The 105318-nt window shown below is 50.3% G+C and overlaps 6 protein-coding genes across 9 annotated transcripts; 3 read left to right on the top strand and 3 right to left on the bottom strand.

Annotated features, from left to right (window-relative positions):
• Positions 1 to 1578: 1578 nt before the first annotated feature.
• On the bottom strand, positions 1579 to 4801 carry CLP1 (cleavage factor polyribonucleotide kinase subunit 1). Of its 2 annotated transcripts, none has more exons than XM_059142777.1 (3): positions 4673 to 4801; positions 3299 to 3926; positions 1579 to 2706 (listed from the first exon to the last, which is right to left on the bottom strand). In XM_059142777.1, exons 2-3 carry the CDS (start codon positions 3902 to 3904, stop codon positions 2035 to 2037), a joined length of 1278 nt encoding a protein of 425 aa, XP_058998760.1. In that variant the 5' UTR covers positions 3905 to 3926; positions 4673 to 4801; the 3' UTR covers positions 1579 to 2034. The 2 variants fall into 2 exon arrangements, with proteins under 2 accessions (XP_058998760.1, XP_058998749.1); XM_059142766.1 differs by having other exon boundaries at positions 4421 to 4790.
• Positions 4802 to 8865: 4064 nt separating this feature from the next.
• On the top strand, positions 8866 to 13725 carry YPEL4 (yippee like 4). 2 transcript variants are annotated; one of them, XM_059142742.1, is made up of 5 exons: positions 8866 to 9119; positions 11509 to 11842; positions 11985 to 12028; positions 12392 to 12500; positions 12723 to 13725. In XM_059142742.1, the coding sequence occupies exons 2-5, from the start codon at positions 11693 to 11695 to the stop codon at positions 12810 to 12812; spliced, it is 393 nt and encodes a 130-aa protein (XP_058998725.1). In that variant the 5' UTR covers positions 8866 to 9119; positions 11509 to 11692; the 3' UTR covers positions 12813 to 13725. The 2 variants fall into 2 exon arrangements, with proteins under 2 accessions (XP_058998725.1, XP_058998735.1); XM_059142752.1 differs by having other exon boundaries at positions 8871 to 9119; positions 11509 to 11833.
• Positions 13726 to 43172: 29447 nt separating this feature from the next.
• SERPING1 (serpin family G member 1) lies at positions 43173 to 55789 on the bottom strand. The gene is made up of 8 exons (XM_059142733.1): positions 55638 to 55789; positions 55020 to 55097; positions 53150 to 53582; positions 51275 to 51409; positions 48951 to 49154; positions 48621 to 48760; positions 44710 to 44929; positions 43173 to 43680 (listed from the first exon to the last, which is right to left on the bottom strand). Exons 2-8 carry the CDS (start codon positions 55071 to 55073, stop codon positions 43427 to 43429), a joined length of 1440 nt encoding a protein of 479 aa, XP_058998716.1. The 5' UTR covers positions 55074 to 55097; positions 55638 to 55789; the 3' UTR covers positions 43173 to 43426.
• A 15973-nt stretch (positions 55790 to 71762) lies between these two features.
• UBE2L6 (ubiquitin conjugating enzyme E2 L6) lies at positions 71763 to 83188 on the top strand. 2 transcript variants are annotated; one of them, XM_059142716.1, is made up of 4 exons: positions 71763 to 71902; positions 75474 to 75569; positions 80236 to 80422; positions 82496 to 83188. In XM_059142716.1, the coding sequence occupies exons 1-4, from the start codon at positions 71876 to 71878 to the stop codon at positions 82645 to 82647; spliced, it is 462 nt and encodes a 153-aa protein (XP_058998699.1). In that variant the 5' UTR covers positions 71763 to 71875; the 3' UTR covers positions 82648 to 83188. The 2 variants fall into 2 exon arrangements, with proteins under 2 accessions (XP_058998699.1, XP_058998703.1); XM_059142720.1 differs by lacking the exon at positions 75474 to 75569.
• Positions 83189 to 84116: 928 nt separating this feature from the next.
• On the bottom strand, positions 84117 to 95922 carry SMTNL1 (smoothelin like 1). Its single transcript, XM_059142709.1, has 8 exons — positions 95728 to 95922; positions 91389 to 92077; positions 90999 to 91131; positions 90808 to 90859; positions 89233 to 89391; positions 88926 to 89040; positions 88654 to 88805; positions 84117 to 85275 (listed from the first exon to the last, which is right to left on the bottom strand). The coding sequence occupies exons 2-8, from the start codon at positions 92073 to 92075 to the stop codon at positions 85131 to 85133; spliced, it is 1443 nt and encodes a 480-aa protein (XP_058998692.1). The 5' UTR covers positions 92076 to 92077; positions 95728 to 95922; the 3' UTR covers positions 84117 to 85130.
• Positions 95923 to 102089: 6167 nt separating this feature from the next.
• TIMM10 (translocase of inner mitochondrial membrane 10) lies at positions 102090 to 104850 on the top strand. Its single transcript, XM_059142700.1, has 3 exons — positions 102090 to 102240; positions 102668 to 102783; positions 104413 to 104850. Exons 2-3 carry the CDS (start codon positions 102713 to 102715, stop codon positions 104612 to 104614), a joined length of 273 nt encoding a protein of 90 aa, XP_058998683.1. The 5' UTR covers positions 102090 to 102240; positions 102668 to 102712; the 3' UTR covers positions 104615 to 104850.
• The last annotated feature ends 468 nt before the right edge of the window (positions 104851 to 105318 follow it).

Here is a 105318-nt window from a genome sequence, read left to right as displayed (position 1 = left end):
AATATTGCTAAAGTACAATTTGATATTCTCTCATCCCTTCCCTGAGTTTCTCCAACCTCATATCCAATCTAGTTACTCAAGTAAGAAATACAAGAATCACCTTTGATTCCACTTTCTTTTCCTCACCACTCCCATCAGCAGGTCCCATCTTATCTTCAAAAGATCCCAACACAATCTCCTGCTCCACCTCGTCTAGTCTAAGGCCCCATTGATTCTCACACTGAAACTACCACAAGTCTCCTCACGTATCCTTGCTCTTATTCTTCCTTCTATAAGCCATCTTCCACAGAGCAATGATCTTTTCAAAATCAGGCCATTCCTCCATTTAACTACCTGCTTTGCTCTGCATTATGTCTCCCAAATTCATAATGTTGAAATCCTAAGCCCCAAAAATGATGGTATTAGGAGGTGGGGCCTTTGAGAGCTACTTCGATCATGATTGTAAAACTATAAATTGTAAAAGTGGTTCCACCATGCATCCTTGGCCCTTCTATGTAAGGACATAGCTAGAAGCAGGCAGTCTGCAACCCCAAAGAGAGCCATCATCACAACACGACTGTGCAGATGCCTTGACTTTGTAATTTCCTGCCTCCAGAACTGTGAGAAATCTCTGATGTTTATAAGCTACCCATTCTGTGGCATTTTTCATATAGCAGTCTGAAGGAACTAAGACACCACCCCTCTCCCATCCTTTGCCACTGCTCTTAGAGTACAGGAGCCCAATATTATCTGGTCTCTGCTGCCCCCTCCAGCCTCAATTTTTACCAATTGCCCCTTGATAACACCACACCAGCCTTTCCCTTCATCGAATACATCATTTTTTTTTCCTTTCTTAGGATTTTGCATGAAGATGTCCCAATTTCACACAGCCATTCAGGTCTTAATGTGAAATGTGCTCAGGGGAGGTGCCTTTCCTGACACCAATCTAAAGCATTTTCCTAGTCATTCCGTCTCAGACCACCCAATTTTAACTCTGTGTAGCACTTACCTTTTTTGTTTATTCTATGAAAGCTCTGTAAGACTGTCTAACTTGTTCCCCACCTGGAGTGGTTTCTGGCAAATAGATGCTCAATAAATATTTGTATTTGTTATATAAATTAATATTTGTGAAAATAACGAATGGATGAAGGGCATTAGACAGTACTCAATTATCCAGTCTAAACTAGGAACACAAATCATTTGTAAGAAATCAGAGAATGGGGCTTTCCCAGCTTCTTACCACCTGAAAGCTCAGTTTACACTGACCTAGGGCCCAGTTCCAATCAGACAGACAATAGGAATGATAGCTGCAGCTGAGAGCAAATGGGCTATGTCTAGAAAATGATTAAACCAGAAATCTCAATCCAAGTTTATCACCACCGCCTGTAGCTCCTCAGAGTAAACCTGGCACTGACAACAGATTTAGTATCTGTTTACCTATAAGGAAAGCAAAGAAAAGCCATTATAAAAATTCACCTGCTTGGCTCACAGGTGGGCTCTTGGCTTTCCTCTCCTCTAAGGACTTAGCAATAACTCATTCCAAGAATATTTCCATCTTGCTTAGGGAGAAAAAACAAAATTAAAAAAAATTATACCACCTTCTGTGATATGGCAAAAATATTTATTAAAATTTTCCACATTTGAGCTTTATTACAAAGAAGCCTTCTGATTCATTCTTTCATCCTGGATGAGATAGTAAATGCTATATAACAGAATATAAAGCAGTAATGGTTTAAAAAAAAAAAAATCCTCCTAAAAATCAATCCACCAAGTAGCACTGTGGAAGAAATGGGATTCTCCAGGACCTCAGAGAATTCAAAGTGGCACCTTCGGTGATCAAAAAAAACCAATTATATTCTCATGGTTGTCCTTTTGGTTCAAAATTAGAAGAGCTGGGTTTCCACCACCTGTTTTAAGAGGTAGCAATATGCTTTCTACTAGTTCACTATTTACTCCTCTGCGTGGCCTCAACAGAGTCTCATACCTCAGCCTATCTGCCTCTGGTGACGGCCAGAAGATCTTTAATGCCCAGGCAGCAAGGCTTCCTGCCAATCTCTACTTAAGATCCATGAACCGGATATCCATGATGAGAAGGAAGTTCTTGGGCAGTGGGCGAGGGGCTGGAGAGAGAACAGTAAACACCTGATGTTCCAGGTCCACACTGGTCACCACGATGAAGCCAGCCACACTGGTCTCGGAAAGGTTCTCCTCTGTGCCCTCAGCAGTGCTAACACTCAGGAGGTGGTGCACCATATCTCGGCCAGGTGTGACAGGTACTAGCTTGAGCTGATTGTCCTCCTGAGACATACCCAAAGGCAAACAGGAGTCTGGAATGGTGGGTGCCCCAACTTTGTAGATTTTCACATCTGAAAATTTGACATTGAAGGCATGGGGATAGAAACAGCCCCGGAATCCATAGAAATACTCACGGATACGCTCATCCCTACATTCTCGTCGGAAGTCTTTGGAGCGTTCAACCACACCCCCCGATTTAGGGAGCAGAACAGTGCGGACAAAGTGAGGCAGATCCCGTTTTAGTTCATTGTACAGTCGTTCTTGATCCAGAACCACTACCACATCGACCTCAAAGGCTGAGGCTGCGTGCACCAGGGCCTGGTACCCAGAGCCCTTGACCCAGCCACAGGTGTTAATGACACAGCCACTCACAGAGGCCCTTCGGTTCACTTCACACCTTTGATTGAACACGTCCGCTAACCGAGATGTAATCTGCAGAAGAGAGCATCAAGGTGAGGAAAAAAACAAAACAAACAAACTCATAGCTACATAGAATAAGTGGCTATTAGGTACAAGAAAAAAATGACATTCTTAAGGACTGTGGTTTTAACCCGTTAACATGGATTTCATTTTTATGTTGCTTCTTCTACTGTTTCATGTCCGAAGCAGAAATTTAGTAAATTACTCAGGAACAGGGCCACAGGGACGCCTGGGCGTCCTGGTTAAGCGACTGCCTTCGGCTCAGGTCATGATTCTGGAGTCCCGGGATCGAGCCCCGCATCGGACTCCTTGCTCAGCAGGGAGTCTGCTTCTCCCTCTGACCCTCCCCATTCTCATGCTCTCTTTCTCTCAAGTAAATAAATAAAATATTAAAAAAAAAAAAAAAAAAAAAGAACAGAGCCACAGAAACGTTTAACAATCTGAGGTTGACTTCTATTTGAGGCTGTCTTTTCCGAAATCGTGTGGCCATCATACCAGCTGAGAGGGAGCAACGAAACGGTCATAGACGGTTTTAATTAGCACACTTTTGCACAACTTTCTACCCTAACAGCAGCCCTTCCCTCCATCCCACCTTGGCTCTGACCTTATTATAAAGCTTGATGTTGGTGCCAGGAGTCGTGGAGCCAAAATGATATACCAAAGGGGCTTGGATAGAGAATCCCTCTTCAACATCTGCTGGCCGCTCAATGTAGAGGGCCCCCATGGTACCAGGGATGGAAACGGAGCCCTGGCCCACATCCAGCTCCACATAAGTGGGACGGCGGCCCAAACGCACTGCATAGTTGAGCAGTAGACGACACACTGTGGACTTGCCCACATCAGTGGGGCCCACTACCATCACCCGGGGGCCTCGCTCTTCTTCCTTCTCCGCCTGCCTCCTCATCTGCTCCAAAGCTGTGTGAGTGTTGAGATAAAGCAACATAGGTGTGTCCTTGGAGACATAAGCCACCTCGGTGCGGCCACTCAGCTGTAAAGAACAGCCATGCCAAGTGAAAACAGCCACCTTGGCACCAGCATCAAAGGTGAATTTCTTGTTTCGGGTCAGCTCTGTGCCAAAGATTTCTGCCATGCCGGCCAGCAGCTCCAACTGAACTGACTGAGATGCCTCCACCTCAAAGCGAAGTTCTGTTTCTCGCTCTAGTTCAAATTTAGTTGTTGGCTTCTTGTCATCGTTGGCCTCCTCTCCCATCTTTTCTGTGTAGGTGCTGTGCCTAGAACACAAATTAATTATCAGATCTAAACGGAAGTTACGACACTGTTCAAGATCCTCCCATGGATAGTTCCCCTTACCTTGCTTTATTTTTCTCCCTACGTGTCTCACTATGTGTTTGTTTATTGTCTGACTACCCCCGCTGGAATCTAAGGGTTGGGCAGTGTGGTTTGCTGCTGTATCTTCATATCTAGAATAGGGCTTGACAACCCGAAGGCACTTCATAAATTCACCGAGTGAATACATGATTCAGACATAAAATTATTTCTACACATTGACCTAAGACTTGATTATATCACCTCCATAGCTCCTTTCGTCACTCTACGGGGATACTCCACTTGAGAGGGCAACAAATGTCCACTCCCCAACTCTCTTAATCAACAAGAAAGGGCGTCTGCAATCTGGATGCAAAGCAGAAAATACTGGGATTGGACTTAGAAAAGAGCAGTAACGCCCCGCTCAGCAACTGCCAAGTACCGTCGTTAGACAAATCACCTTATCTCTCTGGACCTCTTCCTCGGCTGTCAACTGGAGGCACTTAGCCTTCCTCTCACAAAGCGTTGCTCCGGGCACTGCTGAAGGGAAAAAATTACTCCGTGGTCTAGAAAACGCCGAGAAATAGTGAAGAATGATCTCCGACCACGAGCCGCAGCTCTAAGTCCAGTATCTGTCCCGGGACCCCCAGACGCCGAAATCCGTCCTGGCCCTAAGGGGGCGACGATTGCATTCCCGAGCCTATTATCTCACCTGCGCAGCCACAAACCCAAACCCGTAAATGGAAGAGCCCCGACGCCACCTAAACCCAAAAGCACTCCACGCTCGCCCAGACCAACGCCGGAAACAGAGGCGGTTCCGCACTTGCGCAATGGAGAAGTCGCGGTCGCGTGATGCCTCTCGGGATGTGTAGTTTTGTCAGAATGACCTCAGGATGCTGTGCTCGCGCAGCCGCTCGGCCTTCTGGGAGCTGTAGTTAGGCGATTGTTTTGCTCGTGACGCCAAAGGTGGGCGGGGCGGCGGCCGTCCTTGTTAGCGAAGCTGGCCAGCCGTGGGTAGGAGGAGTGGCCGTTACGCCCGAGCGAGGCGGGGACCCGCCAAGGAGCCAATGGTTGCCGAGGCGCGGCTCTGTGCGGACTCTAGCGCCAGTGTTCCCGCTCACCTGCCGCGGGGAAAAGAGAGGGGCGGTGGAGAGGCCCTTGGAGGGTAGTGGGAAGGCGGGGGAGGAGGAGGGTGTTGGGGGGAGGGAAGGGGCTGGCTAGTTAGGCTCGCCATCTGGGTCCCACGACCATCTGCTTGCCTGGACCACAAGCCAGGCGGTGGGGGGGAATCTGGGAGTTAGGGAAAGTGGAGGAAAACAGCCTGTCGGAGGCCACCCTGGGCTGTCATTCCCTCTCTGACACAGCGCTTGGCACCTAGAGGGCACTAAAAACATTTTTTTAATAAAAGAATAAATTTTTTCCAACAACAAGAATTTCTTCCAACAATGTCTCTCCTCTTGAGAGGGAATTTCTGTTGGTGACTCGTTTCCCCTCCCTGAATTCCTGACAGTTCTACAAAGCCAATCATTTATTCCACAGGCAGCAGTTTGGGCCACATCTATAATCCTCAGGAGCTTGGGCTTTGGAATCTTGTGCTCTGCTTTGCCACGTTCTTGCTGTGTGACTTTGGGCAAATCAGGCATAAATGCTCGGAGACCCAGTTTCTGGTCTGTAAACAGGGATAATAACAGTACCCAACCTCTTAAAGTGGTTTTACAGATTGAATGGGATGATACTGTAAAGTACTAAGCACAGTGTAACAGGGCATCTGATATTAGCTCTTAAGTTTTTATTTTAGGCTGAGGAGGGGGAGCTCTAATAATGCCATCCATTTGTACAATAGTTTAAAATTTTCAAAGCCTTTTCCAGTATCTTCTCTCACAGCCAACCTATAAAGTCAGTTTTATTATCTCCAATTTCAGATGAGGAAGGAGACCAAGGTAGGTGAAGGGACTTGCCCAAGTTAGGGCTCAAGCCCAGGATTTGGGATTCTGAGTCCAGTTACTATAGGAGCAAACACTTACATAGTGTTAGATGCCAGGTACGGTTCTCTGAGTTTTACAGGTGTAAATTCATTTAATCCTCACAGGAGTCCTATGAAGCACATACCATAATTAACACCCCCCAGTTTAGGGATGAGTAACTTACTTCAGTCCAACTCCCATGGTTACTCGAAGCCTGGGACGATTATTTTCTGGGTTGCCTCTTTCACACCGACCCTGCCTTAGCACTCATTCTGTCCGAGTGCCATCCTCACTTCCCAAGGCTTATTCCTTAATGGTTTGCTTGAATTTATTCATTCACCACACATGCATTAGTTCTCCGGTGAACTTTCAGGTATCCCATAACTTTTCACCACTCTTCAAAAATTCAGTTCCAGGCTTCTATTTGCAAATTCTCTTCCGGAATAAGCTCAGCCTCTCCTCTTTCCCTGCAGTCTATTTCCCAGATCTGTTTCTTCGTCTCCACACTCTGTCCCTCGAGGCAATTTCTCCCAATTATTTGAAGGTCATCTTTATTTGGCTTATTTATATATCCATCTCAAGCTGAACTTAGGGAAAAGAAACTCTCCTTGCCTTTAGATTATCTCCATTTCACTCCCCCCCCCACTCCCCCCACCACGCTTTTTAAAAGTAATCTCTGCCCCCCATTGTGGAGCTCTGACTCACGACTCCCTTCCCCCACCCAGATCAAGAGTCACATGTTCCACCTACTGAGCCAGCCAGGCCCCCTCCAATTCACTCCTTAAACAGAGTGAGGAGGACACAACATTTACAGCACGCATGCTTGCCTACACTCTCTCTTCTTCCTTGTCATCTTTCACCAAGCGTTCCTGCGATCTCCACTCCCACCCCCAAAGAATACTGTCCTCATATGTCTTTTTCATTCTCCTCTCCAGTTAAACCCTTGATCATTTTCTTCCTGAGTTAATTGGTATCCCCTTTTTTTCCCTCCAAACTTTCAGTCCTTGCCCTAAGAACTACTCACCTACCTTTCCCCCCACTTCCCATTGTTTTCCTCAAGAATGGTTCCTCAAATTCCTCTCCCCACTTACCTTTCCTCTTTCATCTGCTGCCCAAACAGAAACACTTCTTTCTTTTTTTTTTTTTTTTTAAGATTTTATTTATTTAACAGAGAGAGAGAGAGATCACAAGTAGGCAGGGGGGGGCGGGAGCAGGCTCCCTGCTGAGCAGAGAGCCCGATGTGGGGCTCGGATCCCAGGACCCTGAGACCATGACCTGAGTCGAAGGCAGAGGCTTTAACCCACTGAGCCCCCAGGCGCCCCAGAAAACACTTCTTTCTTTACCCAGTTCTCCCTCTCAGTTCCAGACTTCTGGTAATATCACTCAAGGCATTTGCACTGTGTTTTCAGAATTTATCTTAAACCCCAGAATCCTCCCAGATTAAATAGAATTACTTGTATTTAGTTTTTTTTAATTTTATTTATTTGAGAAAGTGAGAGAGCACAAGCAGGGAGAGTAGCAGGCAGTGGGAGAGGGAGAAGCAGGCTTCCTGCTTAGTAAAGAGATCCTGGGGTTGTGACCTGAGCAGAAGGAAGAGGCTTAAGAGACTGAGCCACCCAGGTGACCCTCCAGCTACTTTTTCATACCGAGCTAGCAATGCCACCCATTACCCACATTTCCCTACTCCTGCCTGCCTTACATGTGAAAAGACAAAGGACCTATGAGCTGTCCTTTCTTAGTACCATTTTCTAGATGGTAGCCTCTCTTAGAAATTAGGGCTTTTATCTTAGAGGATATGTTCCATATCCACACACTTCAGAGATATGCACAAGACGGCACTCCATGAGAAACAGAATCTGAGTCAAATGAAATATAATTGGAAGCTGCTAGAAAAATAGCCCCCAAAAGTGTAAGTTCTTCACAAGATATAAAGTTGGTATATGTCTCTTGAGATGTCAGAATTTAATAGTAAATCCTCTCTGGGGTTCCGGGTATGAAGCTGAGAACAGTGTTTGGAAATAAGTACCGTTTATTAAGTGCGGATCGTGTGCCCGGCACTTTTTCGGTGTTTACATGCTACCTCACATCTCCATGAGGTAAATCTTAGGAGGAGTGGAAAACTGGCGGCACAAAGATCAGAAACTTGTCCAGGGGTTCCTGGTGAGTGTACTGGCAAAGATGGTACTCAAACTCAGGTCCCTTTGAGACCAAAGCCAGACCCCTGGACCTTGTCTGAAGATGCAGCTCGACTGCTGTTTTGTGATCATGTTCTTTGGCAAGGCTCTGCGCTAGACATTGCAGTCTTGGGATGCAGAGAGGAGTTTCCCAGAGGACCTTTCTCAGAAAGTTTACAGCCCAGTAGAGAACCTTATGTAATGTGGGTGTCTCTCTTCCCGAAGCACAAGTAACTTGGAGGTAGCTGAGGAGAGGTTCCTGCTTGTGAGAGGTCATATTCCGTCTAGGACTCCTTGAGGGGCATTAAGCTAAGGCTCCGAGGCTTGGAAGTGCCCGGTTCAAGCTTGGGGAGCGCAATGTAACCATCAATATGTCTTTCTTCTCCCTGCGTCAGGGCTGGCGTCCGGGCTGAGACGGGAAATATATCCTCTTGAATGTGTGCACACGCCTAGTTCTCTGCATCCATCTCTCACTGCCTGGCCACCTCCTTCCCTCCAGCCTGCCACCCGTACTCCATCCCTGCCCAGCCCTGTCCTTCCCCCAGGTTCCTTCTGTCTCCTTGGCCACACTGCCTTCCTCCTCAGCAACCAGCCTCTCCTCTAGCATCCCTCCTCCCGTCCGATCCGTCTGCTCCCACCCCCCTGCTCCCTCCCCGAGCCCCATCCCTCCACGCCTGCCCCCTCCTTTCCTCCCAACCCGCCTCCTGTGTCTCCCAGCCCTGCTCTGACGTGGGAGGTGAGGGGGTGGGGGATGGATGACTCACAGTGTTATGATGCAGTTCCACAACACACAGCTACATTCACCCACAGACCGAGGTACAGACGAGAGACAACCTCTGGCCCCCCAGCAGCTGGCCAGCTTGGCAGCCCCAGTCTCCAGCCCCTAACTACCTTCCCCCCGCCCCCATCCCCTTCCCAATTGAAGGAGCGGAGAGAGAAGAGAGAAGAGTGAGCAGAGAGATTGAGAGAGAGAGAGAGAAAGAGAGAGAGATAGACGGAGATCTCTGGAGCAGACCTCAAGGTGAGGGGGCAGCCCTTCTCCAAATGAATTTTTTTTCCCTTTTGCAAATTTCCTCCTCCTGCTGCGTGTTGCTTTCTCCCCATTGCAAAAGCATTATTCATCCACCCTTTGTCCTCCCTTCCCCCTCCCCGCTGCCTCCGCTCCCTTCTCAGCTCCTCCATCCCTCTCAGGGCTCGGACGGTTCCTGCACTTATTTTCCGGCAACTTTGGCTGCTACATCAGGCCTCACTGTTTATTGTTTTGCTGCTGGTGCAGACCCCCGAAGCCCGCCCGGGAGGCTGGCTGCGCTGCTAATTATTTGGACCATACCATGCCGAGAACGCCAGCCCGGGAAGGGGGGGGCGGTGAAACCTCGGAGCAGATGAGAAAATCCATTGTGAGCAGGTGTCGTGTCCCCCCCCACCCCCCCCCCACCCCGCCAGCCAGGCACAGGATTCGCACCTGGTTCCTCAAGCCTCCGCCTGGGCGCCTCTGCTGTCAGCGCTGGTTGCTCAGCACCCCCCCTCCCCCCAGCGCTCCTTCTCCCCCACCTCCCACGGTCCAGCCCCATCTCACTTGGGGGAACATCCTCTCCCCGGCACTCAGCTTGCCTTTGTTTTTTCCGGCATTTGCCCAACTTGATTCTTCCTGTGATCTGAGCCGGGGAAGCAATGACCCCAGCTCCCCCTCCTGTGAGTGAGTCTCTGGCCTTCTGTGCAGCCTCTCCTTGGCCTGATGGGGAAGCAGGGGAGAGAGAGGGAGGGAGGTGTGTCGGAGGCCCGGGAGGAGGAGATAGAGAGCAGGGACCCAGCCTGGCCCCCTGGCCGGGCCCCTGGCAGGTGCACTAGGTGGAGCGCAGCAGAGGGGAGCTCACAGGCAAAGTTGAAGGCAGACCTGGGAAGTGGGCGCTGAACAGTGGACACTGGTGAGGACGGTCCCTCTTCTGCGGCCAGAGCCCAATGTCACCCTGAACTCAGCTCAAGGTGTCTTTCTGGGGCCAAGGGTAGAGGACCTCAAACTGATGATCAGCTCTGTCCGGGGTGGGGGTTCTGTGGAGAGACTGCCTGGTGGCCCCAGGAAACACTGGAACGGCTGGGGCGCCCGTGGCCACCACAGAGCATGGGATGAGAGCCTGCTTGCCCAGGCTACTCGCAGTCATGCCACTTCTGCTCTGCTGAGTGGCCTTGTGTTGCCAGAGTACCCAGCTGGCACCTCGGAACCGGACTTGAGCTAAGGCCTGGGTGGAGAAGGCCCCATGGAGGAGAAGGCAGAACCTCACTGGTTTATCAGAGCCAACAGAGGGCCCCTCCCTTCTTATCCGCTGCCTCTAGCACCCTCTGCCACTTTGGGGTTGGAGTCTGGGCAGATACTGACCTCTCCCTCAACATTCCTAATCCGAACCCAGCAATTTTATCTAATGTCACCCACAGAGTCACTGCTGTTTGTCCCTACTCCAGGGAGAAGGTGGAAACGTTCTCCGCATTGTACCCCCACACCTAGGTTTTGAAAACAGAGGAGTCCCCCCACTTCGGCAGTGGACGTTGATCCCACACCACGCCACACAGCCCAGGAGGGCAGCCATCCCTGCCGGGATCCCCATTACCCATCGCTTCCAGCTGTTAGATTTGCCTGAAGGAAGAGAGATTTTTCTCTCCTAGGGCTGGATGTCCAAGTCTTTAACTGAGGCTAAGGCAACAGTGAGCAAAGAGCAGTAGAGAGCAAGGGGGCTCAGAGGCTGAGAAAAGAGCCAAGTCGCTGTTTCTGAGCTGGAACGAGTGGACCAAAGTGCAGGGCTGGCAAGCGGCCACATCTGAGGTCTTTGGTACCAAAGGAGACATCCATGAAGTTCTAGTTCCCAGAGTGGAGGACCCCCCCAGCCCCAGGACAGAGCTAAGCAGAGTGTGTGTGCCTGCCTGCCTTTCGGGCCGGCTTCTCCCCCCACACAGAATGTATGAAGGACCGATTGCATTGCAAATGGAGACCACAGAAGAGAAAGACCACCAGGCTTCCCCAACTTATCAAAGGCTCTGAACCCGAGCCTAGCAGCACACGTGGGGTGCAGACCCTCACAAAAGGGCTGAAACCCAGGAGAGAGGACACTTGCCGATGACAATGCTCCCATGGCAGCGTTGGTACCAGCAGGCTGCTCTCGGTGGAAAACGGCGAAGCCTCCTCCTGCCCCAGGAGGGAGAGACACCACCTCTCCGGCTGTGGCATCAGAGGCCTGGAACAGCTGCCAGCGCAGCCGGGAATCCAGGGGACTGGGCGATGGTGCGACTGGCACACTGAGGGTCCCTGGTGGTGGGGAAAGTCAGGGCAGGGCGAAGCTGAGCCCATCTTCCCCATTCCCCCTGGGGAGGGGCTCTTTGGGAGGTCAGGGCTCTCCTGATGCGCTCTTTCCTCTTCCCAGGTGACTTCTATTTCTATCTGGTTCACGTCTGGGGGGGCCCTGGCCGGGCAGCCCCCCCACATTTCTCCTGCCCTGAAACACGGCTCTAGCCAACCTGCTCCGCTGCTTCACCTGCGACCGTCTGTGTGGGGGCTGCACGGCGCCAGCCCCTCCGGCCCGCCAGGGCATTGTCCTCCAGCCTGTCATGCCCAGCTGCGACCCTGGCCCGGGCCCTGCCTGCCTCCCCGCCAAGACGTTCCGCAGCTACCTGCCCCGTTGCCACCGCACATATAGCTGCGTCCACTGCCGCGCACACCTGGCCAAACACGATGAGCTCATCTCCAAGGTACGCCAGGTGGGGCTCTGCCACTTCTCTCCCACCAGGACTCACCGAGGGGAGAGGCGACGAGGGCCGTCCGCCCTCCCCCTCGCCCCTGGGGGGCTCAGGCAGTGCCAAGGGCAACCCAGCAGTCACTGTCTGTCCTATGTCTCCACAGTCTTTCCAAGGGAGCCACGGCCGAGCCTACCTGTTTAACTCCGTGTGAGTCTACCTCTCTCTTTGTGTGTATGTGTGCACGTGAGTCCGAGCAACTTTCCAGGGCGGAGAAAGGGGGTGAGCCATCAGCAGGTGGCCTTGCACCTTTGGCTCTTGCCTCTCCTTTTGCCAAGGGGTCCGGAAACTCGGTCCTTGGTTCTCTCGTGGAGAGTCTGGGCAGAACTGGAACCGCTGCCCTGGAGAGGAGAGGCCCGGGGCCGTAGGCATGCAGGGGTGGAGTGTGGCCGGCCCGAGCTTCCCGTGGGGTGGTCTAAGTGCTCTCCAGGTGGAAGTTCCTTTGGGCTGTTTGGGGGCTGAACTGACAGAACGACTCCACTGGTGCCGGGTCCTTTGTGTTTCCTGAGACAGGGTCAACGTGGGTTGCGGACCCGCTGAACAGCGCCTCCTGCTCACGGGGCTCCACTCGGTAGCTGACATTTTCTGCGAGAGCTGCAAAACCACCCTGGGCTGGAAGTATGTAAGTACCCAGAGGGGGGGGCCACCCTCTCACGTGGACGCTCGTCATGGCCCACTGAGCCCTAGGGACCTCTGCAGGCTTTTGCATGGTCCAAAGAAGCAGGGAGCTCGTTGCTGGGTTGGACTGCGCAGGGGCTTTTGGGGGCAGGGGTAGGAGCCTGGGTAGGAGGAGGACCTGGAGGGGGTTTGTTTTGTCCTACCTTCATTGCTTCCCCTCCACCAGGAGCAGGCTTTTGAGACAAGCCAGAAGTACAAGGAGGGGAAGTACATCATTGAAATGTCACACATGGTGAAAGACAACGGCTGGGACTGAGGGGCTCAGGCAGGCTGTGCCCTTCCTCCGCATGCCCACCCTCCCCACACCTGTCCCCTGGCCCTGCCAAGCAGTCCATACCAGCATGAGTACTGCCCCACCCCTGGGGGGAAGCCGGCTCCCACCACCCCTCCCCCTCCTCCCCCCCATCACCCCCAGGCCCCTTTGGAAGGGTGGTCTGGGGTACCCCAGGGGTGTTCAACGCTCAGGAGTGGGCAGCAGTCAGGGAGAGACAGAGCTGGGGAAAGAGGATAGTTGTAGGTCCTTCTAGCCCTAAGGTCCTGAAATCAGAGGGGATGGCAGGGCATAGGTCAGGCAGAGCACCATGGAAGGATCCATTTCTGCCCTAATCTCTTGTTTGAGTGAACGGAGGACAAGCCTTAGGCACGGGGCTGGTAGTTCCCAGGCCACAGGACAGCAGATGAGAAGGGGCTTGAATTGGAGTGAAATTTTGGCCTCAGACACCGCGAGACACCAGTCTCTGAGGGTGAAGTTTCCCACCCCCGCTTGTAGGAGAAAGGATTCGGGGGTGTAAGGGGAGTTAAAAAAAAAAAATCCCAGATCCCAAGCCCTGGGAAATAAAAGAATCACAGGGGTTTCCATTTCACTCCACTTTTTAGTTCATCTTGGCACTAAAGAGGCACTTTCGAGTATCTTCACCAGTGGGTGGGGTGGGGAAAGCTGCTCCTGTAACAGCCCCCACCCCAGCTGGCTGTTTCCAGCGCGAGCAGACTTTCTGGGCATTCTCTGAGGCCCAGCCACTGCTCTCTGGGACCGTCCCTTGGAGGGGAGGTGGGACATCAGTGCCACGGGGTCAGGCTTCCTCGTGGCTGCCACCAGCGAACGAAACTTTTGTATGATACATAAAAGTGTTTGGGTCTATTTTTAATAAAAAGGGGAAAAGCAACTGTGAGGGACTCTGTCCTCTTGACTGTCCTTCCCATGTACCTACCATATACTATTCTGTCACCCCCCTGCCCCACCCCGCCCCCCAGGGGCCTGTCCCTTCACGCCACTAGAGGGCAGCAACTGCTTTGTTTGTGTCAAAACCCCACTGGAACTTTAACCAGGGGTTGGGTCTTCAGGTGAGGTCTGCTTAGTGAAGAGGGAGCTTTTGCGAGCTGTGTTCCAGCAGGACCATCCAAATCAGCTCCTCTTCCAGAGCCCTGGACAATGAATCCTGTTTTTGCCTGGATCCAGGACTGGGCACCTGGAAGGGTCTCTTCCCTGAACAGGGGTGTCCTTGGGTCCTATTGCTTTTCAGCCTGGTTTTGAACTGTCTGGGTCAGTTCATGGCCACACTTATGGCTGAAAGGAAAATCGATCAACGCCAAGGTGCTGCCCCAGCACAGCAGAGACCAAGTGGAACGAAACGGCTCAAAAACCGCAGCATCAGTGCCACCGTGTGATCCACGCGCGATTTTTGGCAGTGATATGAAATCCCCATTGTTGTTTGCTGGGTCACTGACAACTGCGGGGAGGACTGTACACATCATAAAAACTTTTTTTTTTTTTTTTTTTAAGCTAGCTTGTTATCCAGATTTGTTCAGATATCGCCGATCTTTGTAGAGCACCCGTGACCTGCCAGGCATTGTATCCAGCACTGAGGGGGCAGTGGAGAACAAGGCAGCAGTGGCCTGACTTCGGGGGACTTTCAGTCCTTCCCACTAGGGAGGACAAACAATATCGAGCCAATTCCAGGAACAGGGGACAAGGGCTCTGGGCAGCAGGTTCTGAAGCTCCTAGGAGAGGCTTAGCCTAGATTTGAGGAGTCAAAGAAGACAGAGGTGATGACTGATGGCACGTGGAGGAGGAGCCCTCGGGTGGGCATAGGGGGAAGTGGGGAGGGGGACTGTTTCAGACAGAGAGAACTTTGTGTGTCAAGTGGCTTAGCTTAATTTGAGGAGGGAAAAGTTTCCCAGCGCTGGAGTGGAAATGCCAGTGGGTGAGAAAGAGGACACAGGAAAGACAGACCGTTTAGGGATCTACATTTCATCCCAAGGGCATTGGGAAAACACTGAAAAATTCTTGCTTTTTGAACAAGAGTGGCGTGACATCATCAAATGGCTGTTTTGTGCCCAGAGAAGAGGCTCAAACACGGAAGGAAGGAAGGAAGAAAGAAAGAAAGGGAGGGGGGAGGGAGGGAGGGGCTGTCTGGGCAAAAAGACAGGAGGGAAGTAGAAGATGCAAGACCAATGCAAGCCACGGAAGGATGATGTCCAGCACCTCCATCTGGGAGGCCTCAGAGGGCTGCCTGCAGGAAGGGACCCAGAAACCCTCACAGTCCCACTTCCCGCATCCAAGTCCAGGAAGTCTTCTCTTCTCAAGCCCCAAGTGCTAACCCTGAAAATCAGGCACAAATTAGCAACCTTCTTAAAGTTCCCCAAATCAGCCCCTTTTCTGTTTATTTTCACAAATGTTCATTAAGCTAAGTAGGCACTGTGGGAAACAGAGAAGTAAGTGGAATAGACACTGCCCTCAAGTTCTTTGTAATCTCTCTGGAAAGAATCATTCTGTGGCCTTGGCTCCAGGGGTGTTATTTAATCTTCAAGGTCAGGCCATGGGCACTGCTGTCTAAACCTGGGATGCCCAGACAGGTGTACCCCGGAGAAGTATCGTTAATTGCCCTGTAGTTCCCATGGGGTCATGCTTGGGACTGCAGGCAGAGATAAGGTCTCCCTTTCATGCCCTAAAAGCTGCAGGTGTGGAATGCCAGGGGGCACACAGGTCTTTGTCGCTGGTGAGCAGTCCTTCCAGGTTAGCCCTTTTTCTTTGCTGTGTATCCACTTTTTGTCATGGAGGTCTGCTCTGGTCCTATGCTCATAGGATTCTCCCAACCTTCTCCACCCACCCTCCAATCCCAGCCTGAGCCTGGGACCTCTTCCTTCTGAGACAAGCCACCACTTTTGTCCTTAAAGGTTTGAGGCTTTGGAAGATACCCTCATACAACCAGCAGGTGGCATCAAAACTTTCCAGCCCTCAGCTCAGGCAGCCTCCCAGGGGACAGAACCGACTCCAATCTCTCCAGAAAAGTCTACCAAAAAATGGGGGAGCTGGCAGCCTTAGGACAGGGTTACATCTAGGTTCTGCAGTCTAAAAGCTGTGTCACCATGGACACCGTGCTTAAACCTGTCTGGATATCAGTGCTTTCATCTGTAAAATGGGGGTGTTACTTGCCAAGAAGTTCATTGGCTTCATCATCGAGGATGAAGTGTCTAGCACATTGAAGAGCTTCCAATCACGTGAGCTGTTAGCGTGGCTACTAAGAGGCTTCCCAGATTCTTACCAGGAAGATAGCTGATTGGCGCCCAGAGGGGAGAGGAGGTCTTGATGCTGAGGAGGCAGCCGGCGCTGGGTAGCACTACGCGGCCAATGCCCTTTTAACATTGCACTGCTAGTGGTAGGTGCAGACAGTAGCACAATGTGAAAAGAGCTCCGGCCCGCAGCAGAAGCATGCCGACCCTGCCTCCTCGTCCCTTCGCCCAGGCCCCGGCCCACTCAGCTCTCTTGGCCTCCCTCGGCCCCTTCTCATTTTTGAGACCTCTTTCCTCCCCAATTCCGTGCTAACCCTCTATTTTGTGTTCCCTTCCTCCTTTGGCCTCCTTCCTCACACCCTTCCCATCCAGACTGCCTTTTTCTTAAGGTTTTGGGCAGGGGGATGGGGAGACAGGGTCCACGGAGGGAGCTAAAGTGGAGACCTTAAGCTTGGCCCTCAGTTAGAAGGGACTGATAGCAACCACAAAAGTCTGGGGGCCATTCACGTGAAACTGTTCCCCTGGACGTGATCTCGGTCAGCTTCTCTTCTGGAGGAGCTTGCTGATCAGGACCACAGCACCGTCTATTCTCCCCTACTCGAAAGCTCTCCCTCTTTAGTAGATAAAGGAGTTCTGGGAACCAGCTCAGATGCACCTCCAGGACCAGAGTGTGGAAGAGCAGAGTCAGAGGTCCCAGCAACACCATGAAGTTTTCAGGTCTAAGGGTGGAAACCACAGGGGGAAGCCCCATCCGTGGTCTTCAAATCCACCATATGCATTCAACACCGAACAAAATCGTGAAGGTAGTTCCTTCTCTCACAGTGAGCATTAGGGATGGGCTTTCATTGGCAGTGAGATCAAAATGTGAGCCGTTCCTGATTTTACCCAGAGACTCCCCTTAGAGTCTTCAAGCTCACTCACAACTTCGTCATCCTATCCTATTCAAGGAGGCTTCAACATTGGATAAACAATCCTGAGACCGATCAAAACCCAAAGCCAAAGGTTCAGAGCTCCAGCGTGGTCCATTCCTGGCTAAAGTGCTGGTCTCAGAAGCCTAACTCCAGTTCTGACCTGGTAAACAGTGTGCTCCCCAAAGGGGCAGAAGCTGGGGGTGGAGGGGATTCCTCAGGCACGCCAATCAATGCAGGCCTCCATGGGATGGAGCCGCCTCTGGGAGATGCTCTTCTCCACACTCCACAGCCAGCCCCAGGCCCAGAGGGCAGGATTCCAGTTAGGAGCTCTTCCTCAGGGCTTCCCCTCCAGCTTCCTCCCACCCGCCCAGGAAGCAGGAGCTTTTGCTCCTGTGATCTGCAGACACGGGGCCCTGTCCCACAGTTTGCACAGTTGCAATGACGGAAACCAAGGCCCCGCTAGGGTTAGTCACCAGGACTCTGTGTTAGGCAAACCAGCCCCAGCTGGGAACTGGATCAGGCCAACAGGGAGCAGAGAGGAGTCAAGGCAGGACTGCCCAGTCTGCTTCAGGGAGGCTGGTGGAAGGTTATTCACCAAGGAGTGGCCAGATCTTTCCTTGGGCAGAGCAGGGAGAGGGGGCTAGGGCCGAGATCCCCTTAGCTCTCACACCCACCTCCTTCCAGAGCGGGCCCTGCGATTCACCAGCCAGCAGGGCCCCTCCCCCACCTTGGGCCCAGGAGCCATCCCCCAGCTCCTTCCAGAGGCGGGTGTAGAGACCGAGGAGGAAATGGGGGAGGGGAGGCCCCGGCTCAAGTTCTCTCCACTCCCCCTCCTCATTGGCCACCATCTTCCGGCCCCTGCCCCCCAGAGCAGCAGGGGATGGGGCCCAGCCTGTGGAAGGGAGAGAAAGGGCAGGTGGAGGGTTAGCCGGAGCAGCAGGGGCAGGGGCTGGCCCCAACTGTCTCCTCCCACCCCCTCCCCGCAGCCATGGCGACAGGCGGAGGAGACCAGGAGGGTCGTGAAAGCGCTGTTCTCTGAATGGGATGAGAGGGGCAGGGGGGGAAGTGGAGGGTGAGGGGCTCTCTCCCTCAACACCCAACTGTGCCCCCCCCCCAACACACACACCTCCAGGCTGGACCACACACGCGCGCACACAAACTCCCAGCCATACTTGCCACACAGCTCAGCCCTTACTCCACACTTACCCAAACAGCGAGCTCTGGAGTGCGAGCACACAGCTACCCCACAACCCCGCACCCCTTCATACCGCACACTCTGAGCTCGGGAGCGGGCCTCCCTCCCACTCGCCGCCCCTTGGCTCACCCCACAACTTCTCAGGATGCACAACTCCCTGCCCGGCTCCTGCCCTTCGGCCCCTGCGTCCCCCTCCCCGCACCCCCCCCACCCCCGGCAGGACCCCCGTGCCCCGCACCCCCACACCCTTCCACACACGCCCGAGCACGGACAGATGGCCCAGCCTCAGCCCTGCCCAGCCGGGCCCCCCGCCCCTTCCCCACCACACCCCCCGCTGGAAAATGACAGGGAAGCCACCCCGGCGAGACATGCCCAGCGCTCCCCAGTCGCCGTGGTTTCGGAAGGAGACCCCAAAGAGATGCCCACGAGTCGGGGAGCGTAAAGGGGGGGACGAGAAGACGAGAGAAAGAGCCCAGACCAGCCCCTCCCCGCCCGAGAGAGAATAAAACCGAGAACCGCCGGCGTTACCCTTCTGGGAGCTCCCGATACCTACACATGGCTCTTCGTTACGTTCCTCTGCCTGCCACCTCCTTCTTCCCGGGCTCTTTCTCTGCCCTTCCCTCCCTCTCGGCTTCCCTCCCCGGCCTCGCTCCCCGGCCTCGCTCCCCCTCTCGCACGCCCTCCCGCAGCCCGCCTGCCCTCACCCCGGCTCGGGCTCCGGGCCCCCACGCCCGCCGCGCCGCCCGCCGCCCGGCCCGAGTGCCGAGGCCGGCCGGCCGCGGCGCCCTCGCCTCTGCCCGGCTCGCTCTTCCCCCCTCGCCCCCTTTCTCCTTCCACACTCCCTGCCGTCCATCTTGAATACTTGGGATTCTTGAATGGAGTGAGCAGGATCCGCTCCCCCAGGCTCCCATTGGCTGTGGGTTAACCCTTTTGAAACGAGATCCTCCCTCCCATTGGCTGCCAGGCTCCCCTCTTCTCCCCCAACCCCCATCCCCTCCGCCTCCCAACAGCCGGCGGGGTCAGGGCGCTCCCGGGCGCCCCCTCCCCTGGCCTCTCACCCCCTGCCCCCGCCCCTCGACGCCCCTCTGCCCGCTCTTTCCATCACCACCACCCCCCCCACGGGGTTGCAGGTGGAGGCAGGTCTGCTTCCCGCCAAATGCGGGCCCCAAGGCTGGGGTGGCAGAAACCCTGTTCCCAGATGCCCCTTGTGCTGGACTTGGAGACCTTGTTCGATGTAGGGATGAGATTTCCCCCTGCAGCCTCTCCTGGAGCAGAAGTACCTCTCCAACAGGGAATCCGTTCAGCTTTCCGCCTCGCCCTGGAGAGCAGAGAGCTCCCGAGTCCTCCCGAACCGGGCAGCCCCCTGGGCTGGGCAGGAAGAGAGGGCAGCTCCGGAAAGATCTGAGGCTCTTCGGAAAAGCTAATTCCCTGAGTGCCGCGGGGCAGGTCTGACCCTACCAGGAATGTGCAGCATCTGGAGCTCTCTGCTCAGTCACAAACATCCCCTGGGACCAGCCCGGCCTGGCCCAAGTGCTAGGCCCACTAGGGGCTCTGAATTGGGGGAGCCCAGAGAGGCATAGGGGAAGGAGGCAGCAGGGAGTAGGATATGGGTCAGACCTGGCAGTGGGGAACCTTTGTTCTAGGCCCACATGTACCCATAACATGCTTGCAGATGTCCTGTTTGCTCGCTGGGTCTCAGTTTCCTCATTGGCAATAAATTGGTCTGGCAGAGCATGGTCCTATAGGAGTTTCTGTGTGAAGATGGAAATGTTCTATATCTGTATCACCTGATATGGTATCCACTAGCCACACGTGGCTACTGAGCTCTTGAAATGTGGCCAAGGTGACTGAGAAACTAGCTGTTTAACTTCATTTAATTGTAATTACTTTTATTTTAAGATTTTCTTAAAGTAATCTCCACACCCAATGTGGGGTTCGAACTTACAACTAACCCTGAGAACTAGAGTGGCCTACTCTGCTGACTGAGCCAGCCAGACAACCCTGCAATTACTTCTAAATAGCCACATTGTAGCCCACTGGCTATCATATTGGACAGCATAGGCCTAGAATCCTTGTGGTCCTGCTGGTAAGGAACATTCCATGATTCTTGTTGGGTGGGGGGTGGTTTGGCAGAGGGATTCTTTCTTTTCATCCTCAGGTACAAAATCCTCTAGATTCAAATCACAGATCACCAAGGCCATCAATGTCCAGGAACTGAGGTTCAAATCCCAGGGACCTCCCTCAGGAGTCCTTTCCTTATGTTAATCTCTTCCTGACAAGGGAGATGAGATATGGTGTGTACCCACCATAACAGGGAAGGTTGGAGCTAGCAGGGAATTTGCAGGATGGCCCTACTGTCTTGTTTTTTCAGGGATAGAAACCAAGATGTGGATGGGGTGATGGTTGTAGATGTCCCTGGCCCAAGGGCAAGCCGCAGGTTATTTTGCTTACAAACTAACACACATCCATACATTTAGTACATGCCTTTGGGCTTCTGCAGGGCCCCTCCACACACACACCCCATACCCCCACCCCACCCACATACATCATTAAGTTCACTCATTAAATGTACTCTGACCCAGGACAAATGTATGGCTGATATCAAGGGATAGCCAGCTCCATGGAAGGGCCAGACTGGCTCCTGGGTATGCCGGGTTTGCAAGAACATAGGTAGCCACCAGGTCCCGCTCCCTCAACCAGTGCGACTGAGTGACTCCATGGTGCTGTCTTCTACCATGAGGAGAGAAAGCTGTGGGGCAGGAGAGTGAGAGAAAGTCATCCTTGGGCTGACCAGGAAGCAGAATGAAAGAAGGGCTGGGGCTTCTGGAGGAGGAGAGGTGCAGGGTATCGCAGGCTCAGACTGGCGCTCCAAGCCCTAACCCAGCAGAGAACGAACCCACAGCAGGGAGCTAGTAGAGAGCGATTAATCCGCTTTGTCTTTATCCACTTCCCATGCCAGAGGGCCTCTGCTTCTGCCTGGGTAACGTGCCACAGGCAAACAGAAGACACAGTTGCCTGGGGAATGGCTTCTGTCGCCGATACTCCTGTACTTCCAGGTGAAAATGGCTAAATGGCTTCCTTGGGGAACAGACAGAGAAGGAGTTCAGAGGAAGAGGGATGGCCTCCCATGGAGAATGAAATCTCAGAAGGCTCCCTGGAGGAAGTAGCATCGTAGCATCGCAGACTCAAAGAACAGAAAAGATGTAGAGACAAGAAGATGGGAGAGAGGAGGAGTGTTCGGGGTGGCTGGGAAATTCAGTGAGAACCTAGGATGGGTGAAGGGGAACCGGAAGGGTGGAAAGGCGTGCTGGGACGGATCACGGAGGGCTTAGACACTTGCCTTTGGCCTCTACTCAGCTCCAAAGATACTGCTTTTCTTGAAGGTGCTCTTCTTCTTTTCCCCACCAAGAGACACCTCCTGTCTCTTCCTCCAACTACCCCACCCTCAACTCTCTGCTGCTCCCACTGTGCTCTGCAGGCCCCTTATTTATGTTCTACAAGCGTTCTTGCTAGGACAGAGTGGACACCAGGTCCCCATCAGGGGAGAAACAGTCCTCTGTTCCTCTCGGCTCGGTCTTCAGTCTCTGGATTTCCTCTGCCCAGGAATGGACTGCCTGGAGAAAGCCTCACTTACCACTTTCCAAATCCCTGCTTGGCCCATCCGTCCTCCGGAAAGAGTTGAAAAGGAAGCCAGGAACAGCCAGACACGGTCCAACTTGTAATAAGAGTGTTAAAAAAGAAAAAGAAAAAAAGGATCCAGGAACTCTTTGGCTCCTAGCCACCCCACCCCACCTCCACATTCTTCCCTCCTCCTCTGGGAGTTCCAGAATATCCCATGGCTTTGTCGTGGTCTCCCTACCCACTGTCCCCACAGCAAGTCTGGGACCATTCTAGGTGTGCCCCTAGGGTTGTCCTCCCTAACACCCAGAGACCTACCCAGGGTGTACCACATGGAATTCTGCAACTGCGAGACAGGGAGACCATCTGCCCCAATCTTCCACCTCTTGGAAGGACTGAATTAGAAATGTTGGGGAAGAGATCAGTGGCTCCTAATTCACCGGAAGGATACAGGCCTTTCTGTGGGAACCTCTTCAGTTTCCCCTCCTTTCAGGATAAGGGGCCTCTGCCTTTCTACCATCCTGCTTCTCTCCACTACTTATGTATCTGAGTGCTTCCTGTGTGGAAGACTCTGGAATCATTGCTAGGACACATTCCTGGCCTCAGGTACTCCCCGTTGAGGGGTACCGGGCAGACACGCAAAGAGGAAGTCAGACCGTAACAGGTGCCCAAAGAAATGTAAGAACTTTCTTTATGAGGCAAACCCATTTCCCTGAGGTCTTAACCCTATTCTTGCTTCATCAGTTGTCCCATGTGTTGTACCTCCAATCCCTTTCCGCGAGCCTAGAGCGAGGGTCGGCAAACTCCAGCCCACAGGCCAAATCCTGCCCTCTGCCTGTTTGTGAATAAAGTTCATCAGAACCCGGCGGAGCCCATTTGGTTACAGACAGTCTCTGGAGGCTTTCACATTATAGCAGCAGAGCTCAGTGGTTGTGACAGAGACCACATGGCCAGCAAAATCTAGAATAACCAGCTCTGTGTAACAAAAGTTTGCCAACACCTCATTCGTAGGCCATTTTGGACCCCAGTGTCTCAACAAGCCATAATGGAACTCAAGAAAGGCAGCCAGGGGCGCCTGGGTGGCTCAGTGGGTTAAGCCGCTGCCTTCGGCTCAGGTCATGATCTCAGGGTCCTGGGATCGAGTCCCGCATCGGGCTCTCTGCTCAGCAGGGAGCCTGCTTCCTCCTCTCTCTCTGCCTGCCTCTCTGCCTACTTGTGATCTCTCTCTGTCGAATAAATAAATAAAAATCTTAAAAAAAAAAAAAAAAAAAAAAAAAAAAAAAAAAAAAGGCAGCCAAGAAGGGGGGTAGTGCAGGGACATAGCCCAGACTTCTGTCCTCAGCGTACACAGGTGTGCAGGTCTCCCACACCTTCCTGGAAACTCCTCACTGTGCCAGTCAGCTTTTGACCTCCTCCTAACCAATTCCATGCCTCTCTCAATCCCCATCACACACAATCTCTCTCAAGCTTTTGACTCTCCGGACTATGTCAGAAATGCTCGCGGCTTCTGGAAGACTGGTCTCTCTTGGGTTGCCTCCTACTTCTCCAACTATCCCATCTCCTGTCCCTTCCCATGTGTGCTCTTCCTTCCCCTGCTCCCTACATACACACAGTCTGCAAGGATTTGTCCAGCCCTCTTCTCCCTCCATACTCTGTCACTCAACAAAATCATACACATGCCTGATTTCAACAGTCAGAGAGAGAGCACAAGCTGGGGGGGGGGGGGGCGGTGGGGAAGCAGAGCCAGAGGGCGAGAGAGAATCTCAAGCAGGCTCCATGCCCAGCTCAGAGCTGGATGTGAGGCTGGATCTCACCACCCTAAGATCATGACCTAACCAGAATCAAGAGTCTGCCGCTTAACCAGCTGAGCCCCTCTAGACGCCTCAGTAGTCACTAAGGCTAAGCCATCTATATGGATGTCTTCCCAATGTACAACCTCTAAACTGAAGGCCCAGATTTCTTTTTTCTTTTTTTTTTTTTTAAAGATTTTTATTTATTTATTTGACAGAGAGAGATCACAAGTAGGTAGAGAGGCAGGCAGAGAGAGAGGGGGAAGCAGGCTCCCTGCTGAGCAGAGCCTGATGTGGGGCTCGATCCCAGGACCCTGAGACCATGACCTGAGCCAAAGGCAGAGGCTTAACGCACTGAGCCACCCAGGCACCCCAAGGCCCAGATTTTTTAACAGAAGTGAACTTCAGTGCCTCCTCAGAGGCATGTCTTACTGACCAAAGTGACAATGTCCAGCGTCAAACATGTCTTCCTCTACCTCTCACCTCACTTTTTTTTAAAGCTTTAATTTATTTATTTGACAGAGAGAGACACAGCGAGAGGAGTAACACAAGCAGGGGAGTGGGGGAGGGAGAAGCAGGCTTCCCGCTGAGCAGGGATCCCGATATGGGGCTCCATCCCAGGACCCCGGGATCATGACCTGAGCCAAAGGCAGACGCCCAACCACTGAACCACCCAGGCGCCCCCTCTCTTCTCACATAATCCCCTTTGCTCTCCTTGCGTCTGCCCCTTCACGGTTGCAGTTCCCGAGATCTGCCCTTGACCCTTCTCTCTTTGGGGACAACTACATCCATTCTTACAATTTCAACAATCACCAGTGCATGAATCACTGTCAAATCTCCATGTCCAAGTATGTTTCTAGCTGCTTCTCTACATGCCCAAACATTTGCGAGAGGTAGACATCCATGCTTTTGCCTACACAGACTTCATTTCCCTTCTGGTAACTACATCTTAGCTTTCCTTTGTGGAAACACCTGTTCTCTACTTTCCATGCCCATGATCCACTTGAGGCTGACCTCAACTACCCCTCCAGGGGCAATCACACAACCCAGGTGTTACTGTTTGTCACTGTGTAACCATTTAGCCTCAAACGTAATAGCTTAGAACAACATTCATTTACTTTCTCACAGTTTCTGTGGGTCAAGAATCTGAGCACAGCTTAGTTGGGTCCTCTGATCATGATGTCTCATGAAGCTGCAGTAGAAGTGTACCCCATGGCTGGGTTTCTTCTGAAGGCTCCGTGGGTGGAAGAATTGCTTCCAAGCACACTTTCACAGTGGTTGGTAGGATTCCATTCCTTGAGGGGCTCATTTCTTCAGTGGCTGTTGGCTGGAGGCTACCCTCATGTTCCTAGGAATGTCTCTGTGTCCAACATGGCAGCCGGCATCCTTGACGCCAGCAAGAAAGAGAGTCTGTTAACGAGAGGGAAATCACAATCTTTTGTCAGCTAGTCACAGGAGTGACAACTCCTCAGGGAGCCTGGCTGGCTCAGTCAGAGGAGCGTGCAACTCTTGATCTCAGGGCAGTGAGTTCAAGCCCCACGTTGGATTGGGTATAGTGATGACTTAAAATAAATAAATAAAATAAACTTTAAAAAAGGGACAACCTCTCAACATTGCCATATACTGTTAGCTAGAAGTCTGTTACTCCAGAGGAGGGATTACACAAAGGTACAAATACTAGGAAGTACTATCACCAAAGGGCGAGCTTAGAGACTGTCAACCACAGCCAACCCAGCCAACTTAAATGACAGTAATTGATTCAAGGATGGGTATCCAGTCAGAGTCCATCAGCAGCAGGCCAGAGATGCTGGTTGGAACCTTTGGGACAGTGGCATGGCCAGGGTTACGCGGGTAGCAGGTAAGCTTAAAACTGCTGGTGGTCATAACTGTTACACTGTGGAGGAGAATCTGCCTAAAATGAAAACATAATAGGGGCACCTGAGTGGCTCAGTGGGTTAAGCCTCTGTCTTTGGCTCAGGTTATGATCTCAGGGTCCTGGGATAGAGCCCTGCTTGTTTGGCGGGGAGCCAGTTTCCCCCTCTCTCTCTGCCTGAATCTCTGCCTACTTGTGATCTCTTTCTTTCTGTGTCAAATAAATAAATAAAATCTCGAGAAAAAAAAATAAAACATAGTAGAGAAAAAGAAGGCAAGAGATGGGGAAAGACAGATGCCTGATGACATCATTTGAGAACCTGATACAGCCATGCCTGCAGAAGGACCTCTGGAGTGTTTAGTTAGGTAAGCCGACACAGTCCCTCTTCTATTCACGTAGGTTTCAGGATCCTGTCACCCATAATCAGAAGATTCCCAGATGATAAAATGTCTCAGAGATACCTCGGGGGTGCCTGGGCAGTTCAGTTGGTTGGGCGTCCAACTCGATTTCAGCTGAGGTCATGATCTTGGGGTTATGGGATCAAGCCCCGAGTTATGCTCCGCACTCAGTGGGGAGTCTGCTTGAGATTCTGCCTCTCCCTTTGCGCCTCTGCCCCCTCCCCCTGAAATAAATAAGTCTTTTTTTTAAAAAAATGTGTCATCCAAGATACTTTGGATTCATTTTGCCCAAACCCAGTTTGATTATCATACCCTCACCTTTCCCACAGACCTGCCCCTCTCCCTACATTCTGTTTCACCGTTAAAATCATAACTCAATGGTTCCAGCTGAGAACCTTGGAATCTTCTTCACCTTCCCTTATCGCTGTAGAGACTGGAATGACCTGTGCCCATGGCTTGACTCTACAGAACCAGAGGATAACCTTCGACTGTATTTATAAAGGTGGAGGAGGCTCAGAGGTCACCCACTGAAGCACCATGTTCCTATAGGTAAACAGGGAAGTCTAGGGCTTTTGCCAAGCCATTAGGATCTTACAGAATTTCTGGATGTGAATCACATGATATGGAGGATGAGACTAGTGTATCTGGCTCTCCTATCAAAACACACCATAGGCTAAAATGAAATTCTGGCCAACTGCCTAGTGGCTTGCGGTTTGGAAGGCACCCTGGGCTGCATTTGTGAAAATATTCCTTCTGTCTCTAAGGCAGATTAAAAGAAATCGTGCAGATGGTGTGTCAACTATACCTTAAAAATAAAAATAAGTAAGGACGCCTGGGTGGCTCAGTCCATTAAGCGGGCGCCTTTGGCTCAAGTCATGATCCCAGTGTCCTGGAATCGAGTCCCGCATTAGGCTCCTTGCTCAATGGGGGAGCCTGCTTCTCTCTCTGTCTCCTTTGCCTGCCACTCTGCCTTCTTGCACTCTCTCTCTCTCTCTCTGACAAATAAATAAATAAAATCTTTTAAAAAATAAAAATAAGTAAATCAAAAAGAAATTGTGTCATTTAAAAGTCAGTCACCGTTTCTTTTATATCTTCTTCCTGAGGGTTCCCGTTGTAATTCTAAACTTTACCTCTCTTTTCCTTTGCCATTTTCATCCAGTTGCCCTAAATCCTGTGCTTGCTACTTCTTAGGCAGTCCTGTTTTCTCCATTCCCCTCTCAGATGAATATCCCTCTTGGGGGTTTGTATCAGCCTCTGAAAACTCTCCCCTAACCACCCCCACCCCCCAACCAGCTTGATCAGAGGGTGAACCCATAACACAAACTTCAGATCCTTCATCTGCCCCAAATTGTGATGTCTCCAAGGTGCTTCCTAACCTTTACTGGGTCATGGACCCCTTTTTAAGAAGGTGATGGAAGTTATGGGTAACTTTTTCCAGAAAAGTCTGTGTTTTTTGTCGTTTTGTGTTTTGGTGTACATCTCAAGGGGATATTGAACCCTCTGGACTCCACTTACCTATTTTTAAATTTTTGAAAAAATTTTATTTATTTATTTGAGAGAGAGAGAGAGTGAGTACAAGTGGGGGTTGGGGGGCAGAGGGAGAAAGAGAGAGAATCTCAAGCAGACTCCACGCTGAGCAGGGAACCCCACCCAGGGCTTGATCCCAGGACCCTGAGATCATGACCTGAGCTGAAATCAAGAGTTGGATGCTGGGGCGCCTGGGTGGCTCAGTGGGTCAAAGCCTCTGCCTTCAGCTCGGGTCATGATCCCAGGTCCTGGGATTGAGCCCCGCATTGGACTCCCTGCTTGGCCAGGAGCCTGGTTCCTCCTCTCTCTCTGCCTACTTGTGATCTCTGTCTATCAAATAAATTAAAAAAAAAAAAAAAAAAAGTTGGCTGCTTAACCTACTGAGGCAGCCAGACACCTCTAGGTTAGACCTTCTTAAAAAGCATGTAGTCCTGGAACACCTAGGTGGTCCAGTCAGTTAAGCTTCCAATTCTTGGTTTGGGCTCAGGTCCTGATCTCAGGGTCATGAGATCCAGCCCCTGAGTCCAGCCCAGCATGGAGTCTGCTTAAGACTTTCTCTCCCTCTTCCTCTGTTTCTCCCCCCGTTAACCCCCACCCTGGGCTCGTGTGCTCTCTCTCAAATAAATAAATAAATAAATAGGATGTAGTACAAAGTTTTTAGCACAGCATTCATGGTCTTCCAAACTTATCTCTACCTGCCTTTTTAGCTGCAACTTCTGCCTTGTGCAGTTATGTGTTTTAAGATTTTATTTCTTTAGGGGCACCTGGGTGGCTCAGTGGGTTAAAGACTCTGCCTTTAGCTCAGGTCATGATCTCATGGTCCTGGGATCAAGCCCCCGAAATCAGGCTTTCTGCTCAGCAGGAAGCCTGCTTCCTCCTTTCTCTCTGCCTGCCTCTCTGCCTACTTGTGAGCTCTGTCAAATAAATAAATAAATAATCTTAAAAAAAAAAGATTTTATTTATTCAGGGTTCCCTGGGTGTCTCAGTCATTGTGGCATCTGCCTTTAACTGGGGTCAGGATCCTGAGTTCCTGGTATGGAGTCTCTAGTCAGGGGGGTGGTCCTTGCTCAGCGGGGAGCCTGCTTCTCCTCCCTCTACCTGCTTCTCCCCCGTTTGTGCTGTCTCTTTCTCTCTTTCTCTCTCTCTCTCTCTTTGACAAATAAAGTAGATGAAATATTTTTTAAAAAAAGAGATTTTATTTATTTATTGAAGAGAGAGCACAAGCAGAAGGTGAGGGGCAGAGGAGAGGGAGACACAGTCTCCCCACTGAGCAAGGAGCCCGAGGCAGAGCTGATCCCTAGATCCTGCGATCATGACCTGAGCCCAAGTCAGATGTTCAACCAACTTAGCCACCCCGGTGCCCCAGGTTATGGTTGTTTTATGTCTGATTCCCCACCAGACCGAAAGCTTCCCAAACAGCAAAGACTAAGCCTTCATTTTCCTTTGTTATAGCTCCCCAGACAGAGTAAAACTTTCTCTGGAGCACAAATCAGAACGCCTAGCTTTGGCCAGATAAACTGTTGGCTCGCTGCCAGATTTTTATTTTTATTTTATTTCACTGTGCTAAGAACTCTTACCATGAGATCTGTTCTCTTCACGAATTTACACGCGGACGACACAGTATTGTTGACTGCAGACCCAATGTCTTACAGCCGATCTCCAGAACTCCCTCATCTTGTTCAACTGGCACTTCACGCCAGTTGATCAGTAATTCCTCATTTGCCACCGTTCCACTCCTGGATTCTAAGAGCCTGACTATTTTAGATACCTCAGAGAAGTGGAATCATGCAGTACTTGTCTCTCTGTGTCTGGTTTGTTTCACTCAGCGGAATGTCCTTGAGGCCCATCCATGGTATTGCCTCTTGCAGAATTCCCTTCTTTTTTTTAAGGTTGGCTAGTACTCCAGTGTGTGTGTGTGTGTGAGATGTTTTCTTTACCTATTCTTTTTTTTTTTTTTTTTTAAGATTTTATTTATTTACTTGACAGAGAGACAGGCAAAGAGGGAATAAAAGCAGGGGAAGCAGGAAAGGGAGAAGCAGGCTTCCTGCCGAGCAGGGAGCCCGACGTGGGGCTCGATCCCAGAACCCAGAGATCATGACCCAAGCTGAAGGCAGCACTTAATGACTGAGCCACCCAGGTGCCCTTTCTTTACCTATTCATCTCTCCATAGTAGTAATAATCCCTGGGACAAAGATGTGACCCAGGAATGATGGTTTATTATTATTGTGGTAAAACATATAACATGCAATTAACCCATGTTTAATGTACAGATCAGGAGTGTTAATATATGCACACTCTCGTGCAACAGATCTCTAAAACCTTTTATCTTGCAAAACTGAAACTCTACGTCCACTGAACAAGAACCCCCTCTTGCCACCTCCTACCACCCAGGCAACCAGCATTCTAGCTTCTGTGCTTCTGTGAAGGCTGAGCAATATTCCATTGGATGTAGACACCACGGGTTCTTTACCCACACACTCTTCATCCAGTGGACATTCACGTTACTTCCACCTCTTGGCTAGTGTAAACAATGCTGGAAGAATGCAAAACTAGTTTGTATCAGTAACTAGTTCTTTTGGGGCGCCTGGGTGGCTCAGTCGTTAAGCGTCTGCCTTCGGCTTAGGTCATGATCCCAGGGTCCTGGGATTGAGCCCTGCATCAGGCTCCCTGCTCGATAGGAAGCCTGCTTCTCCCTCTCCCACTCCCCCTGTTTATGTTCCCCTTCTCACCGTCTCTCTCCCTCGCTGTCATATAAATAAATACAATCTTAAAAAAAAAAAGAAACTAGTTCTCTCCTTTCTTTTAATACCCATGGGGCGAGCTTCATGGTTTATTTGCATTTTTTTAAAAATAAAGATTTTTAAAGATTATTTATTTGACTCACAGAAAGAGAACACACTAAAGGGGGAGTAGCTGGCAGAGGGAGAGGGAGAGGCAGGCTCTCCGCTGAGCACAGAGTCCCATGCAAGGCTCCTGAGATCAGGACCTGATCTTTTAAAAAAAAAATTTTTTTTTAAGATTTTCTTTATTTATTTGAGAAAGAGAGAGAGAGTGAGAGAGAGCATGAGCAGGGAGAAAGTCAGAGGGAGAAGCAGACTCCCCATGGAGCTGGAAGTCCGATGCAGGACCTGATTCTGGGACTCCCGGATCATGACCTGAGCCAAAGGCAGTCGCTTAACCAACCAAGCCACCCACACGCCCCATGACCTGATCTGAAGGCAGATTTTTAACTGACTGAGCCCCCTAGGTGCCCCAATTTTGCTTTTTCTGTAAATAATTGTTAGGTTCCACACCTCAGGCGTTTGGAGATGAGAATTCCATAGATACTACATATCAATTAGGGGGAAAGGGAAAGTCTCCCCACTCCCTCCCCAGAACAATAACAGAGTATAGATTCTTTTTCGGTAGCCCTTTGACTAGATAAAGAAAGACAATCTATCTGCCGGGCTGTCACAGTGCTTAATCCTACAGCTAAAATTCCAGATTCCAGAGGCTCACTTCTATAACGGGTGCAGAGCCACCACCACCAGAACCACCACCACCACCACCACCCCCCCGCCCAGTTCTGACTGAAGCAGCCCATCCATGGAGTCCTAAATCCTGACCCCAGCGATCAAAAACAGGGGTGGGGTGTGGACAGCAGTAAGGAAGGAAGACCACCCGAATACAAATGTGTAACTCCCTGGTTCAGAGATAACTTGTAAGGCAAAACACTGGCTGATAATCAGGGCCAGGAGCTCTGCTTTGGTATTCCCTCCTCTAGCGATTTCCCCGGGAGATACGTCAACTGAGAATAACATCAGTGTCATCATTATAAAGTAAAATCTTCACCCAAATATGGACATTGTATACTTTGTAGGTTTTTCTTTAAAAAAAAAACTTTTTTTTTTTTTTTTTTAAAATCAAGTGAGCTCTACATCCACCTGACTTGGGGTTTGAACTCAGGATCCCGAGATCGAGAATCTCATGCTCTACAGAATGAGCCAGCCAGGCACTCTTGGGTGTTGCACACTTGGAATCAAAAGCATTTGCTACACATTTATAGGTATACATGGAGCCAGGGAACGACGGTGTGAGTCAGGTTCCCAAGGAGCTTCCTAGTAGTTAGAGTGAAGAGGCAAATACTTGCGGACGTGTGACAAATTACATAAGGCAACGTATGCTCAGTGCTGTTTGTGGGGGGGGCAGGGTGCCACTGGCTGGGAAAAGCAGAGCACACCGTGGAGGGGTGGGTGTTTGCCCTGGACTCAGAAGAATTTTAGCATTTCAGTAAGTGGATAGGGTTTGGAGAGGCGTTTGGTGGTGCTTTGTTGTTACTGACGCGTACTGAGTGCAGATACAGTATGGAGTCCTGCAGTGGCAGGCTCCACGCTTGAAGTTGAGGATAATAACAAAAGACATGGTCTCTGCCTTCAAGGAGGCTTTCAAAATTATTTCAACAGGAAACAGATTTGTCTAAGGTGGCCCACAGCTCTGGCCACAGAGACTCCCCCAGTATACTTAGTCCCCTGGAAGCAGAGTTAGACAACCGGGGACTGGGGATCCAGGGCAGGTAGTCTGGCTCTGACGCTATGTCTTGAAGTCAGCCAAGTCCCACCAGTGCGACCACACCAGCCTGGCCTGCGGTGGTCCTTGCTCATCTGATGCTGGCTCAGTTGCCTTGCATTTTCCACTCAGCCCTTAATCCTTGGCCCTTGAAGCTGGTGTTTGGTTTCCCAACCACGGGATCCTTTGGCTCTTTAGCTGATTTAGGAGGGGAGATGAGAAGATGAGGAAGGGGGTCTTCAAGAGAACATGCTCAGCAATAAGCCAGTGCAGGGAGGTGGCAGGGTGGCAGTGGAGGGAGCACTGGGGCCCGGGGATACTCTAGTGGGCCACTCTGGTTTGAGGACCATCTCCAGACTTTCCCGGCTGGGTGACCCAGAGCAAGTGATTTCTTCACAGGCTCCTTTTCTGCATTTGCATACCTGGCGAAACAGTACCAAGTCGCAGGATTATTGCAAAGTTTCCTCGAAATACTGAAAAGGAAGCCCAGTGGGGAGCCCGTGGTACCACGGGTTTGGAAGGGGATAATGCATGGAAGGTGTGGGGGGGGGGCAGTGCCCCAGGAGCTCCCCTGGCGTGCAGAGAGAAGAGGCACAAGCCAGCAGCCGAGCTAGCATAACCCTTACTTATGATTTTGGCCAGGACGGAGGCTACCAGGCTTGGTCCTCAGCGGAGCCATTCTGCGATCACTCAAGGAGAAAGGGAGGGCCTTGGGGGAGGGGCCGGGAGGCAGCTGCGCGGCCAGCCTGTCGCTCAGGGATGATGGATAAGCCTACTCTGTGCCTTGTAATTAGCGCTGACTGGCTCTGAAAGTCTCACCGTGGGGAAATGTTCCCCGCTCCTCCATGGCCAGGAGGCTCTCCTCCAGGATCAGGGCTGGGCGGGATTGGGTGTAAAGTTTGCCCCGACACTCTGGCACCCCCTCCCAGAGGCTGGTATGCACGTGCTTTTGTACACATGTGAGAATGTGAGTGTATGTGCGTATCTGTGACTCTTGTATCAGCGTATGTGTGTACACACTTATATGTACAAAAGTATGTGTGCATTTACATGTCTCTGAGTGCACATGGGTGCCAAGTGGCCCGTCAAAGGCAGGATTAAATGTGCAAGAACTTTCGGCTGGGAGCAGGGGAAGACGCAACTGTCTTCCCTCATCATGAGTCCGGGTTCATCCCACACCAGCCACCTCCACCATGCTGCCCAAGGTGGACCCCAACGAGATCAAAGTCGTATCCCGGAGGTGCACAGGTGGGGAAGTTAGTGACACGTCTGCCCTAGCCTGGGAGATCAGCCCCCTGGGTCTGTCTCCAAAGGACACTGGTGATGACATCGCCAAGGCAACCAGTGACTGGAGATTGGAAGGGTCTGAGGCTGACTGTGAGGCTGACCACTCAGAGAGGCTCAGACTGAAGTGATACCTTCTGCCTTTACCCTGATTATCAAAACCCTCGAGGAACTGCCAAAAGACAGAAAAAAGCAGAAAAGACATGAAGTGCAGTGGAAACGTCACTTTTTTTTGATGAGATTGTCAGCATTGCCTGATAAATGCGGCACCAATCTTTAGGCTGAGCACTCTCTGGAACCACTAAAGAGATCTTGGGGACTGCACAGTGTGTGGGCCGCAAGGCAGATGGCCACCACCCTCGTGACATCATAGATGACATCAGCAGTGGTCCGGAGGCCTGCCCCTGGACCTGCAGTTCTAGCTAAGAACTGCAAAGGAAAATATTTTAATAAAGGATCATTTGAAAACAAAACAAAACAAAATGCAAGGAGAGGAATCTGTAAAATGCTTGTCTTTTGTCTGGGTCACTCGAGGCTGGCTTTCTATTTCAAGACGTCAGTTGACTGCCCCTCTGAGTTATCTAGGTGGTAGGCAGCCCCTGTCCTGAAGGAGGAAGTACCAGAAGCATCCATGCCTCTCTATACAGGCTGCCCCTCCCTGAGTAGCTATAGCAGGGCAGGAGGGAAGAGGTGTTCCAACTCGTAGAAGGTTTTTCTGAAATAAGGGGATTCATATTTCCCTAACATTTCTTCCTAAGATTCAAAATTGCAGAAAGCTTTTGGGATGGATGAGTGGAATTTCAACCCAGGCTTAGCGCAAGGAATATCAGTAGGTTCTCAAAGATGGAACCACCTTGGGGGACCCTGGTTGGCTGAGTCCATGGAGCACGTGACTCTTAATCGCAGGATCATTAGTTCAATCCCCACGTTGGGCATGGAGCCCACTTAAAAAAAATAAAATAAAATCTTTAATAAAAATAAATAAATCAGGGACGCCTAGGTGGCTCAGTTGGTTAAGCGGCTGCCTTCGGCTCAGGTCATGATCCCAGCGTCCTGGGATTGAGTCCCACATCGGGCTTCTTGCTTGGCGGGGAGCCTGCTTCTCCCTCTGCCTCTGCCTGCCACTCTGCCTGTGCTCACTCTTTCTGACAAATAAATAAATAAAATCTTTAAAAATAAATAAATAAATAAATAAAATAAATAAATAGGGGCAACTGGGTGGCTTAGTCATTAGGTGTCTGCCTTCTACTCAGGTCGTGATCCCAGGATCCTGAGATCGAGCCCTGCATTGGTCTCCCTGCTTGGCGAGAGGCCTGCTTCTCCCTCTCCCACTCCCCGTGCTTGTGTTCCCTCTCTCACTGTGCCTCTCTGTGTCAAATAAATAAATAAAATTTTTAAAAATTAATTAATTAATTAATTAATTAAATAAAATGAAATTACCTCGAGAGAAAGGGCATCTAGGTTTCCGAACACCGGGGTCTACTGTCCACTCCATCATTCATCAACCACGAGACCTTAAAGGAGTAGATTAATTACTTTCTTTTTTAAAATTGATTACTATTTTTTAGTAATCTCTATACCCAATGTGGGGCTCAAACTCACCACCCGGAGATCAAGAGTCACATGCTCTTCCCACTAAGCCAACCAGGTGCCACTTTGTAACATTAATTGCTTTCTAAGACCGCATTTTCATCTACAAAAAGAGGATATAATGGGATTGTGCTTTTATATAGTATGTAAATTTGAGTTAAGCAAATTTGAAAAACTGCAAATCCCCCTAACTTTTTTTAATTTTTAAAGAGTTAATTTTTGTTTTTAAATGTTTATTTATTTATTTTTAAAGATTTTATTTATTTATTTGACAGAGATCACAAGTAGGCAGAGAGGTAGGCAGAGAGAGGGGGGGAAGCAGGCTCCCCACTGAGCAGCGAGCCAGATGCAGGGCTTGATCCCAGGACCCTGGGATCATGACCTGAGCTGAAGGCAGAGGCTTTAATGCACTGAGCCACCCAGGTGCCCCTAATTTTTATTTTTTTTTTTTAATATTGTATTTATTTACTTGAGAGAGAGAAGGAGAGAGAGAGAGAGCACGAGAGGGGAGAGGGTCAGAGGGAGAAGCAGACTCCCCACTGAGCAGGGAGCCCGATGCGGGACTTGATTCCAGGACTCCAGGACAATGACCTGAGCCAAAGGCAGTTGCTTAACCAACTGACCACCCAGGCACCCAAAGATTTTATTTTTAAGTAATCTTTATATCCAACATGGGGCCCGAACTCATCACCCCAAGATCAAGAGCTACTTGTTCTTCCAACTAAGCCAGCCAGGTGTCCCTTTATAGCTTAACTGCTTTTTTTTTTTTAATTTTTCAATTCAACTAATTAACGTATAGTGTATTACTAGTTTCAGAGGTAGAGTTCAGAGGCTCATCAGTCTTATATAATACCCAGTGCTCATTAGATCAGTTGCCCTCCTAAATGCCCATTACCCAGTTAGCCGCCTACCCCCCATTAACCCTCTGTTTATTTCCTACAGTTAAGAATCTCTTATGGTTTGTCTCCCTCTTTGATTTCATCTTGTTTTAGTTTTCCCTCCCTTCCCCACGATCCTCTGTGTCATTTCTTAAATTCCACATATAAAATTAGCTGCTTTCTAAGACTCCATTCTTCATCTACAAAAAAGGGACATAAGGGGTGTGGTACTATGACATATCATGTAGATTTTAAGTAATCTCTACCCCCAACATGGGGCTCCAATGCACAACCCTGAGATCAAGAGTCACATGCTCTTCTGCCCAATCCAGATGAACACCCCCAAAGTTCCTAAATTTTTGTTTTTCTGGGTGGTGATACTCGGGGGACGGCTTAAGATGCAGGTGATCAGGGGCACCTGGGTGGCTCAGTTGGTTAAAGCCTCTGCCTTTGGCTTAGGTCATGATCTCAGAGTCCTGGGATCGAGCCCCACATCTGGCTCTCTGCTCATCAGGGAGCCTGCTTCCTCCTCTCGGTTTGCCTCTCTGCCTACTTGTAATCTCTGCCTGTCAAATAAATAAATAAAATCTTAAAAAAAAAAAAAAAGAAAAAGAAAAAGTTGCTTTAAAAAAAAAAAAAAGATGCAGGTGATCAGGCTGGGGGAAGCCAGGGGCACCCCCGGTGATGCAGGAACAAGAAGGCCGGTGAGCTCGGATGCCATCTCGTTTTGGAGGCTGGTCAGAAAGTCTTGGGGAATAGCTTTGTGCTTAAGGGTTAGAACCAGGGGCCCCCTGCAGGCTCTGGGTCTCCCCAGGAGCATGCACCTGCTGTCACCTGCCCTCACACAGGGGAGACAGGGAGGCACCACCTGAACCAGGGTCTGCTCCAGGAAACCTTCACAACCGGGCTCCTGCACCCCCACTCCTGTCTCCCAGCACCGCGCTCAGCTCCAGTAGCAGAGAAGTCGCAGCACGTCCCTCACCCCCAAAGTCCCTAAATAAAAAAAAAAAAAAAAATCACCAAGGTTACATGATTTCAAAATTGGTGAGTTGAGAGGGCCTGCACACTGCGATCACAGCCATTATCACACGGCGGTATCCCTTGATAATGGCTATTAATGTTCACATCGTGAGAATGGAACCATTGTTTATGTGCGTCCTAACTTCTGAGAGGGGATGCTAATGACTAATGTGCTGTTTTCATAGTCAGCATTGTCCTTTAAAATATTTTCTGCATTCTAGAATGATATTTTCTCAGAGTTCATTAAGTGCTGGCATGACTGCCAAAAAACACAGTCCAAAATCAATAACTTTGTAATGGAAGTTAGATATGATAAAACACTAGGAAAAAGCCCCAAGAACTGTCGTGACATGTCAAGCAGTTAATTTAGGAGTGCCTGCGCCGGGAAACGCTAGAGATGTTAGTGTTTAGTAAATAAAGACTAGCATAAAGGCCAAAATATTCTGTAGTGGTTGAAGACTCCTCCCCTCCCTTTTAGAATGATTCTTCTGGAAAATACAGTGTCAAGTTACTCAAGTCTTGAACTGCCCGACATCTTCGGTAGCATATCCTTTCCATAAGGTGTGATCTCTCCTTAAACGAAATCATGTAATCCATGAGAAATTCTTCATGTGGGGACCGTGGTTGCTGGTCCTAAGGGTTTGCAAAGACTGGGCTGGTTCCGATACAGCACGTGGCTCAGGTCAGAGGTGGTCTGGAATCTGGGCAAAACCTGAAGGTATTCATCTTTAGGAAATTGCAGCTGAAGGAGTATAAGCCATAAACATTACAATGGAAGTTTAAATCCCCATGTTGTCTATGAAAGCATCCCAACCTCATCGGAAATCCTGTGTCCAAAAGGCTACGCAGGACAAAGTTTCAACAGTGACACCATGTGGTGAGAAGGGCTAACTGCGATGGAGCCCCAATCACACTACAGAGTCCTTTGTTAGAATGTCTTCAATCAAACCCATGTGGAGGAGGACTGTGTAATTGGGAAAGGAAGTGGGTCTTTGGAACTAGGTGGGCTGACACGCAGAACTTTGTCTATCCCAGGAGAGGCCGGCAGGGTGAGGGTAGGAGTCCTAGATGTATGTCTATGTGTTTATGACCTTCTGTCTTTCTCAGGTGACATGGGTCACTCGTACAAGTGCCAGAACTTGTTGAATATGCCAAGAGAGCAGCAGCAGCAAGAGGAAAACTATATGTAAGCAACTTGAAACTTCACGTGACAATCCTTCCTGAAATTATAAGGATAGAGACACAAAGTCCTTCATTCTTTAAGGAAAATCTCAGAGCAGCAAGTTGCTTGGGAAAGTTGCCAGTAGTTTCTCTACAAGTATGGAAGAACCACTACTGTAGACTGGGAAAATGGCCACAACCATTCATGCTCCTTATATCCACGCCCTTTGCAGGTGACTTTGCAGGTCTCTTCTGAGAAGTGGAGACTTTCCTCTACACTTTGATTCTGAGCTGGTCTGGAAGGAGGCAGGCGTGAGGTTGTATTACTTCCTAGCTTCCGACTCGAGACCTTGTGTGCCTCTGCTCACACTCTCAGACTTCCACGGCCTCCACGAGTAAGTGCAGACTAGCCTCCTGGTAGATGAGAGGCCACATGCAGCAGAGTTGGTCAGCGGCTCCATCTCAGCCAAGATCAAAGACACGTGAAAGAAATCTTTGAGCTCAGCAAAGCCAGGCATCCTCAGACCTCCTATAATCCCCCAGCTCACGGCAGTAGGCACATAACTGAGGCCACCTTAAAGCAGGGGGACCCGACACTGACTCCATGACTTATAAATGTGTGTCATTTTCAAGAAACAAAACTTCAGGGCGCTTGTGTGGCCTCAGGGGTTTGGGCATCTGCCTTTGGCTTGGGTCATGATCCCGGGGTCCTGGGATCAAGTCCCACATGGGGCTCCCTGCTCCTCAGGGTGTCTGATTCACCCTCTCCCTCTCCTGATCCCCTTGTTTGTCTGTCAGTTAATAAATAAAATCTTTGGAAAAATAAATAAATAAACCTTAAAAAAGTGACACATGCTCTTTTACATGAAATGCCTTGAGACAGAACTATCTCAATTCTCTCCATTTCCAAACTTAGATTTTCTACTCTTTTCCTGCTACAAGGATGTGGGGACTTATTCATTCAATCATTCAGTTGTTTGTTTGTTTGTTTACTTCTGTGTGTGTGTGTGTGTGTGTGTGTGTGTTTTAGGGTAAGGCACTTTGATAGTTTTGATGGGGACACATGGTGCAGAGCATGAGAAAAATACAGATCAGAGCATGAGAAAAATACAGCTCTGGGCCACCTGGCTGGCTCAGACAGTGAAGGACCCGACTCTGGTTTTGGCTCAGGTCATGATCTCATGGGTCATGGGATCAAGCCCTGCATCGGGCTCTCGCGCAGAGCCTGCCTCAGGTTTTCTCTCTCTGCCCCTACCCCACCTGAATGTGTGTGCACACACATGCTCCCTTTTCTAAAATAAATAAATCTTTTTTATATAAAAAGAAAATAAAATACATATTGGAGGCACCTGGCTGGCTCGGTTGATAGAGCTTGCGACCCTTGACCTTGGGGTTTTGGGTTCCAACGCCATGTTGGACATAGAGACTACTTAAAAATTTTGAAAATCTTAAAAATAGGGGCACCTGGGTGGCTCATTCGGTTGGGTGTCTGCCTTCGGCTCGGGTCATGATCTCAGGGTCCTGGGATCAATCCCTGCGTCGGGATCCCTGACCAGTGGGGAGTTTGCTTCTCTCTGCCCCTCTTCCTGCTTGAGCTTGATCCCTCTCTAATAAATAAATAAAATCTTTAAAAAAAAAAAAACTTTTTAGCCGGGCGCGGTGGCGCGCGCCTGTAGTCCCAGCTACTCGGGAGGCTGAGGCAGGAGGATCGCTTGAGCCCAGGAGTTCTGGGCTGTAGTGCGCTATGCCGATCGGGTGTCCGCACTAAGTTCGGCATCAATATGGTGACCTCCCGGGAGCGGGGGACCACCAGGTTGCCTAAGGAGGGGTGAACCGGCCCAGGTCGGAAACGGAACAGGTCAAAACTCCCGTGCTGATCAGTAGTGGGATTGCGCCTGTGAATAGCCACTGCACTCCAGCCTGGGCAACATAGCGAGACCCCGTCTCTTATATAAAAAAAAAAAAAACAACTTTTTAAAAAAAGATTTTGTTTATTTATTTGACAGAGAGAGACATAGTGGGAGAGGGAACAGAAGCAGGGGGAGTGGGGAGCCTGATGTGGGGCTTGATCCCAGGACCATGGGATCATGACCTGAGCTGAAGGCAGATGTTTAACGACTGAGCCATCCAGGTGCCCTTAAAAAAAAAAAAAAAAAAATCTGATTTAAAGTCTAGTTTGGAGGGACGCCTGGGTGGCTCAGTTGGTTGGGCAGCTGCCTTTGGCTCAGGTCATGATCCCAGTGTCCTGGGATCGAGTCCCACATCGGGCTCCTTGCTCTGCAGGGAGCCTGCTTCTCCCTCTGACTCTGCCTGCCACTCTGTCTGCTTGTGCTTGCGCTCACTCTACCTCTCTCTCTGATAAATTAAAAAAAAAAAAAAAATTAAAGTCTAGTTTGGAAAGAAAGTTAGGAAGCCTGGCCAAAGAAGCTACCCACCAAATTTGAATTCAGACGACATAGGATCAATTGACAGCCGTGTGACCTTTGGATAGTTACTTAATCTTTCTGAGTTTTAGCTTCCTTATCTCACAAACAGGAATAAAACCTGGCTCTCAGCATGGTGGGGAGGGTCCAAAAAATTGGCAAAGGACCGTGCTCATGGGTCAGAATCACTTTCCACCTCCTGACTCTGCTTGTCCGTATCTCAGGAGGGCACTGAGCACTACCTTCAAGTTAGGATCACCCCAAGTAGGAAGGAATCTTCCTGAATTTAGGAGGTGGCCTTGCTTTCAACAACCTCTCACATACAAATCAGCCCACACAGGAAACAAGGTCCTCCCAGCACCCTGTGCTGGACTTCTGCACATTGAGAGAGAAAGGCGTGCAAAGAGCACCCCCGCACATCAAGTCTGTTGTGATATGGTGAGCTCCCCGTGCCCACGGAGCTACAAGTCATCTAGGTGACCCTTGTGGGGTTCACAGCCTTGCCTGGGAGACTCAGCTGCAAGGAAGGCCTCTGACCTGGGACCTGCTGTCCTGAGGTTTGGCTCCAGGAATGGCCCACGTGGGAAGCCAGGCCTGCCTCAGTCTGAGAGCAGGAAACAAGAGCAGGGGATGGATATGATGGAGGAAATAAGCTGGGAATACCCCTCATGTCTTCTTTGTTTCTCTGAGGAACTTCAGCTGCAACCAGAACATGCATGAACTCGAGTACACTGACCAGTTTGGGCTCCTGGCAACGAACGTGCTTGTTGGTCAGAACCTATCATGGCGCCAGTCCCACCAGCACTTACTGAAGCTCGCGTCACCTCACGCTGCATTCAGTCCCAGGCCATAGGGAGGGGAACCAGCCTGAAGGGAGAGAGTGGTGAGCCCCGCTGCTAGCCCCAGCTAGCTCAGGTTTTGCACTGCCATCCTCCCCATGCCTCAGTTTCTCCTTGTCACCAGGGTATTCCTTAAAAGGGTGGTTGGGGAAGCCAGATTCTCCAGGCAGCTTAAGTCCCCAGCGGGAGGCTGCGGTCATTCAAGCCCACACATCCTGGAGGCGGATGGCCTTAGGAGATCACGCCCCCTTCAGACACAGCTCAGACAGGACTAGCTTGACCGGAGTTAAGACTCTATGGGCAGGGGCACCTGGGTGGCTCAGTGGGTTAAGCCTCTGCCTTCAGCTCAGGTCATGATCTCAGGGTCCTGGGATCAAGGCTCGTATCAGGTTCTCTGCTCAGCAGGGAGCTTGCTTCCTCCTCCTCTCTCTCTGCCTGTCTCTCTGCCTACTTGTGATCTCTCTCTCTGTCAAATAAATAAATAAAGCCTTTAAAAAAAAAAAAAAAGACCCCATGGGCACATCAAGTCTTCCTGCAGGGCACGTGCTTGATGGAGCTCCGTGGAGCAGAGCGACATCCAGATCGGTGAGTTGAAGGGCAGAAGCTAGAAATGAGAACACACTGAGACACCTTCAGAGATGAAAAGAACACATAGGCGGCACCTGGCTGGCTCAGTTGGAGCGTGCAACTCTTGATCCTGGGGTTGTGAGTTCAAGCCCCATGTTGGGTGTAGAGATTACAGAAAAAAAAAAAAAAAACTTTAAAAAATACTAAAATAAAACCTATCTTCCTATTTGTGCCATCAAGCTGTAGGCTGTGAAGGCAGGAAGTGGGGTTAAGTCCTCTTTGCTCTTCTGCTGCTTGGCATCATGCCCATGGCAACCCTAGGCACTCAGTGAACAAATCAATCAGGTATTTAAGCCAGATTTTTCAGACAGAAGGGCAGAGAGAGAGAAGAGTGTGGCTCTGAACTGCAGAGTCAAACACATGCTTTCACATCCCCGTTCTGCCATTTCCCAACTGCGCGACTTTGAGCAAGACTTCCCCTCGCCGAGTTTTCCATGTGACACTGAGGCAAGGAGTAAAGGTCTGCAGGGCTCGTGGCAGGCTGTCTGTGTAAGCTCCTGACATTAATGCCTGCTGTTACGGTCATAGTCGTCGCGGACAAGGGACACAGGGACTGCAGTGAATGCATGGCCCTGGGACCCCCGGGTGGTTCCGTCAGTTAGGCATCTGACTCTTGGTTTCGCTCAGGTCATGATCTTAGGGTCGTGAGATGGAGCCCTGCAATGGGCTCCGTGGCAGGGAGACAAGTCTAGATTCTCTCTCCTTCTGTCCTTGCCTCTTCCCCACGCACACATGCGAGATTTCTCTAACAACAACAACAACAAAAGCAGGGCACGATAGCCTCCGATTAATGACCTCATCTGTAACGTTGTAGTGCCTTTCCATCCTAACTCTAGGTCCAGTCAAGTGAGCTGCTCTAGCTGATGGGACAAAGGTATAAATTTGATGCAAGCGAAGGTATGGAAAACACTGCTCCTTTCTGGGGCATCTTGGTGGCTTAGTCAGTTGAATGCCTGCCTTGGGCTTGAGTCATGATCCTGGGGTCCTGGGATTGAGCCCCGCATAGGGCTCCCTACTCAGCTCCCTACTCTGCCTGCCATACTCCCTGCTGTGTGCACTCTCTCTCTGTCAAATAAATAAGTAAATAAAATCTTGGGGTAAAAAAAAAGACAGCTTCTTTCTGAGGCCTTTCTTGGACCTCTGCCATTGCAGGGTAGCCTGCTGGCAGGATGCAGGAGTCATGCAGAGGACAGCCAAGGTGTCCCAGTTGAGGCCATTATACATCAGCCAACCCCCAATTATTACAGATGCACGAGGAAGCCCAGAGAAGGTCAGCCAGGTCGAACCAGGTCAGCAAGACCACTCAGCCAATGGTTGCTATTTGAAGCCACTAAATTGAGAGTGACTTGTTACACAGCAATACTAGCTTTTACAGGGGTCATGGTTGTCCCCGTCTTCTAAAACTGAAAGGTAAGCAAGAGAGGAAGTCATGGTCTGCCAGGTTTTATTTGTAGAGTCTGGTGAACTTGAACCAGAGGAAGCTGTGGAAAGTACTTTGGGGAGCCACAGGGAAGGGATGACAGAAGTAGGTCCCTTCATCAGACCCCGAGTGAGCCCTTCACGTGAAGAGCGGGAGACACCTAGAGCAGGAGGTGGCCGTGGGGCCAGTCCAGGCAGGGCTGCCCCTGGGAGAGCGAGGCTGGAGGGGGACAGCTTGCCTTAGCCTGGTGCCCTGCGGGTCTCAGACCCGGGGGTCATACACCCGCCCCATGAAGACAGGGAACCTGTGCCGCTGGTCCCAGAGCAGGAAGATGAAGGGCTGCTGTACTTCGAAGACCAGCAAATTACGGGCCACAGAAATCACCGAGGCTGCCGCCGCCTCCACCCCAGACTCTGTGAGCTCCAGCGTGGCCTGGTGCTGCATCGCGGAAACCTGAAGATCCATGTCCTCGGTCAGCCCGCACAGGTTGAGGTCGTAGAGAAAGTCAAAGAAATCTAGATCATAACCAAGACAAAAACAAAGAGTCAAAGAGCAGCAGGAGGGGTGCCTGCCTGGCTCAGTCGGTGGAGCCTGTGACTCTTGATCTCAGGGTTGTGAGTTCGAGCCCCATGCTGGGTGTAGAGATGACTTTAAAAGAAAAAGGAAAAGACAGACCAACATGAAAGCCTCAGCTACTGGAGACATCTGTCCTAAATCTTTGGAATTGGTCCCAGATCAAGTTTTCTCTTTGTTCTCCTCCGCTGCTTGTCACATTATATATTGTGCCTTCTGGTAAGAGTTCGTGGGATCCTCTATCAGTGGGCCCATTTTTATTCCCACCACCACCTTCTCTGACGAGGTGAGAGGCCTTGCCCCACCCGCCAAAGAACCCTGAGAAATGATGTCCTTGTTTCCAAGGACCCCAGAAGTGAGGTCATATATCAGAAAGAGGTCATGTTTTATCAAATGAGGTCATATACAAAGATGTAATGTCATATATTAGGAAACCAGTTCACCCATCAGAGAGTCAAGTTCTATCACAGAAAATAAAATGCTACATCTGGACATGAGGTCAAGATCAGGAAGTGAGGCCAAAGGTTAGGTAACAGAGTGTTGCCTCCTCCAAACTCAGAAGGGTCCAGACTGTATCATCCAGACAGCTTCTTGCGTAGCCCACGAGGTGGTTGAGTGTTATGAATGGTCCTGGGGAAGGAGTATCTATGACTCATCCTGGTCACCTGTCCTAGTGTCTTTGTCACAATGAACCACGGTAGAAACAGTCGAGCTGGAGACCTGGGCTGGTGTTCTTGCTCGCTTCTAACCAGCCCAAGGGACCTTGGGTAAGTCAGGTAAATTTCAAGTCTCACTTTCCTCAACGATCCAATGGGATAACAGCACCTTCCCCTGTAACTCACGGGACTGAGGCATGACCTGACATTACGGGTGTATACAATACTCTAGAGAGGGCTAAACCATGCTTTAAGAACAGCCCCACCCCACCCCACCCAACAGCCGAGGAGCAATCCTGAGCTGCCAGGGCTCACTCAGTTTCTCCATGATGGTCAGCATGTCCTGGTTGCTCTTCACTTTGATGCGGGGCAGCGTCAGGAGGGTGGGCTGGAACTTGCTCATCTCCAGCTTCTTCATGATGGCCTTGAAGACAGCGGGGTTGAGAGCCTTCTCCAGGTCTTCAAGATGGTGTTTTATGCTCTGAGGCATCAGGATCACCAAGCTCAGGTTGTGGGAGAGCTGCAGCTGCCCCACCTGGAGAACAAGAGACACACCTTATCCGTCTTCTCCTGGATCCCACCCCCTAAGTCCCAAGGCTTATCTTCTGTCTGCTGCCACCGTTCATGCTATCGCAACAAGCCACAGTTGGACCTGGGCTCCCAAGCTTTATGACAAAATGAGGAAGGCAGCTGGGTGGACAGTGCTGGTCTAATCCCATGCACATGAGATATGGAGGAAGGAGTATGGCTTTCTGATCACACAGGCCGAGGATGGCACCCTGACTCTGACTAGCTAGGTAATACAGGCAAGTGATTGACTATCTGAACCCTGTTCCTTCCCCTTCCAGTGTGCTGTGTATCAAGTGTGTAAGAGGCAGGGGCACCTGGGTAGCTCAGTTGGTTGAGCGTCTGCTTCTGGCTCAGGTCGTGATCCTAGGGTCCTGGGATCAAGCCCCACATTGGGATCCCTGCTCAGCAGTGAGCCTGTTCCTCCCTCTCCCTCTGCCCTTCTCACAACTTATGCGCCTGCTCTCTTTATCTCTCTCAAGTAAATAAATAAAATCTTTAAAAAAAAAAAAGATTTTATTTTTAAGTAATCTCTACACCCAATGTGGAGTTTCGAACCTACAATGCCAAGATCAAGAGTCGCATGGTCTACCAACCAAGTTCTCCAGGGGCCCTGGTGCTTTTAAAGACTTTTTTTTAAAAGATTTTATTTATTTATTTGACAGACAGAGATCATAAGTAGGCAGAGAGGCAGGCAGAGAGAGAAGGAGAAGCAGGCTCCCTGCCAAGCAGAGAGCCTGATATGGGGCTCCATCTGAGGACCCCAGGACCACGACCCGAGCTGAAGGCAGGCTTTAACCCACTGAGCCACACAGATGCCTCCTTTTAAAGACTTGATGGCTCTTTGCAGCCTACAAGATTAAGTATAAATGTCTTAGTGTAGCATTCGTGATTGTGGACAAGCCAATCCTAGCCTACCTTTCAAGCTGGCCATTAAAAGGACTTCCAACTGGTGGTCAGACAAAAGTATGACACAGGTATAGGACCCATAGGTCTAATATATATGGGTTCTCAGAAGATAGGGATGAGGGGCCCCTGGGTGGCTGCGTGGGTTAAGCCTCTGCCTTTCGCTCAGGTCATGATCTCAGGGTCCTGGGATCGAGCCCCGCATCGGGCTCTCTGCTCAGTGGGGAGCCTGCTTCTCCCTCTCTCTCTGCCTGCCTCTCTGCCTACTTGTGATCCCTCTCTCTGTCAAATAAATAAATAAAATCTTAAAAAAAAAGAAAAAGAAAAAGAAAACAAGGATGATGCTAAATCCTGCACGATGCCCAGCAATCGTCCTCCTAACAAAGAATAATCTAATCCAAAATGTCAACAGTGCCAACAGGTCCTGTGCACTGACCTTGAATCTCAGACCAAAAGGTTACCATGTTGTGGTCTTGACTTTTCCAGCCGGTAACCCGACCATACCGGAGTTGGTAAGTCTAACCTCCTTGGTTGGGTAAATGCTCTTAAGTCCCAGAAAGATTCAGAATTAAGTACAGGTATGAGAAAGTAAACCAACTCCATAGTATTTTTCTTTTTTTTTGTTTAATTCCCTTTTTGAGAGAGAGTGAGCTTGAGAGCATGAGCAGGGGGAGGGGCAGCGGGAGAGGGAGAAGCACACTCCCCACTGAGCAGGGAGCTCGATCCGGGGCTCCAACCCAGGACCCTGCGATCATGACCTGAGCCGAAAAGGCAGATGTGTAACTGACTGAGCCCCCCAGATGTCCCCCAACTCCATGGCATTAACATCAGGGTACGCTGAGGGTAATCTGTGTGTCTTATTCAAATAGTGCTTATAATTTTTTAAGAGAAGTCAGACATACTAGTTTTATGCTTTGAAGCGAAAAGGTATAGGATAGTTAAATGGGAGAAGGATATTGAGATGCTGGTGGACAGCTTTCTACCCTTCGAATTTAATTTTTATTTTGCAGTGGCCTTTGAGGCTGGGAAGATATGGCCAAGCAGGGCTGTCATTCAGCTCTGATGGGTAGCTGACATGCTTCAAAAGAAAATCAAGTACATTAAACTTACCCATGCCATTCTGGTTCTGCTAGTTAGGAGTGGTCAACTACCAGATAGGCAGAGATGGGTGGGCGGAAAGGTGCGTGAAGGATTCTTTTTTTTTTTTTTTTTTTTTTTTTAGATTTTATTTATTTATTTGACAGACATAGATCACAAGTAGGCAGAGAGGCAGGCAGAGAGAGAGAGCGAGGGAAGCAGGCTCCCTGCGGAGCAGAGAGCCCGATGCGGGGCTCGATCCCAGGACCCTGAGATCATGACCTGAGCCAAAGGCAGCGGCTTAACCCACTGAGCCACCCAGGCGCCCCTGCGTGAAGGATTCAGAACGGTCAGAGGTAACCTTTTCTCTGAAGCCTTTCTGGGCACCCCTAAGTGGGTTGTACCCTTCACCACCATCCAGTGACTTCATTCATTTATTCAGCAAACCTATAATGAGTACTTATTACATGTGGTATTGTTCTGGGCCCCCAGGGATAGGAAACAAGGCAGGTGAGGTTGGTGAGGTTTCGGTTCCTCGGGGAGAGACAATATCTCAGGGAGACAAACAATACTGTAATAAAATAAGCAAATATACAACCTAATTTCCTATAAAGAGAAGTACCATGAATATAATCAAACAGGGCAATGTTTCAGAGTGAGGCAGGGGCCACTTTAAGAAACAGGAAGTTCTCGGGGCTCCTGGGTGGCTCAGTGGGTTAAACCTCTGCCTTTTGGCTCAGGTCATGATCCAGGGTCCTGGGATCGAGCCCCGCATCAGGCTCTCTGCTCATAGGGGAGCCTGCTTCCCCCCACTCTCCTTTCCCTGCCTCTTTGCCTACTTGTGATCTCTCTCTCCGTGTCAAATAAATAAATAAAATCTTTAAAAAAAAAAAAAAAAAAGGAAGACGAAGTAGTAGGAAGTTCTCGCCATAGAGGTGACCTTTGGCGTGACACTCAGGAGTGCAGAAGGAACAAGTTACGTGACAATATGAGTGAGAAAGGGTCCAGGCGGAGGGAAAAGTTAGGGAAATCTCCCTCCCAAGGTGGACCAAGCCTGGCACTACATCACTGGGTATTCTCCCAATGTTTTCTATCTCCTAAATCTGTGTCTTGTTGTCCTAACAAGGCAGAAATATCTAGATATATCTAGAAATAACTAAAATCTTCTGGGATCCACAGTCAATCTTCCCTCCCTCCCCATCCGCTGAAATTTTACTGCTCATTTCTGCAAAGGAACGTAAGTCATTTACCAAGTGCACACGCGTCCACACCTACCACATACATGCACACACGTCTACACCTTCCCAGATGCGGGCACACCCACGCATGCATGCGTTACAGGGGCACACAGACACACAGGACTTGCCAAGCCGCCAGGGGCTCCTGGTGGGTTGACGGGAAAGAGATACAGATGAACAGACTCACTTCTGGCCGTTCGACGTGGTAGAGATGAAGAAACTTTAGAATCCTGCTCTCCAGCCTAAAATAAACAATGCCTGCCTCGGCCAAGCTAGAGAGGGGAGAAGCACAAAAGACAGGGTAGAAATACAGATGGAAGAAGTAGACATGATGAATTCGTAAGGGTGTAGTACTCCAAAGCGATGGGGCCGTAGCAGGAAAGATATCAGGACCCGCCAGAGGCTCTGAGACAAGAGTGGGAAGGGGTGAGAACATACCCTGGCCTTCAAGGTCGGGTCATTGAAATGGGCCACGGGGTATTTCTTGCTGTTCATCATCGACGCTTTTATTACAGAGGATTTGAGGTAAAAGGGCTCCATCGAGGTTCTTTTTGGATCAAATGTTATCTTCCACTTGGCTAGAGGGAAGGAGAGAGAGGGTCACTCTAATGCTGGTGAGAAAGGATGGAGACAATTGAAAAGCCCCATTAGAAGGGGGTGGGCCGAGCTCGGTGGGATCCAGGTGTAGAATTCGGGGTTGGGTGGGCTTTGAAGCCAGGAGAGAAAGGACACGGGATGGAAAGACTACTGGGTCCAGGGCTCCCTTACCACTCAGGTAGACGGCATTGAGGAGGACAAGGCGAGTGTCAGAGGGCAGACTTTCCAGCAGCCGTGTGATCTTGTGGTTGGTCTTCTCTGCCACCCAGGCATTGATGAGTTCCGTGTTGCTATCACTGTCATTTCCCAGGACTCTGGGGCTGCTGCCATACAGGCTCTGAGAGGCATTCACAAAGCCATCCCGTAGGACCAGGTCTGGGAGGAGGGAGCAGGTGGAGAGAGGGAAGCATGAGTCCCCCAGACATTCTCTCCCTTCTAAGAGGATGGGAGGGAGTGTGTTTCCTACTGCTTTCAGCTCACTGCAGGTTGGAGCCAGGGTCCAGCCCACTCCTCTTACAGATACCGCAACTAAGCCCTGAGAAAGCAAGCCCTGGACTTAGGGCAGGACCCCTCCTAGGCCTTGGCTGTCTCTCCTTGCAGTGCACCTGTGGCTTGGCGAAACAACTCAGATGCTAACTTCCATCTGCCAGTGTTTTCCCTTGTTTCTTCCCTTAATTCAGCAGGGAACCCACTCTGCTTCCTGGCCTCAGTGGAAGCTCATGGAAAGACTTTCTGGCTTTTGTTCTCCAAAGGTCAAGTCCACTAAAGAAAACAGTGTTTGAAAGAAATTTTTCCTGAACTGCACAGATAATATCAAATGCAGTTGTATTCTCTAGCAATCTAGCAAGACAGAGGATTAAGTTGAATTCTAGCAAATAAGTAAACGCACTGTTTCTTGATCACCTCCGACACAGCTTTTTTCCCATCTCTAAAAGAGGGTATTTTTAAAAAATTTTTTATTTATTATAAACATATATTTTTATCCCCAGGGGTACAGGTCTGTGAATCACCAGGTTTACACACTTCACAGCACTCACCAAAGCACATACCCTCCCCAATGTCCATAATCCCACCCCCTTCTCCCAAACCCCCTCCCCCCGGCAACCCTCAGTTTGTTTTGTGAGATTAAGAGTCACTTATGGTTTGTCTCCCTCCCAATCCCATCTTGTTTCATTGATTCTTCTCCCACCCCCGTAACCCCCCATGTTGCATCTCCACTTAAGAGGGTATTTTTTTTTAAGAGAACCAGGCTGGTGGGTTTTTTTGTTCCTCCCCCTCCTCCTCCTCTTCCTTCTTCTTCCTCCCTATGTTTTCTGGTTTGCTTTTTGTTTGTTTTTTAAGATTTTATTTATTCATTTGTCAGAAAGAGAGAAAGCACAAGCAGGTGGAGAAGCAGGCAGAGGGAGAAGCAGGCTCCCTGCTGAGCAGAGAGCCCTATGTGGGTCTCCATCCCAGGATCCTGGGATCATGACCTGAGCCAAAGGCAGCCGCTTGACTGACTGAGCGACTCAGCCGTCCCTGTCTTCTGTTTTCTACAATGAATGATATTGATTTTATAGTTGAAAAAAAAAAAACAGAATTTTTTGTTTTTTTCCTTTTAAGGGGGCGGGGGCAGGAACACCTGGGTGGCTCAGTTGGTTTCATGTCTTCCTTTTGCTCAGGTCATGATCCCAGGGTCCTGAGATGGAGCCCCACATTGGGTTCCCTGCTCAGCAGGGAGCCTGCTTCTCCATCTGCCTGGCGCTCCCCCTGCTTATGCTCTCTAACAAATAAAATCTTTTAAAAATAAATAAATAAAATAAAGAGGGAGCAGATGAGATCTTTAGCTTTCAAACCTTTTTAAGGAGCAGAACTGTCCTGAAAGAGTCATGTCTGAAGCCCACGGTTAAAAGGGCTCTGGTTGAGGCTGGGTGAGGGCTCAGAGCCCACCTGGCTGTATCTGCTTCCCACAGGAAGTGGTACCCCCACACCCACTCGGCCTCCCCAATGCCCCTCGGCTCCCATCATGACTCCTGAAGCTGCTCAGCAGAACCCCAGGGCTCTGGGGAAGAAAATTTGAAAATACCTGTATCAGATCATTTTGGAAGCTTGTTAAATCTTATTATATCTTAATAATGTAATCTATGTAAATGACCAGAAATTCAAAGCACACAAAAGTACAAAAACTAGAGGCCTCAAGATTCCTCTGAGCCAGGTTAACAAAACACAGTTTATCTTGAGCTCTCTAGTTCTACTGATGAATGAAAGCAGAAGGACATTCTTATTTTAACAAGCGCTGATGAATGGAAAGGCCTTGCCCAAGGTCTGGGCCCTCCTGCTCTCCCTGAGACAAAGGACGTTCCTGCTGAGGCCCTTACCTGTTCTGCAGTCCATCCTTGATGTCCTAGCTCTAACTGCCCTCTGTCCTCTTTCCCCTCTTTCTGAGGCATCAGGTCCTCCTCAGAGTCCTCTCAAAGTCCTGCTGGGCAGCCGCTGGCCTTTTCCGGGGTGCTCACCTGGGCTGTGGAAGATCTGAGAGACTGCGGTGAAGCCTTTGGATGTGAAAGCCTTCAGGGCCTGGTGGACACAGGAGAAGTCCTCGGGGTAGGAGAGGAGGCTCTCCAGGTTTCTCTTGGTGCTGTTCCCAGCCCCTGCAACAAAGGGCAGAAATGAGGAAAAATTGCAGGGTGGGAGGGGGTTGGAGGACTGGGCGTGACACCCGTCATTAGGACAAGGATTGAGGGACCAGGCTGGCATGGGTCAGGGCAGCGGGGTTATTTCCTGCTGTGGAGGGGATCACCAATCATCAGAGCGGGGACGACTATTTCTGAAGACAATCCAGAGGTCAGAATGAAAGCAATGGGGAACGATGATGAATCATCCCAGTTAGGCTTTCCCAGGACTTCGAATCCTCTCTGTTTTCTACCCAATTTCAACCGCAAACTTCTACCCAATTTCATCCCAGAAAGCCTAGTCCAATCACTGCCTGTTTCACACGATGGTTGAGTTGGTTTGGGTTTACACAGGTTTGCACTGCGGGCAGGGACACTAGCTCACTATTAAGGGGAGAAATCAGAGGATCACAAAAGAGCATGGAGAGTCAATGTCCCTTGAGTTATTCATTTTCAAATATCTATTGTGCCCATTTTCCCTGTGGTAACAGAAACAACTCCCAGAGCACTTACTTGGTTCCAGGCATCACAAGTGATCCTCCCCTATGAGCTCACTGTATCTTCACAATACTTCCCTTTCACAGAAGGGTAATTACTCTCCCTATTTACAGATGAGGAAACTGAGGTTTAAGAGCATCAGTGATCTGCTCTACTCAGGATCCCAGAGTTAAGTGGAGAAGGGAGACAAGATTCGAGCCATACAGTCTAGGCAATAAATAAATCTGCTGGCGCCTGGGTGGCTCAGTGGGTTAAGCTGCTGCCTTTGGCTCAGGTCATGATCTCAGGGTCCTGGGATCGAGTCCCGCATCGGGCTCTCTGCTCAGCAGGGAGCCTGTTTCCTCCTCTCTCTCTCTGCCTGCCTCTATGCCTACTTGTGATCTCTCTCTGTCAAATAAATAAATAAAGCCTTTAAAAAAAAAAAAAAAGAAATCTGCCGAAGTCAATCCACTGCAACGTGCCTCCCAGGGGACACCTCGCAGTTTTGGGGGTTCCTAACTGGAGAGTGTAGGTAGAGCTTTATGCCATGGGAACATCTCTCAGGAAGAGGGAAGACAGGGGATTAACATTTTTTGACCTCCCTCTAAGCCAGGCTCTAAACGCTCTTCTTTCTTTCTTTCTTTTTTCCTTCCTTCCTTTCTTCTTAAGCATTTTATTTATTTATTGTGAGAGAGATCACAAGTAGGCAGAGAGGCAGGTGGGGGGCGGGGGGGTTGGGAAGTAGGCTCCCTGGTGAGCAGAGAGCCTGATCCCAGGACGCCGAGATCATGATCTGAGCCGAAGGTAGAGGTTTAAACCACTAAGCCACCCAGGCACCCCTAGTTTCTTTTTTGAAATATAACCACTTCCATTTCACACCTGAGGACTCAGGCTCAGAGATGTTAAGTAACCTGCCAAGGTCACACAGCCAGTAGGCAGCATTAGTAGGACTTTACTCTCTGTCTATCGCTCATGGTTTCATCTTCCTTGCTGCTGTACCCTGACACACGGCTAAGGACTTCAACCCTGTTTTATATGTTCCTGCGTAGTCCATGGGGTTTTGTAAGCAAGAGAGCCTGTTCAATCACTGTTAAGTGAAGGAATAAATGAATGCTCACCTCCCCCACCCAAAGTAGCCCAGGTTTATGGCCTTCCCCCCAAGGCATGGCTTTGTAGGCACCTGGGTTGGGAACCCTCATGGGAGGATCCAACATACAACTGGGAGAGAACTTAGGTTCTTACCAAGCAGGACCTGGGTTAGGAGGCTGGCAATGCTGAATGGAGAAAAGGCCATGTTGGTCTCTGCCTTCTTCGTCGCTGAGAAGGCATGGTAGAGCTTCACAGAGAAGTCTATCAAAGCCTCCCTCAACTCAGACTCTGCCCAAGGAGTCTCCAACTCAGAGCAGGAAGTGACAGGCTCTGGGCAGAGGGGCACAGTAGTGGGCTGGATGGGTTGAACAGTGGACTGGATGAAGGGCTCAGTGGTGGCTGTAAGAGTGGTATTGGCTGTTACGATGGTTGAGTTGGTTGGCGACAAGGTGGAAGAGCCCATGGCGTGTTCGGTGGGTGGATTCTTGGTGATCTCTCCCTCTAAGATCTGTCCTGCGCTTTCCTCTCGCCAGCTCTCTGCCGTGGAGCTGGGGCTAGTAACATTCGGATTTGAGGAGGCTCTAACCTGTGATTCAAGAAACTGAGTTTCATTTTTCCTACCATGAAGCACAGTCAAAAACTCTCAAAGCAGGAAGGGAAGGTGAGGATGTGGAAAAAATCCTGTACCAGAGACTGATTCCTGGGAAAGCCTGGTGGGTAAGGGACCTGCCCTGAAGCTGCCACCCACTAGTTCCTCTGAAGAAGGGGCAATGCAGGAGCCAATGTGGGTTGAGGCAGAGGTAAGGGGTGGGCAGGGACTCTGTTATCACTGAGGAATCGCTGCCATAAGAGCAGCTGCTTCCCAGACTTCGGAGCTGAGAGTCCATTGCCATTTATTTGTGTTCTTGCAATTTCTTTAAGTGTCTGCCTATCTTGGCTCACCTGCCAGGCCAGCAGAGAGATTTGAGCTTCTGACCCCTGCATGAGAACAGTGGTTTTTCCAACTGTGGGTGGCAAGCCATTAGAGGAAACCATCAGCATTCTGGAAGGTAGGAAGGAAAGAAGGAAGGAAGGAAGAGAAGGAAGGGAGGGTGAGTCAGAAGGGGATGGGAGTAAGGAAGGAAAAAGAAATAGTATAGACCAGTGGCTTTCAATCAGAGACAATTTTAATCCCTGGAGACTTTTGGCAATGCCTGGAGGCATTTTTGGTTATCACAGGAAAGGGAAGGGAATTGGGGGTAGGGCAGAGATGTTAATGGCATCTAGTGGGGAGAAACCGGAGTAGGGCAAAACATCCTATAATGCACAGGATAGCCCCTCATAATGAATTTTCCACCCCCCAAATGTCATGGTTTCTGGGTTGAGAAAACATGTGTTCTCCCATTTCACTGATAAAAGAAACCAATGCTGAGATAGTAACAAGCTCAGGGTTACCCAGAAGCTGCTTGTCTGACTGTGATTCTAGATCCCTCGCTAACCACGGTAGCACCTACAGATTCTCTAAGGGCACTCCCCAGGCCAACTTCCACACACTACCCTCAACAGATAGCCAAAGCAGGAGTCCACCTCCCCACCCCCCCCACTCCCAAACTCCCAAGCCGATGGGACCTCTCACTGGGATCCTCCCCCAACCCTCCACGCAAACCCAGGAGTCAGCTGCCTTTCCTGGCGTTTTGACAGGTGCAGCCCAGGAAGGACTTAGGTCTCCGCAGCCAGGGCCCCACCGCACAGCTCAGCTGCAACCCCTTGCTCTTGGATCACAGAATGCTGTCCATCTCCTGGCTCTCTCTGGCCCTTCCGCCTTATTCTCCACTTTATAAACCAATACAGGTAGGTTCGGAGAATCGACTTGCTCAAGGCCACCCTAACTGCTGGGCAGAGGGCCGGGATTAGAACCCGGCTCTTGCCTCGCTCTCTCTGAACCCCGGTGCAAGGACCACACTTGCTGATCCCAAGAGGTGCTCTCTTCATTCTCCGGGCCCACAACGGTTAATCCTCAGCCCCCCTCAGAGGGGCCACTCACCCCAGCCAGCAGCAACAGCAGCAGGAGGGTCAGCGCGGTCAGCCTGGAGGCCATCTGGGCGGCGGCGTCAGCCCGGACCTGCGGAGCCAGCCGGCTACGTTGTCAGCGCCGAGCCCTGGGGTCCTGGGGGCCTCCACTTGACTCCCGGGTCTCCAGCCACCACCCTGAGCCCGCCCCCATTCCATTCCGGGACTTAGCCCCCAAGCACGAATTCCCTCCTCCTCCCGCTCCCCCGCCCACCTTCTCCCAGGCTCCTCCCCCTATTTTGTTTTCCCCGAACTGCTTCCCTTTCCCGGCACCCGCTGGCCCTTCCTTCCCCCTCCCAAGCCCGGGTCTCCATACATCTGTTCCACCCCGAGAGTCCTGCTTCAGTCTAACAATGACGACCAGAGGCAGCGGAGGCAGGGGAGGTCCAGAGGGGGCTGGGCACCAAGCTCGGGCGGGGGCGGGGGCGCCCCGGGAAGAGGGGCACGTGGGGGCGGAGGGTAGGACAGAAGTCTTCGGTGGAAGCAAGACTGAAGAAACTTCAGAGATAAGAAAGGGGTGCAGGAAACTCGGGAAAGGAGAAGATCAGGACACCCCGCTCCCAAAGCCCCCACCCCCACCATATCACCAAACCTGCTCCAAACTCCCGGTGGCTGGACAGCTTCAGCGCCGACTGCGCGGACAGTCCCACAGGGTCAAGGAGGTGGGGTGTGCGGTGGGGTCGGTCTTGGCTATTGGCTGGCCCGGGACACTGCCCGGTTACAAATTAAGGATGATTGATCGCTGATGTGAATTCCCGTAAATGAGGATGGGCCGGACTCCTCCGTCGGGCCTTTGTGGGCCGGGCCTGAATTCAGCCCGAGCCCCTCGGCAGGCAGCCGAGGGTGGGGAAGCTTGGGTAGAACGTCTCAGCTCCAAGGAACCGAAGCTCCTCTTCCGTCGTCATGGGTTCTGATAAAAACTGCGGAGACCCAAAATGTGCTCTGTAGGTGACAAGCAGCCGACTTTTCGGGAATTGCTCTGCTCAGCTAATCCTCAAAGTGACCCTTTGGAAACAGGTCCCATTGCGCCCATTTGATAGTTTAAAAACCTGGGCCTTAAAGCAGTTAAACGTCTGGTGGGTGATCACCCTCCCTTGGAAAACAGCCGGGACTGGGACCTAAATGGCCTGGAGTCCTAACCTCCACCCCGCTCTTCCCTGCGCTGTGTGGGTGTTCTGTTTCTCCTGTTGGAGACTCCCAGCCAGTAGTTACCCCTTTGTGAAGCAGAGTCTGAGACACCCAGCCCAGCAAGCTTTCCCCTTCATGTGAAAAGCCGGCAGCTGGGGCAGATGCGGTGGGTGTGGGGGGCCGTGGCTGGGAGCCAGCAGACCTAGCTCTGAGGCCTGGCTAGACCCTCAGTTGTTTCCCCCTTAGCACCTAACTCTCTTCACAGGGTTGCCAGATAAAATACAGAAGCCCAGTTAAATTTGAATTTCAGATCAACAACAACAAAAATTCTTTAGAAGGGTGTCCCATGCAATACTGGGACATAGGTTAAAATCTTTTCTCTCATTTAGCTGAAATTCACAATGAACTGGGCATTCTCATCTTATCTACTAAATCTGGCAACCTTACCTCCTTTGCAAAGCAAGGAAGTGTCTGATGATATAATATAATAATATAGCTCTAGAGTCCTATGATCATCTCACTGGTGGGCCTGTCCTGTTTGGAACAGTCAGGAAAGTTAGCTTCAGAACTGCTGTTTGATGGGCCTGACCAAGGACAGAGGATAGAAAAGGTGTGTGTCTCCTTGGGGATCATTGGAAAGGATTCACAGAATCTCTGCACCAGCTTTATCAGTGCTCCATTCCCTGTGCCGATTTGGGAACCTTCTGAGCCATGGGGAAGTTCCTTCGGCATAGAGACACACACAGTACCACTTCCCCAACCCCAGGCCTAAGCTGGGGGCCTGGAAGGCTCACTAAGCTTGTGGATTCTGGGAAATGGGCCAGCCCAACAAAAAGAAAGTGGTGGAAAGCAACATCCTTCATCCTTAATAATTCTCATGACAACTATGAAATGGGTGCTAATAATAATCTCCTCTTGAATTTAAAAGAGAGAGAGACTCATAGGCATTAATTGGTCCACCCAACATCACCTAGCAAGTAAGTGAAGAGCCGGGCTGTGGATCAAGTGGGTCTGAGCCACCAGTCCTGTATGAACCCCTGTAAAGGACTGACCTGAAGCAGGCATCAGAGTGAACATCCTCTGGCCAGCTGTAGGAGTGTGGTGGTCTGTGGACCCATCTCATGGTGGACAAGACCCAATGGAGAGGTTTCCCTGGCCTTTGGGTCGGTCTCGTTCCTCCATCTTACTGAGGATGGCCACTCTGGACATTTAGAGGATGTCTCTGCTTTTTGGAGACTCTCCTGGCTGAGGAAGCTGGTACCGAGGCCAGGGATATGAGCATTTTCCCCCAACGCGAATGGCCTCAGGTTGACGCAATCACAAGGTTTGCAGAATTTCTCACTAGTATGGGTGTTCCAAAAGTCAGTCAGCTTAGGGTTGTGAATTAAGTCCTTCCCTCAACCCTGGAGGCAGGTCTAGGGTTTCTCTGCCTTGAGAACCTTCCCTGATGGTGGGGACCTCTTCCCCCTGTAGGACATGTACATGGCTTCTGCCACTGTAGGCTTCCTGGAGGAGGTCCAAGTTCTCATTAAAGCTCCTTCTGCCCTGAGAGCATTTTGTTAGGCTTTGAGTGTTTTTCGTCAGGCGGTTCCTCAGATAGTAAAAGTACGAATTACTGTGGGTGGACTCTTTCTTAAAAACTATACACCTGTAGTTCTTCCTCTGAAGAAAAGTGATCCAAAACTTGGAAATAGGGCAGAAGAATCGGGGTCATCTTATTCTCAGATCATGGGGAACTGTTCGAGTGACTGTTTTCTTAGTTCCCCCATAGACAGTAAACGAATAGGCCGGGCATTAGGGCTTCAGCTTCTCTTCAGAACCCTGCTGAGAAATGCCACTGGAGGGGAAGAAGAGTCGCTCTGACTTATTTACTTCTTATTTACTGTGATTGTCTGTAATGTCAGATGCTGACCTGCCCAAATGGATAAGACACACAAGTTTTCTGTCTGCTATTAATGAAGGTAAAATAGAAACATTTGGAAGAGACAATAATGATAACCCCAAAGGTTGGGGTCTTTTTGCATTATAAGGCAGTAGCCAGTTCTGCTGCTAACTTAGCCATGTTCTTCCAGAATTCTCTTTTTCACTGAGTGCACGCGCACCCACACACACAGTCTTTTGCATCCTTCATTGTTTTTTGTGGTTTTTTTTTTTTAAAGATTTTATTTATTTATTTGACAGACAGAGATCACAAGTAGGCAAAGAGGCAGGCAGAGAGAGAGGAGGAAGCAGGCTCCCTGCTGAGCAGAGAGCCCGATGAGGGGCTCCATCCCAGGACCTTGGGATCATGACCTGAGCTGAAGGCAGAGGCTTTAACCCACTGAGCAACCCAGGCACCCCAAGTACCATGGGCTTTGTTCCATGTCATTACTGGCAGCTGTATCTATTCTCCCGAATGGCTGCCTGGGACTTCACTGTACAGATGTATCACACACTATTTTTGGGTCTTATGCTGCAGGACAAATGGGTTGATTCCCAAACCCCCTGACTGCATGTTGGTTCCAGAAAGCACTCTCTTGCCTGCGCACCTTTACACTTGTTACTACTCAGCAGCTTAACCAGTAGTCTGACTGCTACATTTCTGTCTCTAACCTTTGACTCCAGCTCTCTGTTGCCACCTCTTGGGATAGAAGACCAAGGTTTGGATGATTGGCTCAGCTGTCAGTTTGGTCCTCTTCTGACTGTGACTTCTCATTTTGACCTGCTGATTCTGTTTCCACGCACTGCCCCAGGGCCTCCCCTGTCCCTGGGATGCCAAGTGGACTTACCCATCCCTCATTCAACTGTGTCTGACAGGGAACAGGGAGCCAACATCCTAGTCCTGCTTCAGTTGGGCATGGAACCCATATGGTCCCTTACCCAGTTAAAAACTGTTCTGGGAAGTGGGGAGCCTGGGTGGCTCAGTCAATTAAGCATCTGACTTTGGCTCAGATCATGATCTTGGGGTCCTGAGACTCCACTCAGTGGGGAGTCTGCTTCGCCCTCTTCCCCTGCCCCTCCCCCCACTCATGCATGTGCACATACATTCTTTCTCTCAAATAAATAAATAAAAACTTAAAAAAAAAAAAAAAGGCAATGAAAACTGTTCTGGGGGACCTGGCTGCCTCTGTCAGTAGTCATGCAATTCTTGATCTGAAGGTTGCAAGTTCAAGTCCCATGTTGGGCATAAAGCTCACTTAAAAATAAATAGATAGAGGGGTAAGTAGGTAGATAGACTCAAAACTGTTCTTTGGGGGTGCCTGGGTGGCTCAGTAGGTTAAGCCTCTGCCTTCGGCTCAGGTCATGGTCTCAGGTCATGGTCTCAGGGTCCTGGGATTGAGCCCCACATCGAGCTCTCTGCTCAGCAGGGAGCCTGCTTCCCTTCCTCTCTCTCTTTGCCTGCTTCTCTGCCTACTTGTGATCTCTGTCTGTCAAATACATAAATAAAATCTTAAAAAAAAAAAAAAAACCTGTTCTTTGCTTCAACATCTAAAATGCAATTACCATTGATTGCCTTACAAGCCATATAAATATCTCATCATCGAGGGGTGCCTGGGTGGTTCAGTCAGTTAAGCTTCTGACTCTTGATTTTGGCTCAGGTCATGATTTCGGGGTTGTGAGATCAAGTCCTGAGCCCCAGGTCAGGCTCCGCATTAAATGGGGAGTCTGCTTCACTCTCCCTCTCCCTCTGCCCCTCCCCCACTCATTCCCTTTCTCTCTCTCTCTCTCTCTCAGAAGATAAATATAATCTTTTTTAAATCCAGAACAGCAGGATTTAAATTCATGTCTGCAACACAGAGTAACAAACCCCTTCCTCTTTGTCACACATGATGCTGGGGAAGAAAAGTATAGCCACTCTTCTATCGGAGAAAAATTACCGTTTGTTGTAGATACATATTGGATGATGAAATTTTTTTTTTAAGTTTTTATTTGTCTTGGGGCACCTGAGTAGCTCAGTGGGTTAAAGCCTTTGCCTTCGGCTCAGGTTGTGATCCCAGGGTCCTGGGATCAAGCCCCGCATCCGGCTCTCTGCTCAGCAGGGAGCCTGCTTCCTCCTCTTTCTCTCTGCCTGCCGCTCTGCCTACTTGTAATCTCTGTCTGTCAAATAAATAAATAAAAATCTTAAAAAAAAAAATCCTGCTGTTCTGCTTATTAACTATCTAAGGGAACTTCTGGGAGGAGTCAGAGTTCCAAATCTGACATGGGGTTGTGCTGTCTCTCCCGCAGAGTCACTCTGGGGATGAAGTTAAGATAGGTTTGAGAAGCACCTAAAAGTTGTTTGAAAATGACAGTGCTTGTGGTTAGAGTCTTACTAGCAGCTTTTGAAGGGTGATGACTGATTTCTCCTAACGTTCCAGAAAAAGCATCTTTTTTCTTTCGCATTAGAATGGTCATAAACTCGTTCATAGATGGAATTCTACCTAAAGGGTGGGTTTGTTTATTGAACAGAGCATTCCTGTAGGCCCCAGTGAGATGCTAAGAATCTGACAGGGCTGCCTCTAGTCTTTGCATTTGTAAGGTTAGAAACAAAACATAGTGACATATAATTTATAATGAAAATTATATAAGACAAATATATAATTTAACAAAAGATTATAAAGTTTGCATCCACTGCTCACTACCCAGTTCAAGAAATAGAAATGTGGCTGGTAGGCCAGAAGCATCCTGTTCCCCTCTTAATCACACCAAAGCTGTGACCCAAATGAGACATTCACCAGTTCTTTACTTCTCTTTATTTTATTTTATTTTTAAAGGTTTTTTTTTTTTTTTTTTTTTTTAAAGTAGGATCCATGCCCAGCATAGAGCCCAACATGGGGGTTGAACTCTCAACCCCAAGATCAAGAGTCACACACTCCACCAACAGAGCCAGCCAGATGCCCCTCATTTTGATTTTCTTGATTACTAATAAGATTGAGTGCTTTTTCAGGCTCATTGTCCATTTGGACATTTTCTTTGGTGAAATACCTTGGGGCATTCAAAGTTGTTTCTTTCTTTTTTTTTCTTTAAGATTTTATTATTTATTTGAGAGAGAGCACAGCAGTGGGTGAGGGGCAGAGGGAGAAGCAGACTCCTCGCTGAGCAGGAAGCCCAATGGAGGGCTCCATTACAGGACCCTGGATCAGGACCTGAGCTGAAGACAGACATTTAACCGACTGAGCCACCCAGACACCGCCATCAATGTTGTTTCTTTCTTCTTCTGGCCACACAGGTGGACCACATTTCCCTGCTTCCTTTGCAGGCCCGTGAGCTCATGGAATGCAGGTGGACAAGTGAGAGCCTAGGCCTGGCCTTGACAGATCCCCCAGCATGAGACTCCCTTTTCTCCCCGCTCTTCTGGCAGGACACTCATGTCCAGGATGACTTCGGTGGCCACATGTCGATGACAGTTGAGTGTCTATCATCTGGGGGGATCTGGGTGAATTCGTGGAGCCGAACATCCTCTGATCAGGAATATTAATTTTGGACTTTACGTGAGCAAGAAATACAATTCCACACCTGTGATCCTATAAGGCACAGAGATTTGGGGCTTAGCTGTCCTCACTGTTGGTTCATTCTAATAACTGCCCATTTTTCTATTAAGCCTTTTCTTTTGATTTAGGAGTTCTTGGGGATGCAAGTCTTCTGTCAGTTATACATGTTGCAAATACGTTCTAGCCTGCAGTCCTTCTTTTCATTCTATCCATCCTGGGTTTTAACGAAAATTCTTCATTATAGTATGATAGAATGCATCACTCTTTTCCTTTATTATTAGTGTGATTTTGCATTTGTCCATAAATTTTTCTATCTGGGGCTAAGAATGTATTCTTTGGTTTTGTTATCTAACATTTTATTTTATTTCATTTATTTATTTGACAGAGAGAGAGATCACAAGCAGGCAGAGAGGGAGAGGGGGAAGCAGGCTCCCTGATGAGCAGAGAGTCCGATGCAGGACTCGATCCCAGGGCGCTGGGATCATGACCTGAGCCAAAGGCAGCTGCTTAACCCACTGAGCCACCCAGGCACCCTGTTATCTAAACTTTTAAAAAGGATTTTACTTTCAGGTAATCTGTACTCCCAGCGTGGGGCTTGAACTCACAACCCCGAGATCGAGAGTCAGTCACATGTTCCACTGAGTGAGCCATCCAGCATCCCCGCCACCCCCCTTTTTTTGGTATGGTGTGAAGTCGGAATACAACTTTGTTTTCTCTCTGTGGATCTGTGAATATCAGACTGCGACAACATCATTTTTAAGTTGTGATATCTGGTAGACCACATCCTTCCACTTTCTTCTTCTTAAAAAATGTCTTTGCTTTAAAAAAAATATGTTTTGGGGGCACCTGGGTGGCTCAGTGGGTTAAGGCCTCTGCTTTCGGCTCGGGTCATGGTCCCAGGGTTCTGGGATCAAGCCCCCTCATCAGGCTCTCTGCTCAGTGGGGAGCCTGCTTCTTCCTCTCTCTCTCTCTGCCTGCCTCTCTGCCGTTTGTGAACTCTGTCTGTCAAATAAATAAAGAAAATCTTTAAAAAATAATAATAATAAAATAATAAAATAAAAAATAAATGTTTTTGCACTTTTGAACCCTGCATCTTTCTCAAGAATCAGCTTGTCAGGTTCCACAAAATAAAACAAACAGAAAATCCGTTGGGATTTTGACCGGTATTACTTGACTTCTGTAGATTCTTTGGGAGGAGAATTGACAACTCTTTCAATTAATCAATATATTACAGCTTTTCAGTCTTTGTACCTTCTTTATCTCTCAATATGGTTTATATTTTTCTCTGTAGTTGTATTCCATTGGTCTTTGCTCATTTTGTTCCTATACTTTATGCTGTTGATTTTATGCTGTTAAAACAGGTTATATTGTAGTTCAATCTGCTTCATTAAAAATAATTTTGGGGGCACCTGGGTGGCTCAGTGGGTTAAGTCTCTACCTTCGACTCAGTCATGATCTCATGGTCCTGGGATCGAGTCCTGCATCGAGCTCTCTGCTCATCGGAGAGCTTGCTTCCCCCCCTCTCTCTGCCTACTTGTGATTTCTCTCTGTGGGTGTCCAATAAATAAATGAAATCTTTAAAAAAAATAATAAAAATAATTTTTGGGCCACCAAGGCGGCTCAGTCGGTTGGGAGTCCAACTCTTGATTTCAGCTCGGGTCATGATCTCAGAGTCCTGGGATCAAGCCCCATGCTGGGCTCTGAGTTCAGTGCAGGGTGTGCTTGAGTTTTTCTCTCTCCCTCTGCTCCTCCCCCTGCTCATGCACACATGCTCTCTAAAATAATAAATAAAGCTTAAAAAAAATTTATGTGTGTGTACCTAGCTTCCCCTTTCTTCTTTTTATGCAGCAAGACCAGTTGGGTGTTTTGTTTTGTTTTGTTTTTTAAGATTTTTTATCTTGGGGGCACCTGGTTGGCTCAGTCAGTGGAACATACGAATCTTCATCTCAAAGTCGTCAGTTATTTGGAAATGAGCTCAGTACAAGCTCTTCACCCGGTTAGAGGCAATCTGGGATTGCCGGTCGTTGGTCCCTAACAATTCCACCTTTCTGACCCCACCCCCCACCCCTCTCCATCCTTCATCCGGAAGAGTGAAAGGAAGAAGATGACCCAGGACAGGAAGAGCGGGTTTGAAAAGAAGCCTACCGACTGCACCCGGGTGTCACCTGCTAACGTCTGCTGAGGCTGGGGGTGAGTGTAGGGTACACACGAAGGTGTCCTTGCTCTTCAGTCGGAATTCTGGCCTGTCTCGTGAGAGGCTGCTCTAACATTTCTGGCTCCTGTTACTTCCTTTCAGACTCCCACCTGCCCCACAGCAGACGCTCAGTAGATAATTGTGGAATGACTGAATGACCAAGGTCCTTTGATATGCACCATCAAGGACGCAGACTAAATTGTCCCATCAGGCCTTCTAGCCAGCTCTCTTCTCCTACACACCCATCCTGACAGTCACTTCTTTCTGGCAGCTGCCCCCAGAGGCTGGTGATTCCTGTTACCTCCTTTAAAGAGCTGATAAGTCTAGAGGGAAAGAAACAAAGATATGACGTGGGGAGGGGGGAGAGCAAGCCCTCCCCCAAATTCCAGAGACACTGCTGTGCCAGAAGCCCATTAACAATTCAAGGTCAAGGCATTTTTTTTACTTCCCCCATCCCATCCACCCCCACCCCAGTATTCTCCAGTCCTGCTTTCCTCCTAACTGCTAGCCCTAAGTTATCCTCATTTTCTTACAAAAAACGCCACTTCATTAAACAGACAAGGCATTTTAAACATTAACCTCTGTTGCCTACATTGACCTGTAGAGGGCACAAAAATGATCTTTTTGTAAAAATTTTAAAATATTGCAAATAGAGGGGGCACCTGTTGGCTCAGTCGGTGGAGTGCATGACTCCTGATCTCAGGGTTGTGAGTTCTAGCCCCATGTTGGGGGTAGAGATCACTTAAAGACAAAATCTTAAACAAGAAAATCTCTTTTAAAAAAGAAAACATTGTGAATAGGGCTGCTTTGATGCTTCCTATCCAAACCCACTGGATTCTGTCATCGCTTAATTTCATCCCTGGATTTACCTGCTTGGTTTAGGATACATCTGGGATTCAAACCCGGCTCAGGCTTTTAGGGATTCATTAATTTCTTTTGAGAGAGAGGGGGAGAGAGAGAGAGCACAGTCTTCTCATTCAGTCAGATGCCCTCTAGGACGTTTCTGGCTCACCCTTCAGGCCATGCAGCAGCTCAGACAAGCGGCAAGAGCTCCCAGCTCACAGAACTCTACCCCTGTCCACATTTTCAGAAGCTACATTTTCATCTCTCACCACCATTCTCATTTGCCACTGGGAGAGCTGACCAGGAAAGCGGACCCACGGGTGGCTTGGGCTCTCCGGCCTTCTCAGCCTCTCCTCCAGGGAGGCTAAAATGGAAGGAAAGAACAAAACCCTGGGGGGCGAGGGGTGGCTGGAGCCCCTTCTCTCCACCTTGGAGGTGGCCTCTGATCAGGACCTGGTTACCTGGGTGACAGGGGATGGCCTCTGATCTGGACCTCATTACCTGGGTGACAGGAGTCGGTCCTCAGGCCTTGGCAGAGGCCGCCTAGTCAGAATGCCAATTTACTCTTCTTCAAAGCTCCCTCAATTCTTTATTATTTTTCTTTAACAAGGTGCTGCCGCCTGGATTTAAAGGAACTGGGTCCTTTGTTGGCCTTTCTGAATGTTTTTTTAAAGCAGTGTTCTGATGGAAACAACCCTCCTCCCCCCATCTGAAGTAGTTTCCTCACAGAGCTTAGGGCTTGGCTAGAGTGGGCTGTGCGTAGTCCCCCTGGAGAAGGTCTACCCGCCCTTGGGGACAGGTCATTCAGTGTGCTGGAGGAACCCAGGTGCCCCATCACAAAATGTCCTGAAGGGCCCAGAAGGCTTAGGAATTCCAGTCCTGGCTCCAGGAGGCTTCATCTCTAAAATGAAGAGCTTTTATTTCTGCCACATTTTAGACATCCATGCACTTTCATATTAGTTGGAGACCCAACTGTGTCCCGTCCAGCCCAATTCCTCGGTCAAAGCCCTTACTCCAAGTGTAACTGGATCTACAGATGGAGTCCGCAGGAGTTGGTCAAAGTGAATGAGGTCATAAGGGTGGGGCTTGAATCTAATAGGACAGAGGCCTTATAAGAAGAGGAGGAGGCAGGGGCACCTGGGTGGCTCAGTGGATTAATCCTGTGCCTTTGGCTCAGACCATGATCTCAGGGTCCTGGGATCGAGTCCTACATCAGGCTCTCTGCTCAGCGGGGAGACTGCTTCCCCCCTCCGCCCCCCACCTGCTTCTCTCCCCACTTGTAATACCTCTCTCTCTTTGTCAAAATAAATAAAATCTTAAAAAAAAAAAGAAAGAGGAAGAGAGACACATGAACACCCCTCCATTGGAGGACACAAGAAGTGTGTCTACAAGCCAGGGAGAGACCTCTCACCAGACCTCCTCCAGTGCCCTCCTGATCTCAGACTCCAGAACTGAGAGAAAATATGTCCATATTATTTAAGCCTCCCAGGCCACAGTATTTTGTTATGGTGGCCAGAACTGACTAATGCAATATTAAGACTTATTTTGTTTACTTGAATACACTTACATAAAAAGGACACTTGACTTTTCCTTTGTAATTGGAAAATCGGTAATACTCACCATAAATAAATGAATCAGGGCCAACCGGGCACGGAGCCTTGAGCCCAGGATATTTTTAGGGGCCTAGAAAATGCTTTAATGTAAATTTCTTTTAAAATCAGAAAAAAAAGAAATACAATAATGAGCCTGGATTATATTCTTATTTTTACCAATGCAGTCAAAATATAATTTATTTTTATTTATTTATTTTTATTGTATTTATTTAAAAAAAAATTCTTCCTTTCTTTCTTTCCCTCTTTGTTTTAAGGAAGGAAGGGACCCACCAAGGTAAAAGTGTCTAGGACCCATGAAAGTCAGGATAGAACCCTGGAATGAATGTACCTATAGAAGAAACACAATAAAAATGGAGTGATGTCACTAACTTCTAGCAGATTCTACCTGCTGAAATTTATTTTATTTAATTAATTAATTTATTTTTTAAGACAGAGAGAGAGGGTACCTGGGTGGCTCAGAGGGTTGAGCCTCTGCCTTTCACTCAGGTCTTGATCTCAAGGTCCTGAGATTGAGCCCAGCATTGGGCTCTCCCCTTGACAGGGAGCCTGCTTCCCCTCCCCTCTGCCTGCCTCTCTGCCTGCCCCTCTGCCTACTTGTGATCTCTTTCTCTCTGTGTCAAATAAATAAATTACATCTGTATTTTTTTAAAAAATTTATTTATTTATTTATTTGACAGAGATCACAAGTAGACAGAGCAGCAGGCAGAGAGAGAGGGAGGAGGAAGCAGGCTCCCCACTGAGCAGAGGGCCCGATGCAGGGCTCAATGCCAGGACCCTAGGATCATGACCTGAGCCAAAGGCAGAGGCTTTAAGCCACTGAGCCACCCAGGCACACCAATAAATAAAATCTTAAAAAAAAAAAATAAAAGACAGAGAGAGAGGATGAGCAGGGGTAGGAGAGAAGCGCAGAGGGAGAGAGAGAATCTCAAGCCGACTCCCAGCTCATCAGGAGCTGATGTGGGGCTGGATCCTATGACCCCAAGATCATGACCTGAGCTGAAATCAAGCATCAGTTGCCTGACTGAGCCACCCAGGTGCCCCTGAAATTTCCGTATCTTCTGAAATTTCTGTATCTTCTTTCTGTGCCTCCTTAGTCCTTATTGAAAAAGGAGATTAAGATGTATTAGGTATTTAGCTAGTAAAGACCTACTAGCCCCAAAGTGATACTTTGTCTTTGAGAAATCAAAAAGGATCAAAAGAAGTGGAAAAAGCAAAAGCTTTTTCAGTTTGTGATTTTTTGTTATCTGTACACCCAGAATTTCTTGACACCCCTTCTGTGAGTTCATCCAGTATTGGGGAGACACTGGGTTTGATGATGATGATGGTGTTGAAGATGATAATGTTGGTTATTATATTCCTGTGGCCCAGATTTAGTACGAATGCTTCCTGTATTTCAGGCCCTGGGCTAGAAATTTTCATATTCAAATCTCACATAATCCTCACCAGGACATTGGGAACATGGCATTATTATCTCCATTTTACGGATAAACTAAAGCTTAAAGAGGTTAAGTAACTTGCCCAGAATCACTTAGAAAATGTCAGAGCTTTAAATCCAGGGCTGATTGGCTCTGAATCCCAAATTCTTAATCCCTTGGTTACACTTCCTATATTTGTTTCTCTCTTTGCCATTAATTTTCTTTAAAAAAAAAAAAAAAAAAAACACATGTTGTAGGGGCATCTGGGTGGCTCAGTCGGTTGGGCATCTGACTTCATTTCAGCTCTGGTTATGGCCTCGGGGTCATGGAGCCTGAGTCGGGCTCCACACTGAGGGGGTGCCTGCTTGAGATCCTTTCTCCCTCGTCTTCTGCCCCTCCTTCCACTTACATGCTTGTGGGTTCTCCCTCTAAAAATAAAATAAAATAAAATAAAATAAGGTTTTATTTATTCATTTGAGTTAGAGAAAGGGAGAGAGCATGGCAGGGAGGAGGGCAGAGGGAGAGGGAGAACCAGGCTCCCCACTGAGCAGAGAGCCAGACACTGGGCTCAATTCTAGGACCCTGGGATCATGACCTGGAGCCAAAGGCAGACGCTTAACTGACTGAGCCACCCAAGTGCCCTGCCCAAAAAAACCATAGAAAAACACATTGTATTTGTTTATAGCTTTGAATGGATAGTTATTCACGTAGTATAAAGTGGAAAGTAAGTCTCCTTCCCACCCCATTGGAAGATAGTTTTCCTCACCAAACTGAGGAACTACTCATCAGTTTCTCTTTCTTCCTTCTTTCCTCCGTCCTTCTTTCTTTCTTCCTTCTTCTTTCTCTCTTTCCTTTCTTTTAAAATTTTACTCATTTACTTGGGGCGCCTGCGTGCCTCAGTGGTTTAAAACCTCTGCCTTCGGCTCTACCATGATCTCAGGGTCCTGGGATGGAGCCCCACATTGGGTTCTCTGCTCAGCAGGGAGCCTGCTTCCTCCTCTCTCTCTCTGCCTGCCTCTTCCTACTTGTGATCTCTGTCTGTCAAATAAATAAAATATTTAAAAAAATTTTTTTTACTCATTTACTTGAGAGAAAAAGAGAGAGCACAAGCAGGGGCTTGCTGCTTGTGCTAAAAAGGGGCAGGCAGAGGGAGAAGGAGAAGCTGATTCCCCACTCAGTGGGGAGCCTGACACGGGGCTCTATCCCAGGACTCACGATTGGCTTCTCCTTCTCAAGAGTCACTTGCTCCACCAACTGAGCCGGCCAGGTGCCCATAAAGGAAGAATATTTTATTTTATTTTATTTTTTTTAAGATTTTATTTATTTGACAGACAGAGATCACAAGCAGGCAGAGAGGCAGGCGGATGGGGCAGGGAGCAGGCTCCCTGCTGAGCAGAGAGCCCAATGTGGGGCTCGATCCCGGAACCCTGAGATCACATCCTGAGCTGAAGGCAGAGGCTTAACCCACTGAGCCACCCAGGCGCCCCAAGGAAGAATATTTTAAATTTTAAATGTTATTCATTTTTGAAGTGGTTGACGAGAGAGAAAATCTCTAAAGGCCTGATACACAAGGGACACCATTTTATATTTCTTTCTAAGTCAACACGACTGTATATAAACTTTGTTCAAACCAAAAGCCTGATTTATGGCCGGCCACACAGACATTACACATCTGCTTTGTGAATGAATCGCTTAAAGGAAAACCGCCTTGTCCTGGAGATACCACTCAACGCTCCCATTTCCTGCATTCCTTTATAATAGAACTTGTGATTTCTGCCTATATGCTAATTGATAATCTTTTGAGCTTTTACAAGATGTAGAAGGTATATAACCTGTAAAATCTATTCCTTCTCCAGAACACTTTCTTCCCCATGAAGAGTGTGTTTCCCCAGTTAGCTGTCTTAACTTTGGATGGAATGAAACTTTCTTTTTTTAATTTTTGTTTAAAGATTTTGTTTATTTGACAGAAAGAGAGGGAACACAAGTGGGAGAAGGAGAAGCAGGCTTCCCACAGAGCAGGGAGCCAGATGCAGGGTTTGATCCCAGGACCCCTGGGATCATGACCTGAACCTGAACCGAAGGCAGATGCTTAATGGACTACGCCACACAGGCTCCCCAGTAAGAAATTCTTTTAAAAAAAAAATGTTCATAGTAATAAAAATAATACTAAAAAATATTAAAATGATTTCTGATGCCTGTCCAGGAGCAAATGTGCTGGGTTGGAGGAAGAGAGATGTCTGAGTTTGTTTCCTGAGAGCAATGGGAATACTATGTTCCCAAATAGGAGAACCCTTTTTCCTTCTGTCCGATCTACTCATTGGCCATGTGTTCCTCCACTCTACAAAGTGTCTTGCGCCCCGGGTGCAGCACTGCAGAGGCTGCATTCCTTCCCTCTGTCTTAGAGGGACGCCTGGGTGACTCAGTTGGTTAGACCGCTGCCTTTGGCTTGGGTTATGATCCCAGCGTCCTCAGATCGAATCCCGCATCTGGCTCCTTGCTCAGAAGGGAGCCTGTTTCTCTCGCTGCCTCTCTGCCTGCTTGTGTGTACTCTCTTTCTGTCTCTGGCAAATAAATAAAACATCTTAAAAAAAAAATAGCCTTAGAGCTCAAGGACAAGAGACCCCACCTTATTTATTTATTTAAGATTTATTTTTAAGTACTCTTTATACCGAACATGCGGCTTGAATTCACAGTCCCAAGATCAGGAGTCACATGTTTCATCCACTGAGCTGGCCAGGCATCCCAGGGACCTCACTTTCTCATCAGGGTGTTCCCCAAAGGCAGGGCCTGGCACTCCTTAGTTAAATGCTAATACACGAAGATAAATGATCAGGCGTAGGTTCAGATGCCTTTCTACCCTCACCTTTCAGACAGTTTCCTCGTCACTTTTAGCATCTAAAAGATGCTCAGCTAGTTTACTTAATTGAATTAACAGACTTAATCATTCTGCAAATACATCCCACATCTGAGCAGGGAAATGACTTGGTTCTAACACACTTAGATAAAAACTATGCGGGGTACAGAGCTTAGGATTCAAAATACGTGCTCAAGATCTGCTGATTTCCTTCCTCATTTGGACTTGTGACAGGGCTTGGTCGCAGTGAGGAAAATGTGTTCAGTCCTCCCAAGGAGGAGAGTATTACTAGTATATTCTTCCCCAGATGCTGCTCATGCTCGGAGGCTGCTATTCCATGGTGGTCTCAGGGTCCAGCGAGGGGAAAGGTCTTTGCTCTCGCACAAAGGGGTGGAGGCCCCACGCTGTGTGTTGGGGGGGCGCCCATAGAATGTCCATTTATAATGGACGGGTGGTAAAATAAGGGAGACTGAGCAGCTTCCCCTGAAGAGAGGCCCCTGAAGTTGGGGCTCCCGCCACCCAACTGTTTCCCAAATTACCACATAGTGAGCCTCAGTAAACATTAAACCTACTCAAGGACCCAATGAATTGCGGACGGAGCCCCTAAAGCTAGAGGGATGGGTCCAACAGCGCCCCCTTGCGGTGCCCTGCACCAAGCCGCCACCGGGGAGATGCGTCTTTGCGGTCCCACCAGTGAACACAGCACAAAGGACCCAAGCGGCCACGGGAGCGACCCCTGGAGGGAATGTCGTCCACGCCATCCCCCATCTTTTTAGAGACGGGGCACTGGGCCCAGAGCGGGTAAGTGGCTCGTCCAGCGGAGCCCCAGGAATGAGTTCCAGCGGCTTAAGGAGGCGGTCCGACCGCGGAGACCGCGAGCAACCTGCGGCGGGGCTGCGCTGGCACCGCGAGGAGCCTGTGCTGACTCACGGAGAGTGTGTCCTGCGGGCGGCACGGAGGCGCCCGTGGGGATGCGGGGTCCCCTGCGGCCGCCGGCGCCGGAGCTTCAACTAGAACCCGGAGAGGCGCACTGGCGCCGCGCCCGAGCACACGGGAGTCCCCTGGATCCCAGCCCCGCGCGCGGGACCGAGGGAGCCAGAGTCCTCGGCGCAGCCGTGGCCCGGCGCGTCGAGGGGGCGGGGTTCCTGGGCGGGGCGCGCCAGGGGGCGGGGCGCGCCGAGGCGGGGCTCATGGGGCGGGGCGCGCCGAGGGGCGGGGCTCATGGGGCGGGGCGCACCGAGGGAGCCGGGCTCCGGGGCGGGGCGCGGCGAGGGGCCGCGCCGGACCTCAGTCCTGCTGGAGCGCACGGAAGCCTCTCAGGCTCGGTCCCGAGATGTTGGCCAGCAAGCGGGTGGCGAAGGTAACGGCGGTCGGACGACCCCTTTCTCACGGCTCCCCTTGCCTGCCTTGCCCTGGCCCCTGCATCCCTCCCGCGGCTCTCGGAGCGCGGTTATTTGTCGCTCTCCCAGCCGCCGGGTCTGGAGGAGGAGTGGGTCTGCGAAAGGGGCGGGAGCGGGAGTTGAAGAGAAGCTGGGGTCGGGGATGGGGGTGTGGGGCATCGAACCCGGCTGTCGCTACCTCCCTGGGCTGTGCTGGGGATGGGGATGGGCTGTCTCCGAGCCGAACTGGTTTCGGTTTCTTTTCTCCTGCCAGAAACTTGTGATCACAATTGCTCGGGTCTCACGGAGGTGCTGGAAAGGTTCCAGGAGTCAGGGACTCTGCTGGGGCGGGTGTGTGTGTGTGTGTGTTGGAAACAGATAAAATGAGAACAAGGTCTTTGCCATGGAATAGCTCATACCCCGCCCCGAAATTGGGTACCTACATTTACCAAGTTCCCTGGGTATTCTCAGGAGGAAAAGATGCCAAGGCGGAGCTGGAAGGCGTCCTGGAGTAGGTGGCCTGCGCTCATTCCTTCTGCAAATGTTGTCGAAAGCCTGTTATGTGCTGGCTCCTGTTCTAGGAGGTAGGGAGACAAAGATGAGCAAAAATCTTGCCCCCCCCCACCACCACCTTGAGCTTTCTTTCCAATCAGGAACACAACTTGAAGATTTATGTATTTTTATTTGAGAGAATCCGCTGAGCACGGAGCCTGAGCTGGGGCTTGATCCCATATCCCACAACCCTGAGAACATGACCCCAGCAAGTGGAAATCAAGAGCCCACATTTAACCGACTGAGCCACCCAGGTGCCCCTCCAATCAGGAACACAATTTGAAATAAGGTCTGGGAGGGTGTGGGGGGGAATTCTCCAGGAGGTGGGAAAACCCAGGGTGTTTGAAGGACTGGGGTGTAGCCAGGATGTGGGCGTAGGTGGGGAAGGAAGAAGGGTCAGGGTGAAATGGGTCTGGCATACCCCCAGACTTTGACTCTCTTGGAAGTGGCCCTCCACTGTGTAGAGTGGGAGTTGGGCCTAAGGGGTTGGGGAGGGCTGCAGTCTCCTTTCCACCTTTGAGAGAGAGAGAGGATCTCAGATTGGGGCACAGAGCAGGCTCGGCCCAAAAGAACTGAAATCTGGAGCTTAGTAACAAAATGGGGCAGGAGGTCCTTCTAGCCAAGTGCGAAAGGGGTAGGAGCCAATATTTATCACACGGGCACCACGAAGTGCCAGGCACAGCAACTCTGTGAAATAAGTCATATGCCCCCATTTTACAGATGAGGATGTTGAGGCTCAGAGAGGGTAACTCGGTTGCCCAGGGTCACCCAGTAGGGAGTGGTGAGGCTGAAACTGGAGTCCAGGTTGGCGGAGCTCCAACCCACAGGCTTGTCCAGTGGCCTCTTACTTTCATTTTCTTTTCCTCTGAGTAAGGTGATTTCTTCACTGGCCTCAGGAAAGAGCTGTGTGTCCTAGTTTGGGTTTCATATCCTCAGGCTTGCAGAATCTTTTGGCAGAACTCTTCTACAACAGAAAAGCCCAAGCAGTCCCAGTTACAGTAAAGTCGGGAAACTGTTGCAGAGCTCTGTTTGACTCAGGGTTTCATCCTTGCCGAAGGGTCATAGATGGTACTGAAGCTAGGACTCACGGAGCAGATGCTTCGACTTTCGGAGTGAAAAATAATCGAGGGGTCATAGACCCTGGGCAGAAGACGTGAGAAGCAGTCTGGGTTGGAACAGAGACAGAGTATGGGCTGAGACATGGGCGATGGGGCCAGCGTTGTGTTTATTTGTTGGGGGTGCAGAGAAAGTTCGTGTGGTCCACAGTCTGAGAAGCCCCGCCCCCCATACCCTGGAGTGGTTTTGAGCTTTCTGTCCACCTTTGTTTATACCGCGGTTTCTGTTGACATCTTGGGCTGGATAATTCTTTTTTTTTTTTTTTTTAAGATTTTATTTATTTATTTGACAGAGAGAGAGCGAGAGATCGCAAGCAGGCAGGCATGGGGAGGGGGGGAAGCAGACTCCCTGCTGAGTAGAGAGCCCGATGCGGGGCTCGAACCCGGGACCCTGGGATCATGACCTGAGCTGAAGGCAGAGGCTTTAACCCTCTGAGCCACCCAGGAGCCCTGGATAATTCTTTATAGGATGTCTACCGACATCCCTGGTCTCTGCCCACTAGGTGTTGATGGCACTCCTCCAATTTGTGACAACCCAAAATGGTATAGGCATTGCCCAAGATCCACGGGGTGGGGGTGGGGGTGTCCAGTTGCCCTCAGTTGAAAACCAATGGTTTATACCCATTTGGTGTTCCAGAGGAATATGACTTGCCCTCAAATGTCTTTTTTATTATTGCTGTTGTTTGGTTTTCCAGAGAAAAGTTCTGTTGTCCTTTAGGATGGACTCCAAAAGGGAAGAGGGGTTCCTTGATCAGATACGTTTGAGAAGCACTGTGTGCTATGGGCTCACATCTTGGAGATTCACGATACACTTTAGCTTTCTGTTTTCCAATGTGCTTGGTCACGAAACCCTTTTCCATCAATAACTAGTCCGCTTGCGCGGGGTGCACTGTACATATTTGCTCCCTCCGCCTAGGGAACTCTGACCCTTCTCTGCATGAGGGAAGCCTGTTTACTCTGCATGGCCTGGCTCAGTGCTCCTCTGTCCTCCGCTTCCCCAGTGTGTATCCACACACCTTCTTCACGTAGTCCCGCTCATGTTTCTCCCATTACTCCAGGGAAGCTTTGGAGGGCTGGGCCTTTCCTTCTCTCTCAAGCGTCAATAGAGGGCACTCTGTAGTGGGCTGGAGGGGGAATGCAGCGATGTCCTAGTGACCGGGCTACATCTTGGGGCGGCGGTGGGCATGTGAGTCACTCCTGTCCCCCTGTTTTTCTGCTCAGTGCAAGGATCTTCATCTTCTTTCTCCATCTAGTACCTACAGAGCTTGGTGAGGCTTAAGGCACCTAAGTCACTTAAAACACTAAGCACCCTGCCTGACACAATCTGTTTTTGTTTTTAAGATTTATTTATTGGGGTGCCTGGGTGGCTCAGTCAGTTAAGCCTCTGCCTTCAGCTCAGGTCATGATCCCAGGGTCCTGGGCCCCACATCAGGCTCCCTGCTCAGCCGAGAGCTTGCTTCTCCCTCTCCCTCTGTCACTCCCACTACTTGAGCTCTCTCTTTCTCTCTCAAATAAATAAATAAAATCTTTTAAAAAAGTTGTTTATTTTTTGAGAGAGAGAGAGCATGCCAAGCAGGGGGAGGGCCAGAGGGAGAGGCCGACTCCTTGCTGAGTGGGAAGCTGGATGCGGGGCTCAGTGGCATGACCCTGAGATCATGACCTGAGCCAGAAATCCAGAGTTAGACTCGTAGCTGACTGAGCCCCCCCAGACGCCCCCGTGACTGGCGCATTCTAAGTCCTCCGTTTATTAGGGCTCTCACTTTGCCAGTTTCTGTCCCTGAGGGGGTTCCTTTTTGGGACCCGGGACAGCTTGCTGCTGGGACAGGCAAATGGGCAGCTGAAGGAGGGGAGACGAGCCATCTGTCCACGGCTCTGCCCCCTGCAGGAGCTGGAGGATCTTCAGGCAGAGCTTCCCCCCTACCTACGGAACCTGTTCATCGATGATGCAGACGTCCTGGTGTGGCACGTGCTCCTCCTGCCCGTGAGTGTTCCTGGGGATCATGGCCTTGGACTGGGGTGGCAGGCCAGGGGGCATTGGCAGGGTGGCTGAGGACGGGGCCAGAGTTTCCCCTCCCTTAGAGTCCTTTTTTGGACTCTAGTCATTGGTAGGTAGGGGTCTCAGGATTGATGCTTCTGAGATCAAAGTAGGCTGTGAAGAGGCTAGAAGAGAGTTCTGGATTTAGTAAGAGATTTTCCTCAAGCCAGTAGTCACCAAGCCCAGCACAGGAGGGTCAGCAGACAAATGGCTTCGAAAGAAGAAAGCAGACCTCTTGGACCTTTGACAAGGGGTAGGGGTAAACTTCCTGTTTTTCTTTTTCTTTTTTTTTTTAACTTCTTGTTTTTCACAGTTGCCCTGAATCTGCCCTCTCCAACCTAAAATGTATTTTCTTTTCTTTTTAAGATTATATTTCAGGCAACTATTTTTTTTATTCCAGTATAGTTCACATAGAGTGATACAGGAGTTTCAGAAGAACAATACAGTGATCAGACAACTACTGTTACATAGGACAACCCAGATAACTCACCTCTACTGTTCTGATTTTTCTCCATTTATTAGATCTTGCTCAGTAAAGTCTCCCCCTGAAAACAGTATTCTAGAGGACCTATCTGAGTACAAGAATTCTATTTTATCATTAATAGACTGACAATATTTTCTATGGGAAGCCATCTACACACCTTTAGTTACATGAACATAAATATTAAAACAGTGAAGATTTACGGTAGTTTTTTGGACTATAAAGAGAACAATTCATTTGATTATTTTAGGATTTGGACTTTTTTTTTTTTAAGACTTTATTTATTTATTTGTCAGAGAGAGAGAGAGAGGGAGCACAGGCCGGGGCGGGGGGTGGCAGGCAGAGGGAGAAGCAGGCTCCCTGCTAAGCAAGGAGCCCAGTGCTGGACTCAATCCCATGACCCTGGGATCATGACCTGAGCCTAAGGCAGACGTCTGTTATGTCCTGTGGGCTGCTGGGTTGCAGTAATCCATTTACCTGGCTCGGAGTGAGGACTCCTGTTCTGGGCCTCAGGTGCCAGAGGACAAAGGTGCTAGAAGGTGCTCCAGGAACAGATTAGATCCCCCAAGGATGCTAGCTCTGAGGTGGATGAGAGCGAAGGTTGGGCAGCTGGTCAGAAGGAAGAAGGTAGATGACAGGGACCCCTCGGGCAGGTCACATTTCAGAGGATACTGTGAAATCCAAGGACCCTAATGGTTGGTAAGACCAAGATGGCTGGTCTTCTGGTCTGAACACAATCCCACTGTGTGGAGGGGTGTCCCCTCCCCCTCCACCAAGCAATTCTCAGGACATCAGCTGGGCGTCCTACTCTTTAACTCACTTCGGACACCGTCTACCTGGAGATAGCATCAGATCCCACAGATGAAGGGCCCAGTCCCACAGGACTGTCCCTGCTGCACACACACCCCTGCCTCCCCTCAGATGTCAGTCTCGAGTCTAGGCTGCTTCTGGCCGAATGGTTATAAATCAGAGGTTCCCATGACCTCTTCCTTGGGTTTAGTTCCTTTGCTAGAGAGGTTCACAGGACACAGAAACAGATTCCTTACTAGATGACCAGTTTATGATGGAAGTTTATAAGGCAGAACAGCCAGACAGAAGAGCTGCATGGGGCAAAGCACCAGGGAAGGGCATGGGGCTTCTCACCCTCTCTTGGCGCGCTGCCCTCCCCAAACCTCCAAGTGTTCACCAGCCCAGAAGCTCACTGAACCCTGCCCTTTTGGGTATTGGTGGAGGCTTTATGACATCTACACGATCAATGAAATCATTGGCCATTGGCGATTGAACTGGAGCCTTTCTGCCCTCCAACCCTTTAAGCCCAGGGTTGGCTCTCCTGCCAGAGCCCCCTTCCTTAGGTGCTTCCAAAAGCTGTTCCATTAACATAACAAAAGACATTTGGGTCACTCTCAACACTTGGGAATTTCCAAGGGTTTTGGGAGCTGTGAGCCAGGCACTGTGGGCCAAGACCAGATATATATGAGAACTATATCTGAGTGACCAGATATCTATTTCTTATAAATCACAATAGCATACTGGTTGTACCCTTGGGAACTAGCCAGAGACTTTCCAGCCATATAAGGGTCCTGATCAAGTCTGCTAGGTGGGAAGAGTTGTTGCAGGACAGCCAATTAAGGGCAGCCCGAAGGTGCCTAGCGAGGCCATAAAGGAGATGTGGTTGGCGGGCAGGGGAAGGAGAACCCAGAAAGGTCTGTGGGTCGAGCTGATAGATTGCCCCTCAAAAGCTCAGTCTCAGTATACAAGGCTCACCAAGGTGGCCCCACTTGTCACCTTGTAAAAAAGCTGATAGGGGGACGAGCCTTTGAAAGCTCACAGTAAGAGTTCCCATTCACTGAGAACCCCTTGTGGACAGAGCACTGTTTGCAGGACGTTGCATGAGCGGTCCTACTGAAAACCTGGCAACCACCCCACAGGGAAGCCTGACATCTCTTTACAGTTGAGGAAATGGAAGCTGAGGGGCTTGAGTGACCTATCACAGGGTAAGGTGGCAGAGCCGGAAGAGCAGTGAATGTTTTTTCTAAACCCAAACCCCAAGCAAATAGGACTTTCTCAGCTGACCCCAAAGCGCTGTATGAAGCCGTCAGGTGGTCCAACTTCTTCTTGTTACAATAGGAAACTGACTCCCGGAGGAGCTCCAAGCCACGCCCCAGGCCCCGGGCAGAGCTGGGGCCCGTTCCCAGGACGCCCTGCTCCAGGGCTCCTCGGCCTCCTTCCTCTGATGGAGCCCAGGAAGCCCGGTCTGGACCGCCGCAGACGGGACACGCGGGCATTCTCCCATCCCTTTCCTGAAGCGTCACTCTCGGGCCTATCTCTACTTCGCAGGCCCCTGGCTCTTCTTATTATCAAAAATGGAAATGCTGAGACATTTTCCTTCTCTGTCCTATAGTCGTTTCTGCTATCTCAGAGACACACCCAGGACGCCCGTGGCTCCCGTTTTGTCCTCAGTTAACCAAGAGGAGCTCTCATACAGCCTTGACTCTGGGCTTACCTCTATATGTCATTGTGGCTGTCTTTGTCCTGTCTTCTTGGTAATGAAGTTTCTGAAAGGATCTGGAGTTTTGGAACCAGCCAGAAACTGCTGTGCTCTGTGCTGGGTCACCTGAGTTCCAGGACTTCCTGTTTCTAGGAGTGTAGATTAGTGCTCACTTGTGGAGACGTCTAGACCGGCGCTGGGTTCCCATCCGGCACTCCACTGTGACCCTGGGCAAGCTAGAGACATTGAACTTGAGTTTCCTCATCATAATATAAACCCTAACAGTGGTGAGTTTTCATGATCCTTACTGTAGTAGCTGACACAAAGGTAGTGTTTTCCATGTGGTAGGTCCTCTTCTAAGCCCTTAATATAAATGAACTCATTTAGTCCTCACATAAGTTCTGGGAAGAAGTCTATTCTCGGGACGCCTAGGTGGCTCAGTTGGTTACGCAGCTGCCTTCGGCTCAGGTCATGATCCCAGCGTCCTGGGATCGAGTCCCACTTCGGGCTCCCTGCTCAGCAGGGAGCCTGCTTCTCCCTCTGCCTCTGCCTGCTACTCTGTCTGCCTGTACTCGCTCTCTCTAACAAATAAATAAATAAAATCTTAAAAAAAAAAAAGAAGTCTATTCTCATTCTCATATGGAAGCACAGAGAGGTTAAGTTACTTGCATAAAGTCACACAGCTTAGAGAATGGCAGAGCCAAGATTCATACCGGGGCAGGGTAGCTCCAAAGTTCACGTAACCGCTACCCTCTGCTGCGTGGACTAATGTGTGTCAAGCCCTTAACATGAGGTGGCACGGGGTGGTGCCCAGGAAGGTTTGAAGGATTTCCGGTTGCTCGAAGTCTGGAGGGTCTTTACCTGGCTCCTCGCAAACCGTCAGCCACTCTAGCCGCCAAGTTCTTTCTTCTTTAAAAAAAGTTTTTATCATGATAAGATACACAATAACAATATATACCATTCATTGACAAGCAGACTCCTTGCAGAACTCAGAGCCCGAGGAGGGGCTCGACCCCAGAGCCCCAAGATCATGACCTGAGCCCAAACCAGGAGTCGGACGCTTCACTAACTGAGCCACCCCAGCCTCTCCCTTCTTTTTCTTTTCTTTTTATTGTACCTATGTGAGAAGATGGATGTTAGCTAGACCGATTGTGCTCATCATTTTACCATATAGGTAAATCAAACCGTTACGCTGTACACCTTAAACTTGTACAGTGATGTCTGTCAATTATTTTTCAATAACACTGGAAGAAGGTTAATTATTGGAAAAAACAAAAGAAGCTGAGAGAGTCCTTAGAGCTCATCTGATCCAACTTGATCCAGTCTTTGTTGAGGAAACGGGCCCCCAAGGGGAGAGGCGGCTGGCCCACCCCCGGTTGCGCAGCAGGACTCAGGATCGGACCTTGGTGCCTCCCAGGCCCATGATCTTTCGTGACTCCGCTCCTTTGCGAATCCGTGGCTCAGTCAGCAAGTGAGTGCAGGTGCCACCTCCATTCATGGTCCTACCTGGGAGCGAGCAGAGAATGCCTGGGAGCCCAGGGCAGGGTGGAGAGAGAGGGAGCCGGACCAAGGTCCTAGGAGGAAACCAGTCTTTTCAGAGCTGACGTGTCTCAGAGTCTATCTCAACCCCTTCTCTTGCGCAGGAGGAACCACCCTACAACCTCAAGGCCTTCCACGTGCGCATCAGCTTCCCCAAGGACTATCCGTTCAAGCCCCCTAAGGTGACATTTACTACCAGGATCTACCACCCCAACGTGGGCCACGATGGAAGCGTTTGCCTGCCCATCATCAGCCATGAGAACTGGCAGCCTCACACCAAGACCAGCCAAGGTGGGACTGGGGCCCGCCTAACAGGAGGGAGGGATCCTGGATACGGGGTGAGGGGACTGATTCTGAGTCAGAAAAGCCCAAAAGAGGGGAGATAAACATTGCGGGTCTCAGCTGGGCCTGTCTGGATAGAAGGGATGCATCCGGAGATGCTGGGCTGGCTGACCAGGTCCTGCCCCTGCTCTTCTACCTGGACAGGTGCGACAGAGCAGCGGGCTCTAGAAGGAAGGGCTCTGCTGCCCTGTCTGCGGACCTTGGTGAGGTCTGTTCCTTCCCAGGCTCAGTGCCCTAAATGACCATCAAGGGGACAGGCCCAATAATGACAGTACACACTGAGGAAGCACATTGAGTGCTGTGCTAGGAGCTTCGCACACAGACTTTATCCAGTCCCAGAAACCCCATGTGTGACGCCCTCATTGCTGCTTGCGTAGAGGGGGACCCCGGGGTACATGACAGCTAAAGTGCCTGCTTGCAGTCATACAGCTGGCCAGGGGCTGAGCTGGGATTCAGAGCCAGGCTTGGCTGACCCTAGAACAGTAGTGCCCAGCAGAACGTTCTGTAGTGATAGAAATGTTCCATAGCGCATGGCCCAATTCCCAATCAGTAGCCACGTGTGGCTCTTGAACACTGAAATGTGGCTGGCTAATGGGATGGAGGAACTGAATTCCTCATTGCAGTTAATTTTAATTCATTTCAACTTAGATATTCACATGTGGCTAGTTGGACAGTGTGTCTCTAGAGCCCATGCACATTTGTGTGCAGTCTGTCCTGCTTCTGGACCACCTCAGGAGTTCTCTTTTAAAAAATTAATTAATTGGGATGCCTGGGTGGCTCATTGGTTGGGCAGCTGCTTTCGGCTCAGGTCATGATCCCAGCACCCTGGGATGGAGTCCCACATCGGGCTCCTTGCTCAGCAGGGAGCCTGCTTCTCCCTCTGCCTCTGCCTGCCTCTCTGTCTGCTTGTGCTCACTTGCACTCTCTCCCTCTATCTCTGACAAGTAAATAAATAATTAAAAAAATAAATAAATAAAATAAAAAATTAATTAATTAATTGATTGATCAATTTTAAAAGATTATTTATTGATTTATTTGACAGAAAGAGAGAGAGAGATCACAAGCAGAGCAGAGAGGCAGGCAGGGGGTGAGGGAAGGAAGCTCCCTGATGAGCAGAGAGACCCATACGGGGTTTGATCCCAGGACCCTGAGATCATGACCTGAGCCAATGACAGAGGCCTAACCCACTGAGCCACCCAGGCACCCCAATTAATTTATTTTTTAAGAGAGAGTGAGAGTGTGTTCGCATAAGTGGGAGTAAGAGTAGGGGAGGAAGACGGGGAGAATCTCAATCAGACTCCCCACTGAGCAAGGAGCTTGACACAGGGCTCGGTCTAATGACCCTGAGATCATGACCTGAGACCCCGAGCTGAGCTGAAATCAAGAGTTGGAGGCTTCACCGACTGAGTCCCCCCAGGTGTCCGAACCAGCTCAGGAGTTCTTAGCCTTGGAAGAAAAGATCCCCAGGGGGAAGGGAGGAGGGGTCCCAGGGGGACTCTGGGGAACTCTGAATGTCAACCACGTTTGTGCGTGTTCATACGTACACTTGCCTGGAGCGGTGGACCGCTGCCTTCGCCGGTCCCCAGAGGCCCCTGTGAAAGAGTGGGAGCCACGGGGCAATAGTGGCTTCCAGTCTTCAGCCTCAGAACCCTTTTTCCCGAATAAAAGTTGATGTATTTGGAATCCTGATATCAAACAGAAAGTGGTTCTTGTTGAAAAAGGAGTGGGACCCCGAAACCCCAGTTATCTCATCGACCCCCATGATGGGAAGCCTCTCGGGAGCCATGCATGGAACCTAGTTTGAAAGTGCTGGTGTCGCTGGTCGGGGCTCTGGGTATCATCAGTGAGGAACGAGGGGTATCCGACTCGGTAGAGCCGTCCTCATCCGGAGGGATGGACCCTCCCTGGGAGTCCCCCCATGGAGAGAGTGTGGAATGCCGGGGCGACTGGGGGGCGCTGCCGTGGCCTCCCTGCCAGGGTTTTTCTCTCACCCTGCTGTCCTGATCTGGCCTCTCTCCCCAGTCCTGGAGGCCCTCAGCGTGCTGGTGAATAGACCGGACCTGGGGCAGCCGATTCGGTTGGAGCTCGCCGACCTGCTGGCAGAGAACCCAGAGCGGTTCAACAGCGAGGCCCGAGAGTTCACCCTCAAGTACGGAGCCGACCGGCCCTCCTAGAGGTTCTCCTCCGTCCCTGCGCGGGATCCTCTGCTTGGCGGACAGACACGTCTCACGGACTGGGGGCCGGAGCCTTTCTCCTTCGTTCTGTATTTTCCTTCCTAGATTGTCTGTCAGTCATTAGTCTCTGTGGGGTGTGGGCCCATTCCCAGGTTCGCCTGACCCCAGGTGGGCTTAGCTTCACTCCTCTCTGCCCCAGAGCCAGAGGAGCTGGCGATGGTTACGGGACAGCTCTCCGGCGCTCTAGGGTGCGGGAATCCTGGTCTCACTAACTGCTCTGTCTTAGGACCCCAGGTCACTCTAGCCTGGCTGGCAGGGAGCGAGCCCAGGAGCCCATCCGGGAACAGGGGGTACATCGGGAGGGTGTGTGGGAGGCAGGGTTCATATTTACAATTGAGCCATTTGTTTATTGCATGACCAAAGTCAGTTAGTCCACTAATGGGACTGACTTTGGTCACGCAATGGTGCTGAATCTTTCCTTTCCACTGAATCTTTCCACTGACAAATCGTGAAATGAAGCCTCTCCATTCCGAAAATCGGACTACATGGTTTTGTTTGCTTGTTTGTTTTTAAGATTTATTTATTGATTTTAGAGAGGGAGAGAGAACGCACACAAAGGTAGGGAGAGGGGCAGAGGGGGAGGGAGAGGGAGAGAATCTCAAGCAGACCCCCCTGCTGAGCATGGAGCCAGACACAGGGCTCTATCTCATAGCCCTGAGATCATTTCCTGAGCTGAAACCAAGAGTTGGGCGCTCGATCGACTGAAGATTTTATTTGTTTGTTTGTTTATTTATTTATTTAGAGAATGTGTGTGTGCACAAGCAGGGGGAGGGAGAGAGAGAATCTCAAGCAGATTCTATGCAGAGTGTGGAGCCCAATGCGGGACTCCATCTCCAACCCTGAGGTCATGACTTGGGATGAAACCAAGAGTCAAATGCTTAACTGACCAAGCCACTCAGGTGCCCCCTGACTGCATGGTCTAAACCTCCTTGCAATTCCCTTAGGATGCCAGTTTCTGGGGGCCAGGCTTTAGGCTGGGAGGAGTGACCCCTCCCCCAGTGTCCAGTTCAGGGGGAACCACAGAAGCCACCTGCTTGTCCACCCATTCAAGTCACATATGAATTTGGAGGCTGGCTGGGTGTTCGCTGAGAGGATGGTTGGGTTCATCGGGAGAACATGAGCCTCAGGGTTAGCTGCTCTCTACTAAAAGGTGTGACCCCACTCCCCAGAACAGAGGGCTCGCTGGATTTCAAGACTCGTGGAACCCCAGATGTTGTGGGGGGAAACTGGCCATGGGGGACTAGGCTGTCAACCCATCTACAGGGGGAACACCCCCATTTTATGAGGCAACTGAGGCACAGAGTGCTTTGGTGGATGGCCGGGTCTGCCCAGTCGGTCAGGGCAGGGTCCACACCTTCAGTTGCACAGCCAAGCTGGCTGGTTTTCATTTCTGTGTTTCTCATGAGCTGTTTTTTTTTTTTTTTTTTTTTTTTTTAAATTTATTTGACAGAGAGAGAGATCACAGGTAGGCAGAGAGTGGGGATGGGGAGCAGGCTGTCTGAGCAGAAAGCCTGATGTGGGGCTCGATCCCAGGACCCCAAGATCATGACCCGAGCTGAAGGCAGAGGCTTAATCCACTGAGCCACCCAGGGGCCCTTCTCATGAGCTGTTCTTGTCAGCGCACATGCTCGGAATGGCTGATAAGGTCATACAGGCCTGTTAGCAGGAAATTATAAGCAGCTCAGGGGTGCATCTCTAATGAATGATAGAAAAGCAGAAACAAGCCAGAACTTCAGCCTGAGCTGGAAGGATTAACTTAACCTGAAGGAAGGACCTTCAGGGAGCAGCCATCTAAGCTTCTGGAAAGCTGCTGCTTGTAAGAAACTGAGTGCAGGTGTCTCCACGGGCCCTGCTAACTTAGCTTGAGATTTCCAGAGAATCTCCTAGCCCAGCACCTAATCTGGGAGAAGTGTGGAAACAGGGAAGAGAATCAGGAAAAGCACCACCAATAACTCAGAATGTACAAATGCACTCACTTTTGGACTCACTTATGGAACACTAAGGGGACAGGCTCCCGGTGAGGCTGTTTGCTCATTTCATTATCTCATTCCACCTCCATCAGGTCTGTTCAGACCGGAAGCTGAGACTCAGAGAGGTTAATTCACTGCCCCGAGGTCACACAGCTGCATATTGGTGGGGGGTGGGGGAAAGGAGTTGGAGGGGGTGGCACCCAGGCCACTGTCTTTTCCCAAGTGGCATCCTGGTTGTTGAGGAGATCTTGTCAGGTGAGGAACGCTGGCAGCCGGCAGGGGTTTATCATTCCAGAGGGAGCGAGGTCCCGGGGGGGTGGGGAGAAGGGGAGGTGCACCGAGGGGGCAGACAGGATTTTATAAAAGGACTTTTAATGCGTTTAAGACTGGTGCCACCTGCCTGGGCCCAGGCCCCTACTCTGTCCACCTCCACCCACAGGGCCGGTCCGCTCCTCATTTCTTCTTGGTCTTCACCAGCCCCTTCTGCACAAGGCTGCGGTACAGCTCCTGGATATAGGTGTAGACGCACTTGGAGTCAGGCACCGCCAGCCGCACCATGTCGTCCACCTCCAGCAGCTGGGCGCAGTCGGCCAGTTTCCTGAGGGACAGAAGCCAGAGCTGAAGCATGTGGAAGCCAGGGGAAAGGGGCAGCCCAGCCAGGGTGAAACCCACAGAATCGTGTATGTTGGAGCCGAGAGGTCAGCTAGGCTGACCAACCCATTGTACAGATGAGGTCACTGAGCTCCTGACAGTCCAAACTCAAACTCAGCTTGGTCTGATCCCAAAGCCCACGTATGTCCTCAAGTTCAAAGCAAGTAACACAGCTGGGACTCAATCCCAGGCTTGCCTCCGGGCCTCCTTGCCCTGGGTCCCGGCAGTCCCAGCCTGTCGGGCTGCCATGGGTGCTGGCAGTGGGAGAATCCAGGGTCCCAGCAGAAACCCTCTCGGGCCAGAGATAGCCAGGCTGAAACCCAAGCCAGACTGGCCAGAGAGCTAGGGGAGGGGCGCAGACTGGAGGACTGCCAAGAATGAGACAGGGTCCCTGCGACCAGTGTGGTGTTTTCCCCTCCTGGGGGTGGGTCAGGATTCTGTCCCCCTACAGGGTTCTTTCCCCCTACACAGGAGAAGCTTCATTCCCACTGGACCTGAGGACTGGCGAGGCTGGGCTCTTCTGGTTGCACAGCTGACTGGGGGGCGGGGTGGAGAGCACTGGCTGGTCCCCCACATCCCAGGACTCCATGGAAATCAGGTGAGTTCCAGAACAGGGACAGTGGGGAGGTAATGGCTGGGGAAGGGGCCCCCTTACTTCATACACTTAATCTTCACACCAAACCCAAAGAGAAGGGAAGTCTATGGTCAAGAATCACAGAGCTAAGAAGACGGGGACAAGATCTGAATTCAGCAGGTCAGACTCTCCATCCTGCGGCCCCGTGCATCCCTACCAAAAGCCTTCCTTTTTTGCTGTTGCCTGATGCCTTCTGGCAGCAGGGTCCTTGTCACCTGATTATTCATCTTGCCTCCCCTAGCTTTGCCTGGCTTGGAACCAAAGTAAGGCAGCTGCAGGAGGACAATGACCTGTGTCCTGCGAGCCAGGGACACTTGGTTCCTGGCATTCACTTAGAGCTCTTAGCCTCTACTGGGAGTTTCATGTCCATGTCCCAGTTCTGCCAAGCCTTCCTGTATGAACCTAGGACGTTGAGGGACCTCACTACAGCTGAGAGGATTGAAGGGGATGCGCCAAAGAAAGCTCTTAGCAGGATGTCCAGCACCTAAGCACCCTCAATCCGTGGGGCTTGTCATCATCATTAAAGCTGCTTCTGAACCCAGAGCAGGACCTGGCACTCCTGACCCCCTCAGCTTCGCACCCCAGTGCACTCACTCCATCTCTTGGCAGGAAAATATGAAACTGGAAGGGATCTTCTGAAATACCAAGTCGGGTGTTTTTCAAATTGCATTCTTGGTGCCCTAGAGCCCCGTACACGTGCCTCAGGGAGCATCTTGGGAAGGGTGTTGGGTGCTTAGCTGGTGTGCTCCAGGAACACCTCCCAACCTAGAAAGCTCTCCTTTTGAGTGATGACCTTGATAGACCATGAACTCGAGGCTGAGGAGTGAAGATATAAGGAAGCTGACAGAAAGTGGAAAATGGTGAGGTTAATGGATTAGAAGTCCCCACGGAGTTAAAAATCTCTGGGAGTGGGGCTGCTAACCTAAGTGAGTTAGAGAGGTGAGGGGTGGGGGCAGGGGGAGAGAGTTCAATGTCTGAAACCAAGATTTTGAAGGTGGTACAATTATTGGCAAAAACTAGGTTGTTGGGGCCCCTGAGTGGCTCGGTGGGTTAAGCCTCTGCCTTTGGCTCAGGTCATGATCTCAGGGTCCTGGGATTGAGCCCCACATCTCTGCTCAGCAGGGAGCCTGCTACCCCGCCCCCTCTGTCTGCCTCTCTGCCTACGTGTGATCTCTATCCATCAAATAAATAAATAAAAATCTTAAAAAACCAAAAATCTAGGTCGTAACCATGAGCAGGTGGCTGAGAAGAGTGGCCTCAACTAACTGAGGCCAGTGGGTTATAATGATTCCTTTTAACAGGTTACTTCATCCAATGTCATCCAGGCTACGGACACTTATCATTTGGGTTAGGACATGCTTTGCACCTTCTGTACCAGTTTCATGACATACAAATTACAACCTTGAACTCCAACCTCTAGGAAGGAGCTAGTGTTTGAAGCAATACGTACACTTCATAAGAAAAGTGTTATTTAGTTAGATGAAAGTTTAAAAAAAAATAAAAAATAAAAAGGTCCCCCTGTAATCTGTCGGCATTCACTTAATGTTTTGTTTGAGGAATCTGCTGAAAAAGAAAAACCCATTTGCAAAGCACAGCTCCTCCTCCGTCTTCTCGTTTTGCCCCTGGGGGACACGCAGGCCCAGAGAGGAGAATACTGCTGCCCCAGGCTTCCCCACGGGTTTGTGGCCAGGGGCCACAGGCAATATCCTCTGCCTAATCTGTTTCTACCTGGTGGCTCAGAAGCCTCTCCCTGGGGCTAGAAGAAGGTGTGCGTCTGGTATGCACTCTCTGGGGGCCCTAAGGCCATCACCGTGTACTCTGGCCTCCCAGGTAGGTACAGACAGAGGCCTCCGGCTGAGGCCAGCTCTGGTGGGGCTTTAGTGGTGGGAGTACCTCGCCTCCCGCCACCACCCAGCAGCCACGTCTTTGCTTCTCAGGTTCTTCCTTGGGCTCTGCTGTTCCTCACACTCCTCCTGCCCTTCCAGGACCCCTTTCTCCATCCCACTGCCAACACCCCTGGCATCCAGCCACGTGAGCCTCAGCAAGAAATCCCCCTCCAGATTCCAAAGTGATGAATAACTACCAAAAAACTGCTATTATCCATCATCATATAGGAACAACAGCTCAGATCCTTTTTTTGGAGTTTTTGCTGTGGGTTAGGCACTGCTATAAAAACCTCGCTTAATTATTTACTTAATTCTCACAGTAGCTCTGCAGAAGAGGAAACCTCGTGCCCATTTTAGAGATCCGGATGTGAGGGCTCAGGAGGTAAAGGAGGCTGTTCGAGATCACATCACACTGCTAAGAATTGGCAGACTCAGGCGCTGGCCCCAATCATGGCACTTTCCGTGTGTAAAACAGCAGGCCTGCCTCCTGCCTATCGCTCGCCCTGCCTGTTCTCCTTGGGGCAACGCCCCCTGACCCCCGCGTTACAGATCACACAGAGGGGTGTGCTTGTGGTCCGTCTTGCCCTTTAGACTGTAAGCCATGACAAGTGGGGACTCTGTCAGGATGGCTGCGTCCTGACACATAGCTCCTGGCGATCGAAAAGCACGTGTTGGATTTGTGACCCGTCTGACCCGCCAGCTCTCTGCCCTGCGTGAAGCCAGGCTCCGGAGCATCCCCCCTTCACATCCCGCCCCCCCCCCCCGCCCCTCACCCCGGGGACCACCCTCAGTGGCTGCCACTCACTCTGCTGTGTCGAAGGCCAAGGTGAAGTTGTGCCGGCGCTGCGTGGGCTCCAGCGCTGCGTAGTCGAAGGCCTCGGGGAAAAACTTGTGGATGAGGGCGCAGAAGGCCATGCCACTGCTCCAGCTCGAGGAGAAGTTCTGGATGTCCACGTGCTGCCAGCGAGTGGGGCCTTGATAAGCCTCGGGCTGGAGGCCTGCCCCACTCGGACCCACCCCAGCCCTGCCGCCCTGGGGAAGGGTCCCCGCCCCACACGGCCCCTGCTCCACGCCCACCTCATAGTTTCTTGTCATGGCCCGGCACCACTCCAGGAGCATGTTCTTGACCCCACCAATGGCTGCCCCTGCGGCCTTCGTGTTTCGGAACAGGGCAGTGGGGCCCGTCGCAGCCCTGCAAGAGGAGGCATAGAGAAGACCGGCCCCCAGCAGTGAGAGGCCACAGGAGGCCCCATCGAGGAGGAGCCCGGGCCCCAGATATCAGTCCTCCCACCTGGCCTGGGCTGTTCCCACGCCCTCAGGCCTCCCGGCCCCACTGATGGCTCCATGGTTCACCCGGGAAAGCCCAGCCCGGCCTGCACCCTACCCGCCAAACTTGTCCACGATGGCTTTGCGGTTCTGTGCTCTGGGCCCCCGCGGCCGGGCAGGGGCTGACACCCTGCGCTCTGGTGCCTTCTCTTTCTTCTTCTCCTGGGACGGAGGGGGCTCTGTGGGACTCTGGGGCACATCGCTGGGTGAAGACTCACTATGGAGAAGGTTCAGAGCAGTGTGAAAGGGCCTGGGACCAGCCACTCCAGAGCACAAGGTGGGGGCAGGAGGTAAGGGGCCGGCTGGTGGTGGTGGGGAGCTCCCTGCAGTCAGAAGAGGTATAGGAAATTGTAGCCCCCCACTCCTGGCACACGTCTCCTCTGTGCCCAGCACTGGGAGGGGGTCGAGATGAACTAATGAGGCTCAGTCTAACTTTGGGGGGAGCCTGTGGTCTGGTGAGATGTGTGGGCAGAGCTAAGACAAGTCTGAGGTCTGACCTGAGTTTGAATCCTGGCTTTGCCTCTTATTTGCTGTGTGATCTTGGGGCTGTCATGTCACTTCTCTGAGCCTCAGCCTCCTCCTCTGGAAACTGGGGACACGAAGAGCTACCTGACACGGCGGCTCTGAGGCTCGAGAAAGAAGGGGAGTGGAGAGCACCCTGCGGAGCCCGAGTGAACATGCACCCACTGGCTTTCCTAAAAAAAGTGGCATGGAGGTGGATCTCGAGTCAAGACAAAGGAGTATTCTTCCAATGAGTCAAGTTGCACGATGGCAATAAGGCTCTCACTTTATCCAGCACCCACCGGGTACCCGGCACTACGCGCGGGGCTCTATACTGTTGTTCTTTAAAAAGATTTTATTTATTTATTTGACAGAGAGAGAGAGAGAGAGACAGTGGGAGAGGAAACACAAGCAGGGGGAGTGGGAGAGGGAGAAGCAGGCCTCCCGCTGAGCCGGGAGCCCCATGAGGGCATTGATCCCTGGATCCTGGGATCATAACCTCAACCAAAGGTAGACGCTTAAGGACTGAGCCACCCAGGCGCCCCTCTATACTGTTTTATAAAAATAATCTCTATGCCCAGCATGGGCCTCGAACTCATGACGCAGTAATCAAGAACGGCATGCTCTCCCGAGTGAGCCAGCCAGGTGCCCCGCATGTAAGCTTTTACGGCATGTAAGCTTCACGCTAATCCTGTGAGGCAGGTACGATTACGCGGTGGCTTCACACAAGAGAACAGCAACGTGACCAAGACCACACAGTTGGTAAGTGGCAGAGTCATTGTCTGAACTTGGGCTTTCTGCTCACGCTCTGTGGGCCGTGCTGACGCCACGGCAGTATGCTCAGGGACAAGATGAGGAGCCCCGAGAAGATCTGCCTAGGACGCTGAGGAGGAGGAAGTGGAGGAGGGGAAGGTGGGGAGGCTCTAGCGGTGGAGGGGGCATGGTCCCTTCGCTTCCAGCCTCTGGCTCCTTTGGTTTCCTGGGCTCTGCCCTGGGGTAGGGGGCTGAAAGCCGGGAATTCTGGAATATCTCTAGATCAGTCGCCAGGGAGACCCAGGCCCAGGCGACGGTAGACTTGGAAGGGAGTGTGTGGGAGAGGCAGCTGGAACAGGGCGCCAGAATTTGACATTACCTGGCTGAAGGGCTGGTCTCTCCAGAAGCTGCCGAGTCTGGACCCAGCCCATCTGGAGGGAGAGCGGGGAGGGAGAGAGGGAAGCTGGAGCTATCTTGACTCACCATTGCTGTCGGCTCACCCCTTCAGGGTAGCTCCTGCACCCCCACCCCCCCCCCCACCCCCGTCCCTGGGTCCCTGGACTCACTCACCTGGGCTGAGGCCACTGCCCTCTTCTGTGGGGCTCTCCAGCCATTCCTCAGGGGAGCTGGGAATCACCCCTGCTCCCTCCTCCGACTCTATCTGCGCACCCCCGTCCTGCTCTTCCTTGGGACTGCCTGGCTCCTGGAACCGGCATGACCTGTATGGGCTTGTGGACGCACAAGCACCTGTCCCAGGCTTTGTGAGGACTCCAGGAAGATCCGGAAGGGAGCCTGGGGCTCCTGGGCTGTACCCCCTCTCCCCCGGCTCTTGATGTCATTCAGAAGACTGGACTTACCCGAAGGAATAAAGCCAGGGGGTGGGAGGCTTAGTTCCTGGGGTGCAGGGGACTCCAGAACACGGCGGGGGGCCTCCTCCCTCCTCTCCTCTGCCACACTCACCGCCTCCTTCTTCACATCAGCTTCCTGAGGTTCAGCGTCGGTCTCCCCTTCCACAGCAGCCTTCTTCTGAGAGTCTGCGGGGGCCTCTGGGGCACTGGCTTTCTTCTGGGCTTCAGCTGTGGGCTCCTCTGTCTTGCTGCTCTTCTCCTGAGAGGCTGTGGTGGCCTCCTTCCCATCAGCCTCCTTGGCTTCAGTCTTGGCCTCCTGCTCCCCAGCAGCCCGGTTGAGCTCAGCCTTGGTCTCATTGTTCCCACTGGCTTCCTCCCTGGATGGAGGCTTGGCGTCCTTCTCATCAGCTTGCTGCTTCTCAGAGGCCAGCACGGTCCCCTGTGCTTCCTCAGCCTCCCTGGGGTCGGCCTGGGTCTCTTCCTTCCCATCGGTCATCTGAGGAGCCACTGTGGTCTCTTCCTTCCTGCCGTCTCCCTTGTGACGTTCAGCCTCTGCTTTGGATCCCACCTTGACCTCATCCAACCCATTGGCTTCTCCCTGAACTCCAGCTGGGGCGCCGTCCTCGGCTGGTGCTCTTTCCTGCTTTCCCGCTCCGTCCAGGGGCCCCTCTTTTCCGCTCGCCTCGGTGGTGCCTTTGGCCTCTCCTGCAGAGGCTCCACTTCCCTGCGTCACAGGGGCCTCTGGGGTTGGGGAGACAGTGGTCCCATCCTCAGAGGGCTTCTCCTCCTTCTGCTCCATCTCTAGAAAGTAGAGACAAGCAGACTTGGTCATGCCACATCCCTGCATGAGGTGAGGAACCCGCCCTCAGAGAGCATTGGCCTGGGAGTCCGGAGGCATGCTACTCAGTCCCGGGTCCCCCATGTCGCCACTGCCTGGACATGTGACAGGAGCATCCGTGTTCCCTGTGGTAAAATGAAGGGGTCCAGTGTTGCTTCCCCAAGGGTGAGATGTTGGGCCACATGGACTTGGCCTTGGATGGTGTTCACCCAACTGCCCTCTGCAGGCCGTGGCTTGGGCTTTAAAGAATATTAGATCACGTAATTCCTTTTCAAGGACTTTGCCTCTTTTCAATTAAGCGAATGAAATGGTTAAAACGGGATCCTGGCATCAGGAACACCCGTGGAGTGGTTGTTCTTCTCCCTTTTTAATGGAGGTAGTAGCTAGCCTCGGTCTCGGGCTCGGAGCCCAAAGCAGGGGGGAGTATCCAGATCGAATCTAATAGTACTACTGGGTTTCCATTGTATTTTTGTTGTTGTTGTTACTTTCTATTTCTGGCCAGTGATATTGAGTTTCCATTTCCAATAGTGATACAAACTTTCTTTTAAAAATATATTTGTTGAATTTGAAAATAAGTTAATTCAAAGGAAGGCATTCAGGAAAGCAGGACACAGGTGGTACAGATGTGCCGAAATCCCGGGGGTGGCGTAAAAGTGCCTGAAATTTGGGAAACCCAGGGCCAGCTGGTCTCTGGGGCTCTGCCAGCTCCACCAGCTGCCACCGCTCTGTCTCAGCTTGGCCAGGGGTTCTCCGCAAAGGTGGGCCTGGACATGGGAGAGTTTATTTTGGTGAGGAAAAGAAACGTACTCTCCCTAACCTGTGCCAGAGAAATCTGACCCTCTAACTGCCAGGGGTGGGGTGGGGAAGAGAGAGGTTGTGATAACTTGACATGAGCCCTCGTATTCGAGTACTGTATATACTGTAGGATCCACAAAGACAGGTGGGCGGGGGGCAGGCAGGGCCACCTCCTTCACCCCCCTGCCCTTCTTGGGTGTCTGTTTACAAAGAAAACAATCCTCAAATAGTGTTCAGGGCATGACTCAGGGAGTAAGAGAACGAGGTACTCGTGTCACCGGCTAAAAATACCTTCTGCCCTCTGCCGTGCCATCATTCTGGGCGACAGTACCCAGGGCACCTGGGCAGTTGGGACAGAGGCAGGAAGACAGGCAGGCTGGTACAGGGCTCCGTTCCCTGCCATCCACTCAGGTCTTACTGCCCCCAGTCCAGAGTCCCCAGGGTCCCTGGATTTGGGACCCCCACGGTTTCTGAGGAAGCCGACTGGGATTTGCAAAGATGCTCACACTGTCCTCCAACCCCACCCCTCCCACCAGAGCCCCTTCATGGTTCAAAAGTTTCAGCAATGTATTAACTAGGAGCTAACCAGCCAGAGTTGGGATGCACGTCAGTGGGGATCCAGGAGGCCGTGGAGCCAGATTGACCCCTATCGCTTAGTTGCTCACTCTGCGACCCGAGCTGACCTTCTGCTTCTCAAATCCTCAGTTTCTACTGACAGTGACAGGATTGGTCTAGATGAGATTTTCCAAACTGTTCTGTGGAAAACTAGGGTCTCCTAAGACATGAATAGGAGCTGGGGTTGGGGAACTGTGTTCTCTGGAGGAGGCTGTTCCAGAAACAGCCTCCTCTTTCCCCTTTTAGAGATACACAACTTCATTAGTAAGGAAGGGGGTTCTAGATACTCCGTAGTAAAGAAACCTTAACTTTGCTTAGCCTGATTTAACTAATTGTTCCCCAAACCCATTTCACCATGGATTTCTTTTTTTCTTGCTTTCTTTTCTTTTTGTTTTGCTTTTCCTGAGATGCTTCTACCGCCATCTCAAGGAACGCCCTGTGTCCCAGAAGCGAGTATGGCAGATGCTGGCCTAAATCATCCACACAGCCCCAAACTCCATGTTCGTGTTGGGAAGGTGGTGTGGAGCAGTGGTGGAAACCATCAGTTCTGGAATCTTCCCACTGTTTACTAACGGTGTGCTTGAGCAAGCTACCCACCAGCACTGTGTTGTGATGTGGTAGAGATAAAAGCCACCCTGTGGGGTGCTGGAGGGTTAAGGAAGCCAATGCATGGAAAGTGTTTTGAAGTATGCCTGGCCTGAAGGGAGCACTCGGACTTTATTGTATTATTATTATTTTATTTATTTATTTATTTGTATTATTATTATTTTTAACTGGGCTCCACGCCCAATGTGAGGCTTGAATTCACAACCTTTAGATTAAGAGTCCAATGCTCTACCCGCTGAGCCTTGTGTCTGCCTATTAATGTTGGCTCTGACCCAACCATGAGGGCATTTCGTTGGTAAGACAAGGCAAAGAGGACTGAACACCAGTAAGATGACAACAGACCCCTTTCATACCTCAGAGTGCGATGGTGCTTAGCTAAGACTTACCAGAGCCCTGGAGCCATCTTCCCCTTCATCTACCTGCTACACTGGGGTTGGGGGGGAGGATGTGAGGGAAGGAAGGGCAGGTGCACGCATGTGCACGCACACATGCACGCACGCATACGCACACACCCCTCAGCTTTCCTGGGTGCTCATCACCTCAGCTCTCCACAGCCCCCAGGCTTGTCATAAATAGATAAGGAGTGAAGAACCCCAGAATGTGAGAAGCCAGGGTAGCATCGCCCACCCCAACACTAAGGATCCCCTAGCAAGTTTCCAGCTTTCCCCACAGTGCCCTGTGGGACCTCACTCATTCCTTACTCTTGCCCTTTGGAGTAGGTGTTCCCGGCCCCATTTTACAGATTAGGAATTTGAAGACCCTTGAGTAAAGTCACAGGACAATTAAAGGGCCCAGCCAGACCTAGAATCCATTTCTCCTGAAAACCAGGCTGGCACTTGTGCCAAAAAATGCTGCTGCTCTGGCCAGTTCTTCAGCGAGGGTCCCTTCAGGGGCCCTAGCCGGGTGTGAGGGGCACCCCACAGGTGGGCAAGGGCAGCTGCGTGTGGCTGAGGAGCGCAACTCTCTCTCTTCCACGTGCACGGCAGGCCTCTCCTCCGTCCCCTCTTCCTCTCCACGGCCCCCCTCCTTTTTCCTCCGGGGAAGCCTACAGATGCCCTGTTTTGTATCCAAAGCAGCACTCCTGACAGCTCCTCTTCCCTCTCCGTGTTTCTCTTGGCTGGCTGGGAGAAAAAGAACCCAGGAGCTCGAGTTCCAAACCCCAAATAATGTAGACGACACTTGATGGTTCTGTTAGAACCTCCCCGACCCCCTGACACCCAGTCTGTCTTCTTGTGGTCCTGAGGCTTCCGCCATCCCCCATCCCAGCCAGTGATTCCCCCTTGGAGAAACCACTCTCAACGGCTTAGAGAATTTGCCTCCCACCCTGACCAGACCAGGACGAGACCAGACTCCCAAGGCCCTCTCTGCCCCTGTCAGGTCCTCCCAGAGGATGGCCACCTGCAGGCTTCTCTGTAGGTGATTTCGAGTGGCCCTCTGGCATCCAAAGAGAGTTGACAGAGAGGTGGAGAGGATTAGCAAAGAGCCGGGATTTCTCCAATTCTGTGGCTCCATGAGGAGGCCCCCAGCCCCTGGAAGGTGGGAGAGGGATTGGCAGCTCGAGGGGGACACTTAGAAAGGGGCCCGGAGTTTCTCCTACCTGTGGGGCCTCTGCCTGGGGGTTTTGGAGCTGTCTCTTTCCTCCAGCTGAACGACCGCACTCCTGGGCTGCCTTTAGACCCAGCCAGTGGCCTCCAGCCCCCAGCTCTTCAGTCGGCTGCCTCCCCCTTCCACCCCCCCTCCAACCCCCCCACACCCCCACTCCAAGAGCCTTCAGCAGAAGAAGAGCATTGTTTATGGCCCTGTTGGTACAACACTTTCCCTTGGCCTAGGAGGCTCAGATTTCCCGTGAGGATCTGACAGGTGGCACCTTTCAATCACAGCCCAGCCCGTCTTTCCTGCCCTGACCCCGGCCGTATCCATCCTGTGGCCACTCTTCTTCCCTAAGTACTCGCCAGGCCCTGGTGACCCCGAAAGCCAACAGCAGGCCATGTGGAAGATGGTCACCAGCCCTCTGGGCTCGCCTGCCCATCGAGAGAGAGCCCGGGTTAGGTCTCCTCTGCTCCCTCTGCCCCCCTCACCCCATGTTCCTTTAAATAGTCTTTTACTCTTCCTCAGACAGAAACAGCTGCTGAAGGGTGGGCTGCAGAGGGGGTGAATGGGACAGCTGCCCACAGGGGATGTCTCGGGGCTCACACAGCAGGGAGAGATGTGGAGGGGGAGGGGCGGACAGGTGAGGAGGCTGAGTTCTGTTTTAAACTGAAGTGACTGGTACATAGGAGGCTGAGCTTTTCATACTAAATTGAGATTTTTTTTTTTCTAAGATTTTATTTTTAAAGTCATCTTTATGTCGAAGAGGGGACTTGAACTTAATCCCGAGATCAAGAGTTGCACGCCTTCCAGGCGCCCCTGAATTGAGATTCTGCTCAGGAAAACAAATCCGCATCTTCTCTATGTGTCCTGTGATTTCAGAGAGGTCCTGCTTTGGGAGAGAGTGTGCAGGGGACACTCCTATCCCCTAGGGAGCCCCCAGTTCCTTTCACCTGGACCACACTGGCCTCCTTCCTGTTTCTAAAATTAATCAATTCCTTCCCAAGCTCAGGCGTGTTGCCTTTTTGCAAGAATGTTTCCTTCTCATTCTGCTCTCAGCTCGAATTCTGTTCCCTCGGCGAGGCGCCCGTGGCTTCAGTCCCTCTCCCATCATTTCGTCCCAGCTTATTTTCTTCATAATAGTTACTGGAATCCAAAGGGAGCTTATTCATTTCCTTACTGTCTGCCTCTCCCTGGACTCTAAGCTCTCTGTCTCTAAAGGCAGAGACTTTATCTCCCATGCCCATGGCTATGTGCCCAGGACCTAGCACATTGCCTGGTTTACACGAGGCGCTCCATATACATATATTGAATAAGTCAATAAGATAATAGAAGGTCATGGGGTGTAGAAGGGACAATCCTGTGGGGCTTAGAGGCTCCTGTCAGGATGTTGGCTTTTGTTCTGTGATTGGAAGCCAGTGGAGTCTTTCGGGTTGTGAAGGGACATGATCTAACTTTAGTTTTTGACGAGATGACTCTGGTTGCTGTTTTGAGAACAGACTGAGGCGGGAGCATGAACTGAGGTGGGGAAGGCAGTCAGGGCATTACTGCAGGAAGCCGGGGGCAAGAGGGTGGTGAGGAGACATGGTGAGGAATGGTAACTGAATGACAGTGACCAAGGCTGTGCCAGCTTTGTCTCCAAGCCACTAGAATGACCTCTCTGTTCAAGTCACTGACATTCCTGCTCTCTCATGTCCTGTTCTCCTCCAGGGAGTTCACCTACACTGCTTTGTGTTCTCTACTCCCCCCTTATGAGTGGTCAGGGCCCCCTCTCAGATTCTGGGTGACAACCCTGCATTCCGTCCTTTGGGGTTGAGGTCCCATCCAAGAGGACAGTACTGATCCATGATGAGTACAAACACACAACTCCCTTCTGGGAATCTGGGAGGCTGGGAAGGGGTGGAACCCAGTAGAGAGAGAGAGGCCACAGCCACAGGGTGATGCTGACAGAGGTCAGCTACTTTAGACAGGGTATCTGGATTTCAAAGAGATCTTGGGAGGCTGGGGCTGTATATACTGTTTTTGTTGTTGATGTTGTTTACAAGAAGAAACTTAACAGAAACAATTGGAAATTCCTACTTATGGGTTCTCAAATTCCCAACTGTAAGTGTAGAAAGGAAAAGACACAGTTTCATAGTAAATAAGAACCATGACATCATCATCAGTAAGAAAATTTATTACCCGGGCACTGGCAGGAGGAGGAAAAGTGTGGAGTTGTTCAATGGGTATAAGGTCTCAGGTGTAAAGTCTCAGGTGTTCAAAATGAGTAAGTCCCCAAGATCTTTTATACAACGTTGTGCACACAGTTAACAGAACTGCATCATGCACTTAAAAATTTGCTTAGAGAGTAGATCTCATGCAAAGTATTCTTACCACATAAAAAAGGGACCATTTAAAAAAATATTTTATGTATTTATTTGACAGAGAGAGATCACAAGTAGGAAGAGAGGCAGGCAGAGGAGGGGGGGAAGCAGGCTCCCCGCTGAGCAGAGAGCCCGATGTGGGGCTTGATCCCAGGACCCTGGGATCATGACCTGAGCCGAAAGTAGAGGCTTTAACCCACTGAGCCACCCAGGTGCCAAGGGACCATTTAAAAAAAAAAAAAGATTTTATTTTTAAGTAATCTTTACACCCAACATGAGACTTGAACTCACAACCCCAAGATCAAGAGTTGCACCCTCCTCCAACTGACCCAGCCCGGCGCCCCCCAAAAGTGGCTATTTTTTAAAAAAAATATTTTATTTATTTGACAGAGAGAGAGACAGCGAGAGAGAACACAAGCAGGGGGAATGAAAGGGGGAGAAGCAGGCCTCCTTCTGAGCAGGGAGCCTGATGTGGGGCTCAATCCCAGGACCCCAGGACCATGATCCGAGCGGAAGGCAGACACTTACTGACTGAGACTCCCAGGCACCCCTAAAAGGGGCTATTTAAAATAAAATTTATTTATTTATTTGAGAGAGAGCGCACATACAAGTGAGGAGGCGGAGGGAAAGAGAGAGGGAGAAGCCGACTCTGTGCCGAGCAGGGAGCCTGACACTGACATGGGGCTCAATCTCAGGATCATGACCTGAGCCAAAGGCAGATGCTTAACCAACTGAGCCACCCAGGCACCCCAAGAGGGGCCATTTTTGAGAAATTGGGAGAAATGAAATATGTGCAAAAGATCACATTAAGAAGTTACTATAATTTTGAGAGTATGAAAATGGCGTTGTGGAAAAGGACTTTATTTGGAGAGGCCAAAATAGATGAAGAAAATATGACCAAATGTTAACAACTGTTAAAGTCTGGTGATGGGTATGTGGAAGTTGAGTATACTGTGCTTTTCACTTGTCTGTATGTTTTACATTTGCTCTAATAAGTCTAAAAATTAAAAGGAATGAGAATAATGATTTTTTTAACTGAGAGTCTGCCATGGGCTAGGTGCTTTAAGTCTATTTTTTCTTTTTCTTTTTTTAATGATTGTTTTAATTTTTTATTTTGAAATAATTGTAGGTTTGCAGGAAGTTGCATAAATAGTACAGAGAGAGTACTGAAAGTAAAATCTTACATAACTATATGCAATATCAGAGCCAAGAAATTGACACTGGAACAATGGTATGTATAGTTCTATGACATCTTATCACATGCTTAGATTTGTATAAACACCTCCACAATCAGGATGCATAACCACCCATCACCACAAAGATCTCCCTTGTTCTACCCCTTTATGGGTACACCTCCTCCCTAACCTTAATGCTGGGCAACCATTAATCTCTTTGTCTCTATAATTTCGTCATCTTGAGAACATTATTCAAATAGAATTGTACAGTGTGTAACCTTTTGCAATACCTAATAAAAATCCCATCAAGGAATAGATTATTCTTGTCAGAACCCATCTCCTTTTCCTATGCAATTTCTTAATATTCCATAATGTGTTGACTATATTATCAAAAGCTAAAACCAGGGGTGCCTGGCCGGCTCAGTCGGTTAAGTTTCTGCCTTCGGCTCAGGTCATGATCCTTGTGTCCTGGGGTCAAGTGCCACATTGGACTCCCTGCTCAGAGGGGAGCCTGTTTCTCCCTCTGCCTGCTGCTCCCCCTGCTTGTACTCTTTCTTTCCGTCAAATAAATAAATAAATAAAATCTTAAAAAAAAAAAAGAGCAAAAACCAGTACAGCAACATGTGTCCACTAAAAGACGTGCACAATAATATTCACAGCAGCATTGTCATAATAGCCCCAAACTGGAAACAATCCAAAAATCTATCAACAGGTGAAATGATAAATGAATTGTGACTTATTCATACAAACACTAGACAGCAATAAAAAAGAATGAATGACAGATACACACAACAACATAGATGAAACCTTATGGATAGTACATTGAGCTAAAGAAGTCAGCCACAAACCAGCAAATAATGTATAACTCCATTTACATGAAGTTCAGGAGTAGTCAAAACTAACTGATGGCAATAGAAGTCAGAATAGTGGTTAACTTTGGGAGCAGGGGTAATGACTAGGAAGGAACCCAAGATAACTTTTGAGGATGTTGGAAATAGATTGTATTTTGATCTGAGTGGTGGTTATAAGAATGAATATATATATATATATAATATATTTAAAAATTTTATTGATTTATTTATTTGACAGGCAGAGATCACAAGTAGGCAGAGAGGCAGGCAGAGAGAGGGGGAAGCAGGCTCCCTGCTGAGCAGAGAGCCCTATGCGGGGCTCAATCCCAGGTCCCTGGGATCAAGACCTGAGCTGAAGGCAGAGGCTTTAACCCACTGAGCCACCCAGGCGCCCCTGAATATATATTTTTAAATTAAAGTTAAGTTTAAAAAAAATTTAAGCTTAAGTTTCATGTATTTTAGTCAAAATGTTATACCTTAATTTTATTGAGAAAAGTTTTTTTTTTTTTAAAGATTTTATTTATTTATTTGACAGAGACAGTGACAGAGGGACTATAAGCAGGGAGAGTGGGGGAAGGAGAAGCTGACTTCCTGCTGAGCAGGGAGCCCTGGCCTGAGCAGAAGGGAGGAGCTTAAGGACTGAGCCACCAGGCACCCCTGAGAAAAGATTTTTAAGAAACCTCTATACCTAATGTGGCACTCAAATTCAGGAAGAGGTTGGGGGTTGTGGATCAAGAGTTGTGTGCTCTACTGAGCCAGCCAGGGGCCCCTGCTATACCTTTTTTCCAGATTTTATTTATTTATTTGGGAGAGAGAGAGAGAAAATGAGCTCAAGTGCACGCTCAGGAAGGGGCAGAGGGGGAGGGAGAGGGAGAGAATCTCAAGGGGATTCTGCACTGAGCGGGAGCCAAGGCAGGACTCTGTCTCACCACACTGAGATCATGACCTGAGTGGAAAATCGACGGCCCCATGCCTAACTAACTGAGCCACCCAGGCACCCCTACCTTAATTGTATAGTCTGGGGGCACAGGGCTTGAGAAAGATGAGTCTTTAGAGCAGAAATAAGCGCCAGAATTTAAAATCCTGACTTTCTTGGGCAATTAGGAAAGCATATAGTGACCAACCAGCCCACCTTCGCCAATGGGCATGTATACTTGCACCATAAATTTACATGTCCTAAACCTCGTTTACCGGGAAATCCCTTGAAAAATCAAAGGATTGGCGTGGGTTTTTGTGGTGCAGGGGTGCAGATCGAGGAACACAAGAAGTCTGGTAAGATGAAAAGAGTTCCCAAGTACTTTCTTCCTCCCTCGCTCAGATACACTAAGTTAGCTCTTGTGGCAGCCAGAATCACTCCTATCCATCTCTTTATGGTCCAGGGCGTCTAACGGAAGCAGCTGCATAAAACAGACTATACGTATCTCGTTTTTCTGTGAGCAGGAACCGTGCCTCGCTTCTCTGCAACCCCAGGGAAAGCTTAGGACCTACATGCCCCTGTATATGCACAGTCCCCGGGAGCACTGGCTCTCAAACCTGGCTGCACAAAGAAATCACCTAAGGGACTGAAACATTGACGGATGCCTGGGTATTACTCTTTAATTGGTATGAAATAAAGTACGAACATCGGGATATTTTAAAGCGTCCCAGGTGACCTTAATTCGCAGCACAAACAGAACTGCTCCTAGGGGGAGTCCCTCCTTCTCCCCGCCTGTTTGCGCCGGGGCGTGAACTCTCCAGCGGTGGGAGCGGGGTTCACCGAGCTCCGCCCTCTACCCCTTCCTACGAAGCCGTTAAACTCCAATCTCTCCGCGATCACCCGGGGAACTTGACAGCCAGGCTGCAGGCGCTCTGCACTCCGCCCAAGCCTCTATGGTATTTTGGCGTCCTCTCTAGCACATGCAAGGCGCCTTTGTCTTCAGCCACGGCCGGCGGCTCCCTCTCTATGGTAGCCGATTGCCCGTCCGCCTCTTTGGTACTTCATTCCGGAAGCGAGTCCTATCATGGAGGAGGCGGGACTTCCCTCCCGGAAGTGACCCACGTGCTTCCGCCTTAGCCTACCTGGTCGCGCGGTGAGTTTCGAGTGTTTGCCCGAAGTTGGGGACACTGCGGGCATTGTGACAGACCGCGGGCCGTGGTAAGTGACCTCTCTCCTCAAGGTGACCCTGATGATGGCGCCGCCATTTCAGAAGTGCAGACCCTAGACCGGGACCTTTGCATCTTAGCTCCGCGTGTTGTCGAATTCCCGGGGCCCTGGAGGTTCAGGTCCGCGGTTTAGTGTTCCTCCCCGGTCTCTGGATTTTCTCCTTGGGTAGAAGTGACCAGGAGGCACTGGGCCGCCAGGGCTCGATTTCCAGCCGCTCCACTGACATGTGACCTTGGGCTAGGCAGTGTTCCCTTTCTGGGCCTCAGTTTCCACGTCTGTGAGATGGGGTGGTTGAGCGCACTGAGGTCAGTGACCGGTGCCAGCCGCATGTCTTACGATTCCTCCGCATCCTCCACCCCCTTGGGATGGGAAATGGAACGGGCCGGGTGGAAGCTGACGGTGTGGTGTCTGCTCCCAGGACTAGAAGGCGAGAAGGAGCTCTCTTCCGCGGTGCAGGGCTGAGATGGATCCGCTCCGGGCCCAGCAGCTGGCTGCGGAGCTGGAGGTAGAGATGATGGCTGATATGTACAACAGGTAAGGGCCCACAGTGCGCTCCCTTGTCTTTGAGAATGGTCCTAGGTCATCCTCTCTGGGCTGCCTTTCGGAGGGTACCCGCCCGCACCTGCACTCCTCCTGGCTGAGGGCTAGTGCAGATGCAGTATGGGGTCACTAGAACAAGTTGGACATCTAGATTGGGATGCAGTTGGTGAGCAAGTAGCTGAGCAGGAAGAGAAGCACCAGATCAAGCTCTGGCTGGGTTCCAGGAACAGTTGAGCGTTTGCCTTTGTGCCAAAAAGCACATAGCCCACTTAGTAGTTAACACTTCTTAAGTTCTTACTTCACCTCAGGCCCATGCTGAGCAGTTTGCATGCCTTAAACTTTTTTAAGCTTCAAAGTGATCGACTGGGTCAGTTTTAGTTGTCCCATTCTAAGGTGAGGACACTGAGGCTTTTAGAGGTTAAGTAACTTCCCCAGGGCGCACAGCTGGTCAGTAGCAATATCAGGACCAGTACCTCAGTCCAACTCCAAGCTAGTGCCCTCAACCATTTGGCAGATTTGGGAACAAATTGTAACTGGTCTAGTCACTCTTGGTTTGGCCTAGGGCAGGTTACTTGGACCGTTTGGTGGCTTTCCCAGCTATAAAATGGAGGTAGGGACGCCTGGGTGGCTCAGTTGGTTGTTCAGTGCACGTTGTGATCTTAGGATCGCAGGATCAAGCCCCGCTGTGCGTTCTGCGCTCATCAGGGAGCCTTCTTGAGATTCTCCCTCTGCCTCTTCCCTGTACACCGAGACACTCATGGCCCTGCACATGTTTTCTCGCTCCCTGTCAAAGAAATAAATAATAATAAATCTTTCTAAAAATAAATAAAATGGACATAGTAATGGTACCTACCTTGTGGAGATATTGTAGATGTTACGTGTAGAAACGTATGACAAGCTCTTAGTATTAAGCCCAACACAGAGTAAATAGTCCACACCTGTTTGCCGTTTTTATTGCCTTAAGCCCCCTGGTATTTTCTGTTGATGGTTTATCTTGGAGTCTATATATTAGAATACTTCCAGACATTTTTAAAAAAGATTTTTATTTATGATAGATAGTGACAGTGGGGAACACAAGCACAGGGGTGCTGGAGAGGGAGAAGAAGGCTCCCCAGCCCGATATGGGACTTGATCCTAGGATGCTGAGACCATGACCTGAGCCGAAGGCAGATGCCCAATGACCGAGCCACCCAGACACCCCACTTACAAATATTTTAAATAATTTAAAAATGTAAGCTGTGAGGTCAGACTCTGGGGGTTCGTATCCCGGCTTTACATGGTCCTGAGGCTCTCCATGCTATGATTTTCTTATCTGTAAAATGGGGATAGTGATTGTGCCTACGTCATAGGGTTATTGTAACGACTGCATGACAAGCTGTGTCAAGCACTTAGCATGATGCCTGGAACATAGCCAGTACTCAACTAATGGTTCCTATTTAAATAAACCTGGGCTCAGATAGGCGAGCATTCTCAAGGACACTTTAATATGGTTGAGATGCGAACTGAGGATTTTACACTGCCTTCCTGGGAGATGAAATCAGCAAAGCAGGACAGGAATGATGGAGAGATCCTGGTATGCCTCCGGATGCTGCTGACCTGACCTTGCCCTTCCTCCCCGCCCAGAATGACCAGTGCCTGCCACCGGAAGTGCGTGCCTCCCCACTACAAGGAAGCAGAACTGTCCAAGGGCGAGTCTGTGTGCCTGGACCGCTGTGTCTCCAAGTACCTGGACATCCACGAGCGGATGGGCAAGAAGCTGACAGAGTTGTCTATGCAGGATGAAGAGCTGATGAAGAGGGTGCAGCAGAGCTCCGGGCCTGTGTGAAGCCCCAGACAGTGTACACCCCACGGTGTGCCCTGCCCCTTCCCACTTGTCCAATAAAAGTGCCCCTATTGGGTGTCGGCTATGAAGACTGCTGGGCCTCGGCTCCCTCGGGAGAGCCTCCAGGAGCCCAGAGTATGGTAGAGCTGAAGAGGGGTATTTGTCACACTGCGATGTGACTATCTATGTACGTGTATGTGTGTGTGTATATATATATTAAAACAGGTTTGTTGACACCAGCTACACGTAAAGCAGTGTGCCTGGCACTTATGAGCAGAGGCGGCAGCCGCAGCCTCTACCAGCAGAGGGAGTCTCATGTGTTTCAAAGCATAGGCTGCTGCCATGTTCTGGGTTCTATCCCAGGGCAGCCGCTTCTGTGTGACCCTGAACATGTCACTTTACTGTGCTTTAGCTTCCTCGTCTGTGGAATGGGGATAATCACAGGGCTGGGGCGAGGATTAAATGGTTAAATATGTGTCCAGCATGTGGAATAATGACTGGGACTTAGGAAGTGCTCTGTAGATAGGAGCTGTATACACGTGTTTAAATAGCAACCTAAAATTTAAATGGAGTCAGGCAGGCATTTTTCCAGATGTGAGGGAATAGAGGAGCGAGTGCACAGGAGATGGGAAGGAAGATTTGGGAAGGAAGTAGCCAGCGCCTGGGTTCTAAGTGGCAATATCGAAGCATGTGACGGGGCCAGCTTC

Source organism: Mustela lutreola, chromosome 1 (assembly GCF_030435805.1).
Source record: "Mustela lutreola isolate mMusLut2 chromosome 1, mMusLut2.pri, whole genome shotgun sequence".
Classification (NCBI taxonomy): domain Eukaryota; kingdom Metazoa; phylum Chordata; class Mammalia; order Carnivora; family Mustelidae; genus Mustela; species Mustela lutreola.
The sequence above is the reverse complement of the archived record's forward strand: the minus strand, read 5'-3'. Positions and strand labels throughout refer to the sequence as shown.

What these genes read in the sequence shown, in the direction of transcription:
- CLP1 (XM_059142777.1), bottom strand. Translation starts at nt 3,904, where the DNA reads ATGGGAGAGGAGGCCAACGATGACAAGAAGCCAACAACTAAATTTGAA. An exon ending in ACATCAAGCTTTATAATAAG is followed by an intron (nt 2,707 to 3,298) that starts GTCAGAGCCAAG and finishes TCTCTTCTGCAG; the next exon opens with ATTACATCTCGGTTAGCGGA.
- YPEL4 (XM_059142742.1), top strand. Translation starts at nt 11,693, where the DNA reads ATGCCCAGCTGCGACCCTGGCCCGGGCCCTGCCTGCCTCCCCGCCAAG. An exon ending in GCCTACCTGTTTAACTCCGT is followed by an intron (nt 12,029 to 12,391) that starts GTGAGTCTACCT and finishes TTCCTGAGACAG; the next exon opens with GGTCAACGTGGGTTGCGGAC. An exon ending in CCACCCTGGGCTGGAAGTAT is followed by an intron (nt 12,501 to 12,722) that starts GTAAGTACCCAG and finishes CCCCTCCACCAG; the next exon opens with GAGCAGGCTTTTGAGACAAG.
- SERPING1 (XM_059142733.1), bottom strand. Translation starts at nt 55,073, where the DNA reads ATGGCCTCCAGGCTGACCGCGCTGACCCTCCTGCTGCTGTTGCTGCTG. An exon ending in CCTAACCCAGGTCCTGCTTG is followed by an intron (nt 51,410 to 53,149) that starts GTAAGAACCTAA and finishes CCTTTGTTGCAG; the next exon opens with GGGCTGGGAACAGCACCAAG. An exon ending in CAATGCCGTCTACCTGAGTG is followed by an intron (nt 48,761 to 48,950) that starts GTAAGGGAGCCC and finishes CCTTCCCTCTAG; the next exon opens with CCAAGTGGAAGATAACATTT.
- UBE2L6 (XM_059142716.1), top strand. Translation starts at nt 71,876, where the DNA reads ATGTTGGCCAGCAAGCGGGTGGCGAAG. An exon ending in CCAGCAAGCGGGTGGCGAAG is followed by an intron (nt 71,903 to 75,473) that starts GTAACGGCGGTC and finishes TGCCCCCTGCAG; the next exon opens with GAGCTGGAGGATCTTCAGGC. An exon ending in TCACACCAAGACCAGCCAAG is followed by an intron (nt 80,423 to 82,495) that starts GTGGGACTGGGG and finishes CTCTCTCCCCAG; the next exon opens with TCCTGGAGGCCCTCAGCGTG.
- SMTNL1 (XM_059142709.1), bottom strand. Translation starts at nt 92,075, where the DNA reads ATGGAGCAGAAGGAGGAGAAGCCCTCTGAGGATGGGACCACTGTCTCC. An exon ending in CTGATGTGAAGAAGGAGGCG is followed by an intron (nt 91,132 to 91,388) that starts GTGAGTGTGGCA and finishes TGCCGGTTCCAG; the next exon opens with GAGCCAGGCAGTCCCAAGGA. An exon ending in CCATGACAAGAAACTATGAG is followed by an intron (nt 88,806 to 88,925) that starts GTGGGCGTGGAG and finishes ACTCGCTGGCAG; the next exon opens with CACGTGGACATCCAGAACTT.
- TIMM10 (XM_059142700.1), top strand. Translation starts at nt 102,713, where the DNA reads ATGGATCCGCTCCGGGCCCAGCAGCTGGCTGCGGAGCTGGAGGTAGAG. An exon ending in ATGGCTGATATGTACAACAG is followed by an intron (nt 102,784 to 104,412) that starts GTAAGGGCCCAC and finishes CTCCCCGCCCAG; the next exon opens with AATGACCAGTGCCTGCCACC.